This window comes from Trachurus trachurus (genome assembly GCF_905171665.1).
Source record: "Trachurus trachurus genome assembly, chromosome: 19".
NCBI classification, from domain to species: domain Eukaryota; kingdom Metazoa; phylum Chordata; class Actinopteri; order Carangiformes; family Carangidae; genus Trachurus; species Trachurus trachurus.
In genome coordinates, this window is record NC_139913.1 from 6,566,993 (window position 1) to 6,705,178 (window position 138,186).

General features: G+C 44.3%; 1 protein-coding gene across 11 annotated transcripts; it reads right to left on the minus strand.

Moving 5' to 3' along the window:
* Nucleotides 1-16,637: 16,637 nt before the first annotated feature.
* On the minus strand, nt 16,638-111,673 carry tcf7l2 (transcription factor 7 like 2). Of its 11 annotated transcripts, none has more exons than XM_083994262.1 (15): nt 111,052-111,673; nt 110,776-110,842; nt 110,447-110,571; nt 78,651-78,752; nt 71,528-71,587; nt 35,687-35,819; nt 32,366-32,468; nt 31,335-31,421; nt 26,435-26,560; nt 26,158-26,320; nt 25,569-25,676; nt 24,769-24,817; nt 23,845-23,895; nt 22,432-22,504; nt 16,638-18,966 (listed from the first exon to the last, which is right to left on the minus strand). In XM_083994262.1, exons 1-15 carry the CDS (start codon nt 111,238-111,240, stop codon nt 18,501-18,503), a joined length of 1,902 nt encoding a protein of 633 aa, XP_083850388.1. In that variant the 5' UTR covers nt 111,241-111,673; the 3' UTR covers nt 16,638-18,500. The 11 variants fall into 11 exon arrangements, with proteins under 11 accessions (XP_083850388.1, XP_083850386.1, XP_083850387.1 ...); XM_083994260.1 differs by having other exon boundaries at nt 26,158-26,341; XM_083994261.1 differs by having other exon boundaries at nt 26,435-26,575.
* Nucleotides 111,674-138,186: the final 26,513 nt, after the last annotated feature.

The window sequence follows — 138,186 nt, forward strand, 5'->3', positions numbered from 1 at the left end:
GCAGCATTGTCAGGTACTTTGTGTGATCTGAAATGAATATACAGGAGTATAACAAGTGGTCTTAAGAGCTCCGGGTCAGTGCACCCCTATTTTCTCTCGGTCTCGCTCCTATTTTTATTTTTATTTTACTTCTGAAAGGACAGACTTCCCCTCTACAAAATTGCAACCATCAACCACATTATTTAGCACTTGTAAAGAAATGACACAGATCATATTCAGAAGTGAGAAATGTCTTTGTTGGTGGATTATTCACCCAATTTGAATATCTCAAGTTTAAAAAGCCAAAGCAGACACTTGAAGACACCTTAACACTTTGAATAGGCAGGGTAATAATTGGAATTTAAGACGAGCCATGAGGTGTTAAGTGCATGTGTGAGACTGAAGATATTACTGCTGCTTTAAATGGTGACGTTTGCTTTGCATACATTTGCCATAGCAATACTGGGAAGAAATCATTTCAGAATATCTAATATCATAAAGTAGATTTATATGAACATGCTTTATCTGCTATTATTTGAGAAATCTCATACAAACTGTGGTTTTCAGTTGAACCAAAACGAACCCAGTACCTTATATAATAAAAAAAAAAAGAAAAAGAAAACATTATTCATCCAAGTTATTCTCTTGAGCTGATGTCATCACATTGGTTGACTCCATGACAACTTTCTCGATTCGGTCCTCATTAACGTCTCTTGTCGCTGAACAATGCCTGTCTAATGGTTTGAGCGTGAATAAAAGGCAACATGACAACACAATGAAAGCAGGTGGAGGAGGTGAGAGCCGACTGCCCGCAGGGTGAGACGTAGGTACATTAAGCTCAGAAAATTGGTCAATAATAATTTCCTCTCACTATTGAGAGGCGGCTGAGTGGAATGCGGCTGAGAGCGCGGTGCGTGTGTGTGGTCTAATACACTGAGCAGTATGGGGGTTAAACTGCGTGTCTCTAGGGAGCGTGTTATTGACTGTTGACCAGCCCAAATTAATTTTCAACAAGCCTCTTCAGGGGAAGAATGGAGATGGATTATTGTTGCAAAGGGAGGGCCTCATGTGCTTTACTCCAAGGTCCACTAAGTGGATGACTGGCCTCTTAATATTCCTCCACCTCAGCTGAACTATAGTACACTGCCTCTGTTCCAGCTTTTTGTTGCCATCCACGCACATCCCCTTTTAGATTTTTAGCATGGAGGTATGTTGACAGAGAATAGCTTTTGTAATCTCCCCCTCTCCCAGATTTCTTTTCTGCCGATGACGCTGAGCGCAGTCATTATTTCCAAAGTCCCGTCCTCATATGGATTTAAATGTGCCTGTGTAGTTGATGTGCCTCGGCTGTGGAAGTCAAGCAGCTGAGTTAAACAAGAGGCCTCATTGTTAATTTGAGCATCCTGGCTTATTAGTTTGGTTTTGATCTATCGGAGGCGGCTGGGTGTCATCCCATCGCTTGTTTTCCCTCTCCCACTTTGAGTGGTACAAGTGACAAAAGGCCTCCCACACACAGTCGCTGGCACAGTGTGATCACTGCACGCTGAGACACAGGGAGGTGTCAGCACTAATCTCCTTTAAAATGGCTCTCTTGTCTTACATCCGTGGCTCACAGCATATCCTCAACACTGTAATTGTGTCTACTCGATGAGACTTGCCGTCCCACTTTTACACCACTTTTGTTTCATACAGTGAGTGCGCGCCACTGAAGTTGTGATACATTGCACTTGACTGAGGAGTTGAAAATCAGTGAAATGTTTTTACCTGCTATTCTCAGCCACATCACTGTGTCTTGTGCTTTCTAATCTCCCATCACTAAAAGAGGTAATAAGAAGTAATATGCAGTACAAAAACACAATCGGCTCCCATTGTCAGCCCTGGGATGAAACCAACTTGTTAAGTTTATACTCAGGCAAAGTGATTGAGACTGAATTTCACAGAGGTTCAGGAATATGCACTGACGACTGCTGCTTCCTCTTCTTCTTCAGCACTTTGTAGGAATTTTAGAGCAAGGTTTCAGGTTTTATTTTAGGGGCTACTCAGGTTTTTCTTTGGCACATGAGTGAAACAAAATGAGAGACAGACGGCTGCCAATTTTAACTTATTACAGTGATGTTTTAAATCCAGGTCGTCACGTAGTGTTTAATCCTCTGTGGACTCTTTCTTCCCTCCAGCTGAATGGCGAGTGGTTATTTGTACAACTATTCATTCTGCGGCGGTTTACTTTCACATCTGACTCATACAATATGTTTAGATTCTGCTTTTATACCATAATCTGATTTTAATTAAATTCCCTGCACATGCATTGTTCAAACGTGATGCTGCTTGGTTTTATGCAGGTGACTGATATTTGCCCTCTCAGTGTCGTCCTTTTCAGAATAACATCCTTTTCCAGATTGTTCACGCAGCTGATTACACAAAGTGGATCTTTGTGTGTCACCCCCCAACACACACATACACACATACACACACTGACAGTGATGTGTTTTGACAAAATGATAGGTCAGGGTCAGCTCAATAGCAATACCTCTCATGCAGGGAGTCGACGGTTGAAGAGAGGAGCATACTCCAGCCACTCTATTAATTCTAGATTAACGGAGGGACAGAGGAGATGCAGCCGTTTGGAAAAGACGTTTTGTTTCCGAGGAATTTTCTGCTTCTCGGTCCCCGAGCAGCGAGCAGCGAGCGCTTATGGTTGCTGTGTTTCTGCAGTGTAAATATGAGGAAGGGCCCACAGCTGAGGTAGTTTTCCCAAGGTCACAGCCCTGTGATGATGAGGAGCAGAGCTGACTCGATGCATCTGGACTTCATTATGGGAGGCTGGAACATGCTTCGCTATCATTCCTGCTATCTGCTGAGGGAGATGGAAGACGGCCGCAGAATCCAACTTAGCAGGGGTTGTCTTCCATCTTTCCTCATGTTTGGGGGAATTCGCCTCCCATCTCTCTCTCATTTTCCCCCTTTTGTTTTTCGCCCTAACTTCGTCTTTATCTCTACGTCTGCCTCTGAAGTGCTGTGTGTTTATGCAAAATCCATGTTTGGCATACTTGTCGAGACTGAAGTGAAGATTGAAGTGCTCGTCGGTGCTTTAACGGCATGTCTACCTTCCTTGGATGATCCCCCCACCCCCCCATTTCTCTCTCTCACTCTCTCTCACCTCCCCCCCCCCCCGCTTTTTTCCACTTTGCTGAGAAAGTTTCTTCTTCCTCTCCCATGCCTCGTTGATGCCCCGGAAAAGTCAGAGCTAAGTCAGAGCGCTCCCTGTCTCGCCCCCAGGACAGAGAGCACCTAGCCACATGCCTCGTAGGCTCGCCAGGAGCTCCGCGCCTCTGAACTGACTGATTGCCACTCAGAAAAAAAAGAAAAACTCCCACACTGTTGCCATTCTACCATTTGCTGCTGTGCGAGCAAACGCGGAGCACATCAAAGCAGCATATTCACTTACCCCCTCTCCACACCCTCATCAATGCCCCGCTGCACTCCTCCTCCTGCCTTCCTAACTTACCCGCCTCTCTCTCCCTCTCCCCCTATCTTCCTTTTTTGCCCATTGTACATTTTTTTGCTGATGAAATCAAACAGACTCATTTTCATTTGTGTGTCAGAAGCGGCGCACCGGACCGTGTGGCTAAAAGGAAAAATCAATGCAGCCCTAAGTGGAAGATCAAACTCAATGTGTGTAGGTTTGGATTGAGCCATAGTGTCTTCATTACACCAAATAAACCCATCATCCTGACATGTGTGTGTGTGTGGAGTGTGAAAAGTCCACGTGAGCACAAGACTGTATAGGGTGAAATGTCCCTTTGATGACTTAGCAATTTTTTAACTAAAAAGGTGAAGGCTCAGGTTATTGTGTTGTCCTGCGCCTTATCTAACATGGAATATAATCGGCCAAACAATACATGCTGCCAGTTACAACAACAAAACTCCTCAGCCCTTAATCATTTGCTGTCTGCACTCTAAATAAACAGATGGCCTATTAAGACCTTACCTTTTGACAAAAAAAAATTGTGATTAAAATTAATATGAAGGCGTGTGACACTGTCGGTGTGCTGCTACTTCACTCCTGTCCTTGTCACAGTGAATCCCTGTTAGCGGTTAGCGGTGAGCTGAAATGGAAAAAGCAGCTCTTTTTCCAATGCGAATGACACAAGCAGCCACATTTCTGTCTTCATTTGATATGTCATTGCTGGACCTTGTACCATATCAAGAAACAACAGGGATCCATTATTGATATCTGGCAGCTAAAGTTGCATCACCTTGAGAGTTCCGAAGGTGAAAAGCAACATAGCACAACTGGGTGTTTTTTTTATTTTTTATTATTATTTCTTTATTTATTTCTGTTTCCCTCTAGTGAGATGTCACTTCAAAAACAACCCGACCAAGGAATGTTATTATGCTGAGAGAATGTCAGCCAGTTACAATAGGCTGCTTAATGAGGTAGTGTGGCAAACTTTCAGGCAGGCCATAATATGAATTATTTGTCATTGGGTCTGTGTGTGTGTGTGTGTGTGCGTGTCTTTGGAAAGGGCCCAGTGTAAAGCAGGATGAAGGCAGGCCTTGATGGAGAGATGTGGCACTAGCCTGGGGGCTCGCTCCACTGTGAGGGTAGTTAGCTCGCTGCACACCGCCATCATTAGGGACTAGGGCACTTGTGCTGGGGAAGGTGACACACAAGCCTACATTCAGACAGCAGCACATACACAGAACACCTGTATATATGCTGCACTTCTCTCTCTGCACTTCTCTCTCTCTGACTGTCTTGACCTCACACTCCCTCTTAAGGGAGTTTTGCTTCATAATCACTGAGACCACAGTCTTCACATGAGGCGCTATTTGGTTGAAGTGCAGAACTTTAGAGGCTGCGAGTAAACTTTAAAAAGTGCAATGATTAAGATGCTTAATGTTCCAGCACAGAATATGAGCCTTTTAGATTTTAAAACACATTTTCAGGGCTATAGGGTTAAGTTAGGGTTATGGTTACATTAGTTAGGGTTAACCATGGAAAGGGGTCAGCTTAACCTGCATTTTCAACACACTGGGATGAACAGAAATGTATTCTATCCCCTTATGAAGTTGATGGGATGAAGTCCAGCATTTACCCTGAACATGATAAAGTGGTGGGAAACCAATACAATGAGTTGAAAGATGCTATGATTGTTGGGAAATCCCTGTAGTGTCACTGTCCCCCTTTTTATATACACAAGTAGTCATGTGATTCATTATTACTCATGCAAAATACTAATTATAGCTGCTTCAAGATCGTTTGGTACTAATTTACACTGATTAGGACTGTGGTGTCATTTAAGGTGGCAGCTTATGGATATTATCATTATCAACTAATCTCTTGATTATATGCACACTATTTTTTAAATACATGTCCAATGGCTATGTTGACACCTCTATTTTTGCTTGAAGTGGAGTGACTTAAATAATTAATGGATCCAGCGAGGTGATAATCTTAACAACTAGCCATGTGTCTCATTATTCTCTGATATAGCTCACCTTTGACTCCATCAGTCGTGTTGGTTTCTGATTGGATGGCTGTGGCTTCAGTGCTGATTGTCTTTTGGCTAGGTTTGGACAGTATGTGGAGCACAATACGATACCTCTTTCTTCTTTCTGTCCTATATTGTCGTCGCCCAACTGTTGCCTGCGTGTGTTGGACTTCTGGGTTTCATACATCAGATGTCTGTGGCGTTCATTTTAAAGCAGTTTATGAGAGAGACTTTAGCGGAGAAAAAAAGAAAAGGGCTCTCCATGTTCTGGATGGAATTGCTTAAATCTGTCTCCGATGGAACATCCCTGCACTCCCTGTTGCTCTTTTCTCTTCTCTGTGTACTTTATCGCTGCTTTCAATTTCCCTCTTATCAGAATCTATTGTAGTGCAATACACACAATATGGCCTTAATGGATCCAAAATCTTTGTGATTAACGATGGCCTTGTTACTGGCACACCACGGGATAGTCCTTTAGGGAAAGCATTGTGCATCAAATTGTACCAAATTTTCCCTTGTGTGGTAGCCCCTATTTATTTCTTAGATAAAAGAGATTCTTTCATATCGTAGGAAAAAGAAAATCTCTCAAAATACCCACCTTTCATGTGCATCATTTTGTTCTTCAAGGTTAGAGGACAATTGTTACTGAATAAAGAGTGAGATGATTCTTCCACAATTAGTTTTGGATAAAAAGAGGATATAGCTATTCAGTTTACAACTTATTCAGTGGTTTTAAGATTTATGAAAATAGGTATCGACAAGGAGTTATTGGCATCAAAAACTAACAGCACATTAAAGTCACCGTCAACATTTCCTTTTCTGGCCCCTGTTCTCCTGGAGTTCTTTTATTTGTTTACCCTTTTTATACATTGATTTTTTTCCCCACTCTGTTTCAGTTTTTTCTGAGACACAAAGCATACCGAATGTAGCAACATATGGTAAACATAACAGATAATCCTAAATGTGATTTCCCTAACAAAGAAAGGGATCGTGGAAAAAAAAAAAGGATGAATCCAAAATCAAAAATACTGTAGGGAAGATTTTATTTAATTTGCAAAATTCATTAAAGTGAAACTCATGATTTCCGTGGCCTGACATCTTCTGCCAATCTTTAAAATGTCTGATGAGAGCCAACGATGACAGCACTCAGATAGAGAAGCACATCCTCAGTTTTCATTTAGGTTAATGTACAACTTGGCCTGATCCTGATCAGTTGTTTTTGCTATGGTTCTGATAATGTAGACTGGACTCTTGTTTCCAAAAAGATTTCCAAAATGCCTTCTACCTACAGTTTGAAACTACAACAGAATTCACAACTTACTGTCCTCTGTATCTTTTTTTATATATATATATACCATCATCTCCTTTGTTGCCATCTTCTTTCACAGCCTCTTCACCTCCACTGTTGAGTGCAAACTTGTAATAAGTATTGACGCAACCTCTGATTCCTCTACCTCTGTGTCTTCTTCCCCCCTTCAAACCTGAAAAAAAAATCAATTGACTCCAGATCATCTTTAGATACATGACTTAAATCTTAGTCCATGAGATATGGCCAAGCAGAGCACAAACATCGCACTGGCTCGGTTTTCCAACTCCCATAGAATTACTTAAGTGCTTTTATGATTTCGGTGGGCGCGCATTGGTCTTCTTCAGGGAGCAGTGAGTGAATGAATAGACGTTTGCTTCTCCCTGATGAAGGTCACGGCAGGGCTGCAGTGCACTGATGCATTGGTTTCAATATGGTGCTTAGAACTATATGATACGAGCCTGCGGAGCTACAGTAGTTCAAGCAGACACCTCAAGCTGCTTCTTTCCTGATCAGCTGATCAGTCACATGCTCTCCTCATCTAAATAAGGCGGGCTACTTAAACCCCCCCAGTTTACCTGCACATCCCTCGCTATGCTGCTGCTGCTGCTGCTGTTTTCTGCTCTGCTGCTGCTTCTGCATATGTAACGGAGTTAAAAGGTAATTTGATTCCAAAAACTCACCACACAACATAAAAACTTGTTTTTCCTATGGTAATTAAATGCAGCAACCCTGTGGATTAGGGTTGTGCACCCCTGGGGGGTAGCAGCAGTCGGACCTTGCTGTCTCTCTGGTAGGTGCACAAGCTACGAGCTCCGCCATTGTTTCATATTAATTACTTTAATTTCAATACTAAGGGGTGGCGCTTCCGAACGGTCGCGCACGTCCTTTTTCGTAAAAAGTTGACGGTGTTCTTCTCTTATTTTTGTTTACAAAATGGCTAGGGCTACACATGTTAGCTAACCTGCACTTTCTTTTCATTTTACACTTTTCAGCCGTGTATGTGTGTGTGTGAGACTGACTGTAATGTTGATTCCTCTGCAGGCACGCTTTGTGTTATTTTATGTTAGTTTTGAGATTGTTTGAGCAGTCAGACCTTGCTGTCTCTCTGCCGTGTATCTGTGAGAAGAAGAACTGGACTGACTGTAATGTTGATTCCTGTCCATGTGAAAAATAAACGGCGAGATTGCCAACAGTGAAGGTCTGCCTCATATGTTAAAACTACACAACGCAATGATGAGTACCAAAACCGCTACAATGGTGCCGTGACCCGGATGCCCTGGGTGGAGTGAGTTCATCGGGGATGAGTGTAACGGATGTGCACTCACTCACCCATAAAGGACGTGCTAACCAACTTGCTGTTGCCCATCAGGTTTTGCAAACCCACCACCTCCCCAGCATCCACCTGTGGGCTCTGTCTCTATGATCCCCTGCTGGTGTCTGCTTCATTCCCCTGTAATGTCTGGCAAAGCAGATCATTCAAGGAACGAATAACTGAGACAAGAGCCTGACGCCCAAACCTGCTCCAGCCATGCTCAAGGAAATATGCTGTGTTTCAGCTTGCAATGCTTACACTCACTCAATAAATTATTTGTTCTCATTTCAGAGTTGTCTGACTGACAATTCAGGCTCCTTTAAGAAAAAAAAAAGGCCTCAAACGCTCAAAAAACAGCAGTTTCAGACTAAAGAGCACCTTTGAAAAACACATCTACTGTACACATAGAAACCCAACACAGACCCTCCATCGTCTTTTCTTTCAACTTGGTATTAAACCCAGTTGGGGTGAAAAGAGGAATATCATTATGGAGGACGAAATGAATCTGTAAACTTGAAGCTTTGTGAAAACTGTGGTAGAGGAGACTGAAGATGTTTGTGCTGTTCTAGCTGCAGCCATTTCTTCAACCTTTCAATTTTATCCTACCACTGTGATCAGGATCAGGGGTATACATCTTTTTCTCTTTTTTTCTCATCCTTTTTTTTTTCAATAACATCCAAAACAATATCTTTTTGTGTTTTGTTTGTTGCAGCCTAGGGGACATATTTAATGTTTTTGCATTGTTTTCAGATTTGTATGCTTGCCTGCAGCGATGGCCTTCAACATTCTTCCTCCATGCCACAATGACATCAAAAAACGTCATTTCTTTACTCAGGTATACAAAGACTTTCCTCCTTCTTGAAATGTAATAGAACCGTCACGGACGCTTCCATGTTATACGTCGCTAGTCTAACGGTTTATAGTTCAAGGGTATAGCCCACACAAATGCATTAAGTGTGCACACTGTACACATTCAAAGGGAACAAAGAGGAGTCCCGCATTTGCTTGATCACAACTGAACCCATTCCCCAGCTTTCAGTTCGCCTTTGCTTGGTATTCATTGGAGGACGATCTGTACATTATGACCATGTTCAAGTACAACACGCACGCTGTATTTCAGCTGCACCTCAATACTTTTTTTCGTTGTTTGCTTGGCTACTTTGTAGATTTAAGCAACCTTCAAATAAATAAGAAATCAATGCCGTTCTCCTCGGTGTACAGAGTGAATCCATAAAATGTTGCACTCGCTCACTTGCGAGCGTGTACACACAGAGACTGTTTTCTTGCAAAGCTGTTGTTGATCCATTGAGAGCGCCAACCTAAGTGGAGACCAACCCAAACAACACAGCCCACTTTGACTGCGATGTAACGCCTGTGTGCTGTTTCTAATACAGAAAATTTGTACACAAAATTCCTGACATAGCTACTGATGGAGGCAGCGCTGGAGGAGCTGGAACGCTTCGGTGATATTTCACAGATGAAAGGGGAGAGAAAAATACCTCGATAACCAGACGCAAAATTAAATCACCGCTATGATGAAACATCCGACGCCCTGTATTGAAGGGGCTCAGTGTGTCGAGGGCCATCTTACGTTAATGTCAGGATACTTTGAATTCTTGAGCAAATCACAGTAAACACAGAAATGTGCAGGTCGGCAGGAATCTGCACTGTCGAAGTGACTTCTGCGAGTCGCTGAGCTCATATACCAGCTCTGTGCTCATGCTGAACTCTGGCCTGCACGTAGACGGAGGCGAGGGAATGGAGAATTAACTCCCTGTGGGGATCAGCAAAGTTTCACCTTATTATTAATTAAGTACTGTACTAGAGAACCATTTGCATGAGACACAGGTATGACCGACTGTGGTCAGACAAGGGAGATTTGTCTTATTAGGTGTTAGAGATCAGAGCATCTGTAACTTTCCTCCTCAGTAGCTCTCACATTTGGTTATTTAATCTTGGACCTTATACATTTGGTATTGATTTGTCCTTTCCACCTCTAGAAATATATGCTACTAAATTTAATTCACGGTGACTCAGTTGTAAAGGCATTACGCCATGATGTAGCTATAGCTAGAGATGTGTCTATGTATTGCATGTACTGCAGTGTGAACAAAAATCAATCCAAGATCACATATAAATAGCACAACAAAGCCCCCAAACACAGCTGATTCAGCCTGTACGTAATCCCTTACAGTAGGTTTAATCCGTACCTGACAAACGCACTAACCACCACGGTCCTCTTCTCTCTCTGTCTGCATGCAGCACGGTGCGTCGGTCTTGTGCTGAGTGCGTGTCTTTTAAGCGGCAGTCGTCGTTTCATCTCGCATGAAATCCAAACAGAGCAGAGAATTGAATCACAAGTGGTCGCTGATGTTGCTTCTCAGATGCATTTTGATACCTGGTGTGAAGAGAGACTCGTCTGTGTGATCAGAGCCAGCCACATTCTGGTCAATGCTAATATCTGGAGACAAGATGGATCTACTCTGAGGGAGCAACACAGTCTCACCCCTTTGCGTCAAACGGTTGACGCTTGGTCAAGGCCCCTTACGTCAATATACTGACGTGGAGGGGGTACCCTCGAGGTCGTTTCTCGACGAATAGGGCCACTCATAGACTTGAATGCAAATCCCTCATCCTCGGATTTTGACGCAGGGGGGCGGGACCGTTTCTCCCTCGACGTTGCTCCAGAACGCAAAGGGCCACTCATAGACTTGAATGCGAATCCCTCATCCTCGGATTTTGACGAAGGGGGGCGGGACCGTTCGCGTTGTTTCCAGACACTCAAGGTACCCCTCAGCGTGGGACCTGAACGCACAGGGATTTCAATTGATTTTAATTCAATCCCCTCCGCGGCGATATGTGACGCTCAGAGCAAGTGCTCCAGCCATCCATTCACTCCTATTCCGATCCGGCCGCGGTGCTGAAAGACGCCGTGAGCTCCCCTCCCATTGGATAACTGATCCTCGTACCATTTGCAGCTGAATTCGTATATTTATACAGCAATTTGGCCGCAAAAATAACATTTCAACATATTTTTATGACATTTCTAACGAGAAATGTGTGTTTTACTTTCAAAATCTATGTTGAACGAATTCAAATTATATTTTGTTTGGCAAATTGAATCTGTTAAAATGTGTACAATATGTTCATTCAGCTTTCTGGCCATAAAAACAACATTTCGGGATATATCTGGCATTGTTTGAGGACATTTCTAGCGAGAAATGTATGTTTTACTCTCTAAATATATGTTGAATGAAAGCAGATTGTGTTTTATTTGTCCTGTAACGATATCACAGCTTGTGCTTGTGACTGTCGAGCCGCTTTGGGCGTCATGTTGCCATAACAACGGCCCGCAGACCTATTTCTCCAGCCGACAGGCGGACATGCAGCTTCCGCGTTGTTGCCGAGGATGTGACGTCATTGCAACGGCGCCACCGGTCGCGACCATAGCCTGCGACACTGCCATCTACGGCGTCTGGACGGAACTACAACACCTTAACAGTGTGGAAATTAAGCCATGTTGATTTAATTCAACAACATGTGAATAAACAGTGAGGAATCAGAACAGTTAGACAGCTCTTTTTCAACAAAGTCCAAATAATTCAAGTAACTCAAGTCATATAGGCCTTTTTTTTTTTTAATTCCAGAAAACAACATTTCTCCCCCCTTCTCCCTCCTCCCGCCCAGGAACCTTAGTTTATAATATAGTGTAGAATGAACCCGTCCACTGTAGTAATGTTTATGCACAACTGCACCACTTTAGCCAGCTCCTTTATTTCTGGTTTTACATTGGACAAACTGATTAAGGCTCCATTTTCAGGAGACACAGCTATTCTTTAATAACTTCCACATTCGTTGGGTTACGTTCAGCGGTTTATCAGGGCAGGGCCTAGGGTCATCCAGTGTTAGCAATTACAGACCCATCTGACCTTCACAGGGGTCACAGGTCAACTTTTCATGTGAAATTTGACGATTTTTGCTATCAATTCAGGCATAAAACACCAATCCTTTGAGCCGAGAAGCTGAAATGTTAGCTTCTAGTCCAGACCTTTGAGCAGATTGAGCGTGCCAAATATCAGGGCTGTGTTCCACTCAGAAGTGTCCAAAATGGCCAAAAAGCAGTGTTCATTTCTAATCCTTCATTGTGTACAAGACTAAATTCAACAGATATTCTTTAATAACTTCCACATGCTTTGAGCTGGAAGCCTGAAAGTTTCGGGGTTTTATCAGGGGCCTAGGGCCATTCATCATCTGCAATTTCAGACCAATCCCACATTCAGAAGGGGTCAAAGGTCAAGGTTTAATGTGAAATTTGACGATTTTTGCTATTATTTCAGGCATTACTTTGAGCTGGGAAGCTGAAATCTTTAGATTCTAGTCCAGACCTTGGAGCAGATTGATGGTGCCAAATATCAGAGCTGTGCTCCACTCAGAAGTGTCCAAAATGGCCATGGTAAGTGTCAAAGGTCGCAGGGGTCAAACATCAAAGTGAGTCCTAAAAAAACACACACACTTTAAGTAATCATCATGAAATTTAGATGAGTTGTATATCAGAGAGTCCTCTATCAAAATATTGCGTTCCCGCTGCGCTGGGGGCCCCTGGAGGCCCCTGGGGGCCACTTGGCTTTCCCATGCTCCCATAGAGTTGGGTGTCGGGGTGATGAATAAAGGGCCTCACAATGAGTCCACAAGCCAAGTTTCAAGTGATTCGGTTGGTTTCTATGGAAACAGCGGCCTCCTGGAGACAGAGGAATGCGGCTGTTTGAAGCCCCGCCTCTCGAAAAGTAATGGCTCAATCAGGACCGAACGCACATCAACGCGTTCGTCTTGGGCCCCCGGAACCACTGATATCAAATTCAGAACTGTACGACTTTTAGAAATATATTTCATCCATTTCAGCTTTTCTGATTCAGAAGGTCTCTCAGGCATTAAGTCTGAGAGGCTCTGAATCAGAAAAGCTGAAATGGATGAAATATATTTCTAAAAGTCGTACAGTTCTGAATTTGATATCAGTGGTTCCGGGGGCCCAAGACGAACGCGTTGATGTGCGTTCGGTCCTGATTGAGCCATTACTTTTCGAGAGGCGGGGCTTCAAACAGCCGCATTCCTCTGTCTCCAGGAGGCCGCTGTTTCCATAGAAACCAACCGAATCACTTGAAACTTGGCTTGTGGACTCATTGTGAGGCCCTTTATTCATCACCCCGACACCCAACTCTATGGGAGCATGGGAAAGCCAAGTGGCCCCCAGGGGCCTCCAGGGGCCCCCAGCGCAGCGGGAACGCAATATTTTGATAGAGGACTCTCTGATATACAACTCATCTAAATTTCATGATGATTACTTAAAGTGTGTGTGTTTTTTTAGGACTCACTTTGATGTTTGACCCCTGCGACCTTTGACACTTACCATGGCCATTTTGGACACTTCTGAGTGGAGCACAGCTCTGATATTTGGCACCATCAATCTGCTCCAAGGTCTGGACTAGAATCTAAAGATTTCAGCTTCCCAGCTCAAAGTAATGCCTGAAATAATAGCAAAAATCGTCAAATTTCACATTAAACCTTGACCTTTGACCCCTTCTGAATGTGGGATTGGTCTGAAATTGCAGATGATGAATGGCCCTAGGCCCCTGATAAAACCCCCTGAAACTTTCAGGCTTCCAGCTCAAAGCATGTGGAAGTTATTAAAGAATATCTGTTGAATTTAGTCTTGTACACAATGAAGGATTAGAAATGAACACTGCTTTTTGGCCATTTTGGACACTTCTGAGTGGAACACAGCCCTGATATTTGGCACGCTCAATCTGCTCAAAGGTCTGGACTAGAAGCTAACATTTCAGCTTCTCGGCTCAAAGGATTGGTGTTTTATGCCTGAATTGATAGCAAAAATCGTCAAATTTCACATGAAAAGTTGACCTGTGACCCCTGTGAAGGTCAGATGGGTCTGTAATTGCTAACACTGGATGACCCTAGGCCCTGCCCTGATAAACCGCTGAACGTAACCCAACGAATGTGGAAGTTATTAAAGAATAGCTGTGTCTCCTGAAAATGGAGCCTTAATCAGTTTGTCCAATGTAAAACCAGAAATAAAGGAGCTGGCTAAAGTGGTGCAGTTGTGCATAAACATTACTACAGTGGACGGGTTCATTCTACACTATATTATAAACTAAGGTTCCTGGGCGGGAGGAGGGAGAAGGGGGGAGAAATGTTGTTTTCTGGAATTAAAAAAAAAAAGGCCTATATGACTTGAGTTACTTGAATTATTTGGACTTTGTTGAAAAAGAGCTGTCTAACTGTTCTGATTCCTCACTGTTTATTCACATGTTGTTGAATTAAATCAACATGGCTTAATTTCCACACTGTTAAGGTGTTGTAGTTCCGTCCAGACGCCGTAGATGGCAGTGTCGCAGGCTATGGTCGCGACCGGTGGCGCCGTTGCAATGACGTCACATCCTCGGCAACAACGCGGAAGCTGCATGTCCGCCTGTCGGCTGGAGAAATAGGTCTGCGGGCCGTTGTTATGGCAACATGACGCCCAAAGCGGCTCGACAGTCACAAGCACAAGCTGTGATATCGTTACAGGACAAATAAAACACAATCTGCTTTCATTCAACATATATTTAGAGAGTAAAACATACATTTCTCGCTAGAAATGTCCTCAAACAATGCCAGATATATCCCGAAATGTTGTTTTTATGGCCAGAAAGCTGAATGAACATATTGTACACATTTTAACAGATTCAATTTGCCAAACAAAATATAATTTGAATTCGTTCAACATAGATTTTGAAAGTAAAACACACATTTCTCGTTAGAAATGTCATAAAAATATGTTGAAATGTTATTTTTGCGGCCAAATTGCTGTATAAATATACGAATTCAGCTGCAAATGGTACGAGGATCAGTTATCCAATGGGAGGGGAGCTCACGGCGTCTTTCAGCACCGCGGCCGGATCGGAATAGGAGTGAATGGATGGCTGGAGCACTTGCTCTGAGCGTCACATATCGCCGCGGAGGGGATTGCATTAAAATCAATTGAAATCCCTGTGCGTTCAGGTCCCACGCTGAGGGGTACCTTGAGTGTCTGGAAACAACGCGAACGGTCCCGCCCCCCTTCGTCAAAATCCGAGGATGAGGGATTCGCATTCAAGTCTATGAGTGGCCCTTTGTGTTCTGGAGCAACGTCGAGGGAGAAACGGTCCCGCCCCCCTGCGTCAAAATCCGAGGATGAGGGATTTGCATTCAAGTCTATGAGTGGCCCTATTCGTCGAGAAACGACCTCGAGGGTACCCCCTCCACGTCAGTATATTGACGTAAGGGGCCTTGACCAAGCGTCAACCGTTTGACGCAAAGGGGTGAGACTGTGTTGGAGGGAGGCATGCAGTCGTCCCCCCCCCCCCCCCCCAAAAAAAAACAAAAAACAAAAAACAAAAACAAAACAACAACAGATGATTCAGCATCATTTAGATTTCAGTAAGACAATGTGAACCACTGCAGTGGTGAGGTGTCCTCTTTTAGATTTGTATAACACAGAAGAGAAAAAAAGCTGAAAACATAGTGGGACGTGACACAAATAACACACAGTACACAACATTTAGGGCAAACATAGTACCTGGCATCACTAATTTATTCACTCTGGTCCATATTTTCTTTATTTTATATATTTTTTAAAGACTTTTAGGGCTCACATCTATAGATCTATATAATATTATGCTCTGTCAGTATTATTCTGTGGCCTTTAAAGTAGGACATATTATTCTGCTTTTAACTAATGAACAGTTTAAAGTTCCCTTGAAAAATTCCACATCATTAAAGTGCAGTGGGTGAGCAAATGCAACTCGGAAATCAACTAAATAACAGCGAGTAAAAACACAGTAAATCCCAACTGGGACCTGATGATGCATTTTCAAACAATGTTTCACAACTCTGCTGTTTGGAGCTTATTATTGTAGTTTTCTGCTGCACTGTTTTTAATGGGTCAATCTGAAATGAAACAGTGAATATGTGACGAATCAAAGGCCAGTAAGTATACAGTATATTATTTAATTAACTACAGTATGTGGACTACATGTGGAAATACATAGTCTACTTTGAGCATGAACCACTCAAATGGGAGTTTCTTGAGCAGAACTCGCTGTTTTTATTTTGCAGACAAAATAGAAACTAAATGTTTGTTTACTAGGACTCGAGTAGAGCAGTGTAGAGATGTTTGTTTGCCTAGTCCCAGATTAGATATCAGAGATGATTCCTTGCTTTCTGGTTTTGCTTCAAGTAACGTCTGCTCTGTTTTCCATGTTACTGTAAACTGTGTTTATATCTTTTAAATTACAATTGCATATATTCAAAAGCCAGCTTTCAGACTATTCACTTTAATTGACACGTTTGATGACTCGGTAATATACTGTGGAGCCGAAACTGAATAAGAGACAAGTCGCGAGGCGCTGGTGGAACGTTTTCTCAGGTGGCTGCACCTGCCAGAGAATTTCAGAATAAAAGGAGGAGACAGGTGTGCACATACTAAGTTGCTTTTATTAATACAGAACTGCATGCTACAGAGACTGTACAGCATAAACATTTATTCATTACAAAAAAACATGGTTTTGGAACCATTTAAAATAACAGGAAAAAACAAACAAAAAAGATAAGAGCATAAAATAGAACAGGAACATCACAGCCGTTAAGGAAACATTCAAACTATTTATCATTAGCATCTTAATAAACCAGAGAAGAAATCGACAGATTACAGTCGCGTCATGTCAACTACAATGGCACCGAGTGGATGATTCTCTTGTAGCTTTTTTACAGCCTCTTGCAACATCAACATGCCTATTTTTTCTATCTACCTATATGTAGTAGTGTACTTAAAAGTGGCAGTTTGTGTATTTTTTTGTATTTAATAGTTTTTTTATGAACCTCCTAATATACATAATTTGGCCCTTGTGGGTTTATACAGTATGATGTCCGTCTTTTTATTAAGTTTAAATTTTAATATTTGACAATTTGCTACCAAACACATTTGTTATAGCAACATTTATACTACATACATAGCAATCTATGTAACGTCACAGCAAAGAATGGTATCGAAATTAAAAAACAAAAAACAAACAAAAAAACAAAACAAAAAAGAAATCCGACAACAAAACAAAAAAAAAACAAAAAGAAAAAAAAAAGATCCCTACAGTATGGTTAGAGGGGCAGAGAAAATTATCACAAAATTTGGCACGGAAAATCTGTACACGAATCTACAGTCTGAGATGTGACTGTGCAATAAAAAAGAAGGGCTTTAGACACTTTTCCAACTACTGAAGACACGGTACCCACTGTCTCTTGTTTCAAGTTTTCTTTTCTTCTTTTTGTAAAATGGCTTATAGACGCATTTCTTGAAATGAAGTTGTGCATACTTCTGTTCATGAGATCTACACATTACACTGAGTGGAATCCAGGTTTTCAGCGAGGAAAGAAATCAATAACAAAAGATTTGCCTTTTTAAAACCTCCTTGTAAAAATGGATCATTCATATATAAGTCGCTTACCTTAAGAAAAAATATTTGTACAATGTATTAAGAAAAAAAAAAGTCAAAAAGAGACACATACAAGATACAACAAGCAATCTCTAAAGCAATAAATACTACTGGTCCTAGCGTTGTGACATTTTGAATTTAATAACCCGCAACCCTCCCACCCCGACCTCCCCTCAAGCCCACCCAACTTGCCTGACTCCACCCCAAAGGTAAACAACAAAGAAAAAAGACAACGCAGTGGAAGAATGCATATTTAACACAGTAATCCCCCCCCTCCCCATTATTCTGTACATTTAAACAAGAACAAGTAACATCACAATTAAAGTTGTTCCTCAGAGAGGTGTCACCGCTAGCCTCATGCCCTCCGAGAGTTTGAACAGATGTCAAATGATTGGTTCGCAAGCTCGTATTTAATACAAATAAAGAAGGAGAACCAACTCTTTCAAGAAAAGGGCTCATTGAATAATCTAGCCTACCTTTTTATATCCGTCTTTTAAACATTTTGAAGTTGAACTAGATAATTTTTTTCTGTTTGCACTGTTGAACACTACAAAAAAGACAAAAACAAAATTCATAAAAATTTTGGCAGATTCACAAAGCTATACTACAGCTCATTGTATCATTTCTTTATAATAATTAGATTTTTTTTTGATAATGATGGGTCAAATATTGACCAATGAACCTTAATAAAACAAGAACTAAAATTTCAAACGCCTCATGGCACAGGAACATAAAAGAGAAAAAGAACTGACGGCAAGTGAAATATAGCAGAGAGAGGGCCTAGAAAGGTGTGTACTGTACTGTATGTTGGTGTGTTGTTGTGTGTGTTTGTTTGTTTGTGTGTGTGCAGAGCTAGAAAAAGAGGAGAAGAAAGAGAATAGGGTAGACTATTCTATAGACTTGGTCACTAGCGACAGAGGCTGAGGGTGAGGGGCTGTGGAGGGGAGGAGCGAGTGGGAATGACACAGCGATGCCGAGGGCCGGGCCATTGAGGACACCACAGAGGAGCCCGGCTGCCGCGAGGACGAGACGTCGCCGCCGTGCTCCAGGGCTCCGTTGTGGGAGGGGGCGCCTGACGTTTTCCTAGCTGCAGCAGAGTTTTCCAGCTGAACCAAAGATGGCGGTGGAGGCCCAGCCAGGAGGTGCGGGTGGTGGAGTGGCTGGTGGGCCGGTTTCATAGTCAGTGAGAGAGGTTGCATTTGTTCAGTCTGAGGTTTGGACTCTTTTGAGGAGGGAGAGGGAACCACTGAGGAGGGGGAGGATGGGGGGGAGTCGAGTAAGCTTCCGTCCGTAGAGGGAGGACTGGCACAGCTGCCTTCACCTTGGATGTAGCGAATGCACTTTTTTTTTCTCCTGGGGGACAAGGCGAGAGAAAGAAAACGGCTTTTAACATCACATCCTCGGACTTGCACCGCCTCTTAGCACCGATGTCGACTTAAATGCACCTCTGCCTTTCAAAATAAGGGCACGGAATTAGAATAACACTAACAACAGCAACAACGACACTGTTTTACAGGTGCATTTAAGCCGCATGATATACAGTATCTCGTGCTAAGAGGAAAGCTGGCACAAAAAATGACAACTTTCCAAATATGAAACCATCACAGGACAGGACAGACGTTGAAGGGGGAAAGATCACAGGTGAAGCAAAACGGGGGGAAATGAGAAGCACACAGAGAGATGATGGTGATGATGATGGCGAGAGGACAAAATGAAGCAGAGTAGATGTAGCGAGGAGTGGAGTGGACGCTCTCTGGATGTAAACTCGAGCCCTTTCTCTTCTTACAGGCAGAGCTACATGTACAGTACAGCTGTGGGGGATCGGCCTCATGTTCTCTCTCTCTCTAGCAAACAGGAGGTTACTGGACCTGTCTCGCTCCTCGACTTCTATCTGGCTCCTCTACTCTACACTTCTCCTGAGGGGACAGAGTTTGGATACGAGGCGAAAAAGTCAACAAGATCCACACACTACCCTGCAATCTGCCCCACAGACACGAGTTGAGAGTGTGTATGTGTATGTGTGTGTGTGTGCGTGAGGGGTCAAGGCAGCATGTTTGCATTCCTGCCTGGGGTCGGGACCCCTCCCCCTGCCTGCTGAGTCCTGGGGCCTGGCCCGTTGCGCTCAGTGGAACCCAATAAATGAGCATGGGAGGAGAGGGAAAGGGAAAGGGAAAGGGAAAAGGAGGGGGGGGGGGGGGGGGGGGGGGGGGGGCTTGTTGCATTTTATCTGTGGCGACTCTTCTTGCGAGGGATGTGCACAGATTTGGTTAAGGGGGAAATCTCTGCCCACCTCATCTTTACCCTGACCCTGGCAGTGACCCCTGTCTCGGCTCTCTATTCTCCATCACAAGGATGCCTGAAGGCCACAGTAGTATTAGTATTTACGACTCATAACATAGAGGGACAAGGAGGAGTAGTATGGCCGATGTATTTTTTAAATCTGAGTTGTCAAAATTGAAACTAAATAAACACAAACAGAGAGAGGAGATAACCGAGGGTGGAAAAAAGAAGAGGGACAGCATCAAATCACAGAGAGAAGGAGCTCACGAAACCTTGATCGCATGCTAGGCTTTGGGACACAGGCATGCATATCCAATAAGCTCAACAGTACAAACACACAAGAAGACCAGAAAGTATAGAACTAGAAAAGTCTAGAAAAGAAGTGTGTGAGTGAAGGGGTGGGGGGTGTAGGGGTGGGGGGGCGTCGGGGGTTAAGGCTTTTTAAGTGGATTCTGCGCTGGTACTGTAGCACTGGGTGGTGCTGCAGGAGTTATCGACCAGGCGCTTAAAAAGGCATCATCTCGCCACTACGTCCACATCTTGCTCCATAACTATCTGTCAAACCGCAACAAATGAGCTAATATCCATTTTTTAACAGACATATCGATTCATAGTATGTGCCTGTGTATGTTATTGATTTCTCCGTCTCGGGGGATATTACACCAGATGCATCTTTTAGGAAATGGAGCCCAGAGAGAAGTTTTAACCTCTCGGCTCCAAAAGGAAAAAAAAGAAAGAAAGAAAGAAAGAAAAAAAACAAAGACCGAATTATTGCTCTTTCCCAGTCCCCCTGATCTCCTGATCGTTTTTTTTTTTAACAGTTTAAAGAATAATGTCATATTTTTGATAATGTATGTGTCAGCTGGAAGGGAAATCCAAGAGCCAAGTGGGAACACCAGCAGTGGAGATGAGTGAGTGTGATGTATTCATTTCAAAGACAATCTGAATACAATAAAAAGCAGAGGTGATGTGTTGTTTCATCCTCTGCCGAAGAGTAAACCCCCTAACGTGTAACGGTGAAGCGCAGGGACATAAAATATATATATATATAAAACTAATCTGGCTAAACTTGCAAGATAGGAATGAGACTCGGTCACAAACAAATGTGTTGCAATGGTTTGGTGTTGGAAGAGTTGTGTAAAAAGAAAAAGAGTGGGCCAGGGTGTGGTGCAAGCCAGACACAGAGAAGGGTATTACTTAGCAGAAACAAATACCTACCATGAAAATATTCCCAATTCAAAGACTGCTTGTGTCAGAACAGAAAGACAACAGGTAGGGACTAAGTAAGGGTTATTGAAGAGGAGTTTGGAGGAAGAAGAGGTGGAGAAGGAGGAGGAAGAGGGCACAGAAAAGAGTGTCACTGAGCAGGCCCTCAGAGAAAGCAGGGCTAAATTTGTAAGCATAACATTGTTATTCAAAAGGGTGCCAATTAGAACAAACATGACAGTTAAGATGGGAGGAGGGAATTATCCACTTGCCTGGAGAGAAAATGGATTTCAACCATAACCATAAGTCAGACTGGAAGAAAGGTTGTTCCAAATGACATTAGGAAAACCGTGATGTTACAGCTCACAGATATCTCGCTGTGATAAAATATTCAGTAATCTTATTTAGAAATCCATTTTCTGCCACTGGGCTCGAACCAAGTTCAATGAAGGAAAAATTGCTGCGAGGAAATTTATAGCAGGAAGCTCCTCGGTAAAGAGGAGGAGCAGAGGAGTTTGCCATCTGTTACCACACGGATGGAAACAACGTTTTAGAGGGATATCTGAGCAAATAATCAAGGAAGAAGAAGGTTTTTTTTTTGCTCATTGTGGATGTCTTCCTCCCATTGGTACTACAGCAGTTATACCTGCATGGTTTGCACCATAAACTCAGCTGGTCAAGCCCGAACAAGGCACGACACTTCTTTGGGGTATTTGCATCTGTTAGCCAAAGAGGTAGACAACAAACATACACACAAAGACATAAAAAAAGAAAAAAGGAAAGGAACAAAAAAGAAAAAATGGACACGTCATTGCACGGACAAAAACATATAACCAGGGCTTAGGTTTAGGCTGGCAACACTGGGATGTCCTCCATTATTGACCAAGCCATCAGGCTCCAGAATCCTCCAAGCCCCCGACCTGCCAGTTTAGGATTTCTGACCAATCTCAGTGAGGCTGTTTGTACATTGTACATCCTGCAATGAAACCCCTCGACACATACGCACAGACACCATTCACACAAACACTCTGACATGTGCTGTTAATACCCTGCTTCCCAAACAAGGAGGTAAAATAAAATAAAATAGTGGGGGTGGCGGTAAGTGGGGGGGGGCCCTACAGATAGACCGGCAGGGCGTGGCTGGAGGGAGCTGAGAGGTCACGATAGCCTGGCGGTGGGACAGACAGACAGAGGAAGGGGAAGGGGGGGCAGGAAGAGAGGGAGGAAGAAAGAGGCAGCAGCAGCAGCATAGAGCAGAGCGGAGGAAGTCCCAGCGTAGAGTTACCCAGCCTTCACCTGGCCCTGGCCAGTGCAAGCACACACCATACACACCTGCACGGGCCACACCAGTTATTCTGTTGGTCGAGCCCAAAGCGCGCTCGACACTTCTTAGGAGCGCTCAGGTCTGATGCCGCAACAGGGAAGGGAAGCCAGCAGAAGAGGATGAATAGAACCAAAAAACCCAAAAATAATAATAAAGGGAAATCAAAAAGGAGGAGAGAAATGAGGAGAAAAAACAGATAACAGTGAATCTATGAAGCTTGGCAGTGGCTCATTGTGCATTGTGCAAGAAACCCCCCCCCCTAACCCCCCTACACACACAAAAAAACCCTTAAAGCCATTCTCAAGTGTGCCTTTCAAGATAGGACTGAACACAATTAGTGTGTTTCAGATATTAGTAACAAAACAAAAAACCCAAAATGCATGCAAATTATCAAATTATGATATTAATATGGAAACTTTCAGACGTGTAATCTAAATTCTGACTTGGAGTTAAAGCGGGAAGATAAGAACGCTCATTTGGTCGAGAGGGTATAAATGGAGCAAATGCAGGCTGGATTAATTTACTGCTAGATGTTATCAGTGCACTATGTTTTTTTTTTTATATAAAAAAAAGAGACAAGGTCAAGGTGGTGGAACTAGGCAGCAGGAGCAGATTGCTAAAACAGCACGGTCGTGAGTTAGACCTAGCCAGGGGAAGGATTAAAAAAAAAAAGGGGTGGGGAAGTGGAGTGGAGGGAGGGGGGCTGGAACCTGAAGAGGGGGGGATCTACTCCTCAGACCTGGCATCAAACAGTTGACTGTTTTCCACCAACATTGGCTGTGGGTTTGCAGAAAAGCTGCCAGTCACTTTGCACTCGCTCTACCCAGCAATCATGTCATTATCAGAAGTAGAGCGCTGTGACTGTGCGGTGGAGTGTTTGAGTCCAGGCCTCGTCGGAGCAGAGGCAGATTATTATTGTTTAAAAAAGAGAAGGGGGGTGGGAGGGGGCGAGTTGGCCAAACTCATGCTGGCCTATAGGAGAGGCACAAGCACAGCTACTAAGTGAAGCATATAGATTAAGGAGGTTTACCCTGACATCATCCTTCAGCTCATACTCCACAATGATAAACTACCTTCATATCATCAGCTCCTCAAACATACTGCACAGTGGCTTTACCAAAAAAAAAAAAAACGGACATTGCTCCATAACTAAGTAGCAACATGTGCAAAATGGAGGTAAAGTGAATGGAATATACTGTAACCTATAGCTTCAAGTCAAATAAACAGTAGCAATATTGTTTTTAAGAAAAGGAAGCAGCATACAAAGCAAAACATAGACTTTAAGTTTAAACCTGTCCAATATTACACAGTCATGAATAAATAAATAGATAGATAAATGAATATACATTAATTAAAAAAGGAAAAAATAAAGAAAAAATAAAAACAAGTTAGTAATTTAATACTCAAAATGACATTAGCACCTGTAATCGGAGGGAGTGAAAGGCAAGGGTTTGGAAAATATTCTCTGTGTTCTGAAAAAAAAGAACAGATAGAGAGGCCTTCAAGAAGAGATCCGTCACCAAACGAGCGCAAAATACAATGATAACAAGTCGGCATTGCCCCTCACAATACGATCAGAAGAATATGAATCATAAGAATAAAAAAAAAATATATAGAGATAAATCATAAGAGTTAGCAAACCTCCTTAATTTTAAGATGTAAGTGATTTCTTTTTCTTATGTTGGTATAAAAGCATGCATGAAAAGCAAGCAAGGGGCAGCCCAACAAGCACGCACGCACATGCACAGTCGCACAAACCCACACATATACGCACACGCACGCAAAGTACGGTAGTGCAGTCTATCTGCAGGCCACAGGCATTATTATTAAAAAAAAATAAAAAAAATAACAGGGGGGGGGGGGCGCGTACACAACACTGGCAAAGTTAATGGCTCTCACAATGCTTCAACTTCACATTCTCAAAACACACATATCACAATACCAGAACGCTAAGGGGCAAAGTGGGGAGGGGGGAGGGAGGGAGAGGGGAGGGAAGGGAGGGAGGGGGGGGGGCAGAGAGGAAGGGAGGGGTGTCAAGAGGGGACTGTGTGTGTTGGGGGGGGGGGGGGGGTCTTGCATATTCAGTTGTTATTAGCTAGGGAAAATGGGAAAAGGGGGTATTACAAGCAACTCTACTATCTAAATATTGCATTGGGTAGCATAACTATACCAAAATAAAAAATAAATAAATAAAAGAGAAAAAAAGCCAGGCACAATAACATACACACACAAAAAAACATAACACACAAAAAAAAACTAGCTTGACTTTTATCTTGCAAGATGTCACATCTGCCTGACACATGATGGGGCTCTTCTAATATGAGAGATAATTGCAGCTCACTTACCATTGCTCTCTGCTTGCTGCTTTTCCCTTTTTCTCTTCTTCCTTTTCCCCTGTTGGTTAGCCGCCAAAAAAATAGAAAGAAAAAAATAGACACAGACAGGAACCTTAGTTATTATATTGCAGAATGCCCAAAACATGAAACAGAGAATAGGACTCATCTTTGTGTTTACTTATTTATTCATTCATTCTTTGTCTTTTTTTTCTCTCTCTCTCTCTTTCTGTCTCTGCCCTCCGGTTTGTAACAGCCACTGCAGGCCAGACTCAAACTCTCCCTCCTCGCTCTGCTTTTCTGTCTTTTTCTTCTTTTTTTCTGTAATCTTTTGTCTTATTTTCCTCCTCCTATCTGAACATCTAGACATGTTTGACGGGCTGCTTGCTGGTTTGGAGGATGGATTTCTCTAAGGCTGCTCGTGAATATAAAAAAAAAATAAAAACAACTAAATAAAAAGAAGTCTCCACTGGTCAACTCGATCCCAAAACTGGACAAAACTGATGAGAAATCGGCGCACTTTATGTGTCAGAACAAAGCGAAACATTCAGGCCGAGGGATTCATGTAAACAACACCACGTTTCCTTTTTCTGTCATAACAAGATGGGGCTTGGGGTCAAGGCAATTTGTCCAGTCTCGGATGTACATATCAAAAGAACATTACAGGAAATCAGAAAGACCCCCCTTCCTTCAGGCTAGGTAAGACAGAAAAAAAGAAAAAGTAAAAAAGAAACAAGTCATCCTCATCATGTGACCTAGTGAAAGGGGGGGAAAGAAAGAGCCAGTTACGACTTGAAAACTTAAAAACTTACATAGTTGTCTCGTGCTGACCAGCCGGGGTACAGCTGCATGTGGAGCTGTCGTTCTTTCCTGGCCAGCTCGTAGTACTTGGCCTGCTCCTCTCGCGATAGGGCGTGCCACTGTGCAACAAGACACAGAGAAAGACATTTAAAAAGGTATACGGGTTGTGAAGTGGACTTTAATCTACAATTCAGGGCCATCGGGTCATTACTGTGCACCTACAACATGCAACACTCTGCAAAATCATCTGAAACGTACCACACTTTTATCAATAGGACAATTTAAATCCATAACTACACTTTATTTTACCTCTAACTGCTCCTGCTTTTAACTATACACTTTTGTTTCAATTTATCTTTGTCACCTTTAACTTCCGGTATTATGTTATGTTCATGTATGTTTCAAATGTTTTGTGTTCTGTCCTTTTATGTTTTGTGTTTCATCTTGGCTATATTGTAAATGAGGTTACTCCTCAATATACTGCATCTCCGAGCTTAAATAAAAGGTTATGAATGAATGAATGAATGAATGAAAAAAACATCATATCCTATAATGATGAGACCATTACAGTGCTTGTGTGTGTGTGTTAACAGGACTCACCCTCCGCCCCAGGATCTGGTTGATGGCAGCACTTTCCTTCAGTGTGCACTCAGCTACCACCTTGGCCCGCATCTCCTTCATGTAGAGCATGAAGGCGTTCAGAGGCTTCTTTATGTGGACCTGTTTCTTCTTCTCCTCTTCCTTTTTAGCGTCTGACTGTTTCCTGTGGAGGTACCACAAGGATCTAACAAGGTGAGCAAGGTTGACCCCCATATCAGAATCAAAAAAGAAAGAAAAATATTTCAAAAATGTAAATTGGAGTTGGTGTTGTACTCACGAGCTGTTGAGGGAGCTGATGTCACTGTGGGAGGATTCCTGCTTGACGTTGGGTGTGACGATGGCGGGGTGTGGGATGCCCGTGGTGTGCAAACTGTGGTGAGGGGGCACCATGTGTGGAGGGAACCTAGAGGACAGAAGACTGTGTAAATCGTCAGAATGGACACGGGTGAAATGAGAAGATGGAAAAACATTTATACACAAGACTTTGCGCGGCCGAGGCTGATTCCATTCCCCCATCATCGTCGTCGTCGTCATTCAACGCTAACGCTCGCAGTTAACGCAGCTTCTTTTCAACGATCCTCGGAGGAATGGAATTAGCCTCTGGCCACGAGACATACAGTAAATGCACATACACACATCATCCACATAAAAAAAAAATGTCCAAGGCTGATTCCTTGTATTATCGCTCACAACCAATTAAGATCATTATTACTGCCGCACTCGAACCGGAGTGTCAGGACAGATGTCATGCAATTAAATTGAGTTCAGAATCAAGCTTGGACAACTATACACTTCACAAAAAGGTATAACATCAATTTATGGCAAACCATTAATACAATACTTGAGAAATCTATATTGTGTGGCGAAACCACAAGGATAAATCTCTTGTGACATTTTTTTAAACCCCTTAATAAATCTACGTTGCCTTTTTTTTTGTGCCTGTATTTAACACACAGCCTGGTTGAGATTAAAAACCTGTGTGAAGAGTGTCCTAACAAATGCAGGCAGCAGTTCTCTTGTCATACATTCAATACAGCAGGGTTTGCTTAAGGGCTCTGTGCACCTTGAACTTTTCCTGCTCATTGTCAGCCTGTGTAGACTGATATGTCAGTGGCACCCATGGCTTTTATCAGCGCCGAGGCACTTCTCAGATCTAAAACAACCCCCTCTCACATTAGGTGCACACCTGTCTTAATAACTGTCACCTACAAGAGCTGGGGGGAAATGTTTCCAAATAAGTTTTAGTGACAGTTTAATTTTTCCGCCTTTCAACTCCGGGGTGACAAATGGTCGTTACGTAACTTGCTTTTTTATTTTATTTTTGCAATTACGCAAGATGTGAAAACAGCAGGTTTTTTTTAGATGCTTGGGCCATTATCTCCCATCATGGAACTATCCAAACTAGGATAAAAAAATGTTCCATCAAAGTCCAGCATCACGTCAAGGTACCAGGTCCCAGTTTGCTTCCTCCCATTTCTTTCTGCCAATTCAGCACAGTGTGCAAAAAAGCTCTGACATTTTTATCTTCATCCCTCCACACTCCCATCATCATTTCATCATCTCCAACAACTCCACACACACACACACATATCGAGGCCAGAAAAAAAAGCCCTTATTTATGAAATGGCTTCAGCGGCCGGCCAGAGCAGCGGTAGTGAGACGATGCTGCTCAGCCTGCGCCCGTGTGTGTGTGTGTGTGTGTGTGTGTGTGTGTGTGTGTGTGTGTGTGTGACGCTAATTATTTGGTGTGAGATTATTTGAACGCGCACACGTCGTCTATCTAGCATCTACTGTAGCGTGTGTATGTATGTTTACAGCGGCTCCACGTGACCACACACAAATTTAAGAGAAGAGAAGAGGATGAAGGAGAAGAGGAAAAAAAGGACGAATAATTCTTCTTCTTCTTCCCTCTCTCTCTCTATCTCTCTCTATCTCTTTTTTTTTTTTTTTTTTAAAGCAGCTCATTATCCAGCTGTGTCTGGCTGCATGGCTCCGAGCCAGAATATAATGATGAGGATAAACTTGCCAGGAACAACTAGTTTCTGTTGGAGGCCATCTCAGGGGAGTGCCAGTGTGCTCCCCCCTCAAACTCTTTCCCTCTTTTTCTCCTTTCCCCTCTTCTCCCCTTCATCACTGACACACTGGTGTTTGTGCCATGTCATCCGTTGATGGGGAGCTCGGCAGCAGCAGTGGCTGCATATCGCCCATCATTAGGGCTGCCGCATTTTCTTCGCTCACTCCGTTTCCTCTCTCTCCCTGTTCACCCTCCCTCCTTCTCTTCTCCTTCTCTCTCTCTTTCTCTCTCTGTGCACTTGTTAAAATTTCCTCTGTTCCAAGATCTATTTTTTCTCCTCTTCTTCTTCTCCTTCTTCTTCTCTACTCCTCCCTGTCCCCTCGCCACCTCCGTGCTCCTCCGCTTCCTCTCCTCTCTCCCCTCCCCTCCCTCTTCCTGCTGCCACTGCATGGCCCAGGTTATGGTTTAAACATGACGGCCATCCCTTTGAAGCGTGGGGGCATCATCATCATCATCATCATCACCATCATCATCATCATCCGGGCTCATCAGTGGCAAGCAGCGCCTTGGACCAATTTAACCAACACAGAGAGGAGGGAGACGCAGCGGAGACCCCCCCACCTCCCCTTCCCCCCTCCCTACCTAACCCTGGGGCTCCGACGTCTCAATCTGAAAGGTAAGAATGGCTGCCGGTTGTTGGGGTAGGAGGAGGAGGAGGAGGAGGATGGGGGGGTCACTGGCGCAGCAAGCCCAGTGTCAGCCAGTGCCATTTAATTGCCAGTGCAGTAGCAGTAGCCCCCCCCCCCCCCGTGCCTGTTTAATGTATAATGATCTGGCCGGTGCACTTCTCCTGTTCCCCGGGAAAAGAGAGGGAGCAGGATGATGGGGGAACATATCAAAGGGCAGGCTTAAGCATAAGGGGGCAAAGGGGCCTTCACATCCTCCCACCTGTCACACATGCACTCGCACGCAGACACACACACAATATAAGGGACACTGCACTGGGCTCCAACCCCATTATCAAAATAATGTCTTTCATTTGTTCTGCTGACTGTCTTCCTCTCTCCTCTCTCTCGCCTTGGCTCCTTTTTCCCCTCCCCTCCTTCCCCCCTCCCCGTCCTAAAAGAAATTGTATTTTAAACAGAAACCCAGGTGTAAGGTTGCTCATCGCAGGACTTATACGAGGTACCAACGACGTTCACTCCCCTGCATCCTAATTCAGTCCGGGCTGAACGACGACGACGATGACGCAGAGGGACTGGTAGCGAGTGCAGCGCTCGCCCGGGTCCCGACAAGCGAGCGCACAAGGCCAGGATGTCTTTCCTTTTCTCCCTTTTCTCCCTTTTCCCTTTTCCTGCACCAGTCGTCCTGCTCCCTACAAATTGTTTGAGCTACCACGACAGTCTAGTCCCTTTTCTTTGAACAAAACCTACAAGCTGAAGGCCATGTACGAAAGGAGTCTGCCATTTTTTTGGACACAATTACAACTATTTAATTTTATTCATTCACTGCCCCTCTTGTAAAAGTCAGAATTTAGTTGATGTTGTTTTTTCTCTTTCGTGAAGAGGGAATTGGGGGATTTTTTTTCCTCCTTTTTTTTGGAGATGTGTTAAACCCTCCCATTCTCCAGAGAGCTCCCAGAGCCCTCCATCTATTCAGTTATACTAATTCAATTAGGGGCCTCATCACAGGGCATTAGCTCTTCCCCATGGCCAGCCCCCCCCCCCCCCACACCCCACCCACCACCCCCTCCAGTATATTCAATTAGCTGCACTGGAAATAAGATGATCACAATGTAGAGGCTGTCATTAAGGGACCAAATTAGCAGTCACTTGAAGTCCAGGTTGGCTGAGTAGCGCTGCCAGATGCCGATGTCTGGACAGGCCCACCGTCTGACCCTTTGCACCTGAGACTTGCTCTGTGAGGGAGGGGGGAGGGGGGGGCGAATGTGGCTCTTATCCAGGGATGATTCTCCAGAATAATGTAAAAGTAACGTTTGGTACAAGATGTAAGGAGGTATAATACAGTCACACATGCTGAAGTGTCCGTGTGAGCTTATACAAACTCTGTTCCTTTATTGTCAGAGCTATGCTTTAAAAAAAATAAAAAATAAAAAATGTCATTCCCCGTTGCGGCGACTCGCTGCGTCTACACGATCCATCAATGTCGCAGAGACCTAAACACGCCGCCCTCAGGAGCTGCTTTTCCAATCAGGCTGTAATTAAACTAAAGCTTGGCCTCGTCCCTCGGCTCTAAACCAGCCCCATCCAAACGTCCCACTGCTGCAAATGCATGCAGAGGGGAGTGGAGGAGGAGGAGGAGGAGGGGGAGCTGAGTGAGGGAGGAGGAGCAGAGGGAGTGGAGAGAGTGGGAGGCTGTTTGTTTTATTTTTTTGTGTGTGTGTGTGTGTGTTGTTCCTTTTCTAGCTCCTTCAGACCCACAAATCACGGGCTTTTAGCCATCGAAAATGAATTCCTTTTTTTTTTTTTTTTTTTACGCTTCCCACACAATATAGAGGACGTGCGTCCCTCAAGGGAACAATAAGCAGTTTAACACCAACTGACAAACACACAGACATGTATACAAGATGGCAACAAATACACATACCACCCCCCCCCACCCCCCCTCCCCCATGGGTGCACTAATGTCCACAGCAGCACTTGAGCTGGACCCTAATGGGCTGGACCAAAGCGCGAGCCAAGTGCCAGGCCCCGACTTATATCATCCAGGCCGCTTCAAAGTGTTACTGTGTTTGTTTATGTGTCTGGCTGCTGAAAACTCGCAGCAAGGACATGCCCTAGCTCATTTCAGATCTGCCTGACATGCAGTGGGGGTAAATGTTCTTCAGGGGCCTCATTAGAAAATGATAAATATAATTAATATTTGAGCATGCTAGCTGGAGCCCCCCACACTGGAGAATTGGCCTTTTGAACACAGAGATGGGGAGTGCGCGCTCTCCTTAAGGGAGAAGTTGCTGCTTACCGTCTCTGCGTGTGAGCGTGTGTGTGTGTGCGTGTGTGTTGCTTGTGAATTTTTGCCCCCCCCACCCCTCCCCACCTCACAGCCAACACAAACCCACACACACACACACACAACTGGATGTATGAGTAAGCGAGAAAAAAGTGAGTGCATGAGTGCGTTCAACTCCTAGGGCTCAACTCACCTTGACATGGATGCGTTGACAGTGAGCGCAGTTGGGTAGGGGTGTCTGAAACCCCCTGTTGTGATTGGATAAACAGGTTGACCTTGCCTGGGAAGGGGGAAGAAAAGAAGAAAGGCGAAAAGGTAAAGGAACAGGGTTGACGGAGGAGGAGAAGGTAAAGCCCTCTGTCTCTCTTCTCTCCCCACCGTGGGCCTCTTTATTCTCATTTGATCAGGACAAAAATCTGGGGGATTGCAGAGCGCAGATCAAAGGGAGGAAAACTCTGAACAATTTGAATGCCACAAATCTTGATAGCAATGGCTAATTAAATTTCATAACCCTTCGCTCTGTGTCGACAGAGTGGGGCCCTGTTCCTCCCCAAGCTGGAACTAGGTGTTTTGTTGTGATAATTAAAGACGAAGCGCGGGTCTCTTTAATGGAGCCATCACGCTAATTGAGGTCTACACATCCAAAGACAAACAATAATGAATGTAAATTTATACCAAAATAAAGTGCAGCAAATCAAAGGGCGCCATGGCTGCGCTCGGGGCCTCTCTCGGTATTTAGATCGCGGTGAGAAAACATTAAATTAACAGAGCTTAATTTGTAGCCTTTTGTCATATTAACAAGTGTTGACAAGAGTTACCAGGGGAGAGCCCCCGTGTGGAATTGTGGGTAAAATACGGGCAATCACAGTTCATTACTCTAATTGGACCATACAGACTCATGCAAAATAGCATTTGCCACAAAAGTAGCGGGTTGAGGGTCGGTTGCGGGCCTGAGGAGGCTGCGATGGGGCCGCTGCCGTCCGGGAGACAGCGTGTTAGAAAGTTAGAGGGATCAGGTTTTAAGTTTGCACGAGGCGTCCAACTCAGAGAGAGGAGAGCAGCAGGAGACAGAGACAGCTTCTATAATGGACTTTAAACTGCTACAACGTACACACATGTAAGGTTTACATGTACATTTCATGCTTATTAATCAATACAGTATGTAAGATTTTTTTCCAAACAACACAGTAGAAAGAGGAGTGAATAAAAAAAGGTTTCGCTTACTGTGGTACTAACCATCCTAGCGGATGGGGGATCTGGCCGACGGTGCCAGGTGACAGTGGGTAATAAGGAGATATATCTGGAGGATGTGGAGGCCTTGGAATTCCTGTGTGGAAGAAAAAAAGAGGAGCAGAGGAGAGGAGGAGGAGGAGGTGGTCAGACAAGACGATGACAGAGAGAACCGAGTCTTTGTCAGCGCTGGATTCATTCTTTTGTCGAGAGTTTCACATCCGAAACAGGGGCAGACATCACAGGAGTGCAGATGGGGAGGAAGAGGGCTTGTTGCTCTCGCATGTACACAGTGCTAAATCACACTCCCTGATCAAAGGCCTTTGAGGCGGCGGTGGCGGCGGCGGCGGCAGCAGCAGCAGCAGCAGCACAATGTGTTGGAAGAGGCAGAGGGGAGAGAGGTGAGGAGAAAACACCAACACGATTCCTGTTACATTTGTCTAGTGAATCAGAAGATTAATGATATAAAATGACTGAGGTTTAGAAGTTAAGAGAACACAACAATATAATTAAAGCCTCCTCTGTGATCACAGAGCCTTCAATATGGGGCTACAGGTTGACTCTGCCTGCTAATTTACACAGGCACAGGCTGAAAGGAGGAGGTATTAACTGATATTAAACCTCAATAAACCACCATTACACATAGGCAGCTGTTACAGATCATAAAATAGGATCTATTATAAGCTCTTTAAATCAATACTGCTTCTTTGGCTTCTACAATAGCTATACTATAAGTGTTATAATAATAATAATAATGGCTGTGAAACTGTGTACAGCTCCATGGCCTCCGGTTTGCACGAGTAATCATCAGATTTCCAGTAAGAAAAGAAGCAGGTTTTGTTTGTTTGTTGCCCCGCACTGACGAGCAGTGACAAAGATATCTAATCTAAGGACAGCTCTTGTTGAGGGCATCACAGCGTCCACGCCGTTTGCCTTTACTTTCCGTGGCAGCTGACAGGCGGAGAAGCTGCATCGACAAGCTGCCCTGAATGACTGCCTTGAAAAGGTCTCGTACACAGCCCCGGTGTAAAAATAACTCCTCTCTCCTCTCCTCTCTCCTCTCCTCTCTCTCTCATGACAAACTTGAAACAGGGAACACTAGACATGTGTAAAAGCGCAGCAGGGAGGTGCTGTGTGTCTGAGAGTGAGTGTGTGTTTGCTCGCTGTCTCTCTCTCTCTTTCTCTCTCAGCAGACCCAGGAACTGAAGGGACTTTTCTTTTCTTTTTTTTTCTGGCTGATGTGATGTGTGTTTCTTCCACACACAGCTGGCCTCGCCTTGTGCAGCTGTTGTTGCAGATTATCAGAAGCCGGAGCCAGTTTTGGTTTGGTTCTCGTCGTCACACACACACACACAGAGCAGCAGAACTTGGCCACTTTCGGCGGTTACACCCAGAGTTTCGGACCGGAGCTCGACTCTTGTGAGAGACATTCTGTTGGACCGCTGGACGACGTCCGTGTCCGCGCTTTTTGTGTGGAAACTTAACTTTTTTCCCCCTTCGTCTTATAACAAAAGGGAAAATTCAATTAAAAAGAAAAGCCTCGCGAACATTATCCCATCGCCACCCAGCGCTCAAGACCTAATATAGCTCATTAATTAATTAATTAAACACTGAGCCCAATTAAGCAGCCCCATTAAGCACTACATTAAACAGCAGCTGGCGCATTATTTCCCCCTTTTGTAAGGACCATCATAATAAGGGAACATTATTACCTAAAAACACAGACTGAATCCACCAGAGACCGCTGAAAAGCAACCAAATTAATCGCCGCACTGGAAATGCATTAACCTAAAAGGACCGAGTGACTGAGTGACGGTGAACAAAAACGAAGCGTCGGGGTCAAGATGCGCCACGGAAATGAATGATATTTGACTATAAATGCGCGTGGTGAATGATTTGCAGGGGGCAGCACTTGTGGAATGACTGAACCTGTGCAGATGCAGAACCTGCAGGATCAACAGGGTATGAAAGATCTCAACAAGTGCAACAGCTGATGATCAAAAACGAGAAATCCAAGTGCTCAGGTCACTCGGGTCACGTCTTCCGTTTTGTGTACTTAAGCTGCAGACGCGGTTTCAAAAGACACTCGAGGACTGTGTGCCGTGTGTGCGTGCTGCTCTCTAAAAAAGCTGGATGTGAGCTCCTCCAGCTACACTGGATGTCTTGTTTTCGAGACTTGGCAGCGTTCGAGGTGAGGGGGGAGTGGAGGGAGCTGTGGTTGTGACAAGATGCGGTTGTTTGCCGAATTCTGTGTTTTACGAGAGGTTTCTGCGCCACTGTTCAGGTTCTTGTTCTCCAAAAACGCTGAAACCACTTTTGCAACCCCGAGCCAAACCGTGTTAATGACTGCGATCGCTAAAAAACCAATCAGTAACAGATGAGAGCGGCAGCTGTCGACGAGAAGCACTCGACCCGACTTCGCCCCCCAACGTAACTATTACGTGTTAATGGGGAAAATTGAACATTTTCTATTTCATAATGACACTTCACATAACAAGCGTGGGCGGGATCAGTGTTCAACAGGATGCTGGGTTAAACATTACAGGTTAGAGAATGAGCGCATTGTAAATATGATGACATCTGAATTGGATTCACCAGACAGACAGACGCCATCAGGTCAAACATTAGGTGGCGTAATAAAACATTTACACACCCATCAGTGCAAACAGTTACAAGGAAGTGAGGAGAGCTGCTGTGGGGTTTTATATATCCCAACTTCCATCAAATTTCTTAACAATACTGCTTGAGTTTGTGCAATAATTCTATAGTGCTCTTACTATGATGAATTTGTGAGGTCTATGCATGTGCTATGTTGTGGGATATGTGCAATGTGTTATGTCTTGTGTTTGCTGGGTTGGTATGGGTGAAGTGTATTGTTTTTTGTCATTGTGGCCATCAAGGCATTTATGGCGCAGCTACAGAGTCCAAGACAAATTTCCCTGAACGGGATAATAAAGTTTATCGTATCGTATCATATATGTTATTATTCTAACCAGTGGCTGTTTGCTGTTTTTTTTTTCCTTCTGGAGGTGTAGATTTATATACAGTATTTACTTATTTATCTTTCACTGTTTTTGAGTACTCTGTCCTAATCATGTCGATACAGCTGTTTTTGTGCAATGGTACTGTATGTTTGTATTGTTTGTTAAGTGGATGTATGTGTTTTTACTGGTGGCAAAGTAGTTTCCCCTTGGTATGGGGATCAATAAAGTTTTCTATCCTATCCTATCCTATCTAGTGTTGAGGAAAAGTTTCATTCTGCACCTTTAAAACTACACACACACACATGCAGTGGGAACACACGTTGGACCGTACCTGTTTTGGGATCCACGTCTGTCTGTAGGTGAGGTGGGGGGTTCCCCGGTGTGAAGTGCTCATTGCTGTAGGTGATCAGAGGTGTGAGAGGGTGCACATGGTGAGGGTGCTGTACCACTGGAACCTTATTAGACTGAGAGAGAGAGAGAAGAGGAAGGAAACACAGAGAGAAAGAGAGAGAGAGAAGAGGGGAGACAAAAAAAAGAGAAGAGGCCAAGGTGTTAATATTTGGTTAAAGGGATCTAGATTGCAGGCGCCCGCCGCAGAATTACAACTTGGTCTGAAAAGCTCTCAAAAGAAGAGCTATCATATTCTGAGTGCTCTCCAGGCGCCAAACCGCCAAGCCACAGTGAAAATAGTGTGGTTTGTAATTAAAAACACTTCTGCGGTGTTTCGCCCTGGAATTCGGTAACACAATCTAAGAGGGGCTTGGGGGCTTGCCAGTTCACATTTGGGCCCGACGTGTGATGAGGCAGTTTTTTAACCACGGTTGCAAGTGAAGTAATCGATCATCTGTAAACCACGAAATCAAGGCAGCGCGTGTAAATCCACAGTCATTAGCAGCTCCAGTCAGTGCTCTCCTCCTCCTCCTCCTCCGCCTGGTCCTGCTCTCCTCCTTTCCTCCTCGCTCCCCTTTTCCCTCATCTATTCCCCAAGGGCCTGGTTCATAGAGGGTTAGGGGTGTATTGTAATAAAAGGGTTAGGAGAGAGAGAGGAGGTGGGGCTAGAAAATCCATTTCTGCATTTTTGCCAAATTAGTTTTAGCTATGTAATCTTCTCTTTGTGCTCCTAAGTGGTGCAGACCCCCTTTTTTTCAATTACCCAAAGATTACAGTGGAGCTTTAGGGGTGTGCTGCCGTGGGCCCCTGCGTTAACCGGAGCTCAGCCCCTCTCTCTCTCGTCGGGCCAGGCTGGGACAGACACTAATACACACACACTCACACACAGTCCCCCCGACCACAAGATAACCAGATTAGAGCTCTGCTGTAGATTAGGCTGGTGGCAGAGGCTGCTCTCGCCTCTTTACCCACACATCCTTATCCTGCCCTCAGCAGTCAAAGAAGCAGCACTAATCAGGCTTATCATAACATGGATGATACGTTCAGGGGGAGAGGAGTGAGACACTGAGCTGCTTGTGTGTGTGTGTGAGTGTGTGTGTTTGTGTGTGTGTGTGCAGTCTGCTCTCTCGTAGGCCACACACCCTCATTAGTGACTTTAACCCATGCAAGGGGAGAAGAAAAAAAAAAAAAAAAGCGCTCCACTGTGGCACATTTCCAACAGACTTTGAAAAACATTAATGGGACTAGATGTTGGCAGGGGGGCATACATGCATAAGATGCTTCGGTTGCCCGACCGACGCTCATTGACAATACAAATGCAAAGCTGCTGCAGGCCCCAAAAGGCAAATGAGACAAACGTGAGCGGAGCTTAATGCCGCAAAACTAAATAATCACGTGGCCCCGTTGAGCTGATTGAGGCTGGAGTTATCAGAATATCAGCTCCACACCAACCAATAAAATGTGTACAAATGTTCAGTGGGGCAGTTTGGAGCTGTTTGTGTGTTTGTATGTATGGGCCGTACAAGCTCGACCATCTACAGTGACGGTGGTGGTGGTGGTGGTGGTAAGGGGGGATGGGGACGGGGAAGGAGTGTGAGGAGGAGGAGGAAGGGGGGGCATTCCCTTTTGCCATGGTCCCAATGAAAGATTAATGAACCCCAGCAGAACTCCAGGGAGGCAGAGAGACTCCTGGGACTCATTCACAGCCCTGAGCTGAAAAGGCTGGGGAGGAGAGAGAGAAAGAGGGAGAGAGGGAGAGAGGGGCTGTGTGTGTATGTGTGTGTTTGGGTGTGTGTTTGTATGGGTGTGTGTTTGTGTGTTGGGCGAGTGGGGTTGGGGTGGCGGTATAGGTGGAATGGGATTCGTTGGGAAAAAGAAACACAAACCAAGACACTTCTTCTTGTTGCATATCGAGGCTCCTGATCTGATCTGATCTGCACATCCAGAACAGAGGGATGGAAAAGAAAGAAAGTAGCAGAAAAACAATCAGGATGGAGTGGAGGGTGTGTGTGTGTGTGTGTGTGTATGTGGGGGGGTTATGACAGCTGCCATATGCAGCCTGATGAGTCGGGCAGCTGAACGCTAGAAGATGGCCTCTATGTCTCCCTCCCTCTTTTTCCTCTTCTTTCTCCCCACCCCTCTCTCCCTCTCCCTCTCCCTCTCTCCTCTATCTCTCACCTCCTAACCTCCTCCTTCACGACTCCCCGCCCCTCCCTCGGGTAATGATGTGAAAGAATGTTGTCAATTCTTCATCTCTTCGCTGCTGAAAAAAAAAAGCTTTAGTGGCCATTTAAATGAGTTCTTTTGTCCGGGGGCCCCGGCCATTGAGAAGACAGTTCAAAATGCCCATCCACTGAGTCCACATTTAGACAGAGGGTGTTAGAGAGAGAGAGAGGGTGTGTATGGGACCCAGAGAGAGAGAGAGAGAGAGAGAGCTAGAAGCCAGCCGATTTACATCATAGTCACTTGTGGCGTAAGAGTGTGCTCTTTTTTTCCCTCCTTCCCCCCTGAAAAGCCCATAAGTGAGGCAAATAGCAACAGGCTGGAGCGACTGCTGCCTGCTGCCTCCACAGTCCACCACCACAGACTCTCTGTGTGTGTTGTTGTGAAAGCAAGCAAGTTTTTTTGGTTTGTGTATATGTTCTGGCGTCTGTTGTTTTTGTTGTTTTCCAAGGAAAAGACAGGCTGTTTAAAGATTCATCCACCTTTCACAGTCCCCGCTGACATGGGTGAAAACTCGAAGAAATCCACCGTGCCATCAGTCAAACTCACTCCCACAGCCTCTGACGGCCCCAGCGTGTATATACAATACAATCGGTCAGCTGATGCTAGCTTTTTTTCCCCGTGCACACACACCGGCGTCAACTTTTGACGTCAAAGCACCTGCCCCTGTGGCCACCGTGGGACAATACAGGGAACCAGGGACTCAGAGAGAGTCTGGCACGCTGCTGCTGCTGCTGCTGCTGGGTGCTTCAACCGCCACGGAGCTCACAGAGCGCCGAGAGACAAAAAAAAAAACAGAAAAAAAAAACACACACACACTGGCAACGTGGGAGGCTTTGCTTTGCTCTCCCCTGCTCCACAAAAGCCAGGGGAAAAGAAAGAACATTTCCTGGCCCTTAACACCCCCGCTGACTCGCATCCTTCCCACCACCACCACCACCTCCATCATCATTTACAACAAACAAATATAGAGTAGCAGGGAGACCAACAGAACAGACACAACAACTAGTCGTCTGTAGTCATGATCACCAGATTTTTTCTAATCCTCAAAACAAAAGAAGACAAAAAAAAAAGACCCTGAAGAAAAATTCAGAAGAAGAAGAGCGCACTCTCGCAAGAAACATCAATGAACACGTTGACTTCTTTCCACGTCCAGGACACATACGGCGCCTGCTGCTGAGGAGGGCCAGCACTCAGCACACTGGATACAACACACACACACACACACACACACACTGAAGCGGTATCTGCTGCCTCTGGTTATACGATATTGATATCGTCTTGGCTCTATTCTTTTCTTTTCTTTTCTATTCTGTGTCCCACTACAAGGCTGGTATATGGATGCATTTTGTTTTTGTGTCATTGTGACAACTTTCTATGCACTACAGTGTTTTCCTCTACAACACCTGTAAACAGCCACCACTGGTTTTATTCTCTAGACTACTTACAGCACAGCGTAAACTCTGTGAGTGAGTGTTAACCTCATTGCCACACGTTGCTGCAGTGCTGCTACATCTAAGTGTAAAAAACGTTTCCTATACGATACTATACTATACTAGCTGGTGACTAATGCTGCTGCTGCTGCTGCCATTGTGAGAAAAAAGGCCTTTTGGAAGTGGACAAATGAATGAGCTGCTTCAACTCAGACCTCTAGGGAGAGAGAGGAGGGGGGGGGGGGGTACAGGAGAAGGCAGAGCGGGTGAGAAAGTGACAGCAGGACGGAGTGAGACAAAGAGAGAGGGAGACAGAGAGGTGCAGGCCGGACAGGAAAAAGCTGTTGGCCTTGCATTTCCGCCTGGTGGCACCTCGCAGGGCCAATTTGAGCCCTAAATGTGAATGTGGCGACCTTGCGGGGCCCAGGGGGGTGGCCGAGGCAACGGAGAGAGAGGGAGAGGAGGAGGGGGGGGAGAGGAGGAGAGGTTGAGGGGCGAAAACCTCTGTCTCTCTGCTTTATGTCATGATATGATGAGTTGTCACAACAGCTTGCGGGGCGCTAATGAGCTGTAGTGAGGCCGGGGCAGGGACAGAAGAGGCCAGGGAAGAGAGAGAGGAGAGAAAGAGAGGGAGAGAGAGAGAGGAGAGAAGGAGAGAGAGACGTGGGGATGACAGTGGCGTGATGGATTGGGGTCCTCTCAGGCCTTTCGAATTCCAAAGCAAGCAGAAAAAGCTGCCAGAGCGCCCTGAGCCTCTCCCAGAACGTGCGAGTGGCCCACGTCCAAAGCACATGGAGTGACACCACACAGAAAACACACACACACACACAACAGCAGAGGAGCTGGGGAAAGTGTCAGACTGTGTGTGTGCAAGTATGTGCAAAAACCAAAAAAAAAAACACAAAAGTACAAACTGTGCTGCCGCCAATCTTAATGAATCATCTGGTATCACTCAGTGTCGTCCTGCTCAAATCTGTTTACATACATGATTGCTGTTTTTCCTTTGGGGAGAACAGAGTATAGAGTAGAGTGCCCCCTCCAGGCTGAAGATCCTCATCTCCAAGCTTATCATACCAACTAATGTTCACACACACACACACACACACACACAGACACACACACCAGCCCTGGTAGCACATGGTCAAATCAATCCTCAGATTGAAGCAGACAATCTAAGGGAATACTCAGAGATTAACAGCAGTGGAATATAAAATGTTCTGACAAATTGAAGCCTTATCAGAGCCACAATCCTGCAGCATAGTGCGCTGATTAAAAAAAAGGAGCTCTGCTACATTTCAGAAATAATGTTTCTTGGTTGGTTAATCTTTGGAGAGGAGGGAAAAGACTCCACAGTATTAAAGACCTGGGAATTGTAGTTGGGGGGTTAAAAAGCAGATATGGAGGTGTTGATCAGTTTTCTCTCTTGCAGGGGAAGATGCGTCTCCGAGGGCAAAGGGCTCCGGAGACCACAGTATATTTAAAAGTTAATCTATTCACTTTGCTGCAGTGACATGCCGGCTGCTTGATCAGAGCGCTGAACAAAAATATTATGTGGGCCAGAGCCTTTGCTCCCCTTCCTCCTGCTCTCTTCGCTAGCACTCAAGTCGTTCGTCACCATTTATTTTTGCTTCCCATCTTTGATAGTCGGCACATCAAATAGAATCGCAGAAAGGACATGTTCTGATATGTCACAGATAAATAAAACTGCGCACAAATAGCTTAAATATGAAGTGGTATTTGGTAGAGCTGTTGTATTCTGCGAAGACAAATCGCCTCTTAGACGCACGTGCGTTAAAGCTTTTTCTTTTCAATGTAAACAGCCTCTTGAGCTCTCATACCTGAGTTTAAAGGGGGCTTTCTCCAAGAGGTGATATTGTATCACAGTGTTAAGAGCCAGACTGAAATCTGCCTTTTGAAATGCAATCAGCCCCTCAGAATTTCAGTTGAAAGCCAGGCAATTAAGAATTTGAATTGGATGGCAACATTAACAAAGGGATATGTTAATCTGTGAGGTTATTGAAATCTTATTTTACATTTCATGGTTAAGACATGAGCTTGATCAAATAATGTTTTGTCAAGTAAATAATATTCATCTTGAGAGAAGCACATCCCTGAAAATGTACTTTCTTTAAAAAAGAGAGAGAAAAAAATGCATTTGGATTTTTTTTCTTTTTCTTTTCTTTTCATGTTTGTTATTTAGGCCTAAATTTAAGAGTGCACAAATATTTTCAAAGTGTGTGTCTGTGCAGGTTTGAGCAATTAGCATGCATATGTGATAAAACAGACATACTGTATAATATACACACATACAGAAGTTGAGACCAGACTTCAAAATCACCTAACCCTTCACCGACCCACTATCAACCTGCATCACAACAACAACCTGTCAGAGTAAAAGCCTTCAGAGGTGAGAGACAGTGGAGACAGTGGAGAGGCAGTGGGGGGTGAGTTGGGGGGTGAGTGGGGTGGGGTTGGGGGGGGGCAGGGGCCTGCGTTACTCACCCAGCTGCTCAGATCGAGGTGCCAGCAGCCCACCTGCTGGAGGAGAGAGAGCCCCCGGCCCAAGACTCCTGCCTTGGCTCCCGTCTCCTCCGGCCCGGCTGCAGCTCCATCCCGCGGGTACATGACCCCCTCTGTCCCACCACCACCACTCCCCCCTGTCTCCTCCTCCTCTTTCTCCTCTTTCTCCTCTTTCTCCTTCCCGTTCCACCTGGCCCCCCCCCTCCTAGCTCCTGTCTTGCCTCTCCTGGCCGCTTCTCTCCTCCACCACTTCTCCTCCTTCTCTGTCTTTGTCTGTGTCTGCCTTGGCTCCTTGCTCCGCTGTGTGTGTGTGTCGAGCGTGTGTGTTGCTGTGTTGCATGTGTGTTTATCGTCCCCCCTCTCTTTGCCGCGGCCGGCTGACCATTGTTCCCCCGGGTTTTGGCATTAAGAGTACGTCTATCTCTTGAGGCGTCAGGGTCTGAGGCCTATAGTTTCCCCATAAACACACACATGGTCACACACACACACAGTCACACACACGTTCCTCTCGACCAACTGACATCCATCCTATATATAGTATATATATATATTTAAAAAAATCCACCCCAGAGGCCCTCGCTCTTAGCACATAGCAGTCTCCTCTTCTCTCTCTGTGAAAGTTTTGATGCCGGTGACAAGAAGTGAGAGCCAGAATGTGGACAGACCGAGGAGGAAAAATGACTCTGAGCAGCTTTTCAGCACCGCATCCGTCTTCCCACTAGCAATACTCCAGAAAAAAAAAATATATATACCCACAAACACATAAAAAAAAATCAGTTATTACCCAAATCCCTGCTGTACGTTGGGTCTGTGTATGTGTTTCTTAGAGTATGTGTGTGTATGTGTGTATGTGTGTGTGTGTGGGCTCTGCCGTGCCTCCAGGATGCCCAGAGACGAACTGGCAGCTTGAAAAGCTTTGGCTACAAGGTAAAGCGAGCAAGGCGAGAGATGGAGACAAAGAGGAGAAAGCAGGAGAGGGAGAGAGAGATAGAAAGGGAAAAGGAAAAAGGAACAAGACACAACAACATCCACAAAGGGAGGGCAGGCTCAGCAAAGTGTGGCCAACAGTCACTTTATCTGTGTGATGCTGACAGTCCCCTCTTCATACACACTTTCCGGGGGGGGGGGGGGGGGGGGGGGGGGGGAGAGGGAGAGAGAGAAAGTCTTCACTCTGACACGGATGTGGCACCTTTCGTCGTCGCAGTCCTTTTCTTTTCTTTTCTTTTTTTTTTCTTGCTCCCTCTCACCCTTCTTCTAAACAATACCTCAGAGGTGGAGAACAATTCTTCTCTTAACCCCCCCCACCCCCCTCCACCTCTCCCTCAACTCTGTCTCCATTCAAGGTTTATGTGAACAAGGCCTCGAGCCCCCTCCTCACCGCCCTCTTCTCCCCCATTCTCCTGTCTCCGCAACTATTTCACCTTCAAATCCATTATCCTTCTCTTCTCCACACTTCGGTCTAATGATAAACTTCACATGGTCAAGACTTCTTTTTCTTTTCCAAAAAAAGAAAAAAAAAATGAACATGTTAGAAATCGTCCTCTTTAAATTTCTAATTTGTGATAATTAAACAGGTCCTTATAACCAGACACATTGTTTTTAAATTATTTTGATCGATAATGTTGGTTTTGATCATTTTTAATTTATATATATATATATATACACTGTATATTAAAAAAAAGTCCAAAACAAAATACAAAAACTTTTGTTTATCCTGAAAGAAATGATTTGTTCCAACATTAAACATTTAATATCAGGGGAATATCATCTAAACGCTTAATAATAGGAGCAGAAGAAAAAAGGAAACACACTATAAAAAGAAAAAAGTTAATTTAAATAAGAAATTTTCATTTTCAAGTTTAAATTCTGAAAACAGCACAAATCAGTTTCCAGATGTAAGGGATAATTTTCATTTCTACATTCTATAATTAACTCGACTTGTCATCTTTTAATTACCTTTTATAACCTTTAACAACCTGAACCTGACTAATGACCGTGACAAATTAAATATTTATAGAATAAATTATTTCCATCCAAGCACAGTAATATTGAATTTATTTTTAATAGAACCTGGTGAGGCTTAATATTGAAGAAGAAAATAATTCAGAAAAAAAAGGAGCTAAAGTAAAGTGAGGGAATTTAGAAACGTTGGAAATAAATCAAGAGAAAAATATCTTTAAACGTGAAGCCAGTACAACGGGGGGCTTTAATGTTCCTTCAGCTGCATTAAGGCATTTTAAGAGTTGGCAACAGAAGCTAAAAAACTTACACAAGACTTTTCTGTTAATACGCTGTTCCTTTCTTTTTTCGCTGTGTTGTCGCTCGGCCTCTCTGTCACTGTTAGGACCCTGCTCTTCCCCTGGCCTGCAGCAGGCAGTCCTGAGGCCCTTAAAGCCAAAACAAAGCCCTGGGAATGTCCTTTACACAGCTTGGACAATAGCGCCGGGGCTCCAGCTTGACAAGTAAAAGAGCCCCGACAAGGCGGTGGCTAATTGCCTGCCCTCCCTCCATTCAGCCGGCCTGCCACACTCCTGCCATCTCCTTTTGTCCCACGTGCACTTTCTTAAGTAAACTGCCAGTTCGCCAGTAAGTGATGGACAGCTCCCAATCACCCAGCCACAATGGCATCAACGCCACAACACAAGAGAGCAGAGGGGGGAAGAAGAAAGAAAAGAAAAGAAAAAAAAAATACTCCATGCCACGCCACTGTCTGAGATGTTCGCACGAGACACAGAAGTATGGAAAAAAAAAAAAAAAAAAAGGAATAACAAAAAGTTTTTACAAAACGAGGAAACGGAACAACCTCTGACCTTTACACAACCATTATCTCCTCAGATAACTTTTAGCAACACAGGATAAAACACTAAATACAAAGTGTTATCAACACACAAAACAAAACACAACGTCAAAGTCTCTCCTTTTAGCTTTTACTGTAATAAATACAGTAAAATTATGATATTAACAAAAAATTACATTTGATTAGAAATTAAAAGATGCAGCAAGAATTTAGACATCCACTAAACAAAAATATTAACCCAGGCTCAGTGATGGGAAGAGGATTAGTAGATGCAACCACTGATCAGAATAAGTTAAATTTAAATGATGATACTACATATAAATTTTTAAATTTACCCTGTAAAAAATCAGGCATTTATTCATTTCATTTAATAGGATTGTGTTTTAACGCACAATAAACAAAAATCATATTTAGTTTGATGCCTTAGAATAATACAGCCCTGTCAGGTTGTCAAGACAAAGCAATCAAACACTGCCTTTCATTATACAAATTGTCAATCTGTCACTTAGCAGGATAAGTGTTATAAATTGCCAAACGGAGCCCCGAAAAAATATCCATGAATAAATTCAATCCAAACACAATATTTAAAGCCAAACAAGCACGGGAAAATAAAGCACAAGCGTAATTAAAATGTTGAAAAGTCTTACCATTTAAAAGAGCTGTATTTGGGATGCTGCTCGGTTCCTGGTTAAAACAAGCATGCTGGCACTCGTGGTAGTGCACAGACTCCAAGCAGACTCCCACCACCATGTCAGCCACTAATCCACTGGGGGGCAGCACCTCATCTACGGCAGCCCCTCACTAACGCCCGATGGGTAAAGCCGATAAGACAGCGACCGGAGGACCGGGCGAGAGCCAAGGCATACGTGGCCGGAGCGACTTTAGGACGGCAGACCCCCTTCAGGTCCCAGAGCGGAGCAGAGAGGACCGCGAGCGGACGGCCGGAGCTTGGCTGTTCACTCTCAGCCCCCTCATGCATTCATGCGCACACTCAGGCTGCGCTGCTCCTCTTTGCATCTGACCGGGACTCCCTCTTTCCCCCGCGCCCATCTTCATATCCCCCCTAATAAGCCCTTTTGTGTCCATCTCTCTTTCTTTGATAAGTTGAAAGAACAACAAAAAGAGAGAAGAGAAAGAGAGAGGCTTTCATTCAGCGGCTTGGCAGACATAAAGGTAGTGGAGTGCCGTCTATAGGAGTTGCCCTAACTTGGCTAAACTCAAGCAGCGGGGTGTCTCTCGTCATGTCATTAATCCCCAAAACTAGCCACGCTCCATTCACCACTAGTCACACTAAATTAAATACAAAATCAAAAAACACAAACGCTGGGCAGGAAAAGTGTCAGACATACACACAGAAAAAAGAAGAAAAAAAAAAAGAGCTATAGAGAAAGCATTCCGATCCAGGGCAAAAGGGTGTGTGGTGTTGCAGCCACGTTGCACCGCGGTCCTGCATGCCCGTCGGTAGCCCCCCAAATTTTTGATGTTACGAAGCACCGGGGGAAAAAAAACAGCCACAGAAAAGACAAAAAAACAGACATTTATCACCAAAAGAGCTTGTCATGGTCGTGCAGCTTTTGCACCTCCAACTCTCCTGCCTGAACTCTATACTGACTACTGAGAGGGGGGGAAAGGAAAGGAAAGGAACCCCAACTCCAAAGTCAAACGTGCCACAACAAGCCAACAACAGCAGTTAAAACAATAGCAAAAAATACCAATAAATGGATACAAGCCCCGGACGGTTTTTCCGAGAGAGAGCTGGCAATAGAAAAATTCAACCCGGCCAACTGGTGGCTTGAAGAGAGGAAGCCCACTCTTAAAGCCGTGATCCGACCATCCACCATACCACCGCTGTGAGCCTTTTAACCACAGCAGAAAAAAAATGACTATTGATCTTCAAATGGCGATAATTGAAAAGATCAAAAAGATTAAACAAAAAGAAAAAAAAATCAAGAATGTGCTGACTTACCATGTTATGATCCTTTTTTGTTGTAAGTTTTTGTTTAAATAAAAAAAAAATATTTGCTCAAAGATGCAGCATTGGAGGTGTCAGATTTTTGTAGCCGTCTCTTGATCGTATTACTTCCACAGTCCTGGTTTCCAATGCGTCTGAACTTTTTCCCTTTCTCTTTTATTTTGTTTGTGGTACCTAGCCTTTTTTTCCCCTGCTTAAGACTTTAAAAGCCTTCAGCTCAGTAAAGCAGCACAAATTATCTTGCCACCTTGCTCAGCTCTGATGCTTTGGCCGCTAACTTTGGAAGGCCCTTTACTACTGCATCAAAATTAGCATTGTCAAAGCAGTTAATGAATATTAATATTGTATTTGTCATTGGAGCTGGCCCATTGCTGAACTCCAAGTCATCCATCAGGGACAAGATTAAGCACACAATTATTTCTGACTGACAGGGACCAAATCTGGAAGATTTTTTTTTTTTTTTCCTCCAACAATTTAAAGAAAAAGACACAACATCATCTTAAGGTACCTCCCATGAGACGAGACAAGATTAATACACTTTTAATGAAGCAAGATTTCATGGTGCATGAACAGCAGGAACCTCAAGAAAAAAAGGAGAGGAATATATAGATATTTTGAGTCATAAATTTTACCATTTTTTAAGGACCGAAATCATAAATTAGAAATAATTTTGATGACGGCAGACAAAATTTAAATTCAAAGAACATCCTTCTTTTTTCTCTTTTGATGACATGTAACGGATTTATTCTGCTTGATTTTCTTTTTTACAAGAACAATCTGGATTTCTTTTATTTTTTTTCCTTCATCACCTTTGTTGGAACATTTAAGATAAATAAAGATGTTTAAAGTGCTGCACCGTGAAACAATGCTGGTGCTAAATTTAACATGAAACATTTATTAAAAAAAAAAAAAAAAAAGCAGCGTTGGACCTCCGGCGCTCTCGGCAGAGCCCGGCGGAGCAGCGACTGCTGTGGACCACACAGGCAGCCTCAGCCTCCCTGCATCAGCACCACCCGCTGCAGCGTTTCAGCTCCATCCAGGAGCATCGCTCTCTCTCCTCCCTTCGCTCTGCCACCCGCTTCCCCACAGAAACCAGCTCACACCGGGAGCCGCCGCTCTGTCACCGCACGGCTCTCTGCACAATTTCTCCAACCGTCATCAAATCTCTCTCTCTCACAATGCACAATTTTCAATATTTTTTTCTCTAAATAATGGTGACAATTCCTCTCAATGCTTTTAGTAAATATATATATATATAAAAGCTTGCTCACATCTCAGCCAAAAAAGCATTTCCTACCTGCAGCAGCAGTCTTGGAAAAAATAAGCAGATGACATGCCACCTTCTTCACTTCTCTCCTCAGTACCCAAAGCCTCACAGCATCTTTTGCATCATTTTTTAAAAAGCAAACACTTTTCTCTTTTCTTATATATTGTAAACTCCAAACAACAGACTCATCCTCTTAAAGCCGCCTCCATCCCTTCTTCTTTTTTCTTTTTTTTGAGCGGGGGACAATTCTCTGATTACTTTTCCTCAGTTCCATTATCTCGGTCAGAGGAACGGCCCGAGTGCAAAGTCTTATTTGGGTCAAATGCAAACTTATTTTCTATTCGCGGCCATATGAGGAATGCATTACAAAATAAAGTGAAAAGCACTGAAGGGGTTTGCACAAAAACTGGCAGATGTGTGGCACTAATGCCAGCAGCCCGGTGAATTGGTGTGAGTGCGGAGGTCAAGCTGTGGGCTCACCTTGGAGCGCCGGGCCCCTGCTGACCACCCTGCCGGCTCCCTAATACCATTAGCAACCCTTAGATGAACATACTAAATTGCCCTTTTGTTCTCGAGGTGCCGATCCGGCCTCGCCACCACCTCGCTGGTATCACGGCACCAAATACAGATGGTGCTGCTTATTCTTGAAATGAATAGCACGCATAAGAAAGCGCTTCTGTTTTCCTGATTCTTCCGTTCTCCGAAAAGCCGTCGGCATCGCCGTAATTTCTCTTTTCACCGCACTGTTCAAATTTAAAACTTTACAAATGACTCTGTGATATATTTAATCAATTTTGTTACTTTTTAAATGTTACTTTGATTTTCATGATAATTCTTATAATTTCATATTAAAATGTAGAACTTAAAGGATCCGAAAATGAATAAGACTTGATCCAATTCAGCAGTGAAGTGAAAATGTAATAAAATTAAGGAAGACAACTGGATATAACAAAAAACTAATTTACAATAATTTTATATTAATTTGATTAGTTCAATAATTATATTTTGAGCCATAAAAGAACCAATTATTTGTTGCTGAAAATATCAGATAAATTAAATATCTGTACTGCAGCTCGGCATAAATTCACATTCATAAATAATTCCTGATGATAGAAATATTAAAAAATATAGACGTGAAAAACATAGATCTTGAAATTCACATGTATGCGGAAGAATGCCGTAAATTAAATTCTAATTAAACAAATGATCTTTTAATTGGTGTGACACAAGCACAGACACTGATTAAGTGTTCACGCAAGGCTTCCTATGAAAACAGGCACCGAACACAGAATCCCACCACGGCTTAATTCAAGTTGAGAGCCTAAAACAGGTCCAATCTAGGTGAGGAGGAGAGAAGGGAAGAGAGAGACGAGAGGGAGCAGAGCATGCAGCTCTGTGGCCCAGCGTGATCACATCAGCGCTAGTATCAAATTAACTCTCCGACTTTGAAACTTATTGATCTGCTATTAAGACACTAGTGAACTTGATGAAGTGAGTGCTGTAGGTGACTCTGGGACTTCAAAGTCTCGCACCAGCCACATAAAACAAGCCACTTTGATCCCCGCTCCGCTCCTCGGATCTGGAGAGGGGGCTTCAGAGGAACCCCCCAATTCTTACTCTCCTCTCTTTTCCCCACTCACCCCGGGCCCGGGCTCCATCTCTCTCTTACTCTCCCCTTCTCCTTTTTTTTTTTTTTTGCTTTTTCCAACGTCTGCTGATGCCCCAAGAAGCGGCAAAGCACCGGTGGCACACAATGTTCAATCGCACTATATTTTACACAACAGTCAGCAAGTTGAGAGCACAGTAGTGTACAGTGGTGCAGACAGATCTCCTTTCTGATTCACCAGGAAAAAATAAACCAACACACACGCGCTCCCTCTCTCTCTCACACACACACACACACAGAGAGAAAATGAAATGTGATGTCAAAATAACTACTAGAATAAGGCGGCCATCTACGCGTATTGGCATTAAAATTCAGTGTCGATAAGAAGGGGATTCTTCATGCCAAATACGGCATGTAATAAGGTCGGCGATGAGAGAGACAATGCAGAGTGGGAGATAGCAGTACTATTGTGTGGTGAATACATCCCCCTCTTTGCTTAAGGCAAGTCTTCCCACTACATTAAATACTGTGTGCTGCCAATCACACCTGCCTTTTTTTTTTTTTTTCATTTTGTGCCACTGGGTGGAGGTAGTAGTTAATGTTTTCAACATGCACCACATCACTATAATATACTGAAGCAGACACAAATCACCACTGGCCCACAGAATACTTCTCTCCTGCAACTCTGAACTATAATGGGAAGGAAGAAAAAAAAAATAGGAAAGGAATAAAAAACAAGAAAAGAAAAAAAATAAACAAATAAAATCTATATTTTCCTCCTCACTCTGCAACAAGACAGCCTGCAGGACCGCAGACACCAAATCTCAGGTTCACCCTCCACTGAGCTGCTAACTTCGCAAGACGGGGTAAAATAAATATTAACGGCTAAATTAATCATCGGCAGGACAGGGTTTGCACTCAGGCTCCAGTGCTCACAGGCAGCGTGTGTGTATGTGTGTGTGTGTGTGTGTGTCTGCACTTGGAGTGCCGGGGCTAAGCTGTGTCTGTTTAATTAAGAGGGGTAAAACAGATGACAAATGCGAGACAGTTAAACATTTAATGTGTGCTTATCTCCCCCCTCATTTATTTAGTTGGGAGAGATTCAGAGTGGGTGGCGTTTAAGAGTGATGCGCCGGCGAAACACTGGTGGAATTAGAACGCAAGCCCTGTGCGCCGTGACAAGTCAGCGAGCAACACACTGACAATTGTTTTGACGTTTAGCAACTTAATTCTGTTTGATGAGAAAGAAAGGGATTACGTGATAAATCAAATAAACATAAATACAGATTCCACACGGCTGTTCATGAGGAGTAAAAAAAGAAAAAAAAAGGAGAGAGTTTCAATGTAAATGACAGTGTCACTTCATTATGGATATAGTATTTTTAGCAGCATAGCCCAAATTGTCAAAATAAACCATGCAATTAAAAATGCAACCGTATCAAAGGCCTAGTTTCTCCTTCATTTCACCTGACAAAGACTTAATTTTTTTTCTTTCTGGATGATCCCCATTGTGTATCTGGTGCTGATGCACATTGCCTAGAGTCAATGTCAAATCCCAGCTCCAATAGTCCCACAAAAAATACAGAACGAACAGTGCCCGCGGCACACACATCCCTTTACTCAACCCACTTGCAATATCTCACCCAAAGTTATCGCTTCCAATGTGACAATGTTAAAATGAAAAACAAAAAATATATATATTATATATATAAATATATATGTAGAGAGAGAGATAAAAATGGGTGGCATGGATGGGGGGGAGGGAGGAGGGGGGGGTACATGGGGGGGGGAAGAGGAGCTGAAACTAAAAAAGTAGAAAGAGGGAGAGGGAGAAAAAGAAGAAAAGGAGGAGGAGGAGGTGGAAGAGAAAAAAAGCCCTGTGCCACGAGCATATATAAGAGAAACCTTCACCAATTAGTGGGGAGAAACGGGAGAGGGAGCTGCCGCGGCGTCGGCACTCAAAGAGCCAGGCCTCGCGGCGAAGCTGTCATGTCGGCAGGATTGATCAACAGGCCTGCTATTTCTAATGGCATGTTGTCATGAAGCTGCAGCCATGGGGAGCCACCTGCCTCAGTCCTCGCACAGCACTCTGTGTATGTGTGTGTGCGTGCGCGTGTGTGTTTGTGTGCATGAAAGATGGGGTTGGGGGGTACTGCAGCAGCCATACCTATTCTGTGCCCATATATCTTTTACTAACAATTTGAAAACAGCCTGGATTCCTCCTCCCACTCTCTGGCAGTCTACCTTTGCCTATCCCTGAAGGTGGAAGAAATGTGCCATCCCGGATTCTTCTTTATTCTTACACAGCACAGCCAAGCTTTTGTAAAATACAACACAATGGATACAAATGTATACTGTGCGGTGTCGAAAGGAAAATGTAAACGAAAGCTAAAGGTTTAGCATGACAATAATAACACGGTACAAATACAAATCCGGCCCGTATTTATTCTTTTTTTTTTTTTTTTTAATCAATTCCAGTGTCTCACAATTGAACACATTAATTCTTCTGTCATTCTGTATGAAACGGGACATTACATGGCAAACTATCCTGAGTTAGCATTTGAAAGACACTGCATTTGATTATAAACTGTTTTCTTTTTATAAAAAAAAAAAGAAAAAAGAAAAAAGCTGTCATATAATCAGCGACAATGAAAACTCGTCCGGAAAATGCTATCGTAGAAACGGCACAATCAAGAACAAGGAAATTGCTTTGTGTGAAAAAAAAAAAAAAACGGTCACGTTATCCTCGTTTTTCAGTAATACTGTGACAAAAAAAAAAAAAAACAGCTTCGTCCTTAGCCGCTGCAGCCAAACAAGCCCTGCCTCGCTAACAATAAAAAGTCAAATAAAAGTTACAGAACTTGAGAGTTCAAGGTAGCGCGAGCTACTTGGAGTGCGTGTCACGTACAGTTAACCTTTTTATCGAGCATGCCTGTGGTCTCATCAGTCGATGAAATTCTTTGCCCGCGGCGGTGGCTTAGCCGAGGGACACGGACCAATAGAAAAATATTTCATTGTGTTAGCATTTCAAATGGCGAGTGGAGGGTGGAGAGGAGGGCATTTGGAGGGGCGGTGGGGGAAGAAGCTCTAACCGATCGTTGCCAGCGGAATTAATTGCCTATTCTGAGAATAATGTCCCTTATCCACGATCCTCGGAGGGCCGAACGCTAGCTGAGGCCACTTTTTTTTGTTTTGTTTGGTGTCTTCAAAAAGAAGAGCGCTTAGGGGTACTGGCCGTATTAGGGGTTTAGCTCAGTCCCCTTTAGGCCGGGGAAAAATAATCAGAAGCACTGAACCAAACTCAACTAATCCGCGCCCCAATTAAAAACGCAAAACCCATTACACCTAACGCAAACGCCAATCAACAAATAAATACTATTGAATCGATGCTATGTTTATTAAAAAATCGGCAAAATTCTTAATAATAATTTCATCATTGGACGAACTTTAAGAAAAAAAGAGCATGAGAGGTAAAGCGGCTACGTTTGGCTTTCAGCCAGTGCTCGATAAATGGCTCAAGATGGAGCGACCCCGGTGGTGCTTCTATCCTTTTATTTAAGGGGATTTAAGTTCAAGCTCTGTTACACATTGGCCAAGCATATGCAATGACCCTAACTGATATTGGTGCATCTTTTAGCCACATCTTAATCTAACCTCTATAGAGCTCCGTGGCTTTTCAGTCTCAAAACAGCATTAAGAACGAGTATTGTTTGGAGCGAGGAAGGAGGCAGCCCTGGGAGCCGGGGCCGGGGCAGGAGCCCTCTGGAAAAACAGCTGCTTATGCACTCCAATCAGTGGGAAAACAAAATCAAAACCCAACTGTTAAGAACGGAGGAAATTTTTTTTTCTTTTTGGAGGTGGAGGGGGCATCCCAAATGCTCCATCCCTCCTATATCGACCATTCGCGCTAGGTGTCGATTTCAACCCTCGGCAGATGGACGGGCGAATTCGCAGCAGTCCCCATTACACGCCTCTCCTTCGCTCATTGTGAATTCAGTCAACGAAGTCAATCTTATTAACTTCCGCGCCGGTTCACACATGACATTTTCTTCAATTTTCTCGCCGACATCAAAAACATCAATTAGCAGCTCGAAAATGGGAAGGAGCGAATGACAGAGTCCGATAACGCCAACTTATTTGAAGCTGAGGGTAAATCTATTCTCCAGTTTTGAATGTGTTCATTACAATTGCGTTTTCAAAGAAGACCTCCAAATAGCAAAGAAATTAAATTTATCTCCTAGAAATGTCCAGAAATTGTTTTTTTCGCCTCTTTCTTTTTTTTTTTTTAATCCTGTGTCTATCTCTCTGCCTCAGTGGGTGACACAAAGCATTGTGGTGCTGCATTTTCTTTTTTTCATTAGAACAGATCACAACTCCCACAGAAGTTGAAACCTTATACTGTAACCTCTAGTGTAACCCATAGAAATTGTTTTAAAAGGAGTCCAACATTTCTTTAGAAAGAAAAGGGGGTGATAAAGTACCCTGCCAATGACCTACAGTTATAGCAAAAATACAAGATGATAATAAATGCAGTATCTATTTTTATCCAACAAGGGGAGCTATTATCAGATTAAAACCAAGAAGAAAAAAAACTTAAAAGGAGAACTGCTCTTTTTATATTTATATAGGCTATAGACAACATAGATCTAATAATCTTCAAAATCAAGCATTTAATTCACAGGCCTTTTGAATCGTTTACAATTTATTATCAAATTTTGTATATGTTGCACAAATATTGTAAAAAGGTGTTTGAGCCAATTAAATTGTTATGTATAATTCTTTTACAAAGAGGATTTTCTATTCATAATGGTTATTGCTCACTTTATGCATCTTTCAATGCTAACAAATACAAAAAATAAATGTGTCAAAATGAATAAAATGCGATTTACAATATGCCATCTTGATTTTTGTTTTGTGTTTTTCTTTGATATTCAGTTTTTATTGTTATTTTGCTGCATAGAAAAAAAATCCACATACTGTATGCCAAAAATCCAACTTCCATCTGTCTGAACGAAACATTTTATCCACAGCCTCATTGATCATTTCCTGCTACTCCACATCACGGTTACATCAAAATGTGAAATACAAACCTACACATTAATGAAGCTCTCTCATGGCTCAACTCTTCTGCCTCCCATCACTGATGAACGTGTAACTCAATAAACCTTGGGCAAGTAACCTTTAAGTAAAAGGCTTTTTTTTTTTTTTTTTTGCCGATATCCAAACATTGTCAGACGGCTTCCTCATGCTTGAGTTACATCTCCGAGGGGGTGAACAAAAGCAACTTTAGTGGCCGTGGAAAGACACTCGTAATGCAGGGGTGGGGGGCAGAGCGGTCGCACACGGAGCCGTGCGGATCACGTTCCTCCGGCCCATTGATTTCTGATCTTTTGACATTATTTAGTTGCTTTTTATTTTCTTGCCCGTCTTTTATTCCATGTCACAAAAGACAGAAATGTCCAAACAAGAGATGTTAGGAATATCTACTATCTGTCAAAAGAGCATGCTTTTCCCGGCATTAAAGCGGCCAAATGCTCTGACGCAGTGCCGAGAATCGGCGGGATGAAAATATCACTCTTTATAATGGAGGCTAATCAGATTTCGGAGGCTGTTTGCCTTCTAGCTAAAAGGAGATGGAAACGCGTTGAGCAATAGGGCTGTAACCAATACACTCCGAGTCCATCGCCATCCTGATCTCAAGACAAAAGGCCTGCACTTTTTTTCCCCCCTCCTTAACATCTGATCTAAATGGTTTATACCGCCAAGAAAAAATGGGTCAGACAGTCAAAATCTAAATGAATGCTAAATGTAATTTTTATCCTAATTTCTGTTTTAAATAGAAATGTCTGAAAAGACAAAGCAGGCATGCTAAGTGCAGAGAAAGATGAGGAGATGCATCTGTAATACGGCTGTCGGCTGAATGTTGAACACACAGTAGTGATCAGTTCCATTAAGCAGGGATTTGATCATCTCCCCCGTGCGCTTTCACAGCCCAGCTTCAGATTAGATCACTGTGAAAATGGTCAAATGGTGTGTTTATCTCTCTGTAATTATTTTGATGCAGATGACAGAGATTGGTTGTTTGCATGTGGCTTGATGAGTGTGCACTGTGTGAGCCAAGACGTGCACACACACACACACTCAGCACGCGCGCCCATGCTGGCGTGGAAAGAGCTGAATGGTCCCTCTCAATGCCATTAACCCATTAGATAGTTTCAACAAAGGCCTGAAATTGTGTTTTATGTGCAGAAAAACACACACACACATACACACATATACACACACACTGTGCACATGCAATTACTGCACCATAATCCTTAAGTTATGACTAATATTAATGTTCTTGTTGGGCTACACAAATGGACTTTCAATGAGACTGACACAGAAAACCGCAGGAAACAATGCGACAATGCTGAGCTAAGCTTACAGCCACTACACGCATCTCATCATCCTCTACTCTACTGCTTTGGTGGCGTAAGTAAAAAAAAAAAAATTATCACTCTTTCTATTGATAAAAACAGAAAGAGTTCAAATTCCAGGCAGTGTGCGTGCGTGCAGGGAAACTTATCTGGCAGGAAAACACAATAGCAACTAGTTAGGCTCTTTACAGTTCGCTGACATGGAGATGGGTCATTTGAGAAGAAGAAAAAAGAAAAAGAAAAACGGAAACCATTTGCCGCAGCACCTCCCCTGGTTTGCATTGAGCCACGAAGGGAACTGACATCTATTGAGTGAAGCAGATGTTTCTGCATTTCCAGCTGTGGTGACCTTGGAGTGCGATTGTCTTAATCCTGCGGGGCGAGGTCTTTAAGGTTGCCCTTTCAAAGCCGATAATATAAGCGATCATCTGCATGATGGATCCTTTCTCTCAGCTCGTCTTCACCTCTTTTTTTTTTAATTTTTTTTTTTAACTTCACTTGAGTTAGGCTGTGTCACTAGATTACCGGCCCTTTGTATCTACCTTTCCAATTACTTTTAAGAGTTTTGGATGGACAAATTTGTGCTTTCATGTCCCGTGTTGGCGGATGAGTCGCTGCTTCTGGACATGAAAGCAGAGTTTTTAATGAGCTGAGGTGAGGTTAATTGGTTCGCTAAGATCCTCCGAGTCATGTGCCTCAATATGAAATTAAGTCCATTTCCTGGAGTTTCCTCGGACGCATCTAATAACAAACACTTCAGCCCAATTTTAATTTCTCACAGAGAGGGGAGGGGGTCGCAGGAAACGGATGCTGATGGTGATGCTGATGGCGGTGGCGGAGGAAGGTCTGGTTGTTTGTGCTTGTGTTACTTGTCGCCTCTCACTGTAAACGCTATCTGCATGTGTTTGTGCCTCTTCAAAGACAAATGGTTGCAATGGCAGCTCCCATTCTGAATTCTCAGGAAGATCCTGTCACTTTAAGCTCTGCAAATACTTTATAAAATATTTTTTATTCAGATACTTAAGCGTTACTTATCATCTAAGGTTCCTTTGTACAATCTACAATTCCATGAAGCTGGACACTGTGTTTATATAAGTTACAGTGGCTGCACATTGTGTAGAAATCACCACACACAGGTCCCTGTATGTGTCTCATTATGTCTTTCTTTTCTTTTTTTTCTTTTCTTTTTTACAAATTTTAATTTTCTTTAATCAATTGTACAAACAGACTGCATGTATAATCCTGCTCATCTCATATGCTGAATGTCTCTGAATGGAATGAAAACAGCAGCAATGTGCAGCAATGCAAAATTCACAATCATCCGGACTGGGAGCATAAACTGTTTTTATAGATTAAATTTACGTGTTTGTTTTTTTTTTAGCTGAGTTGCAAAATCAAAAATGCAACAAAAGAGTGAAAAAGGAAAACAATAAGCCCTCCCTCCCTTTCCCCTCCCTACACTCGGACTGGTTATTCCATGAACTTGTGGTAAACACTGATAGTGCTTTGGTTTCCATGCGGATCAGCTGCCGAGCGATGTGGTGCTATAGCACTCGGGCGAGTTTCAAACATGATTGCTCCCATGTGTGTTTGTTTACAATGGGACAATGAGACTGCGTGAAGCTTTTCCCCCATTGTTTTCATTCCTCCAACAATGAGGGTTACGGTTTGCAGCCGTCGCTCCATCGCCGCTGTTGATTCAGCGCTGTGTACACACGGCGACGCTCTAATCCTCCGCAGATGACCGGGCCTTTCACTTGCCATTAGGAACTACATGATGTGAATCTGCCCCGACTAAGAGACCTTGTAATCAACACTGGTGCAAATGTGTTAAGTTCAGCGTCTCGTTGAGGGTAAGGAGGCTGGGGGGGGTATTGGGTGGGTAGGTGGTGGGAGAGGGGGGTGGTGTCGGTTCAATAGTCCTGACAGTGTAATTACGGGTTGCCGCCACAACGCAGCGGCCAGCGCACTCGACGCTAATTCAATCCATCTTCATTTCCCAAAGCAACGCCCCTGCCATTGATGGATAGTTATCATTAGAGAGTGACAAAGCACTGAAACGGCTGAGGTGTGAGCAGCAAAGTGTGTGTGTCGGTGTGTGTGTGTGTGTTTACATTGGGTGTTAAGTCAAGGAGCAAGCAGGAGGATGTGTCCTCTCAGATACACACTATTGCCCCAGACAGCAGGATTATATATTACAACTGGGATGAATACGGAAATGGGGAAGGAACTTTGGGTCAGAGAGGGGGAGTTGCATCTTTGCACACACATATACACACACACACTCGCAAATAAACACGTAGAATACCCACATCGAATACGTGTACGTGTTCACATACACGCACAGGCAGCTTGGCTCACTGTGACCCCGACACACAGAGAGGCTATGGCTCGACTCACCAGCCTTTTATAGCATGCTGCTCAGACTGCTGACAGACACACACACACACACACACACACACACACACACACACACACACACACACAAACAGAAACATACACTCGCACAGGTCTGGGCACCGTCTGCAGCCAAACACTTAACCACAGGCTGTGATTGAGGCCGACTGGTCTGCTCCTCTATATTTTCAGTCTATATATTCAGTCCACCCTGGGCTGTATATCTTAATTATGTGCTCTGTCTCTTTTCCTGAAAGACCTGACAGAGTCTGCTCGTCAGGCGCTGGAGCAGCAGCAGGCCACTGAAATAAGGCCCTTCCAGTCTTTATGGGGCCTCCGGCTCAGCCACTGCATCATTACATGACTTTTAAGCTCTGGACAAAAACACAGTGGATGCCTCGTTCCCCGTGTCTCTACCCGGCACAACGCGCCGCACAATAGAAATGATCCGGTTTGTGGCATCTTTTTTTGTTTTTTTTTTCTCTCCTTTTCCCCCTATCAAGCAGTATACTAGGTCTTCAAAACAAAATGGAGTTCCAGAAGTTTTCAGGGGATGACTGTGAAAGGAGTAAACAACTCAAAGGGTAGAAGGAGGAACAAATGGCGAGGAGAGTTTTAGCACAGCTCTGTGCTCAATGTGATTATCTCTCCGTCTTCCTTGCGGGTCGCAGCCTCAGGGGTCACCACCGTCTCTCTCACACACACACACACACACAGGTTAGATTTTGCCATTTGAATGACTCAATCCCATCTGGAGCTCTCCATCGATTGTGCTCAATGACCCAGCAAAGGCTCCTGTGGGGGAGCGCCGGCCGGGCCCCGCCTCTCCTGAATTAGCCCACGTTCGAACGGGAAGCCAGTATCATGGTCGCCCCTGTCCGTTAACCAGGAGGTGGTGCTACTGGGATGCAGAGCACCATTTCATCTTTTTACTTACACCGCTCAAAGGCAGATGGGGATTTGTTTAGTAGGGGTTCTTTGTAATAGCGGGGATTTAAGACGGCTTTTTCTTTTGACACATGGAGTTGCAGACGTTTCCTCAAAGACACCAGACATTTTTTTTTTTTTACTGTTGATGTCGATTTTTGGCGGCAGACAGCGGCGAGGGGTTCACAGTCAGGTGATGCTGCCTGCTTGAATGCATAAGATTCCCAGACTTGTGAGCTCTTGTTCACTTTGGCTCGCTGTGAGGAATGAATGGTTTGCTAAACCTCCTCCCTGCACATACACCCACGTCATTAAACATGACGCTTACTCATGCACATTCCTGACGCGGCCCGTTTTTTACACCGCTCGTGCATGCCGTACGTTAAACGACAAGCTCCGGCAAACATTTTTTGCACGCGTACGCGCATAAAGACGTGCGAGCTCGGTGGGCCGACGTGCTGCCGTACACTGGCTGGCCTGCTTGCAGACCCTGCAGTTTGTTTTGCAACACTCCTTTTGACGACGCCCGAAGGGTGCAATTAAGCCCAATTAGAGCCTGTCGGTTTTATTAAGAGCCACAGACTGGCCAGGCTCGGGGGCAGTGAGGGGGTAGAGGAGGGAGAAGGAAGAGGAGAGGGAGGAGGAGGAGGAGGAGGAGGAGGAGAGTCTGCAGCACCGAGTTACTGCTACTCTTCAGAAACCAGTCAAGCACCAAAGAGGGGAGACTGGCATAAACGTAGTGTGTGCCAACTGAACGTGTTAAATAGAAGCGACAGCTGCAGCACACAAAATGACTAACTGGTGTTACCGGGGTCGCACTTAAAGACTTTCCAAGGTCTCCTCCGTAAAAACCAGGTCTGGTGGAGCAGGTATAACCTCGGGCGCTCTCGGGTTCAAGCGCACGCAGCGAGATTGCATTTTAAAAGCTGCTTGAAAGTACAGTTTTTGCGATCAGAGGACCTGACGGGATCAATGGATGACAAAAACCAAACTCGTCTATAAATACTCGCCGGCTACAGTGAATGCAGACATGTGTGGATGCAGATGTCACAAAGCATTTTCGGAAAGGGGGTGAGGGGGGTGGTGGTGGGGGGTGGAGGGGGGTGATGGCTGTGCAGTTATGTGAGCCAGCACCCTGATATATTAGTGTGGTTGTGAATAGAGCAATACAGCTGGCTGGGAACAAAAAACTGCAGCATCTCTTTCATCAGCGAATCAAAAAAAAGAGGAACGCAAATGAATGTATCATTTTTCCCCCCTCACAATTCCTTTTCCGTCGACCCCTCGACAGAGATGTTTACAGATAGCTATCATTCCCCCTCTTTTTCACATTTGCGCTTGGACATGTTTCAAAAGACCGGGCCTTTTCATCTCCCCTCTCGCTGTGAGGAAATTTGCTCCTTAATGGCTTTCAAAACAGGAAGCGCAGACAATAAAAAAAAAAAAAAAAAGGAGAAGTGAGAAGAACGCTTCGCTCCCCGGTCCCCCCCCACCACCACCACACACCATCACCGCCAACCAACCAACCAACCATCCAACCACCCTCCTCCCCTCCCCTCAACCTCTTCAGTCGACGCATCCTTTTGCGGATCTGAGTGCTATACGGCGACGCTGCTGCTGCTGCTTCTGCTGCTGCTTCTGCTGCTGTGCCAAGGTGCCAACTGTGCCAGTCACACTGACCCCCATCTGCAGGCAACTTGATACCATCTCTTCAACCGCCGGCGCGTATACTCCCACTGAATGGGTACGCTCCAGTCACAGTGAAGTCTGAATGCCATTCAAGGCTCAGGCTCGGAATTGTGTTTCGAGTTTGTGTGCTATTGTATTCTTTGTTCACAGCTGTTGTGTAAAAAAAAAAAAAAAAAAAAAAAAAAAATCCTTTATCACTAAGCTGAATACTAAAAAGCTTGTATTGGAGGAATGCACGCAGGAATACATTACTGCCAATGTGCAAATCATTCCACTATCAGGCAAATTAGAGCTGATTTTTCACAAGTCTTTATCAATGACCCTCAGAAGAGTGAGGTTGAACTGCTACGGACCGGCTCAAATTACTACTTAGAAGCGTCTCTTGCCAAGTACTGAGCTTACTATTTTAATAGTATATGTAGGTGTCTGTTTACTCATGTTGTATTCATAATTCCGCCTCCTGCAGGGCATCCGTGTCCACCGAGTGCCCTTGAACATGCCATGAGTAGTCTTTCTGCGCCTCAACTAAAAAGAGACCTGAAAGACAGCTACACACGCTTCCGCACAGTTGGATAAAACAAACCTTAACCACACAACTCAACCTCACCAAAGAGCTAGCTTTTTTTCAAAAGATGTTCAGAAGAGTGTTTTTTTTTCTCTTCTTCTTCTTCTCTCCTCGCTCCTCGTCTTTGCTTTTTCTCTCCCTGGGTAAAACAAATGCATCATTTTTCAGTTTAAAAAAAAGAAAAAAAAGAAAAGAAAATCTTTACTCCCTCCCCTCCCTCCCATTGTGCCATTTCCGTGTATGGAAGTGTTCCCTCCCATTGATTTTTCTCCCAGCCAGGGTTCTACCCAAACACGAGCCGCTTCCTTACTGGTGTCATCTCCTTGTGCCTTTCTCCTTTTAACTGAGTTTTTACTCTTGTGGCATAATGTACAACTGGAAGACTAGCAGTGGGAGTTGGGGGGGTGTGGGAGGTGCTACGGGTGCAATGGGAGGAAAAACTGATCCATGCACTCAAAAGTTTCGGCTATTGATTTCTTTTTCTTTTCTGTTTTTTTTTTTGGATGCAGATAGGAAGAAAATAAAGAGAACTGTTCAAAGCTGCAGAAAGCCCGTTTGATCACCAGCACAGTCGAGCCAGTTGCTAATGTTTGTTGGTTGCAAGGCACAATGGATTGTGCGCTTTTGTCTGTGCATTACACTGCTTTGTTGCGGCTTCGGCCCCTCCATCGTGCGGTCAGAGGGCTTATTAAAAAGCGGTGACCGCCGTGCATTCTTGTCAAGGCCGGCTCATCATTAATGTGCACAACAGCCTGGAGAAAAGTGTCATTTCCGAAGGAGAATGTCAAAGTCGGCAGATTAGGCCTCCGGCTCGGAAAAACACAATAAGAAAAAAAAAAAAAAAAAAAAGGGTTGTGAGAAAATGCAAAGATGGGCAGCCAGTGACTATACTCGAAGGAGTTGCCAGGTTTGCAGAGCTAAACAGAAGAAAATAAGTGCATGTGCAGCAAAGTGAGTGAGGCGAACAGTGGGAAAAAGAGTGACACATGTCAGAATATACCAGACTTCCATAAATGCAAGATGGGATGCTGAAATCAAAAGCATGTGCAGAGATGCAGAGATCCAGAGGTGGAGGGACGAGCTAGCAGTAGCAGGAGGATTTTTCCCGCCACTGCAGCTCCACATCCACAGCTCTGGCTCCCCCTGCTCTGCCGTCCCTCTGTGATGTGTGCCTGTGTCCACTGGGGGCTACAATTAGCCCATCAAACTCATTCCAGCCGGGAATCCACACCGCGGCTCCAACCCCCTTTCTGTGGCTCACTCCAAAGGCCCGGGTTCCTCCAAAGAGACAGGCAACTTGTAAGACTAGGGGAGGTATCCTTTGATGTGCCAGGTTCTGCCGAGGCCTTCGCTTTTTGCTCATATCAAGACCGAGGAGATATAATAATTAAAATGGCGGTGTGGTCTCTCTCCTGTGCCTGTGCACCTACGAGAGCCCGGCCTTCACAGGTAGGGGGTGCACCTCAGTATTAGAGCAGATATATCAGTTCCCCCAGCCCAGTGCCTGGTGGTGAAGCAATAAAAAAAAAAGTCACATGCCAGTTCAGAGATGTTCTTTATGCCAGCGCTATAAATCTGTCTTGTGGCTTCTCCTGTCTTCTGATTGGCTGGCTCTGTTTCCGTCTGTGTCTGTCAGTTAAGGGCTTTCTACCCTGAAGCAGCAGAGCAGCGTTTCACAACCTTTCCTGGCCTGTTGCCCTGTATTTACTTTGGTGTTACTAACTTTTTTCTTTTTTTTTTGCCTATAAATCAATTAAGCAACTTAAAATTAATCATCAGTTTTAATGATCTGTTCATTAGTTGGGAAATTTTACAAGGCAAAAACCCAGAGAGCTCGCTCTTTTTTTCTTTTTTTTTTTTTTTACTTTTTATGTTTTTCAGCTCCAATGCAAGAATTGGCTGCGTTTCCATTTTATATCATCAAATTAAATAAATCAAATTATATTAAAACTTATTAAATTAGCTTTGGATTTTTGACTTCACGTTGGGTTGTGGGAACATGTGAAAGACATTTTGCCCAATTTTCTGACATCAACATAATGGTAATTCGCCATTATTGAGTTTTTAAGCTCATACTGTACACAAACCTGAGTGTTGATACATTTCGAGCCCGTTTTCCTCGCTTAAAAAAAGAAAAGAAGATGTGATTGGAATAACCTTTAATACGTGAGTCTTTCGAAACCTTCAGCGACCTGGTCTGGCTCTCCAGAGGTTACTGTGTCGCGCCCACACACCCCAAGCTGAACAAACTGTGGTCCAGTGGTTGAGATGGGCTGCTGCAGCGTTACGTTGTGTAAGACACAGCTCCACTCCTGTCTCTTCTCCAGTGGGGCTTGGTGGCAGACAGCCAGGTAATTACACAGCACTGACTACCAGCCCGGAGAGGAAGGCCCCACTACCACACACACACTCACAAAAACACTTATTTGCATTCACAGAGTATATACAGATCACACAACCCCACCTGGACATACAGCATATCTTTCTCCCATTCTCTCTCTTCTTCTTCTTCCTCCACACACACACACACATACACATACACATACACACACTGACACACTCACACAGGCCCATGCAGCCAAACACAAGGACTCCATTATGTCAAGGAGGATTACAATGACTCCAACCTGACCCGGGCTCTGCAGCCGCTGTGCCGCTGGCGTGAGTGTGCCTGAATTTACTGTTTGAGGTAAAAAAGACTGTCCACAGTTTAAACAGGTGTGTACTTATGCAGATGCGCAGCTCAAACATGTGGTTTGCATTAGTCGCTGCAGCCGAGCCAAAGTGAGCTTTCCCCCTAAGCAGTCCAGCCCAACATGTCATTTGGGGTTGGTGATCTATTCACTTGCAATTCCCTGAAATCTGGACGTGGATATTTCCTCAAAATTCCAAAAGGTGCATGTATGAATAATCTATTAACTTAAACCTCTATGCAAACTTTGGAGATGTGAGTAATATCTCAAGTATTTCTGCCATTGTTGAAGCCCAGAGGAGTGGAAGCACTGACAGACTTACTGCAGAAGGAGAAGAAGAATAAAAAAAAAAACAGCACATTTGTATTATCTTCTTCTTCATGGTCACACAACGAAAAGCTTTGTTAGTAAAAATAAAGAATAAAAAGAATAAAATGTTTCGTGTTGGGCATTTACCTGCCTGTAAAGGTTCACAAAGATCCTTTAGAAAAATAAGAATAAACAACTTTGCAATAGGCATCTAAACAGAGTGCATACAAAGTCTAATCCAGCACAGCCTGCAGACTGAATGACACTTTAACAATCAGATATTTTATATTATCTTCAAGGCCGATGAGTCCGTCCACATGTTTTCTTATTCAACCAACCCCAACAAGCCTGTTCGCTCTGAGTTGTTATGTAAATTAAATCCATTCTGAAATCAAAAGTGCGACGACAACAACTCTCTACGCTGATGTGATCACAAGTACATTAAGATCTCAAAACCATATGAAGTTGTAAAAGCGAATGATTGCGGCTGGAGAGCGGCAACAACATGGGTTAGTTGTTTAATTCTGACAACACAAAAGCCCCCCCCAAAAAAGTGAGTCGGCATAAAGGCAGGCAAATTGCACCAACAAAACAAAAGGGAAGTCATGCTTCATGGGAGCAGGAGGTATTCTCTCCCTCTCTCTCTCCCTCTCTCTTCCCTGTTGGTTATCCCAGACTCTCTCCAAAGAAAGAATCTTGTTTGAAAAAAAAAAAAAAAAAAAAAAATGTCATGGATTCCAGTGAATGCCAGTGAGAATCAAGCAAGCTATTCATGCTGCCAGTTGATTTAGGCACGCCTCGCTACACACCAATCAGCCCGGCCCCGGCCTCGCCAGCCACTCACTTGTCTGCCATTCCAACACAAGATGGAGACAGTGCCAAAAGTTCCAATTAAAATATCCATTTGTGATGTCTGTGCAGAAAAAAAAAAACAGAACAAAAAAAGAAAACAAGTACCGGGCTTTTTCGATAGCGTAGGAGAAAATACAACAAAAGCTGCCAAAATTCTGTGGACAAGCCACATACTTAAGAGTTTTCTGTCTACACAAACTAAATAAGTGTGAGGGAGTGTGTATGTAGGCAGAACGCTTGTGCGCGAGGGGGAGAGAGCGAGAGAGAGAGACAGACAAGAGCGTGTGCGTGCGTGCGTGTGTGCATGCGCGCGAGAGTGGGAGCGTCTTGTTATGGAGGAACAGAGCATGTTGCAGATAAGAGGGCGACGCTGTTCAAAGAAGAAGGCAGGCCGGTAAAGTGCGCGCCGATTCGACATCATCGCCTTACTGTCCCTTAATGAGCCTGGAGAGGAAGTCTGGTGTCCATCGAATCGGCTCCTGTCTCGCTCCAATCACGCTGCCGGGCTCTTTATTCAAATCTCACACACCCGACTGTCACACAGCCAGTCTGGCCGCCGCTGTTTATCTTACTCCGGGAGGATGTTAACAAGACAAATGAATGAATAAATACACAAATAATGCGTTTAGGTAATGTTAATAATGAATGAAATGGAAGCTGCTTTTTGACAGTAACGCTGCACTAAGGATTCTTCCCCAACTTTGGTGACAGCCAGGCTTGTTTATTCTTTTCCCAGCATGCAACTCTCTGCATCTTTTTTTTTCCAAGGCAACGTCTGGCCAACGCTGAGCAGCAGTCTACTATATAGCACATCTCTCGCTGATGAGAATAAAAAGTGCTCCGACATGTTACTGACTGACTCCTCTTCCATGGAAAACAGCTCATCTACCGTCAGGATTGAGCCATCCTTCCCTTCATCCAAAAACCTCTCGTATGATGATCCTCCTTAATCTCGTGGAATCCAGGTCTCCTTTTCACCCCATCACACTTCCCTCCTCCTCCTATGACATGACAGATTTCAGTGACACTTTAACAGCCCATTCAGAGAGACAAGATTTCTCTTTTTCTTTTTTCTTTTTCTTTTTGGAAAGGCTGGATAAATAAATACAAAAGCGTGTGCACACCTGCACAGGTATGCAAGAGCAGTCAAATCGCGGCGTCACCTGCCTCAAAGAAGTGTCCCAAACTTCCAGGACTATTAGAAAAAAACAAAAACAAAACAAAAACACAGGAGCGAGGTGGTGGGAGGGGGGGTTTGGAGAGGGGGTGTGGGGAAGGGGAGAGGAGAGAGGAGGGGAGGGGGGGAATAAAAATGCTCAAAGAAACTGACTGGGTAGGAAAATAAAGTCTCACATCACAATTCCTTCCCCGAGCCCGAGACAAAAGCAGGGCCTGGCATTCAGACACCGTCGACTACACACACAGACGGAGAAGACAGAGAAGAGACGGAAAAAATAAAAAATAACAACACGGCACATCAAAACCGGAGCCAAACAAATCCAACAAAAAGTTCAGATAGGTCTTCATTGGAACTGCCGAGTGGAACAAAAAAATCAAATAAATTGGGAGGGTTAGTGTCGTTCGCGCTGGCCCGACACAAATCTCAAAAACACTGTTTAGAATATATGAGGAAGGTGACGGAGGAACGCCGCTAAATGACTAGGAAAGCAGATACCCCGGTGTTTACCCCTGCAAACTCTACAGAGAAGCCCCCTCTCCTGTTATAAAGTGGGTGGGAACAGGGCGAGAGAAAAAAATGAATTCGAGGCAGCTTAAGTGCTCTCTGGAATCACTCAGCATTCCACCGTCCTCAGCACACACACATCCACGCTGTTCAGATTTGACTGTGACAGTGTATTCATCCATAACTGTAAATTGTTCTTTGGGGAATTTGGCGGGGCTTCATGTTCTTCTCCTCCTCCCGCCCCCCCCCCCCCCCTCCTCCTCTCCTATCCACCACCACCACCACCACTATCTCCAGAAAGCTGTCTCCATCACTCTCTATCACAAGCTGCTTGTACATGTACGTGCTTTATGTATACAACAAGAGCAATAGTGGGATCGAGGCAGATTCACGAGGCCACACTTATGAAGGATGTCCAGAAATGAGCTTTTTGACTGTAATCTCCACTGATCAAACACCTTTTTTGTGTTTTGCTTATTAAACGCTGATGTCTTCATTTGGGTTTAACCTTTCCCCTGGCATCCCACGCGGTGAGGTTGCCAGGGCCGGGTACAGGATCTGAATATTTTGAAACAGGATTCCTGAAAGGCTTCAAGTGTCAAAGCGTCTAAATGTCGAACCTTCCCCGGCTGGCTGCTGTAATGAATTCAGTCTTGCTCAGTGGTAATAAAAAAAAAAGTATTTGGATTTCGCGAAGACTGACTGACTTGACTGAAGCTTTCGAGCTCACATGAACGGTGTGTATTCTTTAAAGGCCTTATTACCGCATGTCAGTGTAGCTTGAGTTCTCCTGCAGAACACAAACTTTTACTTTAACTTAAAACTTACAAGTGGAGCAGCAGGAAGCATCCGCACTCCTCTCCTCTCACAATGACTGGTTTCTAGGAACACGCTCATGGCTGTCCTATAGTTTTTGCTCTGCTCAGGTGGAGCCAGCTGCAGTTGGTTGAAGGGAGGGGGGCGGGGGGGGGGCTGTTTAACTCTAAACAATGGGCTTGTTAGCAGCTATTCAACTTTTTTTCAACAGTGACTCAGACCAGACATCCCATGCTCTGCTTACACACTAAAAACATTAGACAACTTGCTACTCCGCAACCTTTTCCCTCCCTCTGCTACTTTCTATATTTTGAGTTTAGCTGTTGACCTGACGGCTTCCTACATATAGAGAAAAGCCTGACTTTTCTGGTTTGTGATTGGTTGGCTCAAATACATACAAAAAAAAAACATGCAACTTAAAAAAAAAAAAAAAAGTAACAATAGTTTTTCCATCTCCAAAAGAAGCACGAGTAGTGAAACACGTCCTGTAGTTATAGTTTCAGTTCTATTTTCCAGCTTAAAGGGCACATGTACCTACACATACATGCGGTGCAGCAACGCATGTGTGGGCACATGTGCCGGTGTCATAACACTCATGAGCCAAAAAAAAAAAAAAAAAACTGCTCTGCATTCTGCGGGCCACCCCTGGGATATTTACTAAATCACTTCACCCTGTTCTCAAAAGTTCACTTCCAAACTTCCTGGAAAAAGGAGCAGATATTTTCTGAGGAATAACAAAGAGGGTTAGTGAGAGTAATAACGTCGTGTTTAATCCCACACAAATTCTGCCTCGTACCAGAGTGAGAACAGGCAAGCCAGGAGGGACTTGGAGCCAAAACAAAAAAAAAAAATCAGCGCTCCCCCCCTGCAGACGGATGGATGTGTGTTAGCAACACAACACAACACAACACAACACACAACAACCGAATCAAGTGTCAGGAGTTTATCTATAAGAATAAAACTACCGCACTTCTGTTCACCCCCCAGCAGGTACCTATGTGTGGAAAAAAAACACACACACACACACACACACAAGAAACTCAGCTGTGGTAAAGTTGTCATGAATTAACACAGTTTCCCTCTCTCCTTCCTTTTCTACGTAGCCCCCCCCCCCCCCCCCCCCTCCCCTCCTCCTCCCCTTCCTCCTCTTTGTGGCTCAGCTCAGACCTCAAACTCTTCCATGCTGCTGCTGCTGCTGCTGCTGCTGCTGCTGCTGCTGCTGCTGGGAAAAAGAGAAAAAAAAGAAAAGAAAAGAAAAAAAAAACGAGGTCACGGATCGCCTTACTCCAGCCTGCCTCCGTATGGCCACAACCCCCCCCCCCCCCCCCCCCCCCCTCCTCTTCTCGTCTTGTCCCCTTTCCCACCTCCTCCTCCTTCTCCTCCTCCTCCTCCTCTCCCGCCTCACCTTCCCCTCTCACTCAAAACCTCATTCCATCACTGCGGCCAAATCCGCCTCATCCATCCTCCCTCCCTCTCCTTCCTCCTTTCCTCACTCACTTGCTTACTCTCTCCCCCCTCCCATTTTCGTTCGTTCCTTCCCTCCCTTCTCTCCCCTCTCCTCTCCTCTCCTCCCACCCTTCCCCTGCCCTCGGCCCAGTGCTAATTGGTAAATCTGTTGAACCATGCCAGCCCCAACAATAAGACACCTGGAGTTCTGTCAAAACAAGTTTCTCTGTGAAACGGCCTCCAGTGTTAATACAGTAGCACAGGGAGCTGCTGAGTCTGTTGTCACTCCGGAGGCCCGGGCCGCCGCCGCACAACGGAGCCGGGGATCACGTTATCCCAGGGAAAATTAGTCAAAGATGAGTGCACTCGACTGTCAGTCTGTCAGGAGCGCTTCGCCATAAATTAGATTATTTATCAATATAATTTCTGAACCTTGATCCTGCTTCTTTGTGCAAACGAACTATGACCAAATCATGATTACCACATTCTCTCTAAAGCCTGCTGTGTGTCTTTTTTTTCTGTGTGTGTGTCTGATCTTCCTGCTCAGTATTCCCTCCACACAAGCCTGCAAGTCCGGCCTCTGGGGTTAAATGAGTTCACGTCATTGTATGCAAACACACAAAAGTTTATAACCTGAAGTGAACTGACTCTGACGACCTGTCATCTAAAACTCGAGTCACACCTTAGATGCAGGGAAGGATACTACATATGCACTGGTGTAGACAAAGGTGTGTTTGTAAGACACAAACACACACACACGCACACACGCAGAAAGACAGACAGGCACACCCAACAGTGATCCTGCCAGACCTTGTCAAACAAGTTCTAGCAAAGGTGCTTGTATAAGAGAGGGAGGGAAGAGAGAGAGGCAGCATGTTGACATGGGGAAAGGAGGTTTTTTTTTTTTTTTTTGCTTCTCCTTCTTTTTCTTTTTTGTTGTTGTTGTTTTGTTTTAAATCCTAGCAGACTCCACCGTCATATTAACAGCTATTTGCACAATCAAGCACGCTTTACCTTGTTTCTTTTCCCCCTATCCTTCTCTCCTTTTTTTTTTGAAGGACTCATGTTATTTACCGACAACAAAGGCCCTGCAGAGTGTGCAAAATCAACAAGCAATTGATTAGTCAAACAATTCAAGTAGGCAATCCACAGAGTCCACGGTCGCCTCAGAGGAGATTAATAAGTTCCCCCCTTTGGGCTTGGTAATGCCAGCCCTCTTTCTAGCTTCACAGAGCCTAAGTGAAGCAAACCAAAACAAGGCTCACTGATGTCCTCAGCATGTTGGCGCCGCAGGAAAATCAAGACAAATTTTTGTACCTTTGGGCTCTGGTTTCTTTAAATTACAGCCAGCGTTCGAGGGACTGATTTTTTAAAGTGGCAGCACAGCGGCGGACGGAGGAGGATTCTGGTCTGTGACACTATATCATGAAATATTTACTCCGAATCTTCAACCGAAGGGGGACGCGGACTGTGTATTATCGCTCCGCTCTTTATATCCAGATGCTGTTTAATAGAGACAAGTCTTCAAAACAGCTGTGCAGAGAAATAAAACACAAACAAAGCTGAAAAGACTCTCTGACTGCTCCTGCTGCTGCTGCTGGAGTCTCAGCTTATTCAAACCAAATACATCCACTTTTTTTTTTTTTTTTGACAACTATACTCCCAAAAAGCTAGAAGAGGATGTTGTCATTAAACCAGAGCGATCCAGAAACCAAAGACCCGTTAGGAACAGGACACATAACAAACACATAGAGATGAGTTAAGAGTGAAAAACAAAACTGAGAAAGATGACAACTGAACTCCCCTCAGGAAACTGGACCGTCTTTGTTTAGTGTTAAAAGAAATGTTAAGTAAGCACATTGGTCAAATGTATGAGGCTCCAACACAAATATCCCATGGTGGGGAAATTGGCATTTTTAGACATTAAAAAGAAGCACATCAGCATCAAAGCAGCAGCACTGAATTAGCACAAAGCGCAACACAGCATGATTATCATCACTCATCATCACCAGGATTTAGGCTTTTCATTCATTTTTTTTTTTTTTTTTTTTTTTTTGCTTTTAAAAAATCATCAATTATCAGTTGTTAATTTGTGCGTGGAATCAACCAAAACAAAACAAAATAAAAAAATCCAGCAAGATATTTTTGGAATTCAAAGTTCTCTCACCAAATGAAATTGGTGAAGGCTCAGATCTGACTGTCCAGGGAATTCCCAGCAGAAGGGCCCCTGAAAGGCAAAGATGGACGTTCCCAAGTCACACAATTATATCAGCTCTCCATCTCTCCTTCGCATACACACACACACACACAAAATGCACATCTGCACACAATCCCAGCCAACAGGGTTTTTTTTTTTTTTAGTTTTTTTTTTATGCAAAAGCAAACGTGTTCTCCCAGGATATAATGCATCCCCTGGCTTTTTAGTTATTTAAACTACTAGCTCACCTCTGCTGGCTCAGCTTTCTCCCGGGTGCATGTTCGGCACCATTATTACTGATTTTTACACAGAGAGAATAGGAGAACACTGGCTCTGAACTGGTTTACACGGCTGTTGGAAGCTGTGCTGGCTGGTTGTTAAAACCACATTTCGCTTCAGTAGAACATTTAACCTCCTTAGCACCCGGCAGCACCTTCACAGACGCTCCAGCTGATCTGAGGGAATCCACTGTCGTTGCCACCAAGGCAGCAAGATCCAGCACAGAAACAAAGAGTGGATGAGACGCCTAATGGGTTTTAAATGACAGCATGAAAAGTGTGAAGACTACGGGTCCCCAGAGGAGTCATTTCTGATGGTTTCAACTATGGATTCCTATCTACTGGACGTAATGGCAAATACAGTACATGGCTCTGATACAACTGGAGATGATAAAAAGGAAGAAAGAGGAGGAGGAAAATATGGAAAGGGAGGTGTAAGATTTGCAACATGATGGTGGAGGAATCAGAGAAGCAACAGGGCCTTTGATTTACTGAAGTGCAGCAGTGTGTACATACAATACAAGCTACTGTGCAGGTCGCTGCACAAAGATCAGCAGCTTCTATTTGTACTTGTGCTTGAACCTGAGGCCAACGTGATAACTTCTCATAACAGCCAGACCGGTGAGCGCTGCGCGGCACACACACACACACACACACACACACTTCCAGATACAAATATCTATTATCCTTTGAAAATGTGCGTGTCCAACATGGAGTCACACGTTCCCCGGGGTGGGTTAAGTTCACGAGGGGTTATATATCGGTCAAATACCACAGCAAGGAAAGAAAAGACGACAATGGCCCTAGAGCTACTTACACACACACACACACACAGATTGAGAGGTAGGGGGAGGGGGGGGGCAATACAAAAAGCTGCTATTCACATTTCCTGCAATCAGATGTTGTAATGCAGAAGCTAAGAGTTCGTCACAAATTCAATCTACATGTTCGACAAAAAATTTTTTGCAAAGTTTTGAATTCCGCTCATTTGGCCCTTTAACGTCGTCGCTATAGCTACACGACGGCTCCGACGGCAACTTAGCAGAAACCTCTACTTTAAAAAAATAACATTTGGGGGATTCTGTGAAGTGAAGTCCGTGAAGTGAGTGTGAAGACTCTTCAGTCTGTGTTGTGGTATTGTTGCTGACTAAGCCAACAACACTGAGTGGATTGTCTGTGGGAAACAAGAAGCCGGTCCAGACTGCTGGACAGATACAATGACAGAGGTGCTCTCATTTTCATTGTCACGGCTCCCGGGCCTGACGCCACGTCTCGACGGCCTCCCATTTTTTTGGGCTCGAGCCGATGATGTAAGCGTGACCCCATGAACAAGCATCTTGTCTGGAGAAGACAAGTGAGAGACAGCTGACAGGCACAAAGGCCTCTATCTGGGGGGGGGGGGGTTGGATCATGTGCAAAGAAGAACTGAAATGAAATCATCATAAATAAAAATCTTTACATGCAAAGAGCCTTGTTTGCAACTCTAGTGACCACAGCGGTAAATAAACATGTGATACTTAAAGCTTTTCCCTTGCAGCGAAGGTTGAGGGTGGATGGATGGATGGATGGATGGAGGGATGGAGGGATGGATCGAGGGATGCGTGCACAGAGAGAAGACAAAAAGTGCTTGAAATGCAGAGGGAAAGAGCAGCGAAAGGTCGGTGTAAGTCAGGATAGGGAAAGCCTTCTAGGTAAAGCCTGTGGACAGTGTGTGGGTGGTGGCCGCTGACCGCCGGGTCGCTCATTAACAGCCGAGGAGGCCAGACCTCCCCGAGTCCCCAGCAATTGTTTGACCAGACCAGGTGCACGGCCTCCATTCAGACCACAGGAAGCCCTTCTTTATCCCCCCCAACCCCCCCACGTTCCTCCAAAATGGACAGAGAAGCGCTCAAGGAGGATGAATGTGATCCAGGGCTGTGTCTTTTCTAAACACTAACCCCTGGAGCAGCAGTCGCATGGCCCGTCCAGTCCTTTGGCCCATTGTGGGGGATCCGCAGAGTTATTGTGCCATGTCTTTTCCTGAATGCTTGGCTAAATGCTGTGGGTTTTTTTATATATAATATCAAAAACATGCCTGTCTTTTCACACAGCCCTTTCCCAGTGCACATTCTTCATAGAGACACGTGAGAGTGAATGGGAATAAACTAAGCATGTTCAGTAGTTGTAAAGGCTCAGGTGGGAGGTCTTACAGGCCGTAAAAATGGCCAGATTCCATCACTTCCTCCACACTAATTACCATACACTTGGAACAAGTGCCCTCCCTCTCTTGATCCCTGGGCTTCACTACCTCTGACACACACACACACACACACGCTAACAACACAGTGAGGTGCAGTTGGGAAATGGTTAACACTCCAGCCATCCCCTGCTGCCAGTGAAAGCCCACAAAACAATGGAGACATTGTTCAGCCGGGGCTAGGCTCTAGACTCTAAGGCTGTGTGTGCATGTGTTTGTCTGTGTATGTGTGTGTGTGTGTGTGTGAGTGAGTGTGTGTGCATGAATGTCAGGAAAGTGTAGTTTGTGTGTAGGCTCTTAACATGTGCATGTTTGTGTCCTAATTCCCAGAATTACAAATGAACAAATGTGATACCATAAAAAATAAAATAAATAAAATAAAATGACTTCAGTTGAAATCTATAGCCGCTGTTCTTTATACGACACTGGAAAAAGTTCCATATGTAAGACGAGATGCTTTAATGCTTTTCAGCCAAATGATGTCATGACATTACCCACATGAGGCTGGACTCCTGCTGAGGCCTTCACTGCACCATTGTTGATGCTATCACACTTTAAACAGCAGATTTACAAAACAATCTGGTATGGTATGTTATGTTGCGTTATTGGGTTAATGCAATAATCACAGTCTAAATAATAGAGAGTGTGAAAACAGTCCAAAACACACACACGCACACACGCTTATGCACGCGCACACTCCCCTTCCTAAATTCATCCGTCACTGCCTGCTGCTAAGTATCCACAAAGACTCTTTAAACCCACAATGTCAAATTAAAACATCACAATAAAAAAAAGGCGGGTTGACAAAGCAAGGACTGTTTATGATCCTTCCCTCAGGAGCCGTGTGAGGCATGAGAATGCTTCTGGGAGTCTCTCCCTTAAAAAAAAAGACACATCAATAGGTGGATAAATATTGAATAACGTTCAGCCAATGGCATAAAAGTTCAGCGGCGGCAGGTTTTGAGGGCTGCCTGCGGGGTGGTCAGCCACTTCAAAAAGGCCCTGCGTGGCCCCCTTTGAGAGCATGGTAAACAGGGGCACATAGCGTTGCCCTCAGAAAGACCAGCCGGCGTGAGGTCACTTCCTCTTTTCTCGGGGCCGACACTCAAGTATTCCACCTGGCTTCATTCAGCCTGACCGTCTGTCCGTTTGCCTCCTTCTCCCCCCCCTTCCTCCAACGCCACGCTCTTCCTCCGCCACAACTCTGAGTCTTATCTCCAGCCATCTCTATATCTCTGCTTCTATCTCTCGCTGTCTGTCTATTGTTGTTTCAACTGTTTGTCAGGGTCACTCGGGCTTCAGATCGCCTTTATCTCGCAGGCCGATCCACGGCTCCTTATCACTGCCAATGCAGCCTGCGAGCGCTCCGAGGCAGGGAGAGGTCAAGGTGCCCGAGTGTTTCTGCGCATTTGTAAACAAAAAGAAACTACCGTTTACAGCCCAATTTATTGATAAGGGGATCACGTATTGGAACATGCAGACTGGCATCCTGAAGTTTAAAAAAAAAAAAAAAAGGAGGGGAAGGAAGGAAGGGAGGAAGGGAGGGGAAAAAAAAAAACCTTGACTGATTGACTGAGTGACACCAGCGGGAGTCCGTGTGGGGTTATCATTGGCATTCACGATGCTGTCCACAGTAATCTGTCTTTTCTATATGTACGACAGCCGGTATGATGCAAACCAGCGAAACATTCAATCACACTTCCTTCTCAGTCAGAGGTGGATGCTGGAGCAGGATGGAAGGGGCGCCAACAATACAAGCTGCATTTCACATTCAATTTCATCACTTGTGCCAACAGCGAGTTGTGTGCCTATGCAGTGATGCTGCAATGCCTCTGATCTTATCAGCCTGTGTACTCTATCAAACAGATCACACCAGGGCTGGGCAATATGACCACAAATATTACAATATATTCTCTCTTATTGATCAGTGTCAGAACTAATTAGGATGTGCATTTAACGGCGCTCCCACTGCTCCGCTCTGCTTCTCTTTGCCTTTTCTGCTCAAAGCTAAAGCCCCCCCGTAATGGGAAAAAAAAGAGCAAAAGAAGAAGGTTCAAGGTTCAGATATTTATCATCAGCTTCAACCATTTTCTAGACTTTCCAAAGATGATTGTGGAATTTGGTGTTTTTTTCTTTGGTTTTGCTAAAAAAAATCTCCTCATAATCTGCAAAAACACCTCCGATTGCAATCATAACCAAACGGTGTCCATCGTTCCTCTCGAAAACTCAACAGAAACCCAACAATAAACAGGATTACATTGTGTTTGTAACTTGAGATCACAATGGATGTCACTTTTTTTACAGCGCAGGTAAAAGTTGGTAGTGATTATCTCAACGTTCACAAGACGGTTTCTCCGTATTTCGTTAAAAGCAAAACCAAAAGAAAAGCCGACCCGCCATTTGACTGGCATTTTATCTATGATTTATTTCTGTATTGTCTTTTTCATGTACCTCATCGGGCACAATCACAACATTTTGTTGTTGTGAACCCGTGTATAACTGCAACCATGTGCTGAGCCTATTTTTTCCATTTGACTGCTTGTCCATCTTTTGCCGTTTCAAGTCTGTTTTTTCGCCCCACAGCCAGTTTCTGTTTTTGTGATGAGTTGCTGGTGTTTTCTGTTTGTTCTAAGCCTGTTAAGTGTTGCACACTTGACTGTTTGTATTACAGCTGTCTGTGGACACAGTGAAAAATGGATCTGTAAATTTAGTCTCCCAAGGAAAAAGGAGGAGAAAAAAGCATCCAAAAATATTTTGTCATAATCATAGATCACTTTCGCACCCATGAAATCCAATAAAATGTATATATAACAACAAAAATGTATATAAAATGTGTGATAACGTCACTAACACGTTCTAAAAACTTGCGGCTTTTACTTTTTTTGCTCTAAAACTTCTTAAATCGTACAGCAGGAGTCGATGTGGATGTGAGGTGGTGAGTATTTACAGCCTCATGACTCATACCAGGATAAAACCACAAGCATTTACCTGCAGCTTTTGCTTCCTACAACCAGTTTAATGACTTCATAGGAGCTGGGAGTCTTCAGCGTCTCCTAAAATAACAAGAGTAAGAAGAGGCCCCTGAACTCTTAGGTATAAAAATAACAGCAGCATCACAGGGGTAGATAAGGAGGGCCTTAGCTGGGCTTGTTTTGTTCAGAACAACACTGTCATCTCCAGCTCTTTGTCTTAAAAAAAAACGCAACTTTTGACAAGGTTTCTGTTTCAAATATACAACCCTGTCGACTCCTGCTATTTTAAGATGTGCTTAACTTAAATTGGCAAAATACCAAGGAGGCCTCGGCTCGCCAACTTCTGAGTAACTGTTTCGAGATGGTTTTTTATTACAGACCATAAAAGTAACTGAACTGATCAAATGTCGAATGTGACTCAGAGGGGACACTGTTTCTTGACAGGCTAATTTGTGCGATAAAAATCATCACCGCCTTCCGTGTGCGAGCTCCAGAGCCATGACGACGCCTAACTGCATTGATGCACACGGTACATAAACAAAAAACCAAAAGGAAAAGGTCTTGTGTGTGTTATTAGCTCCAGTGTTGAACTTTTACCACGGGAGATGGTGTATTCATGAGCGCACTAACTCGGAAGGCTTCTCCATCTAAAATCATTATGCCCTTTTCAAATTTCCGTGTTGATAACAATATGTAGAAGGAGATGCACCACTCCAAAACAAAAAAAAGTAACAACTGTGCCAATAATGGCCGAGGGCATTCATGGTCACCTCATTAATTCTGCTCAGTCCCCACTCTCATTGATTTTCCTGGCTCGCTAACCTCGTGACCACATACGTACACCTCCCTATGTTCAACCTTTCCGCTGACCTCCTGAAAACTTTTTGCCTTTGGCTAACTGCTAAGTTCACGTCCGACTGTTCGCTCTAGAAGCTGCTAGCCTCTTAGATATCGACATGCCTGCGGTGGTGATGCTCTGTTATGTGTTATGTGCTGCATATGCCCCTATGGCGGTTCCAGCCAACTCTTCCTCCTGCCAGAGTATACTCCTCCAACTCCATGGATAGGGTAATCAATGTTGAAGGAGCGCCCACACTTTCTTTTCAAAAGACAGTATGTTAGCAGCCCAGCATTAGCTCATTTCTCATGAAAAAAAAAGAAAAAGAAGAAAAAAAAAAGTTGTCAACGTGAGACCAGCTTTTCCATTATCGTCCAGCTCGGTAGAAAGCTGAGGGGTGGCTGTCCAAAGAAGCAGCCCCCCCCCCAGCACCACGCCACGCGCCTCCTGATCACTGATCACTCCCTAACAAGACAAAAGCTCTACTTTCTGCAAACCACAACACTTGCATTGTGAAAATGTGCATGTATAGAAGAAGTTCACATAAAACTGACTGGGATTCGTATAGAGACTGTGATTTAGGGGTAAATGCAAACAAATATGCATTTTCCAGTTAAAGCATCCATTCACAGGGCAAAGGGGGGGAGGGGGGGGAGGGCTTTAACACTGAGGATGTTCAGGGAAAGCAGCGTTTGTTTGTCTTTCTGTCATGAATAAAGGGAAGAAGAGCTGGTGAGAGAGGAAAAGTACCGGGCGGAGTGTTACTTACAACGATGTGTGCCGGTGACGGGGACCTGGCATCTTTAAGTGCTTGTCTACTTTGAAGACCTCCTTGTTGAACATCTAGCAGGGGCCATTTCATCTGTAGGTACTGAATGGTAGAAAGGAAACAGAATGGAAAGAAAGAAAACAAAACATGTTAACAATGCAGAAATCAAAAACCAAAAAGAACAAATTAAAAGGTAAGACAAAAAAACAGGGAGGGGGGGACGACGGGGACGGGAGGGGACGACATTTCTTGATGGGTGTGGAAACTCAAAAACATGGAAAAGCAAATAAAGATCTTGAAGGCGGATGGTGGATGGGGTGAAGATAGCCTCGAGCATGCATCTGCCAGTCCAGCAGGAGAGCACACAGCGGTTGTGTAAATCAAATGACACTTTTTTTTCACCCCTCCAGGGACATATGGCATTAAACTCCTTCACAGCGAGTACGGAATCCAAAAACAAAACAACTTTTTGTCTCTAAAGTAGCCGAGGAGTGGCTTCTTTGGATTTCATTAGGTCACTAATTTAGAGCTCGGTGGGGGGAGGGCAGAGGTTAGGGGAAGTATTGTACATAGCTTATGGCTTTTAAGATGACCTAATGTCATAAATGTGACTGTTGTCAGAGTTTTATTGGAGCCCATAAAGAGGTTAAAGCGTGGCGTCTCACCACACTCCTCTGAGGCTGAACCTCCTGACTGCTCCCATAAATGATTGACTTGGCCTCTCTCTCTTTCTCTCTCTCTTTTTTTTCTCCCAACCAACCTCTCCTTCGATCTCTCTCTCTCTATGACTCGCATACATAAGCACAGAAAACCAAGATAAGCAGAAACGAGGGTCATGAGAAACATCTGTCTGCGTTATAAACTGGGTGGAGGCCTTTTAATTTGATGACATGTGCTGTGTTGACTGTTCTACCTACAACGGTCGACTACTCGGTGCCTCATCTTATATAAAAAAATGAGCATCTTCAATTACACGCCCCATAATAATAATAAAACAATCTTGAATCTGCTGTCATCAAACTTCACATTCAGATTGACTGTAGGTACAGTGAGTTCCCTCCCTGCAAGACTTCCTGCCACCGACTACTGCTGGTGGTGTTTCACTTTGCTCCAGTATGTGGTCCGAGCTCTGCTTATCAATGTCACGGCCACCTAGTTTGAGGGAAAGAGGTCACAGCAGCTGTTTCGGCTCTGAGGCCTTTGGAATGGCTGCGGCGCGGAGAGGTGAAGGGTCTGAAAACTGTAGAAAAGGTGGAAACTGGTGTTGGAGCTCAACATCAGCAGAGTAAAAGCAAATACCTTAGAAAAAAAAAAAAAAACCTCTTGCCTGCAGCTCAAGTCCAAAAAGATGCTTAAATATAAAACATTTGTTGGAAAAAGTCTATTTAACTCAAACAAATTCTTGTGGAATTAAAAAAATAACAGAACAAGAGCAGCGACGGGAACAAACAAGTGAAACCTCAGCGCCACAGATATTTCAAAAGCAAATGAATGGGTTGAACCTTTACTTAAGAATTAGATGTGGGCCTATGACACCATGAACAGAAATCTGTAAACCAGCATTTCTGATGGTCCAGTTTTGTTGCTTCATTTCAACATCCTGTCTGAATCCTATTCAATTATATGTTTCATGACTGATTGAAATCACAAGCTTCGCTCCTATAACGACCTCAGAGCTTCATGCAATCCTGTAAACATTTCACATGCATCCCACCACCATGGCCCAGGATCAAGTTTCAGCACTTGTTGACCAATGGTTTTGTTTTGTTTGCTATAAATTAGAATAGATGAGTGCAACAACCATCTCCCTCATAACCCCAGTCCTCCCAGTTGCAGCTTTCTCTCCTGCATGGAGAGGCAGGTACATTAATTCAATCTGTGTTGCCATTCAGAGAGGGTGACCGCTAGTTTGTATGCATGTCTGAGAGAGAGAGTGTGTGTGTGTTTGTGTGTGTGTGTGTGTGTGTCAGAGCTGGTCAGAGAGTGAGTGAGTGTGTCGCGACCCTTCCTGAGACTGTGTCTATATCAGTGGTAATTAGCGGAGAGTTCACTGTGGGGTGCCTGCCAGTGGTAGACGCTGGAGGGAGTTATTGACTCCATGTCCTCAGTTGCAGCCCCTGCTAGGAAAAAAAACACAGTTTGCTGCCTGGTCTTTCTCCACCACTACCACTCATTTATGACCCCACGATGGCTTTTTACTGCTAAAATACTGGGTTTGTTTATGCTTGTTTGTATGTCCTGAGAGTGGAAAAAGGAAAGGTTGTAAAAACTCCAGAGTTGAGGTCTTGTGGGTTTTTTTTATGGACCCCACACACTGGGTATTAATTGCCATGAAGGGGGGGAGGAGGAGGAGGAGGAGGGACAAGGAGGGGAGGGGAGGAGGAGGGGGTGTTGTAACAGGAAAAGAGGAGGAAGAGAGTGACGGGGCCGCTGTCATCTATGAGGTAATTCAAGACGGTGTCCATTGGTGCCAGAAGGGCTAGAGAAGACATGGGTATAGCGCTGGAGAGAGAGGTGGGGAGAGGGTGGCGGTCTGAGAGGGGGGGTGGAGTGGAAGGGGGGGGGGTCTTGTCCATGGGAAAGTCCTGCCTGCCATTGCGTGTACTGTGCACACATGCTCGCACATGCAAATATTCAAACGCAGCTGCAGCTGGCAAAAAACGGGGTCGAGGGGACATTCTGGAGGAGATGGGTAAAGGAGCGTGAAGGTGACACCCCCCGAGTGTGGCAACGGGGGGACGAGAGAGGCTTTGAAAGACTACAGAGAGAGAGAGAGAGAGAGAGAGAGAGAGGGAGAAGGGGAGAGAGGGAGAGAGAGAGGGAGAGAGGGAGAGAGGGGAAGGGTGCCGGAGCGCATGCCCTGACAAGTGGCTCCTCTTCAGCCCTGCTATTGCAAATGTTCTCACACACTAATCTCTCCTGCAGGTTTTACAAGCATGCCAAGGAAAACGGAGCCCTGGCAGGCACCGGGCTTTCCGACCCCCCCCCCCCCCCCCTCCTCCCCCCTCCCCTCCTCTCACCCCCTCTCCTCTCTCCCCTCCTCCCTCCCTCCCCCCCTTCTTGGCCTCCTTCCTCTTTCTCTCTCTCTGTCTCTGTCTCTCCACCCGCCCGTCTGCCCTGCTTGCTCGCTAACGGACGCACCGCCGCCTGCATGGGCTCGAGGAGGCCCGTGACCTCTGACCCCTCTCTGCCCCTCCCTCCCAGCCCCCCCAGCCCCTCTACCCCCCCTCTACCCCCCACCATATTCACTCTGCGACCTGAAAACTCTCCTGCTATGAGGGGGCCCCCCGGGTAACTCAAGAGCCATTCCAATGTGACAAATTGCTCCGGAGTTCCAGGATAACTCTCTCTTCTCCTCTGTCTCTCTTCCTCCCCCCCCCCCCCCCCCCCCCCCACCTCCCAATTTCCTCTGCCACACACACACACACACACACTCAAACACTAACCAGCCCCCCCCTCCTCCTGCTTGACAGACCCCCACCCTGTAGGAGCCACCCAGTGGTTGTGCTCCCGCTCCGTGTTGTGCAGCAGCAGACGGCTTCTCCTTCTCCCCACCACCACCACCCTCACCCTCTGTTCCCCTTCCCCTACCCTACCCTGCACCCCCTCCCCTCCCCTCCTCCCTCCTCCTCGCCTGGCCAGCCCCACAATGGGAGCTGAATGACTCAATTGTCTCTGATGAAGTGAAAGACAAGGGAGTCCTCTAAATCCTTACAGAGAGATGAACTCACTCTCACTGTCCCCGATTTCCCTGTCCACTACTGCTTCCCCAAGCAGAAGATGGGGAGTTGGTGGTAAGTGGAGAGTGGGGGGCGGGGTTGTTGTTTACAAGGCCTACAGCAAATAATCATTGTCATTATTGATTGGTTATTTTTTTCAATTAACCAATTAGCCTGGACAGAAAGCGCCTAAAGACACTTGTATTTCTGGAGATTGATAATCTGTTGATCAATTTATCTCCCACTTGTTCCAGTGCTGTTTTATCACCACACTATTTTTAAACATGCAGCTACTGGGATGGGGGGGGGGGGGGGGGGGCTTGGCATGTTATGAGCTACACAAGTGTTAACCCAGATCCACACCGACTGTCATCGCAGTGAAAACAAGCCGGGGGTGTCACAGCTCGTGGTGGCAGAGGGGCAGCAGGTTGAAGACAAATGGAAGGGGGCATCCTGATCCTGAGCGCTCACACATCAACATCATCCTCACACGTCCACAACACCGACACTTCCACACATACACACACACACACCGTTGTTACTAATTCAACAAGCTGCCACAGAAGCAATTTGGCCCCTAAAACACCCCTTCCTACCGGAGCTAGACTCTGATCCTCCCCAAAATAAAAGCTTCTTTTTCCAGATTCTATCAAACATTAACCAAACGTCAATATGAGCCATTGACAGAAAGACAGGAAAAGTCTTACTCGTAAATTTTTCAGTGTGAACGACAGACACGCAAAAAGCGCAGGATTGTTCTGCCTGTTTCTGGTCAACAACCAACTTTTTTTTCTTTCTTTTTTTCCCCCTCTCTCTCCTCCATCTGATGTGTTTATCACATGCGGCCTGGCGGCTGGAGCGGCAGCCACCGCACGGCTTGTTCGTTTTGTTTTGGATTAAGAGCAGAGGGCTTCAGACCAATCAAACAAACAAACAGAGCTCCTTATGTGCCAATATGGCTCCCAAACACTGGTCCACTCTCCAGCAGGGGACCGTGGGACAGATGATGAGGACCGCTGGGGGGATCTGTCCGAGCGTTTTCCAGCCATGTGAGCGAGCGACAGACACACACACACACACACACTGACAGACAGATAGCAGCTTGGGTTGAGAGTCAGCATATGGATGCTGGATGTCGATCTAGAGAGTCCAGCAGATCTTCGGCCCATCTGTGGCCTCCTCGCATCATCGCAGGCATGACATGGCTTCACTTCGCACATTTACAGCCAGTGTGTGCGGAGGATAACACATGTAGGTTCGCGGTGACCCCCTCCCTCCCTCCCTCGACATACCGTTACATGCACTTTACTGTACATAAATACGCGGCACCTGAACGACAACGCTCACCCACATTTGAAACATCCTCTGGTCGACAGGCGCGGCGTGCAGCTCCTCTGGGAGAGCGCTCAGCGATGGGATTGACAGCTTGCAGATTAAACCAATCAGACTGCTACTATAAAGAGCTTTATTTAAGTCTGAAATGATCAAGGCTAGTAAGATGAGCCCATTCAAAGCTCTGCAAGTAAACTGCACCAAGCTTAAGAGATTAGTACATCCAGTTTGACTACAATTTTATCCCTTTAAAAAACGAGAGCCGAGCATATTGTCTTGATCTGTTGCGGATATTGCCGGCAGTCTTTGTCCTCGCTCGCAGGTGCAGCAGAAGAAGCAAACACGTGGTTATACAAACATGTAATTTGTTGAGGAGGGGACGGTAATTTTCTGTAATTGAGGGAGGGAGAAGCTTAATGCAACACAGACCCTTTGAAATCCTCTTGGTTAAAAACAAAATATAAAAAAAAAAAGACGATAGACCGTGTTTGTTTCTGAGTGCAGTGCAAACGGACGGGTTAAAAAAGCGAATGGAAGTAGGCCTATAGCACGAGGATTTCTCGACCAAACTGGGAGAAAGTTAGCAGACACAAGAGGGCCCATCACGGCTGCTTTGGTTCTGCTAATGCACATTTTATGAGTAAATATTAAAAAAAAAAAAAAAAAAAAACACACACTCACACCCCACCTGCTCTGATAGCCAGAGGCATTTTGCAACCAGGAAAATAAAAGTGGAATGTGGGAAGGCCTGGGGTTTGTGTGCCCTGGGGCAGGAAGGGGTCCGCTGGGCCCATATTTACTCTAAAGCCAGAACACCTTGGGGGTTCCACTGGCCCTGACAGCACCGGGGCAGCCAACCTGATCCAAAACCTTCCCTCCTCCTCCTCCTCCTCATCCTCCTCCTCACCTCCTACCCCTGCCCGTTTGCCAACAATCTCCACCTCCACCTCAAACTCCCCATCTCTCGCTTCCTTACAGGAAAAAAAACTCAACCTGACACTCTCATATAAGCCTTTTTTTTTTCTCCACATGCACGTGACCTCTCCATCCTCTCTACCCGACTCACCCCTTGAAAATCGAGCTGAACGTGAAACTACTATTGTTCAAAATATCTCAGAAAGCCAGTAGATTTGATTCAAAAAGAAAGAAAGAAGCACTGCTCAGTTTTTAGACTTCACCTCCATGAACGCTGGACTTTTATCTGGCCTGTTCTGGAGAGTTAGTCTCGCTCCCTTAAACACTGGTTCATGCGCATGGCTTTGCTCTGACACTGTTTACTTAGCAGGTGTGGACAAATGTGCTGTTCAAACACCAGCTGATTGACCGGAAAGTTTCAAAAGGATTGCACAACACGCAGCCAACACAATTTTTTTTTTTTTTTTTTTTTTCCCCTGTGACAATCGCACAGGGACTAAATTGTGCAGTGCTCATATGTTTAACAAAAACATGGTTTACTGCCTATAATTAAATTGATTGGATGATTACAGACTATAGCAGAGATTACACCTGGATGCACATGCGGTGGGTGCAGTGCTCTCAGAGGAAGCGGAGAGGGGAGGGGGGGTGGGGGGTGGTGACGTGATTGCAGTCCAAAACACTCCGACTTCTCAGCGAGCCTCAGAAAGTAAACAGCATTCGATTTCTGACTTTTGCACCCCACGCCCCCCTCCCCCCTTTCCCACTGTCCCTCTCCCTGTGTCATTAGGAGTATCTCTTGGCTGCTCTATAAATAGTGGCAGGGAGGGTGAAGGCCAGCAGGAGCTGGCTAGTCTTCCATCAGCCCCGCTAATGAACAGGCGCTCTGGCACCTTTAGCATCAGGCTCGGCTGCAGAATGCCTCTGCTTTCAGGTGCTTCTCCCGCTTCACAGAGCTCATCGCTGCTCTTCTATCCCAATGACTCTCCCTCTCTCTCTTTCTTCCTTCCTTCCTTCCTTTCTTTCTTTTCCTTTACTCAGACACAAATCTAACTTGGGCTTTTGGCTGCTTTGGTTGGCTTCCACAATCCCAAATTGAGTGGGCTGCATGTTATGAAGCCAGAAGCAAGGATCGTTTTGCGACTGTAATATATGCAGCAGCTTGATCGATGCATCTTACTTAGTACTCCTATTAGAGCTGTAATTATGGTTAACTTCACTAATCAACAGGGTGGGATTAGTCGTCAATACTCTCTTCTGGAGTTACTTCTCCTGTTTTCATTTCATGTTCACACCACAAAGGCCAGAGAAAGATATATGTGAATTCAACAGAGTGCTGACTTATTTTTTTTAAAAGCAGCATCGATGAAACTAATGCTTTAAAGCCACAACAACATGTGGCATACTGCAGTGCTCTATCAAATCTTTCACATAGCAACAAGTTCATTTACCTTCCTTGCTATAATGTCTCCAGGTAACAGGATATCTAGGTGTGCTGGACTAACTGGTTTGCTCACAAGGATGTTTGGCACTTATCAGATCTAGAGAATTTAATATACATCCTGGATCAAGAGTGAAACCTTTTTGAAAGTTGAAACAGCAGACCCGGTCTTTCTAGAGACTCTACTTTCCTGTCTGTGCTTCATTCTGTACTGTAACTAATGCTGAACAACAAACAATCAAATCACAAAAGAAAAGACTGAAACCAATGTAAATATGCAGTTTAACTACAGCCTCGGTCTGTGTATTGACAGTAATTGCGATGTGTGTGCTCTGTATATTCACACCAGCATCATTACTAATGGTAATCAGCTGAGAGGCCCCATACACCACTCAGCAGAAAACAGGCGGCTGGGACCAGGAACAGGGGCAAAGATCAGATCCTGGACTTCCCTGGTTGGGAGATCCGTACACACTGACCTACTTTAGAGGCAGCGTGGAGGTGAACAGGCACGTCTGCAGGCCCAGGTGTGTCTGAGCCCCCTTACGCAAGGAGGGCCAGGCCAGGCAAGGGCTGAGGAAGGTGAAGAGGTTGGGCAACCGGTGCGCTCGCAACACGCTTACCTTTGCTTGCGAGGAAGCAGGGTGAGGGGCGTGGAGGGTTAGAGTTAAAAAGGTGAACGGCAGCTGAGCTCTTTTGCTGAGGGAGAAAAGTAAGCTGATTGCAGCGCCCACGTTCTGCTGGAGAATGCTGTATTTGGTATTGTGCTGGAGGAGAGCTGAACGCTGCCCTTGATGTTGGGTGTCTGGTTTTGTTCTGCGAGAGTTCACTATGAATTAGTTAAACGGTAGACTGGATATAAGGAAGCTATGAAACATGCCTCAGAGGGAGAGAATGTGTACACTCTCAGGCTTCACAAAGACTTGGTATACTCTGAAAAAAACACTACACGATATCACACAGTTCCACCTACGCATATTCATCAATCAGAAAGCATTATGTCGAAGGCATCACACACACATACACACACACACGTACACACATACCAACAGGCAATTAATCTTCACAGGAGCATCATACGAAACCAACAAACATTCAGCCTGTTTTGTGTCTCTTTCACACTTGCACATACACCTTGAAGCAGTTCAGCCTCCATATTCATGAGGCCTACTCCCTCAGCATACCTAAAGCCCAGAATTTTAAGGGTCCCGGCTCAAAAAATCTCAAATATGGTCTGGGGTTATAGATTTGGAACCCAACCGGCTTGGATGATACATCAGCTGTGAGCGATCCGTTTTTGGTTCAATTAGCTTTAACCCCACTTATTATTGGTGGTGTTACTTAACACGGGTATTTACTGTGATATTGTGCATGGAGGAAGGGTATCTGTGGGGTGGTTGGGGGTGGTTGGGGGGGATTCCCACACAGGCAATTACATGCACACTCACACAGTGGGGTACTGCCGCTTTGCCACGGTGGCTTAATGAATAAATAAGTAATAAGGGCTTGGTTATTGGAGCTCATTAAAATGGGAGATGCTTCCATGACAATAAGACCTGAGGAAGGTCAGGGGGGGGGGCAGCTTTGTGGTTGAGGCCAGAGTGGGTGGCTCCTTAGCCCCCCACCCCACCACCACCCACCACCTCCATCCTGTCCCTCTCTAACCTGACCACATTGCCCCGGCGCTCACCTCCAAATCACTCCTGTCAGCGATGAACCCCCCCACCCCCCTCCCCAACCTTCACCCTGCACCTTCCCCTCCCAGCAGCAGCAGCAGCAGCACACGCGTCTTCATGCGTGGATGTGTACAGCTGGAAAAAGAAACACACACACACACACACGAACGCACCTCTCTCATGGTTAATTACCACTTAGCTCAATCACATGGTGATCAACCCCCCCCCTTCCCAAAACCTGCACCCCCCCAACACCTCCTCCTCCTCCTTTGCAACACAAACAGCCAGCACACATGCCAATTATTGATGAATCTTTAATATGGCGTTTTACAAAGTCTCCATCTCATTTCCTACCACTGAGCAGGTGATTACTCCTCCACTGGTACAAGGAATATAAATAGAAAATGCATCCAGCATCTAAAAAAATGACATTAATGAGAATAAATTATCGTAATATAATATCATTGCAGAGCTGAGATAAAGTGAGCCATTTTCGCTAACTTTTTTTTTTTTTTTTTTGGTTGTTGTTGTTATTTCTCCGCTCCTCCTGCCTTGCATCTGGCTAGCTCTGGATAAAAACCCCCAGACAAAAATCCCACACCGCAATAACATGTCAATAATGAGCTGAGGCCATCTATTGATCAGCTTAATTTTGCATCTATTAGCTAGGGAACGGCTTGCTCCGGGGGCGAGGGAAGCCAGGCGCTAACACGCACCGACAGGCTGGATGGAGATCATTACAACTGATGTTCACACACACGCTGTGATTGACATGGAGATAAGGCAGGAGAGAGCCCGGGCTCCAACGCCTCCCCGCACACTAAGCTAATGATACACCAAACGTGAAACGTGTGCTCGGTGTGTGTACAGCGGTGTGCGTGCACGCGCTCGTGTGTGTGTGTGTGGGAACATAGATAGAAAAGAGCGTCTATCTAGAAAGAGAGTTGGAGCAGGAGAGGGAGGAGGAAAAAAAAGGAGGAAGAGAGGAGAAGAAAAAGCAGGCCACACGCCTTTGCTAATTGGCACAGTCAGACAGGGAAGCTCATAAAAAACGAAAAAGCATTTAGTGGAGCACCTCATCTTTCTGGATCGCCTTATCAAGTCTGTGTCATTTAAATACGGTCGACTGCAGCACAGAAAAAAAAAACCTGGCTTTGACCTGGAATGCATATAGCTTCATCTGACACTTCCTTAATTTAGAGAGAGTTTGCATAAGAAAAACCCAGTTGCGGCTTTCGTTATGAAAATCGTTTGTTTTCCTGTGAACAAATGATTGCAGGCTGGTTTGTGCCCTTGTGTCAACACATGCAACCAAAGCATCTGAAAAAAAAAGAAGAGCAGACAGACAGAGCAGGTCGTTTTTTCCTCTCACAGAAGAAGTGACGTCGATCCAGCGCAAAGGATGGATCCATACAGAGTAAGGGGGAGGCGTGCAGAAAACAGTACACTGTGATCATGCCCCTTTTTCCTCCTATCCAGCCCATCCATCCATCCCATCCATCCCATCCATCCATTGGCATTGATGCAAGCAGCTGCAAAGTAGGGGATGGCTGCAGGTTATACCCACACAGAGAGACGACGAGGGGGAAAGTTGCCGGGGCGACTGGAACTGCACCTTTTACCACGCCGTCAAAAAAGGAAAACGGCCGAATCTTTGTGTACACCATCTGTATGTCGGAGTTTTTACTGGGAGGAGGTCTTGTTTTATGCCAGATAGGTTTTCTATAGAGGTGAGGTCAGACACACACAAACACACACACACACAAACAAACACATATACACACCTAAAAAAAAAAAAACCCTTGGCTACAAACTGTGTGTTTTTGTCAGCTGAGGGATGCAGCGAAGGGATCGAGGGAGCAGCGGGAGGAGGGAGGTGAGGTGAGGGAGGGAGGGGGAGGGGGGCGGGGGGGGTGGCGAGGGAGGGAGGAGAGAGGAAAAAAAGCCCTCAGCCAAGCCATCAAGTTGAACATTGAACTTCACAGTAGTAGCTGCCTTTCTATGCCTCTCCTTTTGATGTTACCTCCAAAGCAAAGGATCAAAGGCTTGGAGTGTGGCGTGGGGAAGTCCCAAGCTCTTAGCCTGCCAGCCTGTGATATATGCAAAAGTCTACGCCAAAAGAGAGCGAGTGGGGCAGAGAGAGAGAGAGAGAGAGACAGGAAGAGAGAGAGAGAGAGAGAGAGTGAGAGAGAGAGAGAGGGTGCTCGAGAGCAAAAAATAAATAAATAAATAAATAATAGAGGAGGCTTGCATGGAATGTGGTTAAACAGTATGTTTTGTGTCTAATGAATGACAAGAGGACGATGACGCAATCGGCCATAGAGCTACAGTTGTGACGTAGAGCGGGAGAAAGTGCTCACACACACACACACATGTATAATGCTCCTGTAGGCACTTTGCACTTTACATAGTATGCATTTTTTATATATGTACTGTACTTTGTCTTGGTGACCGTCAGCCTATATCCATGGGGGCAAATTGTCCTTTTCTTTTATTCTATCTATCTATTGTATCTGTTTATTGATTGTCTTATTAACAAAAAATGTTATTTGTCCTATAAGTGTTCCTGTTGGAGCTCTTGCAAATCCATTTTCCAATGTGGTCTCCTTCTGCAAATGGCAAATAAACCGACTCTGACTCTCTGACTCTGATATGAGTTTTGGAGAGTGAACGTTTGATACTGGCAAAGGGCCGGGCATGAAGGCAGGGACTGGGATGGGGCGGAGTAGAGATGGGGTGGAGGTGGGGTGGTGGGGGGGGCTGGCAGTGTTTGTTGCCCTCACAACAACATCCCCCTCATCCTCAACCAGCAACACGGGACCCCCCCCTCCCTCTCCGACTCCCCTCCCTCTGACTTCCACCTCGTACCAACCCCCCAGTGCCTCTGCAACATCAAGGGGGCGAGAGAGAGGCTGTGTCGTCTCGACATAAATATACAGTGTGCCGTTAAAGCGGAGGACTACAGTAAACACAGAGCACATGAAATCCTGGTTGTCTCTTGCTGGAGCACAAACACACACAGACACACACACACACACAGACACACACTGTGGGCTCAGCTGGGCCAGAGAGCGGGGCAGAGGTGTGCTAAAATTGACAAATCTCTACGAGACAAACACAGTCCACACACACACACACACACACAGAGACACAAACGCGCTTACACACCCTTTCCCCAAGGCTGTGGGATTAAGAGGTCCAGCTGGCTGACAGCAAGCCCTTCCTTCCCACGTATCCCGTCGATCTCCCCCCCCCCCCACCCCTCTTCTCCTACACACACACACACAACTGCCCCAGTACCCACCCATCCATCCACCCCCACAACTTCCAAGAGCCCCTCCCACACCTCTCCAACCCCAGCTCTGCCAGCCCATCCAGCTCGCCGAGCATGCCAAGGAGGACACACCTGAGTTTGACATCGATCGACACCCATCCTCACCCCCATGCACATTCACACACACACACACACATAGTGGAGGAAAATGCGACTCTTGAGTATTATTCGGGAGACACAAGATGTTCTCCATCTCCGACCGGCGTCAGGCCAGCAGCGGGAGGAGAAGCTTCGGAAAAAAATCCACCGCGCTACAAAAAAAACTAGAGTTAGGTGTCACCAGCGCCATCATCAAAAGCCGCCGGTCCACTCATGTCGGCTTCCTGTCAGCGCAGCCTGACACGTTCGTCAAGACAGAGTCCTTTAAAGTCACGGACCTTCAAAGATGGAGGAAGAGTGAGGAAGGGGTGGGGGTGGGGAGGTGGGGGGGGGGGGGGGGGGCAAGAAGCGCAGTCGATAACATATAGGACCAACGCTGTCGGTTGGAAGAGACAGTGATACAGAAAGAGTGAGAGAACAGGAGTAGGCGGAAGAGTGTAAACCTCGCCGAGATCTTTACCCCATCCACCCCACCCCACTCCCCTCCCCCTCGACACACTCCCCCACTTCTCAACAGCTGCCAGGTCACTTTACGAACGTCTGGGAGAAAATATGCGGCGGGGTGTTGTTTGAGTGTTATATCATTTTGTCGAGAGGGAAGTATGTGCAATCGGATGCTCGAGGAAAACAAGCGTTCAGTTTTCCAATATTCGACATAGCAGAAAGTTTGGGATCATGTTCTGGAATCAGTTTTACTGCTTTCCTGATCTGTTTTTTTGGATATAAAAGGATAAGGATATAAGGATATAAATCACAACGTTTGGTAAATCGTCCATTTCTCTATAATATTTTCCCTTTTTTTATTTACAGGCTGATATCTTACACAAATGTGGCGATAACGTCGGCCGTGCCCATGTATCAGTTCTACAAAACAACCCACTCTCCTGAAACCAAAGAGCAGAGAACCGAGATTGAAAAGCTCATGTCATCAAAAGGTGAAATCCGAAACTGCTCTGTTGATTTTGAGGAACCGCAAAATGTAAATGAGCCTCGCACTACAACAGCAGCTACAATCTCAGAACCACAAAAAAAAAAGAAGGGGTTACTCTTGTTATCACATGAATATCCCCACGGGTCCTCTCACATTCACTTTCTCCAGCATCTTAATGATCGAGTGAGTGAGTGAGTGAGTTTGCGTTCACTAATATTGACCAGAAATTCGACATGATGAGAACAAAAACATGTAGCGTTCTTCAACTTCCTGGTTGCCTTATGTCAGAGGAACAGGACGTGGGTTTTTAGGTGAAGTTTTGGGGGCGACGACAAAACGAGAGCGGAGGCACCAGGGGTCTTATTTCGGGTGTGATCACAACCAGAGGATACTAAAGCCGGGCTTGGGGCTGTCTCACCCCAATGGATAACTAATGAGAGCAGAGAAAAATCTATCCGGCGATTCACGGTGATACCATCGACAGGGGAAGATCACTACCACCACCAGATTGGCTTGGGTGGGGTGTAGAAGTAGAGAGAGAGAGAGAAGGGAGAGGGGAAAAAAATAAATAAAAAAAACAGACAAGGCAGCGGTGTAAGGAAAGAATAAGAATTAGGGAGTGAGAAATGGAGAAAGGAGAGAGCAAGAGATAGAAGGGAGGAAAATAAATTCACAATGATGACACGTAAGTGCAAAGAGCGATTAAGGATTTACTTTCAAAAGGACTCCCATTGATCTTTTTTGATAGACCTGCAATAAATCAAACTGGATTGACTCGCATGAGAACCAAGCCTAATCCTTTAGTCAGATCCAGGAGAACTCCAACCAAACCAGCTGTTAATTTAGGCTTTACAAGATAAAGCGGGAGAAATCCAACCTGATGTACCCTAGGGCAGCGGCTTACATCATCTCTGTAAAGCAATCAACTTATTGCCAGTTTGGAGAGGTAATCAGAGCACATACTGAGAGGAGGAGAGGGGCTGAGGAGGAGAGAGAGAGAGGGGAGGGGAGGGGTGGAAGGAGAGACAAGAGATGGCTGAAGAGGTTAGAGGGAGAACAGAAGCATACAAATGTAAGAAACAACCGAAAATGAAACTTGAGTCCACTTTTAAAATGTTGTTTTTGTTTTGTTTTTTAAAGAAAAGAATAAAGATGTTTTTATTTTTTTTGAGGGGCCGATACGCAGGCCTTTTCTGACTGAAACAATGAAACTTAACGTTGAAACAAAAAACATGTTTACGCAGCCGTATACATCTCCAATTATCTCCAGAGGGCAGAGATGAAACAGAGTGGAGCTAGCTTGCTGCAAACAGTAGCTCTCCGGGGCTGACAGCAGGGAGTGGAGGCAGGCTTCGGCTTCAGCTGCCCCCCTCCTCTCCTCTCCTCTCCTCTTTCCTCTTTCCTCCTCTCTCCTCACGCCTCCCCTGCTCCACACCACCCTGTAATTTCCCTGGAGGCCGGCCCAGACCTCGTCCCCATCCCCAGTGGCCGGTGCCACCTCAGCCAGGTCCTGCCAGTCGCGCTGTGGCTGCAACATAGCACAACCATAGTAATTAAAATGGTTATTTTTGTTTTTTGGGGGGAACAAGATGGATTTTTTTTTTTCCAAAGCTCTGGGGCGGAAGTATTGTAAGACACCATCCAACCCACACTGAGCGAACGAACGGTGCTGATGTCTTTTTCAGTTGCTATATGTGCGCGCAACTGTATGCCATCGGGGTGCTACGCTAGGTTTTGGTTCCTCTTCTGAAACGGGTGTGTGGAGACCGCAATGGACGCACAAGATAAAGCCTGAAAACCACACACACACAACCTCCTGCACACACTGACATAAAGACTCATTAGCTCACCATCTTCCCTGTCTTTAATGTCCTGTTTACAACACAAAACAACCAGATCAGGACTGAAATCCAATCACAGAGCCGAGCAGGGCCCTTCACGTCGGCCTCGCAGGAGAGCTGAGGAGAAGCAGGCCTTGTAGTCTCTGGACACTGTCCAAGGGAAACCAAACCTCAGGAGTCCAAACAAAACCACACATAAAATCAGAGTTAAAACAGCAGTCTCTATTCAGCCTGTCGTGACCCCACCAGCGCACACAAACACACGCACGCGCAAGCGCACACACACACTCTCTTCTGGCCCCTGCGTCTCTATCCTCTCCTGGTTACACTGTATGCACACAGGGATCACACCAATTTCAGCGGGGGCTCCTCTCGCATCGCCAAATTGACTGAGACCTGGTGACTCGGGCTTTGACACAGGCTCATTGGTGTGTGTGAATATATACACACACACACAGACACACATCCATGTAAAGGAGACTGCCACTTAAGCTCAACTCACATCAGCCTGTGCTATCTTTAGCAGCTGGGCTAAACTGTTAAAACCACACAACAACTCGACCCCCTCCTCCTCCTCCTCCTCCTCCCCTTCCTCCTCTTTCCCAGCCAGCCTCCCCTGACTTCAAATAAGACGGCCTGGCTCTTTGGTGGCGGCTGCCCAATGGCACCTCCCTCCACGGCCGCAAGGTCACACGTTTAATTACACAGAAAGTAGTAATCTCACCGGACAGATGGCAAGCAGGCCGCCTCTCAATTACTTTATGCCCAATTGAATCATTACTTATGTTATTTGCTAAATTATAGCACAGAAGAGAGAAAAACACCAGCAAAAAAAACAAAAACAAACTGGATTTGCGCTACAAGTGTGCCGGCGGTGGGGGCGGGCGGGGGGGTGGGATTACGGGGTCGTGGCGGTGCTCAGGACAGAGGGGCAGATGTGGCTCTTGCCAAGCAACTGTGACAGAGATCAAAAAGGCGTGAAGAACACAAGCACATGACTGTGTTAGCTTTTGGGAAAAATTGGAAGTTTAATAGTACGGTGATCACTGCCAGAAAAAACAGACCCTTATTTTTCTCGAAACCAAAACTGGTACAGAACATTGGCCTGTGTGGAAACAGTCGGCTCCCGGCAGCCCAGTTGAGGAAACCGCATGACAAGGCCAATTTAAAACGTGAAGAAAGTGTCTGTCTCTTAAAAGTGAGCCAAGGAAAAAGAGTTTGGATTTTCTTGGGGTTTTTGTTTAGTTTTTTTTTTTTTCCTTTCCTCTTTTCTTCTCAGGACGACCAGTTTGTCATTTGGGAGCATCCCAATAGGCTCAACTTCTCTCCTGCGAAATAAAAAAATCCCCCGAAAAAAAAAACCGGCAAGTGTGAGCGGACTCGTCTCAGCATCCAGCCCTGTTGATGCCTCACTCATCATTTCTCAGCTCCTCCTGCCAATGGCTTCTGTGAACAATTAGAGGTCGACTTTCCCAGCGCTTCAGACCACAGCATCTCAATCTCTGGCCAGGGGGAGCTCCAACAGCCGAGCTCGCCGGCCAAGGAACAAGATTCTCTTCAAAGTTCATACCCAGGTTTGGCTATTTATTCATCGCTGACTGTTAGTGAGGAATCTCTCGGCCTGTTTATGATTTAACACGACCGCAGAGCTAAATAACAGCAAATTAACTGTGCTGACTGGCCTCATTAATGTCAGGCATGAAATGATTTGAGTGAGATCACTTGTGAATGTGCGAGGCCTACCACTAATGTTAACGCAGCTATCAAAACTTGGATCTTGAACATGTTTGACCTGCATGACTGTAAATTTTGCAGCTTGTTGGAGCAACTTGGCACTTCGGCTACATCATTTCTTCGAGCACCAATAGGTGTCGTATCGAAAACCGCAACTTGTCAGGATGCCATGTAAAACAAAAAATTTAACTACCTAAAAGTACAGCTCAAGCGAACGTTTGCTTCTAAATTTACCTATGCAGAGGAGATTGAAGAAGATTAACAGGTTGGTTCAAGGGCTTCAGGAAAAAAACATTTGTCCGACTCCCACCGGTGGCCGTAATAAGACTGGCAGCTCGCCACTAACTGGGAACAGTTGTGTTGAGAGGCACGTCTACTGGTGTAAAACGATCTGTGGGCGCATATAGAAAACTTCCATCCATTTTTTTTTCTTTTTCTGAGTCAGGGTGAGGAATTCCAGTGGCCTTATAGACGGCAGCCAGCAGTTGTTCTCCCATGAGGGTGGGCAAAAGCATCTGGGAAGAAGGGGAGCAGGCGGATTCAGGAGATGATGAGGACTAGATCTACATATTTATGGCGCAGGATTTTCAGATTGCGGGATTCAAGACGTTATCCCAGAAGGCGAGTGTAGAAAATGAGAAGACGGGGTCCGTGGAACTTCCCCTGGAAGGCTCAGAGGACTTACAGTAATGGCTCCCAGGCACATCCACAGCCCCGCTATCCTGAGAGGACGGGGGAGGTTTCCTGTTCAACTTTCCAGTTGTGCCATTGCTCTGCTCTCTGTGAGAGAGAAGCTGCTCTGCTGTTTAATAGCACAATGTTCACAGCATTTTAGACAGAGGCATAAAAAAAAAACATGAACAGAGGAGGTCTGAAGGGGGATTTTCACATGAAAGTTGAGTTGCTCTGCGTTTCTAAGACAATACCGGGTAAACAACAACAAACTTTTTGAATTGAAAACGAAAATGAGGCAAAACAGAGCGCTGATAGCCTGAACCGAGGTCAAACCAAGACTGAATCAAAACTCCACAAAGCATCTTTGAGTTTCCGTTTCATAACCAGGCAACACTCCGGGCTATTACATGCTGCCTTGTGGTTCCTGGTGTTCACTAACTCATGACCAATCTCACGTCTGCAATGATGTAATCCTAGTATGCGTGCAAATCTGTTGCCTATCTCTCCCAATTCAAAACATTACGGAGGCAGCAGCTGCCCATCGCCTGCTTTTTTTTTTTTTTTTTTTCAGTGCTTATGTCCAGTTGAAAAACATAACAACGGATCAGCTGGACTTCAGATGTTTGAAAATGTCTTGATTCTTTTTGATCGCACTTAAAACCAGAGCAAAATCACACAAGAAACTTCACATGTCAAAGTTTATTTCAGACCACAACACAGAGGTGCAAAGAAAAGTGTGTGAGGGTGCAGAAGGTGCATGCACAGGTGCATACGGCATGTTTGAGGCCTTATGCTGCCCATTTAATCCACACACACACACACACACACCCCACCCCCACGGCAGGGAATTCTAGCTGATGCTTTCTCCCAATGGCCCACACTTGACCGAGGGCCTTGCACTCTCTCCCCCCAGCTGCTGTATGGCAGGCATGGGCGGCAGCGCTGGCACCTGTCTTTGACAAGCCTCGGCATTCACACTGACTCTGGTTTCCTGAGGCCGGTTGCCTGGCAGTCAGGTGACAAATGCTAACACACACTGTCTCCGAACGGCAGACGGCAAACACGCCGCATGCACACCGGCAATCCCAGATCTACTGAACCGAGAGGCACTTAAGTATGATCCGACCACTTAAAAAGCATCGGCGTCATAGTGAGAGAGGTCTTAGCCTCTCATGTCTCTCTCCGTCTGATAGCAAACCCTGCCCTGATTCAGGCTGTGGCTTGGAGCTGTAAACCAAAGCTTCCCTCAACGCCTCTCACCAGCCCGGCTATGCTCTAACCACTGTTTTTGCATACCGCTCGGCTTGTGTAACCGTCGAGTGGTTTTCTTTCGCCCCAGCGAGACAATGGCTGTGTAACAGACTAAGCAGAGCGAAGCCATCTAATGTCGCTTCGCCTTTCAAGAGTTGACAAACACAAATCAGCCCCAACGCGAGACGAGAAATGCAGACAGAGGGAGGCGTGAGGCAACCGGAGACTTTTCATGATAACAAAATAAAAAAATGAAACGTAGGTGAGACTGAGGCGAAGGCAGCCCGGGCCTAAAGCAAACATTTCTAAGGTGAACCACTTAGTGTGCTTGCTCACAGTAAACCACACTAATTATAAGTCAATTTGAAACTCCCCTGGGGTCATAGAGTATCAAAGTCAAACTGGGTCAGAGGAAATTTTAACACCATTAACATCAAATCCTACGGAAACATTATATTTGTTTTTTTTTAATTCAGCTTTCTCTTCTGTGTATTATCTTTCTCTCACTTCTAATTACATAGAAATTAAAATGTTTGTTAAAACACTTCATGACAGATTGACACTAGAACCAGACATTAGGTCTGAGCTCTCACAGCACTGAATGACAGTGACTGGTCTCAGCACGGCCGCAATTGCTGCTTTAAAAAAAAAGAGAAAAAAAAAGAAATGGCAGTCATTTAACTCGAAGGATGTGGAGAGTTTAGGGGGGCGAGGAGGGGGGGCAGAGCCAGATTGAGCTCTCAGTACAGCAAAGCATGCTGGTACTCACTCTGTCGCCCAGCGGACCACAGCCACGTTTCTCCCCACCTCATTTGCAAAGCAATCCTGCTCCTCTGCCACTCGGTGCACTCAGTGCATCTTTTTGTCATTTCCACGTCCAGGCTCCATTTGTTTTGTCCACTGAGACAAGGGAGGGAGGGTGGGGGGGTGAAGTGTGTGTGTGTGTGGGGGGAGTGGGTGGGGGGGTAAGGAACCAGGTCTCAAGGAGACAGCCATGCAACCAAAGAGCAACTTCACATGCAGCCCCCCTCCCCTCCCCAAAAAACAACACACACCCGACCCACTGAGCCAACACTCCCCCCCCACGCCTGACTAATGTGCCCTGACACTCGTACATCACCCGTAAATTGGCCAAATGAATTAACCACGGCCCCTGCTTAGCTTTACGGGCTTTAAATGGATTTTCTCCTCTCCAGGTCTGCCCAATAATTGCATTTATCCATCTTGTTGAAGCCAGGTTTACACACTTACCAAGATCATGCCAATCCCCCGGATGCGTTTTCCGCTCCGGTGGCTGAGAGTGTGAGAGATTTGTCATCGAATCATAACAGGTAATTCAAACAACAATTAGTTTGACGACTCCGCCGTACGTCAATGTCTGACTCTGGCTCCTCGTTGGGCAGGACCCGGGTTAGAGCCATGAGGTGCCGTCTATCTCTTCATCTGTCTATATATCTCTTTGCCCTTCCCTCAGTGTGATAAATTGAGCCTTGTAATACTTTTTTATCTATCATCCAAGCCTCCAGGTTAAAACAGCAAACACCCACAGTGGGGAAGGGAGTAGTGGCTGGGAGTCTTCATTGTCCACACAGACAGAGAGCAGAGGCCGGGCGAAGGCAGAGCTGTGAACACCAGCATCAGTGGGGGTCATCTCCACACTTGTGAATGTTTGAACAGAAGTGCATTAGACACTGGGGGGGCCCAAAGGACAATTCAGCTATGTAAACATGCAGCAACTTCCTTCCCTCCGCTCCTCCAGGCCTGCACTGAGACAAGCCACTGTTTAAACAGCACACACAGCATTCCTGTGCCTGGGCCCCGGCCAGCTGCTGCATCCTCACTGCAGGCCTGCTCGCCCGCCTGAGCAGAGACAGATACAGGGCCATACGACAGCAAGGGTCATCCACAAACGCACAAAGGGCTTTTATAGACATGCAAAAACTGGACTCGTCGTCTACTAGAAACGCTCCAGAGCTACTCAAAACGCCGGCTGACCTCCCACGGAATAGAGATTAGCTGAAATCATCACATTGCTACTATGAAACCTTAACAACTTTTGACGCCACCTGTAATGACGAAGCTGGAATTTTTATCTTTATTGATATTTGAAATATGCAAAGTGTGGCAGCCTATAAAGATACAGGCAGGCAGTAAAGAGGAGATAAAGATCCCCCCCCCCCCCTGGTTCTAAAGGACACAGTGACGTGCATCACATGACACAAAGGCCAACCCTGCTCACCCATGCCAACCTGTTATCTCAGCTTTCATTACGGCCAAACAGGTTTCACGGTTAATAACTGAGACCTTTGGCTCACATGCCATGGGGTAGTAAAGAAAATAACCATCGCGTAATAAAGTCATAAAGAGTCAAAAAATGTTTACAGCACGTTCTGCATGCAGATACATCACAACACTTCAGCTGTGTTACTCCTGCTGAGAGATGTTATGATGCTTGTCACAAGCCCAGACTGTATAATATACATCAGCCTGGAAGAATTTCAGACTGTGTTTACGCATATATAACCAAGACGTTTAAATGCAGTCTTCACTAAAGTCCCAGGCCAGCGTCTCCTTATGGGATTATCCACCAAAACACAAACGTTGACATTTTCTAGTCTTAATTTTGGACTTTGACGGTTTTGTTCCACTTAAGCGGCCTCCAAACCAAAAAAGAAATTCAATCTCCTGCTCACACAGTTATTGAGACGGGACAGCCACAGGGGAACCGTTCTGGGTCAAGACCCGTCATTAGAAAAACAACCAGGATGTGGGTGCGATGATCGTCCTCGCGGCGCTCCCGTCGCCAAAGTGTGTAAATTTAAGTGCGGGAACATTTGGCAGCGCTGACCTACGTTTAATATTTAACACGGACTTCCACTAAATCTGCTGTCAATCTGAGCTGCTTTTATTATTAGGACTCCAACAATCATTAGCCTCCATCCGGTGTGGATGCCTCGGCAACGACCGACTCCATCAGAGCCGCCAGTGACGGTGAACTGAAGGTCATTATGTCAATCAAACAGTAATTTCAGGGTGACTGGATTGCATTGTTTTTTGCCTCGACAGCGCCGCGTTCACTCTCGCCCCCCCCACCCCATCCGTTTGTCTGCCAAGTCATTTGGTTCCTCTCCGTCTTGTCTGTCCATCAGTGTGTCCCCACTGGCTTAATGGCGAAGGCCACTCATCTCGCGTCGGGACAGTTGTTTAAACAAGACACTCCATTCACTCCGAGCTCTCGAGGGAGATAGGCAATTGACGATTCACTCAGTGCCGTGAGTCAATTTGTTCACTTTTGGAATTGACCCCGAACGCTGCTGACGCACCGGCCTCTCACTGGAGTGGAATGAATACGTAATACTGAGGAGTGGTGGAGGGCGTGGAAGGGAGTTTTAAAGAAAAACCCTTTAAACATGTTAAAATAATGTCCGTACATATGTTTTCAGTTTTCAGTTTTCAGAGCTACGCATCAAGAGAGCAGTTAAAAATCCATTTTTGGGGGAAGGTAGAGAAGAAAAACAAACATAATCTGAAAGGCGACCCCGAATGTAATGCATTTAACATACTGTATATAAAAAAAAAAACATACAGTCCATAAACTAATAATGTGAGACAGAAAATAGAAATTACATAACAATCTAGTTAAATTTGCACCAGAAATCACATTGCTTGATGCAGTCATTCTGGAGCCAAACGCACACTTAGTGCACTCACAAAACACACAGCATTACCTGCACAATAGTTGGCAATCCAGCTCTCACGTGCTAGGCGTAGGCCATGTGTGGATGTGACAAGCTGTTCACATGAAATGTTATCTAGTGCTGTACACAAGTTGACAGCTGCCTCTTTACAAGAGGCGTATTATTATTGTGTGTAAATAGGTTTCTAACAGCTGGTTAAAGAGCTAACACGGGAATTTACTCTTAATCTGTCTTCCACTGGAATTGGTTCATCAACTTAAGAAAAGACGAAAAAAAAAAAAGGAAAAGAATCTAATACAGTTCCACACAGCGAGTCAGGGTAAAGGGGGTTACATTTTATTAGCCTTGTGCATTTCTAAGTAAATCTCGCCAACATTTTTTTTTCTCCCCCTCCAAATCCTACCATAATCCGCAGATTAGCAGATGAATGTATTTCTGCTTGCACTCTGAAAACTCCCTCACCTTTTGCAACGCGGCTACGAATCCGCCACCTTTAAAAAACGACAAAACAAGCGGACGATCACCTCATTAGTGGACACGCTCCGCTTCCCAAACACACACACACACACAGACACAAACGCACACACATACAGGCGCACATAATCGCAACACACTCCTTGGAGATTATCCCGCCACAATTAAAAAGTTTAATTAGTAGATTAAAAATACATCGACTGGAGTTTTATCACCTTAAACTCCTCCATTATGTGTTTAGCTCACACAAAGTGCCTCCTTCCCATCTGAGCCATTTTGAACAGATTATCTGCATACAGATTTTCCCTTGACTGCATTAAGACTGGAGATAGAGAGTGAGGAGCGAAAAAACAAGAGCGCTGAGGAACACCATCTGCATAATATACTGCATGCAGCTGAGCAAAGTTGGAGACTTGCACAGAGTTTGACATTATTTATGTTGCAATAAGAATCACGCCGCAGAATATGGGAGCTCAAACTATATCACAACATACAGGTAATAAGAGGTATCTGTTTTCATTTCATGTTGAAAATGAAATTAGCCTGTGTATTTTCTATCTGTGCTCTGTGAGTATTTATGGACCAGAGGGGAAAGAAGCAAAAAAAATAAAAATGGGGGGGGGGAAAAAAAACTATTTTAAAAACATATTTGAACGAATGAGATTCTTCCTCTGCGGTGCGTTCCAGAGCATTCTACCACATCCATAAAAGGCTGGCGTACCACAGGTGTTCACTGCACACTGGCACGGCTAGTCATTATCTAGCCCGACATGATCATTAAGAGCTGTGATGGCAGTGTGGCACCTCCTCCCTGTGCACACACACACACACACACACACACATACACACACAAGCTGGGGGGGAAAACTCAAGCACTCCCTATCAGTCGTTGTAAAAAAAAAAAAAAAAAAAAAGGGGTGAGAGGGGAAGCTCCTTTCTCAACGAAAAGCATGTCAGCGCCGGTGCACTTTGACCCTTCCCAAACACACTCCAACAATCCAAACAGAAGGCCGGCACCGCCAGGATTCCTCCGGCGGCGTCACAGCGGCCCTCACACACTCTCACCCTCTCACTCTCGCAGCTTTTAAGGCAAATCTCTCCTGATGAGGAGGACGAGGGGTGGGAAGCACGGAGGGGCTAATGTGGAGGAGTGGGAAGGAAGTGAGGAAGGAAGGGGAAGAGGAAGGGAAAAGGAAAGAGGGAAGGAGGGGAGGGAGGGAGCTCAGAAGCAGAAACCTTACCACACACATGAACATATTGCCTGCTCGTCAAAGCGTGGCTAAAAACTGAAAGTTGCCCGCTCCAATCTGTGCTCCCCCTCACTGGCTCGGGCCATACGTTGTTTCTTTTTTTTTTTTTTTTTTTTAAACGGGAAGATAAATGTGAAGCCTAGGGGCAACTATTGTTTGGACATCTAACCAGGAACTGTCGCTGCTCTCATTGCCCTGGCATTAACAGCAATTATGCGCTCTATTCAGAAGGCTTTTGTGTGTGCGACCCCCTCCACCACCACCCCCCACCCCGCCCGCTGTCACCCCTCCGTCCCCCTCCGCTCACTCACTCACTCACTCACACACACACGCACAGAGTCCTAACACACATTTCCCGCTTTTCTCTCTGCTCCCCCCTCCTCCCTCCTCCCTCCTGCCCCGTGCTTTTCCTCCCACTCGGGCTACAGCTACTGGTGAACTCATTTGGCTACTGGAGCCACTCTGGTCCCATTATGAATGAACTTTCAGAAATATGCACATTCAGGCAAAGGGAAAAGCAGGAGGAAGAAGAGGAAGGAGAAGAAAAAAGCCAAATACATACCACAAGTATTTGTAGAGTGATACCTGAGCTCAAACTATCCTTCATGTTACAGTCTGTGATTTATTTTTTGCACAACTTCATCATGTTCAGTGCACTTTTACAGCAGCACAGGAGAAACTATTTTATTTAACTCTTCAAAACTTTTACTGAAAAAAAAAATATACTATGACACTTTCTGAAAAATACAGATTCTAGTTAACATGTTTTAACACTAGCCTAATCCTAATCCCAGCCCTATAGCCTCCACTTTCATGTCTAAAAGATGCATGAGATCAATAGTCATTCTGACCTTATCTTTCGAGCTGAACGCAGAAAGTCCCAAATCTCCAGCAACCACTTCCAATTACTGCCGTTTTCACTGAGGCTTTATATGAAACTCGTCCATATAAGTTCAGTGTGTTGGCTGCAAAGTGAAAGGAAGCTTCACATTCTACAGAAACCAACACTGTCAACGCGTGTTTTTTTTCATAGCAGAGAGTTAATAGTGGGATGAATGGATCAGCTATGCATGTACTGTCCTTCAAGAAATTGTTGAATTCACGAAGGTCAATGTATTTTGAAAGCGCAACTTACAAAGTTTGGTTTACATTCAAGTTTAAATAAAAACTCTGAAGACTTTTTGTTTGGGATGAGAAACAGAATCGTACAAAACTACTGTAGTATCTAGCTCTGTGCAGATTTTTTTTTTTTTTTTTCGCTGCTTTTGAGATTAAAAGTGAACTTGCCAACAATTCTAGGGAGTTCAAGATGTGCTGTCTACCGAGGAAAAACAGTAAATAAAAATAAAGCGAACACGCTCTGTATACAGATACAAATTTAACTGGTGGCTTCATGCACGCACACACACGCACACACACACACGCACACAGAATAATTTAATTTCCATGTTTTCAGGGAGCCCCAAGCCCTGTGGGCCAGGAGCAGAGCTAGCCTATATTTAACAGATGACAAAAGTTGCATTCCAGATGTACAGTGCTATCTTTGTGTTGAGCTCTATAGACATGCATGTGAGAAAGAGGGAGCGAGGTGGGGTGGTGGTGGTGTGGTGGTGGTGGTGGGGGGGGCTGCGGCTGGGAGAGGATGGGGGTTACACTGGGGGCTGGAGGGGTGGAGGGGTGGAGGGGGGGGGCACCAGTGCACAGCTGCTAAACTAATGCCTTTTTTTTTTCTCTTTTGCTCAGACACAGAAAAGCAGAGTGTGGTGGCTCACTGACAGAAACAGGGAAGGATACAGGAGGTAGAAATGGATGCATCCATTCTGAGAATAATTTGTTTTACAAAAAAAAAAAAAAAAAAAAAAATCCAGGCTGTGCTGTGACTTGATGAGTAACAGGCCTAATCTGTTACATTGAAGTCAAAATTAGGCATCAGATTAGCTGTTATTGCATTAAAAACAATGAAGTCAATGATTTAATTAAGAAAAAAAAAAAAAAAAAAAAAAAAAAGGTTCAGCCCCAGAGCAGACTTGACTGCAGCTGAAATGTTAGCTACACCCAAACCCAGCTCACACTGCCACCAGGGAACCACGACTCCCTTCGCACTAGTTAAAAATCTGATTAGAAACACACCCACAAACTGACTGATTTCTTTCTTTTTTTTTCTCCCCTTCGAGCAGAGCGACAGATCGATGGGTGCGTAAGCTCTTGCGCGGCTCAGCCTGCCAACATCATCAGCGTTTGACAATTAATCCCTGCTAGCTGAGAGAGAATAACACACACACACACACACATATATATATATATCTCCTCGGTAAATATTTACTGCACAAATCTTTTTCCATTCATTCAGCAGGCACTAACAAAACCTTACTGTACTCTCCCTCTCCCTTCTCTTTCTGAGTCCCCTCCACCACCACCACCACCACCGCTGCTGCTCCCCCCTCCCCACCCCCCCACCCCTACATCTGCGATTCATTGACTTTACAATTTACCACATGTCGAGATGGGAGAGGTCGAGCCTCCATCTGAATCACGGCACAAATATGCGAGTGATTTATTGTTTTAAAAACCCTGGGCCGATTTAGTGCAACTCCACTTTTCCTGAGCATTACTCCTATTGGCAGACCATGAACAATTACAGTTCGGACTAATTAAGCTCCGAGAATGTGCTGTGCACCGCTAATGTCTAGCAGGCCTCAATTTTAGTTTAATGGTGCCAAACTTTGCTTCCCAGTCCCCCCCCCCACCATCACCACCACCACCACCACCACCACCTCCCCTCCTCTTTCTCTAACTTAACTCCTCAAATCCAAAGCAGATTGTACTTTTTATGACTGTTTATTGAGTCGAAGAAAAAAATAAGGACCTTTTCTTTCCCCCTCTCCTAGCATAGGATGAGAGAAACAGCAGAGCGAGAGAGAGAGAGAGAGGAAGAGAGGGAGCACAAAAAGAAGTAGTGGGAGGGAGAGAGAGAGAGAGAGGGAGCGCAGGAGCTGCTTCCGCCATACTTTGTAAACAAAAGTGATTTGCAAGACAAAAGGAGCGCAACCTTCCAACTAAATTCAGAGTGCATTTTGCGGCTAGAGGCACAAAATGCGGCCGCGTCGTGCCTGGAAACCCCCCACGGACACCAATTAGGCCCTATTAACATGTAAAGCCAATTTGATAAGGTGTAGGCCCTATCCCTTAAATCCGTATTAAACTATCTTTCCTCTTGTCACAGCCAAAAATCCATTTGCAGCAGCCGAACACACATAATCCATATGATATACCATTGTTATGCTTATGCTGCTGCCATGTTAAGGGAAGATACTGTCTCTGTCTGTGTCAATTGTAACAGATAAGGCCCGAGCAGTGTGTGTGCACACGAGCACAAAGGATGTAGTGTTGCATTCGTTTCTGCATGTTCATTACAATAATCTGAGCAGAAAATCCCTCCATTATTTCTTCTTAAAATGAAAAACGATAAAGGAAGGAGTCAGCCCTGTGTGAAAGTGGATTTAAAAAAAAAAAAAAAAAAAAAGGAAAAAGGAAAGAAAAAAAAAAAAAGGTGAGTCTGCGGCAACATGAGCGATCCTCGCCACGACAACACAACTGAGACAAAGAGGGAAAAGGGGAGAAAAGCTATTGTTTCAACCACACAAAGCCTTTGCACCGTCTTGTAGAGGAATCGCCACAGGTTCTGAGAGCATCTTTTTTCACTCTAAACACAGCGGTGGATGCTTGGTGTTGCATTTGCACACACACACACACACCCTCCTCCTCCTCCCTTTGCCCCCCCACCATACACACACACACACACACTTTCTTGTTCTTTTTTAAACTACTCGTAATTATACATCGAAACTCAAAACCTCCGCCAAAAGTCTCCAGGCCTGGAGAATTATGGGGCCAGGGGTGGCGTCAAATATCTTAACATTCATAAGTCCGAGAGGCAGTAAATAAAGCCAGTGGATTTACGGCCCTGCAGCCCCCGATGCAGGAGAGCTGGCCGCCCAGATCCCGTCCTCCCCTCCCCTCAGCCTCTGTGTCTCCAGACCTGTTGAGGTGTGATGTTAGCCCACAGCACCGGAGTTAACCCACCGCCTTTTTTCCACAAGCCCCGTGTTAGCATCGGCAGGAAACAAAAGGAAGACAGAGAGAGGAAGGGAGGTAGAGAGAGCAAAAAGGGAACAGGAGGGAAGAAGGGAAGGAGGGGAGGGGGGGATGGAGGGGTGGAGGGGGGGAGAAAGTGAAAGGAGACAGAAAACCAGGGTGAACTGGCCAGGCCACTTCTCCAATTCAACCTGCACCCAGTGATCCAGCAGGCCTTTGTGTGAGGTTTAGGGAGGAGGGAGACGGCAGGGAGAGGAGAGGAGAGGAGAGGAGAGGAGAGGAGAGGAGAGGAGAGGAGAGGAGAGGAGAGGAGAGGAGAGGAGAGGAGAGGAGGAGACAAGGGCAAGAGGTGCTTTTAAAGCCCGGGCACAGCGTCATGTCAAATTGCTAAATGATACTAAATTGTGAGCCTCCTTGGACTTAGGTGGTAGGAAAAACAAATTCTCACTGGTTATGGCTCCCAGAGGTTAGACAAATTATGATAACCGCCACATGCAGGAATCCCCCCCCCCCCACCCCCTCCTCCTTCCTCAAGTCATGCAAAAATAAGAAATCACTGAAACAAGGTAACATGTCCAAACAGACCAAGATCAATGCCAAACGGGTTAAATAAAATCAAAATTGATCTGAATTTCACCCTGCAAAAAAAAAACTGATAATTTTCCTACACAGAAATGTGAAAAAAATATATAATTTTAAAATCATTGATATGAAAATAGAAAAAAAAAAAGGTTTGATGCCGAAATCCACATCCTGAGAATTCTATCACAGCATCGTCCAGAGCACGAGGAGCAGGAGGAGAGAAAATGAAGGGAAAAGCAGCGAGAATCAAAGCCTTTCATGACAAGACAGAGAAAGTCTCATTCCAATAATACTCTGCAGTCATATTCACTGCCTCTCGTGACATGTTAGGGAGCAAGACAGCTAATCAATGTCCAGGTGAATTATTTATGCCTGCTTTAAGTCTAATACATTTATATAACAGCGACCGCTGACTTCAAAGCTGTAATGGCTGGACACACAGGGCGCTGCAGACAGTGGGGGCCGAGGCTATACAGTACGAAGACCACTGCACGCTGAAAACCATGTTCATCTCCAGACACTGCTCAGGTACATGTGTGAATTCACATGGAATAAATCTGGCCTGCTTTATTACTAATGAAGCCCCTCAGCTGTCGCCATTACATGTGTTATATGTGTAATGACTTCATCTAGAATGGAGGGAAAGTTGCGTTGGGAAGGAGCTTCACAACAGGTAACAAATCAGGAAACGTGCATTTAAAAAAACAAAAATAAGATCATTCCATGTGTGAAATATGCCTGAAAATAGTGGGATTAAGAGAGCAAAGGTCAACGCCGTCTCGCCGCAGCATCCTCCAGCCACACTACACAATTTACTGCCCCCCCACCCACCCCACACCCCACCACCAACTGCTGCATTGAGCACAGTGAAGTGAGCGCTCCGCGGATACAGTGCTGGTATACAGCCACAAAGAGAGAGCCTCGGAAACCTCGGCCACTGCAACAAGGAGTCGCTTCAGTTTAAAATCATGTGTGTTGAGTGTGAATGTGTGTTTGTGTCAGTAATGATGAGAATAATGAGTGACTAATTCCACGCACCAGCCGGAAGCGTTAACGAGGCCGAGGCTGAGTAAGAGGGAAGGAATGGCAAAACGTTCTCATAAGTGCATATGCCAAGAATGATAAAATCTTTTTTAACTATTAAGACACACACATACACACACACACATATAAGCAGCAAAATAAATAAATAAATAAAAGAATTTAATGCAAAAAAAATGTTGAACTCAATAGCAGAAACACAAAAGAAGGCATTATGTGTCAGATGTGCATTTATTTTCAAGGTGTGCACAGCGCACAAAAAAAAAATTGAGGTAACAAAATATCAGTTTCGTTAGGTAGAGCTGAGGTGGTGTGTGTGTGTGTGTATATGTGTGTGTGTGTGTGTGGGGGGGTGTTGGCGGCAGTGGAGGGGGTGGAGGGGGTCATATTTCCTAATGCCTGGTCTTTGCCTTAACCTTGTAAAATGAGATGACAGGTCCTAAAGCGCAGACTTGTAATTGCAATCGTTTAAAATAGGGGGGCAAAGGAAGAGGAAGAAAAAAAAAAAAAAACACCCATGGTTAAAAAAAATTATGCCGCTTAAGGACTGCTATTGCCCAGTGGGACCAGTGAGGTGCTGAGCAAATGAGTAAGTGTGCATAATTACAGCATGGCTGATTGTGTCTAAATAAATAACATGAATTTATTTATAAATATGGGGTTTGCATGGCACATGCTTTTTTTTTTCTTAAAAAAAAGAAGGGGGCAATAGATTCCTCATTAAAGGCAAAGGTGGTGCACATGCACAGCAGAGCATATTGTGTTTCTATTCAACAAATCACACCTCTTAATAAATCTAAATATACATCAATCAGGAAAAAAAAATATTGTCTGATGTTTTGGAGGGAAGAGGGAGGAGGAGGGGAAGGGGGGGGGGTAAAAAAAAAAAAAAAAGCTGTCAAATTTTAATGCATGCACCTTTCACACAATGTCTTCACACGGTTTGACACATGCAAATCACTTTGGAAAAGCACATTTGCATATTGATTTTTATTTGTGTGTGTTATTTATTTATCTTTTTTTACATTGCTTTACAACTGCTTACAGTGTGTCAGAAAAGCCAGTGCAAAGGTCTGAGTGCTCATGCAGTTTGTGGTAGAAAAAAGGGCATTTTTGATGAGGCTGTGCAAACACAAGCCAATTGCATTATTCAGTGGGTTAAAAACATGCACTTGTTGTGGCCTGCAACACAGCAGACCCTGCATGATAATAATAATAATACTTACATTACCAATAATAATAATAATATTACACAAGAATAATAATTTCACATTGACCATGCATTTAATTTTTTTTTTAAAGTTGCTAACGTATAAATTCAGGTAGCACAGCAGTGTAAAAAAAAAAAAAAAAAATGTCATGTGCACATGACCTGCTATAAAACCATTATGTCCTATTTCATTGCAATGAGTCTTAGCGTTTAGCACGGTTAGCATGCTAGCTGCTGCTGACCATGACAGGCTCACAGGCTGGAGGGAGCTGCAGGCGGACATGCATGCCATTGTACTGTACACTTCACGGGGAGTTGTAAAACTTGGCTCTACGGGATTTTTTTACGTTTTTTTTTTTAATCGGCTGCATTTGTGGGTGACAACACTCCCGTGTCTAACTTGCCTATACGGTGTCCGTGTGTGTGTCAGTCTGTGAGTGCGTGTGTGTGGTGTGGTGTGTGGTGTGTGCACATACAGTTGTAAATAAATGAACTTACTGTGCGTGCTGTTGGAGAAAGTGATCCATTGGGAAGGTAGGGGCTTGTGAGATCGGGGATCATTATAAATGGATAGCCCGGGTACGGTGGGCTCTTGAACAGCCCTCCATCTTGCCTTTTCGCAGCTAACATGGCGGGGGGGAAAAAAGAAGAAAACTTTTTTATAAAGTGGCCTTGGAGAGTTGTTGTTTTTTTTTTTTTAATCCAGAAAAAATGCATTAGAGGGAACAAAGCCGGGAGGGGGGGTTGGGATATCCCCTCCGTCAGACACTTATAATGTCATGGTGCGAAAATAAAAACAAGAGTGGAAGAATAAAGCAGAAACTCACCCTCCTCTAAACTTTCTCTTGTTTTGTCTCTGTAAGTTTCAGATCTAGGCGGAGGCCGTCTTTCCGCCTTGAAATGCAATGAAACACAGGGATTGCGTTAAAGTTAACACAGCGGGGCGACGAGGGCGATAGTTAACTTTCTTTTCAAGTCAATCAGCACAGTGTATAACAAACCTTAGGCCTCTTAAACTTAACACAAACCGGGGGGACGATCGATCCATGCGTGTGTCTGTGTCTCTCTCTTTTTTTTGGTGGTGGTGGTAATCTGTAACTTACCTCTGAATCCGACGAGCTGTTTTGATTCGTTTCCGACTCGTTTACAAGAGAAGATTTGACATCTGCTAAATCCCTTTCTGCCGAGGAGTTCTCCGAAATTTTCTCTTCCTGCTCCCCTTCGTCTTTGAAGGCAATCATTTCATCGTTTGCACCCAGATCGTCCCCTCCACCGCCGTTGAGCTGCGGCATTTTTCCCCGAGCAAGAAGAATTTTTTTTTCTCTTTAAGTCAGGGGGGCAACACACACAAAAAAAAAAAAAAAAAAAGAGAGACAAAGTTTTAAAACCCTTGATCTCGGTGATCTAGAAAGTCCGAGTTTAAGTTTGGGGGTCTGCACTGGCGTTTTCCAAAGCTTCTGGCGGTTGGTACAAAACTAAAAAAGAAGGGAATCTTGGCAGAAAAAGGAAGCCGGAGAAGGAGCCGAGCCGCTCGGATTGAGTGAGTTGAAGTTGGTCGGAGTGGTTTTCAGTTCAAAGGCGGCGCTGATTGACAGATAGAGAGGGATGGAAATAGAGAGAGTCTGGATTCAGGATTATTGACAGGGAGAAACACACAAGAAACTAATGAGATTCAAACAGGGAGGGACTTGAAGTGACGTTTTCATAAATAGGAGGAAAAAAAGAGAGAGAGCGAGGGAGGGAGAGAGAGAGAGAGAGGTGGTGGTGGTGGTGGAAGAGGAGGAGGAGGTGGAGGGAGGAGGAGGAGGAGGGGGAAGAAAGAGAGAGAGAGAAAGAGAAAGAGAGAGAGGCTGGAGGAAGCCGGCGGACGACTGCAGTGAAAAAGCATGTGAGGAGGAAAAAGGCAGTTTGGGAGCAGGACAGTGATGGTAAAATAGGAGGAAGATAGGAGTTGCTTGCAAATGTGGATTAAACGCACATATGGGCGGTCTCCCGGTGAAAGAGAGGAGGAGGAAAACAGAGAGAGAGAGAAAGAGAGAGAGAGAGGGAGAAAAAAAGAGAGGGAAAGAGGGTACTTCCTCAGGCTGTTTGCAACCAGTTTGACTCCACTATTCCCGACCAGTTTGTCACACTGGAGCCAAATTAAGTTCACATTATGGCTAAAATGGAAGTTTTCTATTATTATTATTATTATTTAATTCTTTCGTAACCCATCATTCACACGTAAGACTCTATAACCTACTTTTACATCTGCTTTTTTTTTTTTTTTGCTTATTCTAAATACCAGAGGCCTATCAAAGCAGAATAAAAGCTATTACTCCCTAGCTTGTTTTCCTATTTTATCTGCTTTGTCAGTTCCTTAGATCTATTTTTCATTTTATTAGATAATGTTTCCTCAGATCTATTTTTTGGGATGGAGGGTGTTATTGCATCCTGCTTTCTTGACAGGTGTGATGTCCTCTGGGACTATAACCTGAATTCCTCACTGGCAGCACAGACTGGGCTGTTTTCTTTTTTTATTTTCTTTTTATACTATTTTATTTTTCCTCTCCTCCCTCAGCAGCAGCAGCAGCCAGACTGGACACAAATAACTGATGCAGATTTGGATGCTCCACTTCCATGTTATATTTATATAGAGATTCAACCTTTAAAGGATAAGACAGTGATCATGTGGACTTTATGTGATTGCAGATAATAGGGAAAATGTAAATTTAAATATATAATGACCTCATGAAATTCTAATATACGCTCAATATATATGTTTACAACACCATATTTGATTTACCAAGTTCCAATTAATTAATAATTGATTAATAAAACAGAATGAGGGAGAATATTAAAATGTAAAATAGTTAACAGTGTCCTCTGGGTGGAAATAGGTTAATTGGGGATAAACACAAAATAAACCCCAAAAGAAAAAAAAACTGCCATCGCCTACCTATTTAAAAAAAAAAAAAAAAAAAAAAGGACAGGGAGGGGGGAAATCCTGCAGCCTGCTGAACAAGAGGATTGTGCATGCGTTTTTTTTTTTTTTTTTAATGTGTGTGTGTTTGTGCGCGCACATGTCGATGATGAGCTCAGCAGCGGTGATTCAGTATCCTTATCTCATCATCTCAGGAAAATGCAGTTTGTCTACTACATTTGATGGAGCAATCACAATAAATCCAAAATGAATTTTGAAAACGTAACGGCGAGAAACGGAGCCGAAACATACATCCAGGTGACACTTACACTCTGTTGCAACATGGTTGGCTCCTTTCAAGCTAAATAAATCACCGCAAGATCAAAACAAGACATAGAATTGCTGATTAAAAAATATTGTTTCATGTCATCATGCTGTTAGACGCATGAAAACAAACATTATGACACTAATTCCTCTGTATCTGCTCTCAGCAGTGTTGTCAAACAGCAGTGATGAGGAAATATGTGCACATGTAGTGCAGCACCAAAGAGTTGTGAATCTGCCTACCAACGCACCTAGACCAGGCAACACCATGAAAGCAGCCTATTCCGCTCAATGATCACTGATGTGCTTTATCTTGATGAGGTGAAAGCAGTGTTTGTGTTGGCTGGCTGGGCTGAAGCCAGCAGTGTTATAAGGGAGCAAGGGAGGGAAAAGAGGAAGGGGAAGGGGGATCGTCGGCGTCCCTGGTTCTCATCCAGTGTGTCTGTGTTTAGGCAGCCGGTGGAAGAAGAGGCACCCCGCCGCTCGGGGCCCTCCAAACCTGAGCCCATACAGACCAGACCAAAGCAGAGAAGCTCCAAGCTGGCCTCTCCCCGGATTGCCTCAGCAGGTACCTGAGAGTTTAGTGGGGGCTGGCAGCGTGTTATCATGCCTGCCGTGGGGACACCTGCCTCTGATGCCGCCCTGGTGATTCTAATCTACAGGACCCTTTAATAAGATGATGATAGGCTGTGCTGCTGCCGCCACCGTCACCGCCACCGCCTCTGCTGCTGCTGCTGCTCTGAATGATGCTGCAGGAGCACGCGAGGCTCTCTGGTGGTGTTATTTATTTTTGTTATGGGTTTTGTGCGTGTTCACCTCTTGCTCCGTGTGCAGCCTGCGGTTTGGCACAACCGGGGGGGGGGGGCTCCCACGTCTCAGAGCGTGTGGCGGACGTCAGAGAGGAAGTCACCAGTCTGCATGTGATCACAAAGAACTCAGATTTCCACTGTAGTCGTCATCCGCCTTGATGATAAATCCATACTCCAACATCTGCAAATCTGAATTGTTTCTTTGCCGTCACAAATTGGACAAGAGTTTATCATCAATCTGTCTGCAGATACAGTTCAGACTATAGAAACAGGAAAAAGACAAATACTTTGAATTATTCAAGGGGGTACTTTCATATTTCATGATATTCTGTCATCCTATTGGTGGCTATTTACTGGGACTCCTGTGCTTCTCACAACTTTGAAAACAAATTATTGTAGCTGCTCAGCACATTTGTGGCAGCTGGGTAATATATGCATGTGTGCTTTTGCACTTGTGATGAACCAACCTGCCCCAAACAATTTATCTTTGTCTGGAAATAACCATACAGTAGAAATATGTACAATATATGAACAACATGCACCAAATTAATTCTGTTTTTATATATTTTGTTAATATTCACAATGACACTCTTTCTTTCTTTTTTTTCCTTTTTACATATTTGAGGCACATAAGTTAAATCACTGAACAGTTGATCCATAGTCAATAGACAGTGTTTGAATATACAGTAGATAGTGCACTAGGTTAGTGATTCATATAAATCTTACAATTCCTCTGAATCCCACTGCATGTGTGTTTGAACTTAAAAATAAAACATGCATAGCCTACTCTATCTAATTATACATGCAGCCTATGCAAATATATTTTGTAGATCAGTATTTTAATATTAATTTGTTCTTAAAACATTTTTTTTTTTAAAGTATAGCCTTTCATGAATGTTTGGTAATTCACATTTAACAGTGTTTACTGTGGCCAAATATCCTCAGTCAGAAAAAGGAAGTGCAATACCTGGTTAAATAAAATAATAAAACACAACTAAAAGAAACAGATCTAAAAAGAAATTCCTCACACAAACCACCAAACTACTTTGAGAAATTCACCTACTTTTCTGTGAACACCCTCATTGTTTCATCTCGAGCAGACATGGTAGCAGCGGCGCACAGTGCACATCCTAAACAGTTAATTACCCATCATGCATCCATGTTGCCAACCATACCAGCTAAAAGGTCTCTCATTGCTGATTAACATATTACTGCTGGGCATTTTCTCTTCTTTTTTTTTACCCCGCTCACAAAAATATGCTTGTTTTATGGTACCTGTGGGTTGATTTATTCCAGTAATGAAGTTTGTTCACTTGATAATAAGAGAAACTTAACATTTGACTTTAGTTGCATTTAGTCGAGTGCAAATTTCCTCTATTGTTGGGAGAGATGCTGTTAAGCATTTTGGCATTTATTGTCAGCGCAGCTCATATAAATTCTATCAGCGGGATAATACTGTGGTTAGCCATAATTACATGTATACTAATGGTCCTCATCACTATTTGGAATGGACAGGATGGAGAAATAGATGTCTGATTTACCTGATTATGAAAAGACTGTTTCATGCTGTATATTATTCATTAGAGTAAAAGCAAATCAGACAACAAATATCTAGGTTGTGCTCGCATTTGTGTGTCAGTGGTTATTTCTGTTTTACCGAATAGTGTTCTTACTACTGTGCTTGTTATATTCAGCATGTAACTGTTCTCTATGCAGAATATTTCTGTGCACACTTATTTTAATTACTTGGAGTCAATCCTTTCTCTGTCACCCCAGGTTTGGGATTTGTATTCACCACATCAAAACATGGAAATGGGCGAGGACAGAGTTGCGTTCTTGGAAATGAGTTCATTTAATGTAAAGAATATATGTCTATATGTCTATATTTATTTATTTTCCCTCTTATTGTACTTGTAGGGAAGTAGCTTCTCTGCTCCGTTGCCCCTTGGCGCTCTAATCATTTGACACAATAGGACAATTCATTTGGAAATAAAAGCTCTGTATGAAGGAATTGAATTCACAAGTCCTTCAGAAATTAATTTAAAGAGAAAAAAAATGAGAAAAGAAATGCTATGTTGACTAAAGCTTTAAGTGAGTGTTGAGGGTAATATATTTTTCACAAACAGAATCTGACAGTGAAGTCATATGCATATGAAACATAATATATGTGCTTACTGTAAGTCAACAATGTGAGGGACATTAGTACTGAAAAACAGCTTATTGAAAATATGGTAAACACGTATATTTCATAAATGTATTTGCTGTCTGTTTTTTTTTATGATCCGCAGCGCAAATCACAATGAAGATAGTGGGGGATGAGTGAATCATACTGGCCTGTGACACTGCACTCATCTAAAATCAATATTTCCCCCCTGAGACGTTTCAAATAATATAACAAACAGCTCAACAGGCATTTCATTAGGTTAAAAGTTTATGAATCAGTAATCAAAATACATCAGATCTCTGGATGCAGAGCCTCATGTTTTTCCTCCAGGAAAAAGAATCCCAGGAGAGTGATCAGGAGTTTTCTCGACACGCATGATTAATGTAGGCACGCTGCTTTTCATATCACTGTAGGTATTGGGCTCGAGCAGGAGCCGAGTGTCTCCAGAACTCATCCACACACACGCAGCATCGTGGGAACCGTATTAGGCCGACTGGCTACGTGAGCTGTCTCCCGTCGCCTCCAAAACAAACAGCCAAGCGTTTTTCAGAAATGGACGCGATAGTCATTAATCAAGGTCCAAGGCAGGGCCTGAACTCTCTAAACATGGAATCCACCTGAGAGACAAGGTAACCTATGTACTCGGCTGCCGCTGATCTGCAGACGGGCACACACACCGTTCACCTGTCGGTCACGGCAGCATCTCACAGGGAGGGGCGAGCCAAGCCGCTGCTGGCTGGTAAATGTTACTTAAAGGTCAATGGTATACACACCAGCCAGCGGGGTTGGTGGTTTGAGTCATATTTTCACACTGGCTTTACAGTGAATGCATCAGGCGTCAGGTAGCCAAAGGAGATATTTATACACTGATTCATGTCTTGATTGGGAGAGAAGATAGCGTGTGTGTTCGTCACCGGACCTGCTGTTATATGCAATGCAATGCAAAGTCCAGATATCCTCCCGCAAGCCCACATGACTGAGCACAGAGTCGATGCTATCACAGAGTATCACTGACAGACTGCGTAATTAAACCAGAAAAGGAATCATGGATGGATAAACCCCATGGGCGTTCTTCTTAAGAGCATAGCCTCTGGTGAAGAGATGGATATAAGCTCTTATCTCAGTGTTTCAGTAATGATTGCAAGATCCTAACAAGTTTTTTTATTTTATTTGTTAGCTAACGATCCACTAAAGCAACAAAAATGAGACAACAATTATTTCAGACTTTTGTGTATTTGCACAATTAGCTTCCATCAACGAAAGCCAGAAGCAGATGCTTAGGGGAAAATGGTGGGCAAAGGGAAAGTGGCTTCCTGTTGACCCCCGGCTTTGTGACGCATTGGAACTCGCCCTTTTCTCAGACAGGTCTTGTGTTGCAGGACCCTCCACATCTTCAGGCTTTCAATGGGGAGGAACCCTCTCTGATTGTTCGCTAAGAGACTGGGAGCATCTCGCAGAAGGTACTTCCTCAAACAGGAAGCAGGAGGCCTTATTGTGAGAGAGGAGAACAAGAACGAGCTGTGTCTTCTTCACGTTGCTCACAATGGGGTCTTAATTAAGATCACAGTAAGGGAGAGTTGACCTTTGAGGGCATGAGCGAAGAGTCATTATGTGCAAGATGGAGGCAGGTTGTCTTTGTGTTGTTTGAGACTCTAGCAAAGTTTCCTCGGCTGTTTTTTTGCACGTATTTCCATTTTTATACTGATCGCTAATTATTCAACTCTCTATGATGAAGGAAACCCTGTCAAAACTATATACTGCATCCCAGATGTGATCCTTGAATTCCAGTGGACATTAATGGGCTTCAAGGCTATTTTTCAAGATATTCAAGGAACTCAAGTTTAGTTTAGTTTAGTTTAGTTTATGTTCTGTAAACATTATCTCATCGTCTTTATAGAAAATTCAATGACAACACAGAGGAATCCGAGAAATTACAGCAAACAAGTGAGCTCTTCTTTTTTTTCCATTTGAACTTGACACTACTGCTCATTTGCTGACTTATAAAGTAGCGGCTGTTTTTCTTTCAATGCCATAAATTCTTGGAAAAGCTTTAGTACAGAGAAACAATTTCATCTTTAACGCTCCACACGCACACACACTTAACGAGCAGCACAATGGAGACGTGACCTTGAGTCAAATGAGTCGCCTCTCAGTACAAATCAGAGCAACGGCGTGTTCATTTGGCTATGTTTTCATTAACAGAATGGAAGACGAGCCCATTAATGAGACATCAGTCTGCGTTCTTTGTACAATATGAGTCAAAAGAAAGCTAAACATCTTCCAAGGTTAAGCTGTGAGCAGGTTATAGTTGATGCAAAGACTCATATCTCTGCAGTCACATATTGCTCCCATTATCTCCTAACAAAGACAACAGAAAAACAGCATGTGCTGTAGATCTAAACTAAAATCTTTTCATCAGCCTGTGACTGCAGCCACATGTACATTAATTCTTTTTTTTTTAATTAGTCGAAAAGATCATCTCCACTTTATAAAACTGATGTGATAAAATTAGTCTAAATCTGAGAATAATGATCATACAAAAAGAGCAGGGAGCGTGTATATGCTTATTCTGGGCCACTTTGCACCATCAACACCTGTGAAAATGCATTTATTCCAGATCAGTCCATATACATTTGACATTTGTATAATAAGACACCGTATACACCGACGATTGTTTGGTCCAGAAATAGTCTGAATTCAATAATAGCATTTCTTTTATTCATCAGTATATGCATTAGGCTACACATCTGTTCGTGTCTCTATAAATCCCTCACTGTATGTTTTGTACAGTATGCGTTTGCACAGTCATAGGAGCGAGTCAGAAATAGAAGAAAAAGTGAGAATAGATTTAGTGTATGATCGACGCTTGACGGTGACAGACGTTTTTCCGGTCATTCATGTAAAACTAAATATCACAGAGTAACAATACACCATTAGAAGAAATAATCCCATGTTCAAAGTCTTACTTAAATTAAAGTAAAGTGTATATAAAATGTACTTGAGTAATAGTGCTCATTATGCAAATAGCACACAGTGTTATGTTATTGCTTTGGTATACTGGATGTGATGCATTAACATGTAAACTTGATGCTGTAAAATGCTACACCTATATATAAATGCTACCTCTACAATGTGTTTCATACATGAAATCTTAATCTGCAAAGTAATTTATCACTGAAGGTCTGAAATCAGCTCAGAGAAAAGAAAAGCAAAATATCCTGCAGTGATGGAGGGCAAGTATAAAGAGGCAAAGTTATATCCATGTACCTACTTATTCCTCCCGTGGTTGAAGTCAACTAAATACTGGCATTCAAGATGAAACATGTAAAATAAAAAATTAACTGAAAGCAATTGTTCATCACTATAAAACATCACTCTTGTTGCAGCCCTAACCTCACAGCTACTGTATTTGTCAAAAAGAAAAAAATACTGTTTCAGAATTCCCTCATTTACTGTTAAGTAAATGGAGCCAGCACTGGATATAATAATTCAACAGATGTAATTTGGTAGAAAAAAGTAAAAAAAAAAAAAAGCAGAGCCTGAGAATGACAGAACGCACCAGACTCCACATTTAGGCTCTTTGTTGAAACACTCTTTGTTGTGAGTATGACACACACTGTACGCTCACAGCTGCTCTCAACGGCCGGTCGGCCTTTTGTTTTAATGTTTACTCTGATGGAGGGATGTGAGCGTATGAAGTTTAAGGGCACAGTTGGTTCAAATATTGATTACCTCTCAGGTATTCCTCTTTCCTGAAAATTGATCCCAAAATCATTCGTAATCATACAGATGGTTCTGTGTAGGTAGATCAGATGCTGCATGGACGCATAATATACAAACACACATACACACACAGAGCAATAAGGCCCCAAAGCCTCGTGCTTCAGCCTTAACTGGAGTTTTTTTTTGTTTTTTGTTTTTTTTGACTGGAGCCCTCGTGGTCTTCTTTGCAGATCCTAATTGAGAAATTAATGCAGAAAAATCAATTGGCCTCAAGTTTTGTGTCCAATAGACTCCTGAAGGCTTCAAGCAAGCTGCAATCAATGCTTTCCACATGGGTGGTTCCAAAGCCCCTTCACTCTTTTGTTTATGTGTTCATAGCTGGAGGATTTCGATATATGAATTTCAATGAAACACATATGAACCCCCCCCCCCACCCCCCCCCCCCCCCCCAGTGATATACAATGTATATTTGGGGTTTTGAAATTATGTCTTTGTGTCCCCACTTAAGTATCACTTAATGCCAAAAAAAAAAAAAAAAAACATTTCCAAGAATTGGGATACATTGTGTAGAAACTGTTCCCTCACTGGCAACACTTTGGAGCCTGCCTTATTTACACTTCAAAACGAGGATCTTTTAACATTCTGTGATCATCCGCGGCATTGTTGGTGGATGAATTGGCGTGTTTTGTGTATCCCTCTTGCCTAGAGGACATCAGCTTATTTAGGGCCATTTTAAAGCTCTGCACATCATCATCAGGTCAATGAAAAAGCAACCTTGAATTCCCTTTGACACCACTGTTTTTTTCCAGCACTCACACAGCATGAGCGAGCGTGCACCACCTTGTTACGTCTCAAGGCAAAAAAAAGAAAGAAAGAGAAAGAAATCAAAACGGAGTAAAATGGGCCTAAAAGAAAGATGTGACACTAAAATCTTTAAGTATTTTCACAGTTCCACCTCAAACACAACTGCATATTTTCTCTCTTTTATGGTCAAAATCTCAACAAGAACAAAATGGACATTTGCTCATGGTTGTTGCACGGGGAAAGCGAGTGCCATGTTCTTCTTTGTGCTCGTTAACCACCTTCCAAATTCATCATAAGCCCAGAGATCAGATCACAGTAATATTTGATCAATATTAATAAGGATAGGCAAACTCCTCCAGTAATTACCTCAGTCTCTGGGCTTTGATTTCGACCATTACTAACGCCTCTGCATCTTTAGATTAAAAAAAGCGACCCCCTTTTATTTCATAACATTAAATCCCGACATGCATCTTCTAAAAGCTCTAATAAGACAAAGATAAGATTTGCATCCCCATACAAGTGTCTTTTTCAATTGATTATGAAGCCGCCATTGATGTGCGAGAAATTGATGTTTTCCTCTGTTCTTAAGGGCGGCTAATAGAAGGGGCGGGCTTCGAGGAGGAGACTTTGCTACTTTGATCTTCAATCAGTAAAAAATCCCACTTCTTCTTTGTCAGACTATATTTGGTAAATAACAGTGACAATCTGCAGGGCCTAGAGATGGAGTGAGGGAGAGGAAAAGAGATGTGTTGAAGCGATAAAGAGGGGTTGGTAAGTGGGAGAAAGAGGGAGGACAGTAGGAAGAAAGGGTAAATAAAGAGGGAAATATCTCACTTGTTAAATTTAGGGTGTTAAAGGGTGAGATAAGGCTTTAACATCACTCTGCCAAACGCACCACAGCATTGTGTGGTACAATCTCCAGATGCCAAAATAGGTATGCGTCGCGATAACATTTCTAACCTGGTTTATTTTTGGAGAATCCAGTTTTACACACCTGCCCCTGTGCTTGTGTGAGTGGTGTTACATTATGACACACACAGTAGGCTTCTAATTAGGCCCTATGAAAAACAACAGGTGGATGTGAGGAACATAATAAATCATCCAGCCAATATGGCTGCCAACAGGCCTTTTGCCTTTCCCTTGTTTTGTTTTGTCTCGCTCTCTGTCTGTGTTTGCGAAGAGGTATTGTTGGCAGACACGGACTCTGAACAGATGCACAAGATGCCGTGTGTTTCTCACTCCCATTTGTGCAGCACATAATTTTGGTCTGGTATTTTACTGTTCTCAGGGTTTGTGGCGCGAGAAAACTCCTCTAACTAATCATGCTCATAGTGGGATACATGAATACAGATCCAAAACAACAACAACAAAACATGTAAGCTAACCTTTAAACAAATGTCAGATGCACCTCCAAAATAAATAACAGTTCTAGTCACACTAAAATGGCTCAGCATTTTTGGAAAAATGTTATTATTGGTGTTGTTTAGACTAAGTGCACTCTGTGGTTTATAGTAGCTGGGGCCAGCAGTTCATAAAGTTAGCTTAGTTTAACAGGGGCTTAACATAAAGACAGGGAACAGGGGGAAACAGCTTGGCTGGCTCTTTCTAAAAACAGAGGAATTTTACAAACAGCTCACCAATTACCGTTACAAACTATAGGCTACACAAGTGTACGCGATGTTGTGTACCAGATTGATGCTTGTGCAGGCTTAGTTAGTTTTGTTCTATTAAAAATATGTTGACATGGTTATTGGGTTTAACTTCACAAATATATAGGTTACCAACTTTTGCCCACTTAAGCCGTCATGCTAAATAAGTTACGCTAACCCGCTGTTGGCACCATTTTTAAGTTTAATGCTACTTAGAGTTAGCCTACGATTAACTCACAAGCCCAGAAGAAATAGTGTGTGTTGCATCAGTTACTGTATTTCTTACTCACCAAGAGTTGTCTCCTCCAGTGATGGAAAGTAGCGCCAGATTTAACTCTTGTCCCAGTTAAGAAACCACATCCTGCAGAGAACGCAGTCTACAGAGTTGTGGCCTTTGTTTTGTAGCGTCGGTAGGCCGCAAAAAGTCGAACCTTGGAATAAGAGACAGTCTGGTCAACGGACGATGTCTGCAGCCTGTCACCGGCTTTGCGTCACCAGCGGACTCCTGGAACAGGTTTGGCCACAAATGACCTGCCTGTCAGAAAGATTTGCCAGCCACAGTTTGTAAGGGGACAGTTTTCACACGTCACAATGACGCAATAAGTTATCGAATTAAGGATACAGTCTCTAGCTCAACTTCCATCACATCTTTTCCTCTCCCGAAGTCTGCAAGCATGTTGACCAGCAAGGTAGGGCTCTCTTTGATACTTTGTAATCACTGTAGTCCAGCCATATTATTAGCCTATCTCATGCATTGTGAACGCAATGATGGTTGAAGGTCTTGTGATGATTAGCACAAGCCACTGCTAGCAAGAAAATATGTAATAGTGGCTTTAGTTAACAATGCAAATATGTTATGAATCTTTTCTGGGTAAGATAGCAACATGAGCTACTAACAATATGTCAAATTTTTCCTGTAAGCTTTATCCTACTACTAAGCCTTTATAATGATTTGTTAAAAATGTTCAAAAGCAGACCTGTTCATAATATCATCCACTCAAGAATGTCATACCTATTGTTTGGTTTTTTAATTAAATGCGTAACTTTAAGGTGTGATGTCTCAAAAACAGTATTTAAATCTCAGGATTTGTGCTGGTATCTGACTCTAATTAAGCTGTAACATAATGCAAGACCAAAATCAATCAGTTAAGATTTCTATTTTTTGATACAACACAGGCAGGTAAAATATATATGTGGGCAGAAAGGTGAGGTGAAAACAGGGTTAGTGATAAAGGTCATTAGTTCTTCATTTGATATCAACAAGTGAAGTTGACAGTAGACACTGTCTGAACTCTGCGTACATGTTTGATTAGAATAGGAAAAAGGAAAGAAAGTCAATTCCCTTGCAGAGAAACAACAAACCACCACCACCACAGATAAAGAAGAAACAAATCAGCTACATAGAAATGAGAAGAAGAAAAAGAAGGCTGAATAACAAAGACTCGAATGTGGCGCTGATATTAAAAGAAGCCCACAGTTTAGTTAAAAGGGACATGAGACAGGAGGCGGGAGCTGCGATGGAGAGCTGGATAGACGGAGCTGGAGATGAAGCCAGAGACAGTGGGAGCTCAGTGGGAGGTTGTGGAGTGGCTGGGGGCAGGCTCCAGGCAGAGGAGAGGGCAGGGAAGGATTCACGGCCCAGGATCAACAACAGCACATTCGATAAACCCCCACAGACAACAGGGAGAAAACCTAATATGCCTTCAACACATGCAAGCACTCATTTACAAATGTTTACAACCTTTAAGGAACAAAAAGAGGTGATTTGAAGCCGTTCGATATCAGCCCTGTAACGGCCAAATGGCAGACTGGGGATAAACCTGAATCAGAGGGCAAATAGTGCAGGCAATTGTTTATTTATTTGGTCTTTAATATCTTTTTTTTTTCTTCTCGAACTTACTGTTTTGTTCCCCCTTTTCAATCGTCAAAGAAAATGTGAATAATCAACACAGTGAGGCTCAAAGTGAAAATACTGCACTTTTCGCACAACTTGAATATGTAATAACATTATTCAATCTCTTGAAAAGTGGACATTTTACAGAAGGGTGAAGATAAAGCCATAGAAAATGATGAACCCAAACCAGATACAGAGACAAATCATTCACAATAAATTTGAATTTTGCTTGAATTTTTAAGAAAAAGTTGTTCTGAGTTGACTTTAATACACAATAGCAGGTTGTAGGATTTTCTCTTGCACTCTAATTCTATTATCACCTTAAATTGAAGGGACGTTAAACATGTAAATTTAACATATTCATAAAACTGCTCTTGATAATGTGAATTTAGTGCAAACAGTGGTTTTCGTGGATTTAAAAGACTGAGAAAAGACGTGATCAATATTCCTGTTTGTGATGACATTGTAGCTTAGTGCATTCATTATAATAATATCACAATGTTTTGCATGATTTCCAAAAAAACAAGACCTTATGACCTTTCTACAGTGAAATTGTAGAGTGGTATTGATTTTCCAATTTAGAAATGATTCATGAATATGGATTGAGAGAAAAGGTATAAAAAAAGAAAAAGAAGAATGAATAGCATTTCAGACAGAGTATACTCATACTGTAAGTCTGACTTCATCTTTTCCCTAAAATAAGAGGCTATAAGGTTGTGTATGTGGCAAGGCGCCGCTGCAGCAGCTGAAAAGCTCCGGTGAGGACTGAGGGCTTCGTGTAGTGGTTACCGGCTCACTGAAGCCTCTGACCCAGCGACCACCAGCCTCTCAAAAGTAACTCAAGCCAAAAGTGAACATAAGAGGCTCTTTCTTCCAGCCCTGTTAGAGCCCGCATCCATAAAAAGCTCTGCTGGTTCACTCAGTCTAAAGATGGCCGACTTCTCCAAACATCTCCGACCGAAAACTATTAAAACTCTTCAGAAAAATCCACACAAGCACAGTCCCTGTCTGAGAGATGTTTTATATAGAGTAATGAGGGCTTGATGAATGCAGACAGAATTAGTTTTTAATAAGCTTTTCTTGGGCTTTACACTTGAAACAAAGCGATGGGGAAGTACGCCTTTCAGTTCTGCCTTTCCCCGAGTAGCTTAAACTCAAACGGCCGCATTAAGACAAAGAAGATAATGGAAGAAAACTTTGTCGTCGTTCTCGGGGAATGAAAATTTCACAAGGGCTGTTGCTCTCCGATCCCTGCAGGTCCATTAGTGGCCCCCCGTACCCCACCACGGCAGGAAAGGAAAACCTGTGTCAAAAAGTCTGTTTTCTAACGGCGCCTCATCTGCATATTTGAATAATACATAGTGCTTATAAGCATATTAAATGGAATGTGGCCATGCGTCATTTGAAGGCAGAGATTAGACCTTCCCAGTTAATTATAAAGATGTCAAATGTCAACGGGTGAACCCACGCCCTGGGGTCACCCCCTTTAGTTTGGTGATTATATGCACAAACTATAGATAAAGTGTCATCATACAGGCTATTAAGGTGCTGCGGCTTAAAGAGAAGCTTCCCCTCGTCTTTATTACTATGCAGAATCTGTCATGGGAGGAAAACGAGACCACGCACTCTTAATGGTTTCTCAAACAGTTACTACATGCAGCCTTATATTTCCCTCACATACTTTGAAACAAAGATTAATAGGGAGGCTCAACTGATGTTAACTTGCTAAATTACCTTTTAAGTTTCTAGACTCTTTTGAGATACTGTGCCCTTGGCTAAGACAATAAGAGGCTGTGCACGTGCATTATGTGTGTGTGTGTGTGTGTGTGTGTGTGTGTGTTTGTGGGAGCTTGTTTTGGTCATTACTGTACCATTAAGACCCAATCAGCTCAGCAGGGCAGCCTTGTGGAAAGCAGCACGGGCCTGAGAGAGCACCTTGGGTTCACCTTGACAGGACCGCCAGTCAAACGGCACAGCCCTCTCTGTGTTCCTGTCAATCTGACTCCCCCTCTGAAGTTCATTTAAAGGGAGGAGCAGCGGCTCACTAGCTCCTAACAGGTAAGAAGGGCCCATATTATCAGCCCTCAGAGAGAGCAGGGCAGAAGTCTGATGTGCTCTTTCAACTGTACTAAACTGTCTGTACTGTAGCTCAGCTTGCTGACTGACTAGCCACACACACACATACATACACACATACGTACACACACATACACATACAGTAGCAGCAGCAGCAGCAGCAGCTCTGTCGCCCGATTGGAAAACAGAAAGAAAGAGAAAAAGCAGAAAGTGAAGGAGAATAAGCAGAAAGATGAGAAGAACTGATTTGCATGGGGAAATGGAGATATAAAGACACAAAAAAGATTAAGGGTACAGGAATAAGGATGAGATTAAATCTAGAGAGATCGGCTGGTGAGTGTGTGTATGTGTGTGTGTAAAACAGAGAGGAGGGAGGGAGGGAAGAGTGGGATTGGAGGGGAGGGGGGGTGAAAACAAGAGAGAGAATGGTATATTTTCAATGGAAGGTATATTGCAATCCACTTTTCTGATTTTAGGGGTACACTGGGGGGCGAAGGAGTTTGTTTTGCTTTGGGGGGGAGCTGACACAACATTCACTGCTTCCACCGTCAGGCAATCCCCACCATGCACACACACACACACAAACACACACACACACTCATGCACATACACATACACTTACATGAGGCCCCGGCCCAGCCCTTCCAGCTTCCTCAATATTTCATGGGATGAGCCCGTGCTGACTAACTCAAGGCCATGCAAGCAAGGCTCCCTAACCAACCAAAGCACTCGCAGTCTACTGAGGTTCCTGGTTGCCAATATCCACGATCGTGGCAACAATAACATTTAGCTGCAGTTCCCTTGAATCAGATAAATGAGACAAAGAGAACACAGTGAATCCAAGATTACTTCCTTAAATGTAAATCGTGTTTGTATTTCCCATTTGAAAGTGGCTCCACGAGCAAAGACGTGGAGGTCACGGTGTTAACTGGCCTCGTAGCATATTCTCTCTGAGTTGCAATAAAAAATTAAATAAATAAATAAGAAAAAGCCAAACAATTCTGTACATTTTGGAAAGCTGAGCCCACACACAATTACATGTAAGCTCATCTTGGGGAGCATCCTGTGGGTCTCACACAGGTAAAAGTTCCTGAGCTCAAACTTGGTTTTGGATGATTGCATAAAGTTGCCTCATGCAAGGTTCTTCTACTTTTTTGGGGTGGGGAAGTTTTATTGTCTTAATTTTGGCCCACAGCTCCTCCACTTTGATCCCAGCAGACAGAAACATGTGGAATAGAAAATCCCTACATGCTAAAACAAAACTGTTCTTACATTAATTAGATTCTGGGTGAGTTTTCTGGTAAAAGGATGGTACAGTACAAACTGACAAGAGTTGTAGTTTCAATGTCAGAGTGTTACTTTCCAGGTTGAAGGATGTGTTTCAGTTTCAAAAAGAGATAAAATAAAAAAAATAAAAAATCAGCAATGTACCAGAGCATTCTCACTGTTTCTTCCTGACTGTTGTTGTTCTCAGACCCAATCCCACCAGTTCACATGCTGATCTTTAAAAACAGGCAAAGAATATACATAAAAGAAACGCTGAATAATTTCATAATGAATGGTGTAGCTCACTGATGTGCTAGTTTTTCAAATAAAAATGTGAGCTCTGGCCACAAAGAGCTCTTGTTAAGATGACTCGCTCTTTGGTTTTGGTCTTTTTTGCGGGATTTGTTGCAGCTGACACCAGAAAGCGTAGCGTAAAGTGTTTCAGCGATGATCACTAACACACAGCTGCGTGTCCAGTAGGTAGAGGTGACTCCCAGCAACCGGTTTATCTCCCCCGAAGAGACTCAGACTGAGGATAAAGATCATCGTGGGTGTTTGTAGATTTCACGCAAAAAAACCTGAAACTATATACAGTTTTTGGCCTGATCTTTGTTTTCGAGCCTGTTCAGCGTGAATATCGAACCATCAAACGCTCCAATTTTCACCACTCTGCCTTGTTTTGTCTAGATTTTCTTCAAGCCGAGTGTCATTGGAGAGTAAACTATGTGTATGCTTTCAGTCCTTTGTATTTTTTCCCTCCACCTCCCTTTTCTCTCTCGCCGGATGTGTGCGAGAGAGCCAATGTGTGCTTGTGTGTGTGTGTGTGTGTTTGCAAACGAACGTGTGCAGGCTTTGTTTTTCTTTTGAACATCCCTTTGATGTTGCTGTTTATTTATTTATTTCTCTGCCTGCGAAGGCCCTTTCTCGGCGGTTAGGGCTACAGCGGATTGGGCGCGCGTTGCTCTGAGTGCCATCCATCAGCGAGGAGCCTCTCTGACGGATGAACCGGTGACCTCGGCTCCCTATAGCACATCAGCTTGAAGCTCTGAGCTGCGCTGAGGGATTTTTTTTGTTTTTAAGGAGATGTAGTGTAACCAGGAGGGCCTCTGCTTCATCACCACCCTGTCTGGCTGAGTATCAGTGTGCGTCACATGTAAAACAACTATTTCATCTCTGGCCAGGAGGTATTGTTTTTCTTTGGTTTCCCAATGATAATAGAGCTCTTGTAGTTGTGTACTTCTTTACGGCAGGTTTGATACCTGTGTCTCCCCTGGTTTCAATATGGTGGTGTTACTGCTGAGGCCAGTTCAGCTGACACATGTAATCACCATACCATACAATAAAAGCAGAATAAGAGTAGGTGGGATATTTTTGGACAATAAGGGAATATTTTCCTCCAGAATTCCTCAATACCACTGAGTTGTGCATCAATTTGATCTAAATCCTTGTGTAATTGTTTTCTGAATGTTGGTGAATCTGTCCATGGTGCTGAAATCATCCGATTTCAAATGGGGGTGTGTTTTCCCAGCATGCTTGGGTAGATCTCTTCTACAGTAACACCTCTAGCTAAGCCACTAAACCAAACTCTACAACACTCTACATTACTCATATATAGCTACTGTATATATTGTATTTTCGAGTGATGAGCATAAAAAAGTACAAAATTAAAAGCTGTAATTGGGTTGGCCTTGCAGATAAAATACAACAATGCTACAGCTACTCCCCAAAAGACTTATAATTACAATCAGAAAAGAAAGAAAGAAAGAAAAAAAGATAGAAAGAAAGAAAAGAAAAGAAAAGAAAATGGTCCATTCCCCTACCTTCTTTCTCCTCCAACTTTCGGGTTACTTCCTTTCTCTATGTTGACTTCTTTTTTCTTGGAGCAAATCTTTTGGACCATGGCCTCCAGGTTCATGTTCAGCTTGTCTCCGTCCACATGTCTGGCTTTCCTTAGATGGTGTCTTCTCCAGTGGATAGCCATCATCCATCAGTCTGTATGTCTTAACCTGTGGAGTTAAACCTCTGACAGACACCCATTGAGACTCCGCACAGCTGAAATAAACCCAGGTCCTTGACCTTTTGTCTACGTCTACTCACGAAACTGTGTTGACTGAGATGCATCAATGGTTATCAAGGATCCCACTGTAAAATATCTATGCATAAACTATATTTCAATTTCCTAAAACTCTCTTGTTATTTAATATTTTTCGCCCTTTTTGCTTTTTGCAAAATCATAGAATGTAATGGTGTTAACATGGATTGATACTTTCACCTTTTCCTGCAAACAATAAGTGAAAGAGCCTTTTCATTTATTTAGAAAATTGTGTACTGTGTCAAATTATTGTGGCAGTGTAATAATGGCCTGTGGCAATCTCATGGGCACATCATCTACTCAGTATCCACTCACCCAACTAATATCCAAAGAAATCCAACTTTATCTGTAACTTTAAGAACAACAGCAAAGTTCCCAAGATGGGGGAAATTAGCTGTAGAGACCTAAATGAGTTATGTACCCAGCTGTAAACTTTTAATTTTAACATCATGAATCAATGGGTCTCACGTGGTAATTTGGCACTTCAGTATGGGTTTAACTGTTCAGCCCTGGAGGTTGCTGCTTGGTACCAACAAGTCTCGAGTTAGCAACAGACTTATGACTGAATGGCTAAACTGTAGCTTCTTAACAATATGACTGACTGCTCATGTTTGCTTTGGGGATAATGCCATTGTTTCAGATCTCAGTAAATACTTTTGTGAATATAGTGATCTAATAATGAATAGGAAAAAATGCTAAAATGACATGTATGAAGGTTGTTCTGATTAGTTTTTCTAGGTTTCTGTCCTGCTCTTAGAGTATCATACAATAATATCAACAAAACTTCTGCTGTGACCTTAGTGAGATCCAAATTGGCCAGACAGCATCATAATACTGTCTGTGTCATGAACTCTTTAATGATGATACCAAGATCGACTTTAGTAAACTTCATCTTCACTAGGATTCTGATTGAATTTCAACAGCAGAGCAAATAAAAGTAACCAGGTCCTCATGACAATGCCTGAATGACAACAGCCTGCATTGTTAGAGATTGTACTTTGTTAATCTATGCCGATAGCAAAGGGTGATGTGTCTGAAAGACTATAGAAGACGACTGAGTGAGGATACTACCTGACAGTAAGGCCAATATAATGACCACATTGTGTAGACATCCACTCTGCACCAATAGGAGCCCAAGGCCACAGCACAATCACACAGCACTACACGCCAATGGCGTTGAGTACTCCAGCTACTGACCTCCCTGCGTTTTTTATGGAATGGCAGATACTCACAATAAAAAGTTCTTAGTTACACCATCTTTTGCTTTTACTTACTTTTCCATCCCATTGTCCCCCGCTGGAGAAAGACCACCACTTGAGATAGCATTTTCACTCTGAATGAGCACTATGATTCTGAGCATCCATTGAAAGGCACTAGATGTGTGCAACTGTAAGATCATTTCCTTTCTAAATGGCCTGTCCTTCAACTACTGCCATCAGCTCAGCATACAAGAAGATTACATTTGATTTCAATAGGCGCAAACAGTGGATGGGTTGAATACGCTGACGTGAAAGAGATTTTTTGTTCATTGGCATCATTTCTATGGGCTGTACATTTCAAAAAACACTAAAGTAGTTTTACATTGACCACAGCACCCCTGTTGCTATCGTGTCCACATAGGGGTGAATACCCTTGTTACCCCCCCCACCCTTGTTCAGTCCATGACAAAGACTCCAGATAAATTCATCATTTATCATCTACCACCTTTTTCAACATGAGATGGAAAACATATTCCTACAGTACTGCCCAAAATATGGAGGAACCCACAAGCAGGAAACAACAGTCTGTATTTGGTTTATTCAGCCATCAAAACCTAAATAAGACATTCTGAAGAATAGAAGGTGTTTTTGTCCTCAGTGTTTGACTTGGATCAACTGACTTTTACTCTTGCAGTGCTTGAGTCTTTCACAATGTGGTTACTCAAACAAAGAGACAAAAGGCAAATCCTAAACAAATCAAAGTGGTTTCAAAATCTGGCCAAATGTTTGATCAAAGGTTGGTATGACTCTGGACCTCAACCAATGACAGACAGCAATAAGAATAGACAAAAAAACAAAAAAAAAAACATTACGTCAGCAACTTATTTAGTTAAGTAGTTGCCCTTTTGTTTGTTGGAAGTTCATACTTGTTATACTCTCTGAACTTCAATAAGCTAATTTCCTCTCACATACTATTATTTTCTTAAAATGAAAGATGACAACAGTGGCCATGAAGCATTTGAGGACAGTGAAGAAGTCTAACACAGAAACCCTCTCTTTTTTCATGTTGTCATTGTAAAAAAGGGGAAAGTTTAAGCTAATGAACAGGTGAATTCATTTTTGCTTGAAAAAGAAGCACCGCGGATTACAATTTATACTCGTTTCTACCAAGTTAAAACTTGTGATGTCAGTGACTTTAATTTCTGAAACTGCTGATCTCCAGCATCTATAGTGTTTACTCAGAATGACATTAAAATCTAAAAAACTCGCCCTGTTGGTGAGTCAGAAGGGGAACGGTTATACTGGTTGGAGAGGTGACTTAAATAACCACCCTGTAAAACTGGGTTGAGCAAGAAAAAGCTTCTCAGAAACTTTGAGGTAGATGGACAACAACAGCAGAGGACCACGTCAGGTTCCACTCCCGTCAGCCAAGAACAGAAATCTGAGGCTGCAGTGGAAACAGCCTCACCAAAACTGGACAGTTGGAGACTGGAAAAACAAAGCCTGGTCTTATGAGGCTGGATTTCTGCCGACACACGCAGATGGTCGGGTCAGAGTTTGGTGTCAACAACATGAATCCATCCATGGACCCAACCTGCCTCATGTCAACAGTCCAGGCGATGGTGATAGTGTAACCAACGTCTAGTTCCAGCATAATAACAAACTGTGCGACAAAGCAAAAGTCTTCTCAAACTAGTTTCAAGAAACATGACAATGCTCATCTCATGTACTTCAGGGGCCTCCTCTGTCACCAGATCTGAATCAAACAGAACATCTTCAGGATGTGGCAGAGCAGGAGATTGGCAGCATGAAGCAGAACCTCAAAGGAAGGTTTCCAACATGCCACAAAAAAAAAGCTGAAGCTAAGTTAAATGAGGCCTTACCCAGAATTTTGTGGTGTTCCCAATAAAGTGCTCGGTGAGAGCTTCTATATGCATTTTTGAGACATTGTGTTCACACCAGAATACCAATCTGTGTCAGTGTCACTGAAGAGAACAGATTGTTGTCAATCAGTGCCACCAGATGTCCAGAAAAAGATGGGGTTTGCTCAGTTTAGCCGTGTTTACCTCCATCCACCACACTAGGCTTCATTTGGACGTGGTCAGCTCTCTGCTAGACAGATGAGGAAGTGTTCACATGATTCAGCCTTTATCTGTGTAAACACACCCAACTATGAGGAAGGTAAATGCTCATTTACATTTGTTACATTTAGCCACAATGAACAAGCTTTATTGTCCCAGGTCAAACAAGATAGAAAGAAGGTGAATGCGTTATTTGATTGGCGAAGACAAAACGCAAAGTCCTGCATGGGAACCAAAAACTGCTGGGTGGTGCGCAGAAATTTGCCAGGCGAAGGTCTCTGGGTATTTTCTCTCTCTCTCTCTCTCTCTGGAGGGGAGTGTGTGAATTCAGCATTTTGATCCCTGAGTGTAATCGAGCGTCTCCTTGTCTGGAGAACCACTGAGGGATTGAGGCGCGATCAATCACGCCTCTCTGGACTGTCCGGCCGTTTTACATGTGGCTGAGTCCGAGCTGCTCACTGGTGGGAGCAGCGGAGAAAGGAGGCGTGAAAAGTTTTCAGAACATTCATGACATGCTTGTGTTCTGGGCAAGTTGATGATTTTCTGATCACATTGGTGTACAGTAGCATGATGTTTGCTTTTACTTAAAGGAATATTTATTTTTGGTTCATATCTACCTTCAACAAAGGATGAAAAAAAATATAACAATCTCTCTTCATTATTTTAGAAGCTGTTCCCGTTGGATTTGCAACAGTAGTTTATGCTTGAAATCTTTCTATTAATCTGAAGCAGCGTTGTCCCACGTATCATCCTCAGTTGGTTCACTTTAACAAGCATGCCAACAGAATAATTAATATGTTTTGACCCCCTCCCACGCTGGTCAAAGGAGCGCCTATAGGCCAAAAGTATTGTTGGCCTGTTTAGCATAAAAAGAGTGTATTGCAACCCGGAGACTCAATTATTTTGCAAGTAGTTTGGTTGTCACTGCAGGATACGAGAAGCTGCCGACACCGAAGACCTTTTAGTGAGAGACGCGGCTGGTTTTGGCACTAATTATGGATAAACAGTATGGCATGGATTACTTGAAATTATGTGTTTCATTCAAAGCGCTGTTTTTAAAAATGTCTGCGGTAACATAAAACCCACAAATAGAATTCCTGTTGTATGCAAATTTATGGATCATGTATTTTGAGTCTGGATATTTTTTTTTTTAAATTGTGAATCAAAAAGAAGAAGAAGAAAAACCCTCTGGTCCTTGGCTGAATTTGTAGTATCCGGAGGATTGCATTTTATTGTATTTTTCTCAGTTGAAGTAAATTTACAATCATGATACAGCTGAAATGTCTCAAAAAGCGTCCGACTCCCCTCGTGACACAGCGTTATTAATGCTATGATTTCCGTACAATCCCACTTCTATGTCAGCTTTTCATTCTCGCCTGGTAGATCCATATGATTCACTTTACCCATAATCCCCCTGCTGACTCCTTTCCCCTTTCTCTCACCTGATTAGAATTTCTGCCGTGGCCTCTGGGATTGGACGATTTCAACATATTTTATTTAACTGCTTTTGTAAGCCCTAATATTCAGCAGCTGTAATCTATGGCTGAATTACAATTTTCAGGGTCAAGGAGGGACTTGGCTGTGTAAAAGGGGTGGGTACAACCGCTGTGCTGGTGGGGGTGTGTGTCTATGTGTGTGTGTGTTTGAAGGGGATGGGGAGGGGAGGGGGGGGATTGACGGAAAAAGGAAAAAACAGAGAGAAAAGGGGAAGGAAGAATCTCACGAGTTGTCTTTAAAAATGAATGAGAAAATGGGTAATCCCAGAGTCACAGCATGAAAAGAGGGAAAATCAATATGGCCTCTCAGTTCACTGGGGCCCTCACAAGTCCTTGAGATGAACAAAAAGTTGTGTATTTTGTTGCCACATCCATATGTCTCAATAGAGAGGTGTGTGTTTTGTGTGTGTAAGCCTTAAGTGAGCATGTGTGTGTGTGTGTGTGTGTGTGTGGACGTGTGTGTACTGTAAGCCAGGCTGTTTTGGCAGATGCAGTGCAGAGAGAACAAGATGTGTACCGCCTTGTGTACAAGATGTTTCGGGGTAAACTTTAGTTTATGATTAGGAGCATGAGTGAATTGTATGAGGAAATGTGGCTCGTGTAAGATACATGAAGCTTGTTTCAACTTCTAAACTAGTCAGAGAAAGTGACTTCTAAGAGGACGTCACGCAGGGCCTGAACCCTTTGGACTTCTGCTTCTATTGCCCCGTGCACCGACACCGTCACTCTGCTCCTCTCATAAGGATCTAACTCCACTTCCTGGAGCTCTGGGATTGGACGTCCGCTTATGAATATTCAATTGGCAGGTAACGAGGCTGCTGGGTGAAGGCTGTGGATGGGGATGTCCCTTTCTTTTGCCCCACCAGACAATGAAAACACACATTCCTGTCTCGCTCCCATCCGCCAAGCTGCATGTTTTGAAGGGCACACCTTCTTTAGCCATCCATCCATCTGTCCGTCTGTCTATCTATCCATCCACCCTCCACTCCACCACCTCCCTCCTCCGCGCTGTCATGCTAAGCGAAGGCCCACCTCTACTACCCCCTCCCACCCCCACTCTGCACCCCCACCCTCCACCAACCCTCAAGTTCATTAACGAGCTCTTCAGTAGCCTGTCATGGCGGATGTGCTCCATCAAAGCTGATCGACTCCCCGTTTTTCCAGAAAGATGTCGCGGGTTATCACCGTGCGCTCAGATCTCCGGCTACGAGAGGAGCGTGACTGGCAGGCCGTCTTTTGAAGACAGTGATTCCTCCACTGATGCCTCCCAGTTGGAAATTTAGAATCGTGTCTGCTAAGACACCATATGCAAAGTAAATTACTGTACAGGGGCGAGCCCGACTAAACCATCCTCTCTCTGAACGTCCAGGCCACTGAGCGCCTTGCAGGCTGCCTGACCTCCTTTGCGTTCGTTCCTGCTTCTCTACCTCGTCCACTTTTAAAATGGACAGTCGGTTTGTTCTTGTCATTCAAATTATCTAACGAAGAAATACTCTGTAAACGTAATGCCACAAAAATCTACATGGGCACACTGTACGTTAATTTGCATAGCGGAGTGAGGAATTTAATTGAAAGGGCAAAGGTCACATAAGCACTGACAAATAAATAAATGTGGTCCAAAAAAAAAAAAAAAGCATCTGCCACTGAAAACAGCTCCACTTCTCCAACTCCTCATTATCCTGCAAATGACACTGCTGGTTCTGGCTGTATGTCTTTGTAGTGGTAAGGTGTTAATTTCAGTTCAAAGGCTGTGGCAGTATTCTACAGGGAGAAAGATGGAAGGTAAGATGGAGATGGAGGCGAGGAAGGGAGGGTGTGTGTGTGTGTGTGTGTGTGTGTGTGTGTGTGCTAAGTAGTTTAGCCTGGCTCAGCCTAGCTAGCTCTGACCCAGCTCTTTGTGCCTCTGTTGTGTGCATGGAGATGTGGTATTAGGATGTCGTCTGTGAAAGGTTAGGTGTGCCTTTAAAATCAAAAAGCAGCCAGAGAGAGAACATTCCTATAGGTTCAGAAAATGTCAGCTCATGGCTTTACCTTCCCCGCTTGTTCTCAAGGAGGCAGTCAGGTACCTCCCACAAGAGGTTTTCTTTTTTTTTTCTTCAATGTCTGTTCAATGACAAGCGCATGGCGGCCCGAGGAAAGCAATGCAAGTTATGACACAGCGTCTCGTGTGCTGAGATTCAGAACTGCTTTAATGACAGATGTTTGAACAACACCGACACTGACAGAGATCACAAAAGTCATTCTTATAGTTTTAGGAGCAGCTCAGAGTCTGATTGGTCGAGCCGAAGGGGAACAAGATGTATACTGCAGATCCTGGTCGACAGGAAAAATTAAGTCATGATTCAACATTACAGACAGACACAAACAGATATGTGTGCAACAGACAGTTCAACATAACCTTACACCGAGCACCCCAGTTCCATCTCAACAACAGGGTGGGGGGGACACATCCTGCACACACAAGCACACAAACGTCCATGCATGGCTGCAGCCCCTGTGACTTCCTCTAATAATGGGGGGCATTGTCATTCCTTTGTGAGCACAAACACTATTAAAATGGTCGACGGCGCTGATGGGCGCGGAAGAAAAGACAGATAAAGGGCCGGGGGGAGAGAAAGAAAGCCATTCTGCTGTAGGACTGGTGGCGTGTACAAAGGGAGAACATGGCTCCTCTTTTGACAGTCGTACACTAGAGCATGTGTATGTCTTTTTATCCAAGGGGGGGTGGGTGGTGGTGGTGATGGTGGGGGGGCGAGGGGTGGTGGTCGACTCCACCATACGTGCAACAGCGCCCATGTGTGTTGTATCAAACAGTAAAAGATTCATTGTAGTTCTCAAACAGTGCCATTGTGGGTTTTCCATGTGTCGCTGTTGTTGCAAGGGCCTCATTTAGTATGTGCATGTGTGTGATGGGGGGTGTGTGTATGTGTGTGGGGGGGTGGCAGCGTCATGGACACTCCTGGAGATGAAATGCCCACCCTCCTGTAGTGATCCCACCACTGGAGCTGTTTATCCCGTTTAAGGCCCGCCCTTCACCAGGGGACAGACAACTCAAACGACGCTTGTCACAATCCCTTGTCGTCCTATAAATGGCTGACAAACATCAGGCTTTTTGTAATGGTGGTGCATCACAGAGAGGTTCCTTGTTGAAGAACCCTCCTTTAAAAAAAAAACTAAAAAAAAACTTTTATGTAAAACCTTCTAGAAAAGGGCCAGGGAGAACAGGAATGATGACTGAGCCGGGCACAGGGGACGCTTATAGCGACAGAGTGACGTGAGTTTTGGCGGTGTAAAAAGATAATTCCTGTGGAAAAGAGATTCATGCTGATGAAATAAAGAGACCCAACCCATTGCTAGCTATATGATGATCACTCGAGTTATCATTACTGTATCAAGTCAAGTGAGGCACAGTAGAGCGTAGGATCTAAAATGTGAGTGGAGTGGAAAGGTTTCAGTTCTCACAGGACGGACGACGGGGCTGTGTGTGGACGTGGTTGGCTTAGAAAATGAACAGGGACACCCAACGACTCGATCCCTTCTCTGGCAAACAGGAGAAGGCAGGGAGAGCTTCAAAATCACTTTTCAGACATCAAATAATTAATTGCTCTCCTCTCTTCTTTGCCCCCCCCCCCATCCTCCTCCTCCACCCCCCAAGTGTTCCTCTCCTGGTGTCTGTATGGAAGACACAGCTCCAGTCACTTAAGGAGGGTTAACACCCGTCTAAATTAAATATTAAAAGGTGTCTGTACCTGCTGCTAT

Coding starts and splice junctions, on each gene's coding strand:
- tcf7l2 (XM_083994257.1), bottom strand. CDS start 111,240: ATGCCGCAGCTCAACGGCGGTGGAGGGGACGATCTGGGTGCAAACGAT. Junction 32,469..35,686: donor AGACGTGGATCCCAAAACAG/GTACGGTCCAAC, acceptor TCTTCCACACAG/GAATTCCAAGGCCTCCACAT. Junction 22,505..23,844: donor TTCACTCCCTCCGATTACAG/GTGCTAATGTCA, acceptor TTGCGGCATCAG/ACCTGAGCGCTCCTAAGAAG.